At 39.5% G+C, this 132,971-nt stretch overlaps 8 protein-coding genes and 5 long non-coding RNA genes across 15 annotated transcripts in view; 5 read left to right on the top strand and 8 right to left on the bottom strand.

Annotated features, from left to right (window-relative positions):
* The first annotated feature begins 1,597 nt into the window (after nt 1-1,597).
* Nucleotides 1,598-7,352, top strand: LOC113033428 (aquaporin-3-like). Its single transcript, XM_026187209.2, has 6 exons — nt 1,598-1,806; nt 4,754-4,880; nt 5,019-5,156; nt 5,693-5,808; nt 5,902-6,119; nt 6,212-7,352. The coding sequence occupies exons 1-6, from the start codon at nt 1,699-1,701 to the stop codon at nt 6,420-6,422; spliced, it is 918 nt and encodes a 305-aa protein (XP_026042994.1). The 5' UTR covers nt 1,598-1,698; the 3' UTR covers nt 6,423-7,352.
* Nucleotides 7,353-24,019: 16,667 nt separating this feature from the next.
* On the bottom strand, nt 24,020-28,101 carry LOC113033679 (arrestin domain-containing protein 3-like). Its single transcript, XM_080309085.1, has 6 exons — nt 26,587-28,101; nt 26,032-26,089; nt 25,800-25,947; nt 25,393-25,489; nt 25,046-25,302; nt 24,020-24,886 (listed from the first exon to the last, which is right to left on the bottom strand). Exons 1-6 carry the CDS (start codon nt 26,840-26,842, stop codon nt 24,500-24,502), a joined length of 1,203 nt encoding a protein of 400 aa, XP_080165211.1. The 5' UTR covers nt 26,843-28,101; the 3' UTR covers nt 24,020-24,499.
* Nucleotides 28,102-33,631: 5,530 nt separating this feature from the next.
* On the bottom strand, nt 33,632-37,614 carry LOC113033680 (arrestin domain-containing protein 3-like). Its single transcript, XM_026187716.2, has 6 exons — nt 37,302-37,614; nt 37,074-37,131; nt 36,846-36,993; nt 36,628-36,724; nt 36,293-36,549; nt 33,632-36,121 (listed from the first exon to the last, which is right to left on the bottom strand). The coding sequence occupies exons 1-6, from the start codon at nt 37,555-37,557 to the stop codon at nt 35,984-35,986; spliced, it is 954 nt and encodes a 317-aa protein (XP_026043501.1). The 5' UTR covers nt 37,558-37,614; the 3' UTR covers nt 33,632-35,983.
* A 1,201-nt stretch (nt 37,615-38,815) lies between these two features.
* Nucleotides 38,816-47,619, bottom strand: LOC113033941 (arrestin domain-containing protein 3-like). Of its 2 annotated transcripts, none has more exons than XM_026188160.2 (6): nt 44,620-44,899; nt 40,602-40,659; nt 40,371-40,518; nt 40,141-40,237; nt 39,804-40,060; nt 38,816-39,632 (listed from the first exon to the last, which is right to left on the bottom strand). In XM_026188160.2, the coding sequence occupies exons 1-6, from the start codon at nt 44,873-44,875 to the stop codon at nt 39,498-39,500; spliced, it is 951 nt and encodes a 316-aa protein (XP_026043945.2). In that variant the 5' UTR covers nt 44,876-44,899; the 3' UTR covers nt 38,816-39,497. The 2 variants fall into 2 exon arrangements, with proteins under 2 accessions (XP_026043945.2, XP_080165230.1); XM_080309104.1 differs by lacking the exon at nt 44,620-44,899 and adding an exon at nt 47,524-47,619 and having other exon boundaries at nt 39,355-39,632.
* An 11,825-nt stretch (nt 47,620-59,444) lies between these two features.
* Nucleotides 59,445-59,826, bottom strand: LOC145432329 (uncharacterized). Its single transcript, XR_013912620.1, has 2 exons — nt 59,686-59,826; nt 59,445-59,599 (listed from the first exon to the last, which is right to left on the bottom strand). It is a non-coding gene; the product is annotated as an uncharacterized LOC145432329 (long non-coding RNA).
* A 1,853-nt stretch (nt 59,827-61,679) lies between these two features.
* LOC145432330 (uncharacterized) lies at nt 61,680-62,438 on the top strand. Its single transcript, XR_013912621.1, has 2 exons — nt 61,680-61,810; nt 62,082-62,438. It is a non-coding gene; the product is annotated as an uncharacterized LOC145432330 (long non-coding RNA).
* A 114-nt stretch (nt 62,439-62,552) lies between these two features.
* Nucleotides 62,553-65,935, bottom strand: LOC113033757 (arrestin domain-containing protein 3-like). Its single transcript, XM_026187839.2, has 6 exons — nt 65,610-65,935; nt 64,556-64,613; nt 64,290-64,437; nt 63,902-63,998; nt 63,563-63,819; nt 62,553-63,381 (listed from the first exon to the last, which is right to left on the bottom strand). The coding sequence occupies exons 1-6, from the start codon at nt 65,851-65,853 to the stop codon at nt 63,019-63,021; spliced, it is 1,167 nt and encodes a 388-aa protein (XP_026043624.2). The 5' UTR covers nt 65,854-65,935; the 3' UTR covers nt 62,553-63,018.
* A 1,213-nt stretch (nt 65,936-67,148) lies between these two features.
* On the top strand, nt 67,149-68,089 carry LOC145432328 (uncharacterized). Its single transcript, XR_013912619.1, has 2 exons — nt 67,149-67,509; nt 67,667-68,089. It is a non-coding gene; the product is annotated as an uncharacterized LOC145432328 (long non-coding RNA).
* Nucleotides 68,090-77,041: 8,952 nt separating this feature from the next.
* Nucleotides 77,042-77,945, top strand: LOC145432327 (uncharacterized). The gene is made up of 3 exons (XR_013912618.1): nt 77,042-77,173; nt 77,259-77,370; nt 77,451-77,945. It is a non-coding gene; the product is annotated as an uncharacterized LOC145432327 (long non-coding RNA).
* Nucleotides 77,946-85,276: 7,331 nt separating this feature from the next.
* LOC113034043 (aquaporin-3-like) lies at nt 85,277-90,060 on the bottom strand. The gene is made up of 6 exons (XM_026188324.2): nt 89,781-90,060; nt 87,254-87,380; nt 86,964-87,101; nt 86,753-86,868; nt 86,429-86,646; nt 85,277-86,322 (listed from the first exon to the last, which is right to left on the bottom strand). The coding sequence occupies exons 1-6, from the start codon at nt 89,886-89,888 to the stop codon at nt 86,118-86,120; spliced, it is 912 nt and encodes a 303-aa protein (XP_026044109.1). The 5' UTR covers nt 89,889-90,060; the 3' UTR covers nt 85,277-86,117.
* A 19,658-nt stretch (nt 90,061-109,718) lies between these two features.
* On the top strand, nt 109,719-110,392 carry LOC145432324 (uncharacterized). Its single transcript, XR_013912613.1, has 2 exons — nt 109,719-109,890; nt 110,304-110,392. It is a non-coding gene; the product is annotated as an uncharacterized LOC145432324 (long non-coding RNA).
* Nucleotides 110,112-113,079, bottom strand: LOC113034042 (arrestin domain-containing protein 3-like). The gene is made up of 4 exons (XM_080309084.1): nt 112,217-113,079; nt 112,030-112,126; nt 111,694-111,950; nt 110,112-111,433 (listed from the first exon to the last, which is right to left on the bottom strand). The coding sequence occupies exons 1-4, from the start codon at nt 112,358-112,360 to the stop codon at nt 111,032-111,034; spliced, it is 900 nt and encodes a 299-aa protein (XP_080165210.1). The 5' UTR covers nt 112,361-113,079; the 3' UTR covers nt 110,112-111,031.
* An 18,745-nt stretch (nt 113,080-131,824) lies between these two features.
* The window catches only part of LOC113034178 (arrestin domain-containing protein 3-like), a 4,710-nt gene continuing 3,563 nt past the window's right edge, over nt 131,825-132,971 (bottom strand). For both annotated transcript variants that reach the window (XM_026188558.2, XM_026188560.2), the window contains exon 6: nt 131,825-132,744. In XM_026188558.2, the coding sequence (XP_026044343.1) occupies nt 132,427-132,744 (318 nt within the window). In that variant the 3' untranslated portion in view covers nt 131,825-132,426. The remainder of the gene's footprint in view (nt 132,745-132,971) is intronic.

Genomic DNA, 132,971 nt, shown 5'->3' with positions numbered 1-132,971 from the left:
TTTCTGAGCCAAACTCTTCCAGGAAAAGTTAGATAAAACCACATGGCTGAAAAATGCAGCTCCACTGTCTTTCAAAATTGTGTTTGAGCTGAGAACTGAATACATACAAAAATGATGTTCTTTTAGCCTCCAAATAACATTTAATTGTTAGCAAAATTAACAGTTTTTGAGCAAACTATGTGGATGTGTGTAGAAAACGCAGGTGGAAAAGGGGGACATACAAGAACAAGAAGAAATAACACCAGTCAATATCAATGTAATGAGAAATTTCTCTGCTGAATCATCTAGTCCCCCCTGCTAATCTTCAATTTCCCTTCATATAATTTACATCAAATTCTACCATTTTAGAATCCTGCTTTCCCCAAAGTTGGTTTAGGAAGCATTCTCCTCAGTAATCTCCTCAGGGGACGCCTACTCCTATTCAAAAAAAGGTTCCTTGTAAAATGTTGCACGTGACTTAACCATGTTCGAGTTGACATATCTGGCTGGCAATGACTCAGATTGCCTTTTACACAATAACATCTCCATAAATTATGGAGAAAAAGTTTTCTGTATGCCTGAAAGTGGAATTTTTTTTCATAAGTTGACATTTTAAATAAGCAGTTTTATGTGTCTATAAACGTGTGCACATTTGTTTAGCAGTCCTTGGGTAAATTCCAGCTGATGGACTCCACTATCATGCAAACATCAACAACACACACAGACAAAAACAGGAGTATTTTAGAATGGGATCCAGATTCCTATTGATACCAGCATAGCTGAGGCCTTACAGAGCACATGTTCTCACATTTCTAACCAGACAAAGGAGACATAATGTATGGTGATGAAGTTTCAGAAGAGGAACATAAGAAAAGCACAGACAAAATAAGGTGACAGAAAGAGTAGAAGAGAAGATGCGTGTGATTAGCTGGGAATGATCCAGTACTGGTGGCAAACAGCATGAATTACACATGTGTGTGTATTTGTGTGTGTGCTCCGATAACTCTGGAACTCTAGGGTTCAGAATATACTGCTTTGAAAATAATGGAGATTCATTTGTCAAGATGTGTATATATATATATATATAGCATTCCATATGCTATATGGCTCTTGTGGCAACCAGGTAAGTTTGGATTTGCTTCCACTTGTTGTTTCCCAATGAGTGGAAATAGGAATTCTTTCCAACATTTGCTTTTTTTAATCAAACAAAAAACCCAGGATACCTGCGTATTAGTAAAAACATAATTATATCTTATTTTTCATACAGTGAGTACTTCTAATCCCAATTCTGAGGGACAGAGAACAAGCATCATCAGTAAACTTAAACATACATTTAAGTTTAAATATATAACTTCATTTTAGTTGGTTAGACTATTTTTGGTTGTAAAGGAGGGTAAAGGTAATATTAAAGTATTTACCTTACAATGCAAAAATGTCCTGAGGAAGAAAAAAAGGTGTACAGAGTGTGTGTGTGTGTATGGGTGTTTGTGCGTGACAGGTGGTGAGGGAGTGAACAGGTCAGTGACAAAACCAAGCTAGCACAGAGGCGGGGTATAGAGGGGTGGGTCCAAGCTCAGAATGGCCATCCGAGACCATTGGCTATAAAAGAGGAACTCAGTCCTCTCAGCTTCACAGGCACTCAGGAAATTCTACCAACTGTGTGTGTGTGTGTGTGTTTGTGTCATTTCTCACAGTCTCTTCAACCTGTGACAAGAAGACATGGGCTGGCAAAAGCATTATCTGGATAAACTGTCCCGCTTCTTCCAGATCCGCAACCTGCTGCTTCGTCAAGCCCTGGCAGAGTGTCTTGGCACTCTCATCCTTGTGGTAAGTGCATGTTTGTGTGTGGAAGCGTAAGAATGTGTGCACCTGTGTCTGTGCGTGTATGCATGGAATTCATGTATAATCTCAACACAACATTAAAACAATATTCATCCTTTAAATAATGCTATCTATTATGAATAACCCCTGCTCACCTGTTATATACATATATATGTGTGTGTGTGTGTTTGTGTGTAGGATCCCAGAGGCGCAACCTCACCCTTTCTTCACATAAAAAGGAGTTATATATGTGCACATGAACATGGAAGTTAATACATGCAAAGTAATGATGATAATTCAGTATGAGGAACAGCACATTTGTTATTGTTGTTTTTGTTTTCAGTATCAGTATTAAAGACAGAGGCCGACAAAAGATGAAATAGAATTTTATCTTGCATTGTCTCAAACATAAAGGTTAAAATAGGCATCAAAACAATAACTGTGAGGTGGACAACTTTTGCTTGCTAACTGAAATATATAGATATACTGTAGAAATATAGACTCCAGAGTATACCATTAAAAGTTGTTTATTTTGAAATGACGCCAAGAATAAAATGGATTTTACAGTTAATAATTTAAATTCTAGCAGGCAGCGTATTCTTTTAATGACTAAACATGATTAATCTTGCAGCACAATGTGATCTGTAAACCTGATAATAACCTGATAATAAACTCACAGAAGCAGGCTACCCCTGATTAAAATATCCCGTGTATGTACATATATATGATCTACATTTGTTTTGAGCACTTTGGATTGATCTATGTTAAATCATTATGGGAAATTAGAAATATTTGACCTGTAATGGTGTAACTCTTGGTGTGACTACTGATAGTACACAAAGGTGTGGTGAAGTTATTCATCAGGACACGTTCAGTGGCAGAATAATAGGTGCCACATTTTTCTTATGCAATAATATCTTGCGTAAAAATTCCTCTTTCTTCTTAATTTTTGTTTGTGATTTTCAATGCCTCCAGATGAACTCATGCTCACTGGGTGTGTGCAGCCGTGCGTGTTTTAATATTGTCTGAAATTCATGGTAGATTTGCTCACAAATTGACCATTGCATATGGAAAAAATTAGTTCTAGTCAAAGGCATTTAAAATATGTCATGAACTGACTGAGTAACTTTTCTGTTAGTATAGCGTGCTTAAATGCCTCATCACTGAGTCTAAACTGGCTTTGACCTTGGAAGCCATTTAGCAGCAGCAGCATCAGCAGCAGATTGTGTCTTTGGTTGCCACTGGTGTGCTAAACCCATGTGAAGGTGGAATCCATTTTCCACTTCAAAAGCAGTCTGCTTTCATCTGGAGAGTAGCTGTTGGAATTCCTCTAAGGCTCTTCATCCTGATTTTAAAAAGATCCCACAGAGACCGGTTTCAGGCCTCTCACTCCCAGACAAATCCTAAGTGTCTGTTTCAGTTGGCTGACTGCTCTGCAGTTCTTTTATAAGCTCCCTGACTGTGCTAACATTTGGCACTATAGATGTATGAAATGCTGAATCGGCAACTTGAATGTTTGTTGCTGGGTTGCAGTTAAGCTACATTATGACAGAAACATATGAAGTAACTGTAATTTGTGAAAAGAGCACAGAATCACTGAATATGAGCACTTCTAGAAGTGCTTCTGCAAGCTGGAAGTAGCTCTCCCTGTGTCCAAATTTAGTATCAGATTTAAATGAGACCTTTCTGGTGGAATGCGATCTAAATCAGGAAATGGACACTCACAAGCTAATGGCTGATCATTTGTAATCCAGTGCCTATGACATTAAGAAGTATCAAAAAGACTTTGTTCACACTCCTAAAAATAAAACAGCTAAGCACAATTCTAGCATAAGACTCAGCTATATCCTATTTTTCCAGCAACGGCTGGTCTCATCGTAGGAGGAGAGTTTACACTGAGCACAGTGATAATGAGCACTCCTCAGGCGCCAGTCCCTCTAAAGGCGGTTCCCTCAGACTAACCTCAACGAAAAGAATCCTCTTCATGGGGCTTAGAGCACAGAAGCCTAAGCATGGACGCTTACATACTACACTTACAAGCACATCCAAAGAACACTCATGGATATATGCACAAATATAATCACGAGGTACTCTGAACACACAGTTTGACATATCCTGTTTGGTGCTGTTCCATCCAGCCATCCATCCATCTTCTTCCACTTATCTGGGGCCAGGTCGCAAGGGGCACCAGCCTAAGCGGAGGGGCAAGACCTCCCTCTCCCCAGCCACCTCGTCCAGCTTATCCAGGGGAACATCAAGGCGTTCCCTGGCCATCTGAGGGATATAATCTCTCCAGTGCGTCCTTGGTCTGCCCCAGGGCCTCCTCCCGGTGGGACGTGCCCGGAACACCTCACCCTGGTGCTGTTGATAAAGAAAAACGTTCCCAAACCATCTTTATCCTCTTTCCAAGTGGATTAGGACTTGTTTTTCCCCCTTCTTGGATAAATCACTTGGGAATAATGACAGTTCCCCTCCGATCAAGGTCAACATACTGACCTTTCTGTACATGTAGTGTAGTCTTCTCCTGTCTGCCCTTGTTAAAACAATGGATTTCATTCAGAGCAGGTCTCATTCAGTGGGTTTTTGTTTTACAGGTCTCACAAATAATGATAACATTCTTTAATCTCACCTTGACTGACTAACAGGGCCTCTAATGTACAATACTTATATTGTGAGATGCTGAGTATGGTTGATGTCGTACACAAAACTTTGTAAAGTCTTGATATGCAGAATGCATTTCTCAGAGCAATTGGAAAGGTTTTCTTCATTTCAAACAAAAGTCAATGCAACAAACGGACAGAAAACATTTAGTCAAATTTAAATAGACCCATTTAAACAAAAACACACATTGAATTTTTCATTATATTAACTGTTCTACAAGAGAAACAACCAAAAACTAGTGTATTCATTTATTGGGACCCAATTGAACTTGATTTCTCTGCTCTCTCTCCAGATGTTTGGCTGCGGTTCTGTGGCCCAGTTGGTGTTGAGCGGTGGTTCCCATGGTATGTTCCTTACTGTCAACTTTGCCTTCGGCTTTGCTGCTACGTTAGGCATCTTGGTCTGTGGCCAAATATCAGGTAAGCAAACTGATTTATTGATGTTTATGTTATGTAACATGTATTTAGAGCTTTTTTTGTTTTACTTTAGGCAAGGCTGTGATTTTGTGTGATTATGGACTGCACACACTGACATAATGTCAACATCTGCATTTGCAGGCGGCCATCTCAACCCAGCAGTAACTTTTGCCTTGTGTCTGCTTGGAAGAGAGCGCTGGAGAAAGTTTCCCATGTACTTCCTCTTTCAGACAATTGGTGCTTTCTTTGGTGCTGCTATTATTTTTGGCATGTACTATGGTAAGTGAAGACTTCTAGTGATGAGTCAGAATTATCTTATTATATAATTATTAGATAAATATACAATATATATATACACTCAACAAAAATATAAACGCAACACCTTTGTTACTGCTCCCATTCTCCATGGGATGGACGTAGAGACCTAAAATTCATTCCAGATACGCAATATAACCATCCCTCCCAAACAGTGGTTGTGGGCAGTCTGAGGTACACCTGTGCACTACTCATGATGTCAGATCAGCATCCTGATGTGGCACACCTGTGAGGTGGGATGGATTATCTCAATATGGCAGATGTGCCCACTACCACACATTTGGACTGATTTGTGACCACTGTTTGGGAGGGATGGTTATATTGTGTATCTGGAATGAATTTTAGGTCTCTACGTCCATCCCATGGGGAATGGGAGCAGTAACAAAGGTGTTGCGTTTATATTTTTGTTGAGTGTATATAATTATCATATCTTATTATTTAAGCAGCAACAACAGCAATAATTAAAAAAAAACAACATCTTATTATTTGGATCCCATTAGATGCCCTGTGGGACCATCCTGCAAGTTTTAATGTGACTGGACCTGACGCCACAGCTGGCATCTTTGCTACTTATCCTGGAAACCATCTCACCCTTGTCAACGGTTTCTTTGATCAGGTAGTCTTTTGAAATGCAAACTGGTTTTATACACAAATTTTAAGAACAGAATATAGATGGGATTCCCTCTTACATTTCATTTTTACCACACAGATTATTGGCACAGCAGCACTGATAGTTTGCATTCTGGCCATTGTGGATCCTCACAACAACCCTATCCCCCAAGGGCTGGAGGCCTTCACTGTGGGATTTGTGGTTCTGGTCATTGGATTGTCTATGGGCTTTAATTCTGGCTATGCAGTGAATCCTGCCAGAGACCTCGGACCACGTCTTTTCACCGCTATAGCTGGTTGGGGGAGTGAGGTTTTCACGTCAGTGGACAGATTTGAACTACTTTTCCTTCACATTGCCTTTACAGTGATCCCTACTAACACTTACTAACTCTTATTCTGTCTCTGTCCAGGGTTAGACAAGGCTGGTTCCTGGTCCCTGTTTTTGCTCCATTCCTCGGTACCTTCATTGGTGTAATGATATACCAGCTGATGGTTGGTTTCCACATGGAAGGGGAAGTACGTGACAGGAAAGAGAGCACAGAGCAGGAGACTGTCCGACTCACCAATGTGACTTCCAAAGACAACTCCAGAGAGGCTGTGAAAGAAAGAAATGAGTGTTAGTCCGTTAGAGAGATGTCACTTAAAAAAAACATGCACTAAATACATAGTATCCCACCCTCACTTACTTCCTGACACAGCTATTGTTCTCAAACAATTGTTTCTGTTGGGACTTCTCCCCAGATAGATGTCAGGTTACCTTCTGTACAGTTGCATGTTTATGTGTCATAGTTTAGAGACTGACTGTGTGAATTTAAATATGAATTCAGAAGCAAAGAATTACATTAATTCTTTTATGACATGAACTTTCAGATTTTAGTATCTACAACACCAGACTTAACAGTATTGTATGCTTTACACCAATTTAATTTTAGATAATCTTTTTATGGAGTTTTACATACTTTATATTCTGTATATACTTAGTTAGATTAAAATATTTTTAAAAATCCTGTTCTGTGCTTTTCTCAGCCCATTTCAGTGGGATATTAAAACAATCAAACATAAGCATGTTCAAACATTTGTCTATCTTGTCTATATAATGAAAGTAGTACATTTCACTTAATGTAGGCGCCACTCAGTGACATTATCATACCTGTGCAAACTGTTGCCTCTGTTATCTTGGGTAGAGAGATTGTAGCGAGGGTTATAGGGATATAATCTTTCTACCCTTTACAAAGACAATCTTGAAGTAACTAAATCTGCTTCTTTCTTATATCCACACGTGTTTCATTTTTGACCAAATTTTCTAAACAAATGTTATTTAAAGATATTAAATTCCATTTCCATGCTTGAAACTAGTGTGAAAAAAAGTCTTATTTCATAGAAACATATTGCCTACGTTCATCGGTGTCTATTGATGAGTGTGTTTTTTATATCCTTTTTGTCCTTTACTAGGTGCCAGACTGGACAGTGACTCTTTAAATTTTGTATGTAGGTTGAGGGGAAATGCTTTTGAATGATTGCAGTAAAGTTCTCCTTTTTGTTTTTGCATAACGTAAGTGTGGTTCATGTTACTCTCCTGATATTCCTTTTTCCTGTTTGTCAGAAGTGCTTCTCATTTCTGAACGTGACTGTACTCTGATTACATGAGATAAAAAGTACAAAACATTGTCATAAAAATAAGCTAAAGTGACACATAAAGGTTCACTTCTCAGACAGACTAGCTTGCGCCTATCCCCTTCTGACAAACTAAATATATATCTTACAATAATGAACAATTGTGGGAGCAATGTATAAAAGAGTAATTCAGTACTTTGCCCTTCATACTCACTGTTTTCACTATAGCTAGGGCTACCAACAACGCCACCTTTGGAATTTCACCCAAAGAAATAAGTACTAACACCAGTAAGGTACACAGGTTTGTTCCACTAATATGAGGCAGGAGATGTGATTTCACAATTAAAAGTTATACTTCGTTACTCAAAGAAAACTTTTTTTAAAACTCTACACATTCAACCATAACGGGAATGGGGGTTGGTGTTCAGAACTGAGGATGGTCAACTTGACGGGGAGACGATTTCAACAAATAAAAAAGATAAATAGATCACCCCAGACACTTGTGAGCATGCACTCAACTGCGAAGAGAATCTGGCACCAACCACACACACAGCACATAATAACAGTCAGCTGGGAAACCCTCCACCACCTTCAGCTCTCAGCCTGGAAGCAAAAGGGACGAAATCAGCAGGTTTATACACAAAAAAAGGATAAATTATACGTTAAACTTAATATTAACAAAATCCTTTCACAATTTACCTAACAACCGTTCCTTAACAAAAACTACAAAAGTTAAACAATACTTGATAAAATAAAAACAGTTCAAAATGAACCCCACCTCAGACACACAACCCATATACATTAAAATATTTAAGGCCCGGGTTAGGGAATCAAACTCAGTCGCTGCTCAACCAGCAGAATTTGTGCTTGTTTGTGCTTTTTCTGCCTTTAGGATTGTATTTTCTCTCTTCACTCACTAAGGTTAATTATGGAGTTCCACAGGGTTCAGTGCTAGGACCAGTTCTGTTTACATTATACATGCTTCCCTTAGGCAGCATCATTAGAAGGCATAGCATACATTTTCACTGCTATGCAGTTTACACTCAACTTTATCTTACGATGAAGACAGATAACACACACCAATTAGTTAAACTGCAGGAATGTCGTAAAGACATAAAGACCCAGATGAACTCTGATTTTCTGCTTCTTAATTCTGTGAGCAACATAGTGAGGAAATGGAAGACCACAGGGACGGTTCTAAGGCCTAAATCTTAGATAAGCAGAGGCAAATGATGATGAGAACAGTCATAGTCAACCCACACACCAGCTCCAAAGACCTGCAACATCATCTTCCTGCAGATGGTGTCACTGTGCATCGTTAAACTATTCAGCGCACTTTGCACAAGGAGATTCTGTACGGGAGAGTAATGCAGAAGAAGCCTTTTCTGCACACATGCCACAGAGTCACTTGAGGTATGCTAAAGCACATTTGCACAAGCTTCATTTTGGAATAAGGTGCTGTGGACTGATGAAACTAGAGTTATTTGGGCATAACACGAGGCCATACACGTGGTGGAAACAGAACACAGCTTTCCAAGAGAAACACTTGCTGCCCACAGTAAAATGTGGTGGCGGTTCCATCATGCTGTGGGGCTGTGTGCCCAGTGCAGGTACTGGGAATCTTGTTAAAGTTGAGGGTCGCATGGATTCCAGTTGATATCAGCAGATTCTTGAGAACAATGTTCAAGAATCAGTGACAAAGTTGAAGTTGCGCCATGGCTGGATATTTCAATAAGACAATGACCCTAAACACTGCTCAAAATCTACTAAGGCATTCATGCAGAGGAACAAGTACAACATTCTGGAATGGCCGTCTCAGTCCCCAGACCTGAATATTATTGAAAATCTATGGTGTGACTTAAAGCAGGCTATCCATGAAACCATCAAACCTGTCAAATCGTTACACTTCTCAAATATCATTGTGTTCATCTGCTATATGGTATATTTAAATGAAATTGCTGATCCAAACAACCGATGATTTATGAAGGAAAATCATGAAAATTATCAAGGGTGCTCATACTTTTGTAATAACACTGTACAACGTCTTAAATAATCATGCCCCATCTTATCTTAATGACCTTATAGTACCACATAACCCCATTAGAGCACTTTGCTCTTTAGTTAGGGCTGGATCAGGTGACCCTGAATCCTCCTTTAGTTATGCTGCAATAGGTGTAGGCTGCTGGGGGATGCCCGTGATGCATTGAATTTTCTTTTTCAGTCACCTTTCTCACTCACTATGTCTTAACAGACCTCTCTGCATTGAATCATACTTGTTATTAATCTCTGACTCCCTTCCACAGCATGTCTTTCTCCTGTTTTCCTTCTCTCACCCCAACGAGTCGTGGCAGATGGCCCGCCCCTTCCTGAGCCTGGTTCTGCCAGAAGTTTCTTCCTGTTAAAAGGGAGTTTTTCCTTCCTGAAAACAGCCTATATTTTCAAATGGATAGGTTTATACCTTTTTCTTTTTTCTGTCTTAATGACAGATGTTAACATCTGAATTTTATTGAGTCGGCCTGTTTTTTTTTGGGGGGGGGGGGGGGGGGGGTTCTGCATTAGCTGGCTTCACAGTTGGAAATAACTATTATGACAACAGCCGTTATCAGCTTTCTTATGTTGCTTTTTCCGTTTCAGACACTCTTTGTGCTCATAAGGTGCCTTTCATGCATCACATGACTCTTCTTCAACACAAACTAATCCCTAGGAGGGCGATCTACACCAGAGACTTTGATAAAATGTACACTACATGCCCCAATTTTTTCCAGTTATTTATTACAATTCAACTTGTTTAAGTCCAGTGAATAGCTTGAAATGGTACAAAGGGAAGTGGTGAACTGCCAGAGGTTTAAAAAAAAGTAATGTTAAAAGTGAAAAATTCTGTACATGTCCAAACTATACAAAAGACCTTTTACAGGGAACACAAAATGGGTTAACAATTTAAAGCTGTTCCGCAGCAATGGTTGATCGAACCTTGAAAGCTGGCGCTACTAATTCCTACAGGTGTTCCAACTTTTCTGGATTACTTACAACCCCCTCTTGTCTGCACAAAAGCAGTGTTGGAACAGACTGTGGTACCATACCCTTGTGAGCATCAGGTGAACAGTATTGTATTGCAGGAAAGAGGCAAGTAACAATGGAAGAGAGACACACCATCATAACACTTAAAAATGTAGGTCTTTCCTAAAGAGAAACTGCCAAATTCAAGGTGTCAGTACAATTTCCTTCACCATCAAAGGCACTCAGAAACTGGTCCAAACTCTGACAGGAAGCCACAACTGATAATACAAAGCCACAACTGAATCAGAGGACAAGTTTCTGAGAGTTAACAGCTTGCGTGATAGGTGGCTCACAGGGCAACACTTTCAAGCACAGTTTAATAGTGGTCATAGTAAACAAGTCTCAGGTTCAACTGTGAGGAGAAGACTTTAAGTTGCAGGTTTGACAGGACGAGTGTGATGGTTTGGGGCTGTTTTGCTGGATTCAGGGTCATTGTCTTGTACAGAGTCAGAGGCACCCTGAACCAAAATGGCTACTGCGGCATTCTGCATTGCCATGCAATACCCTCTGGTATGCACCTACTTGGTCAGAGGTTCATCCTAAAGCAAGATAATGACCCAAAGTCCAAGCTAAGCCAGAATTACCTCAGGAAAAGAGAACAAGATGGTAAGTTTGAAAAGATGGAGTGTCTAGCACAGTCTCCAGACTTAAACCCCATCGAGCTGGTTTAGGATGAAATGGACAGAAGAGTGAAAGCAAAGCAACCTACAAGTGCCACACGTTTATGGGAACTTCTGCAACACATGTCGGAAGAACTTACTGAAGAATATTTGATTTCTATTGTAGAACGAAAGCCACGGGTGTGTTCAGCTGTTATTTCTGCCAAAGGTGGCTACTTTGATCTGTCAAAAGTTTAGAATACATTTTGGTCTATAAATTGATTCAGCAATTTCTTTTTTTTTTTAAACTCCAATTGCTTATTTGTATCATGCTTTCATTAGAGACATTAATCTGCAGAATTTTCAATTAAAAAAAGACTGGAAAAATTGGGGTGTTCTAAAACCTTTGACTGGTAGTGTATATACAAAAGTCTATAACTGTGGCAAAAAGATGAGATTAATCCAGCAGAAAATCATTAATCTAGTGATCTAGGAAACACTGGTAAAATAAACATTGCAATTTTATTATCAGAACACTGAGTGCGCTCTCAATGCTGCTCTTTCTTCTTAAAATGATAGCTGGACATCATAGCTCTGAAACTTAAAAATGAAAACATTTAAACATTAAATGTTACCGTCCCTTAGATTTGAAGAGGTGCTCGTGAGGTTTTCTAGTTGCCACAATTCTTAGCAGTGGATACAAATCAAGTATAAAAACTTTTATACATCTTCAGCGTCACCAAATGAATCCAAGCAAAAGATCACATTTATTTGTCCATGAAAAAAAACAAACCTGCTTTTACTGGCCATAAAAATGCTGCTTGTTCTAGCAGGTCTTCTACCTTACAAGAAGTTTTGGAGTAATCATAGAGGTGAGACACATAAGCTTTTAGTATTACATCTACCGCCAGTGAAAGCTCGAGTTAAAGAAGGAACCCTTCTACCCAAAACAGAATGTTTTCATGCTAAAACAATATAATACTTTCAATATAACATTTCACATACCAAGTATATTCATTCATTATTACATGGTTTGGTACCGAATGTACCTATTGAATCCCCATTATATCCTTTAAGCCACACTATTTGCTCATGCTGGAGTTTTATCAAAGCATTTGCAGCTGGCTAGACTTACCAGCTAGACAACATTTTTTCACAGGAAAGATGAAATACAGATATCAGAGACATTGACAAATGCACAGATGTTTTAACCTAATATCATAATGTCTGTCAGTATGGATTAAAGCAAAGAAGAAGTAAACAAAGTAAGAACACTATATGAATTCCCCGGGCAAGTTCAAAGAACTTGCACTCTATGTTTGAGCAATAAAAATGTTTTCACACATGAACAGACACTTATGGTCTGTTTTGCTATGCGTAGTATGGAACATGTTGGTACCATGTGCAGGCCATGTGTGATAAATGCTATGTACCCTAAAGCTCCAGAGGTTATAGTACTTCAATACTTTGGCCAAGGCTAACCTGTGATTCAGTGATTTATTTCTCCACATGATCATCAACAACAGAATATTTAAAGGCTATGGAAAATGCAATAACCCAGATACCTAAAGTGCAGCACAAAGCACATTTAAAACTCAGCAGTATTTCAGTGTGTAATCTTAAAATATTTGAAGCCTTGTGTTTTGCCTGTAAATCACAATTAGTATCAAAGTGAACAACGTGTGTGTGTGTAGTGTGTCTATGTATTTGGAATATCCAGTTTTAAATCTGCAAAAAATGTTGGGATGATGTGTAAAATGCAAATAGAAATAAAATGCAATGATTCACAAATATCATACAACCATGAATTAGTCACAATAAAACACAGAAAGCAAATTTATGTTTAAAATGTTTACATTTATATTAAATGAGACATTTTACTATTCAATTAGAAAATATTAGCTCCTTTGTAACTTAATGGGAACAGCCTGTCTCAGAAAGGTTGGGATGGGGGTAAGAAAAAAGACTCGATAAGTAAATGGTACTAAATAGAAATATCTGGAGAGAGATTTTGCAACTAACTAGGATAATTGGCAACAGGTTAGCAAGACTAGGTCATGAACATCTTAGGCAGAGGTTCAATAATGGCATCTAAAAAACATAATGTTCCACCATGGAAAAATTCTGACAAGTTTTAGTTCATTATCTACTGTAAATATATCAAAAGTTACCAAGAATATGAGAAATCTAAATCAATACATGATCCTCCGTCCCTCAGATTGTATTGCATCAAAAACAGGCATGGTGTTGTCACGATAATCACTACATGGGTTTAGGATCATTTGCAGAAATCACACAGTTTGCCAACCACAAATTCAGGTTAAAGGTCTGTCATTCAAAGAAGAAGCCACATGTGAACATTTCTTTATAGCTGTTTCTGTTCCTTCCTTCTAATCGTCTCCTATTTTCTAATCATAGACAGGTGTGAAATGAACTGGTGAACTGGTGTGGACAGTATGGAAACACTGTCCAACACAGCTGATTCAAATTACCAAATTACCTCCTCGACATGTTTTGGAGTTCTCCAGAGGCCTGGTAATGAACTAAGCATTTGATTCAGGTGTGTTGACCAGCCCTGGAGTTCCCCACCCCTGGTCTAATGGCTCATTAGTATTTATATAATCTGCTTTTTTTTTTTAAATGTGCAGTGGTGTCATGAATTGTTGTGTCATCTTTTTTTTACTGTCTGATGTGATATAATCAATATGGGATGAAAAGCAAATGGTTTTATGTTCCACCAATCATCTATCGTTTATCCAAAGCCAGGTACCATAAATCCTGTATTGTGTTAAATATTGCAACCGTTTTGATGGTGCTCTGTTTTTTCAACCAGCACTAACAAATACAAATATGTTACATTGCAGAAGTTTGAAGAGCTCCATTGCTTCAAAACAACCAAGTAAAAAAATGAATTATATAATAAAACCTGTGAAAACTGGTAATCCTCCAGGTACTGAAAGTGCTGACTAACTCTCTCACACACCTCTTTTTCATGCATGTCACCACCAGCCACCACCTATAAAGACTTTGCACACAGTTTCGCACACAGGCGGTGATACATTTTCCATTGTTTTCTCTCAGTACTCGGGCAGACTGGATTTAAAATGACAATCACTCGGTGTCAACACTTTCACTAAAAGATGTTTGAAGGTGTGCACATGAGCCATGCTAAATTAAGGGTGTATCTATAGGTCAGTGTAGCCAGACAATGTTATTACAATCATTTCTACACTATGTCTGTAAATGACCTGAAATAAATTGTGAATCTGAAATCATTACTTCATCCTCTCACATGCTTTTATTTCAAGTCCACATATTTTGTTTTTGAATTATTTTTAATGCAAGAAATTTGTGGTTTTACTGTTGCCAGTGATTGATTACCTAGCGGCAATCCCTTTTTAGATAAATGCAATCATATTACAAAAACCTGGACAGATTTACCTGTGACCTGTTTTAGGGTGGGACTCAGATACGAAAAGAATTGTTTGAGTCTTTCTGGTGTAGCAATACATAGAAGTCATGCCAGCATAAACAAATTCTAAGAGTTATAATAGAGTTTTTTCTTTACTTATGATGAAATGATTTGTTAAAATATACTGTAGCAAAAAACAAAAACAAAAAACCCAACAACTGAGAAGACGGTTTCTATGCCACTACAATATCAATATTTAAAAGGAGTTGGCTTCACTTTTGGCATAGATTAGTGGCACTGTGGCTGTTATCTTTCAAAGATAAAAAATATCTTGGGTTTGTTGAAGTTGCTTCATAATACCTCCCTGGGTTGGGTTTAAGGCCAATCCAATACAAGCATGAAAAGCTGTAAGCTGTAGAAGCAAAATTGTTGACACATTTCACCAAAAGAGAAAAAAAATATATATATAACCTCCAATTTTTAATCTGGCATGTGGATGTGGTTTGGAACAGGGGATGGATTGCTGTATTTTGTTGAGTAAACTTTGTGCTCTGTCATTAGGATAAACACAACCACGGCAGGAGAGCTGCAAGACTTACTTTCTCTGATGGAAGAAAAAGGATATATTTGTACATTTAAAGCACATAGAAAACTTGTGAGTGCATTTTTGCAAAACAGAAGTTTTATATATTGTTCAGTTTCTTTGTTCTCTTGTCAAATTCTTTTCCCCTGACACTGTCTGGTCTACACACAGATCTATCAAAAAGGAGGGATCAACAACAGCCAGGTCTCTTTGCACAAACACTTTTACATAGCCTTTGGTTTTGTCTTGTAGAACGACTCCTCCTGCTGGGAAGTTTCTGTGCCACAAGAAAATACCATGTTTTCTGTAACTTTTATTGTCATTATAAACTTCAAGATTCAAGAAGTTTATTGTCGTATACACTGCAAAACACAAATGGTTACACTGAGCAACGGTATTCTTACTTTGCACCAAATGCACCATAAATTGGCTGCAATGTTTGCATGCAACAAGACAAACCCCCTCTATAGGTGGTTTTCAGTAATTAGCCATAATTGTACAATATTTTATGTCAGCCATAACCATGCAGTATTTTTGAATCAGTTCCAAAAGTTTGTGATGCTGTTTAAAATGTAAATAAGAGCAGCAATTTAGAAATTTTGGAATACAACTAAAAAAGACAAAGTTAAATGGTAAATTACACTAGTGAAATACTTATAAGCATTAGGTAAATGGATATCTATGTTAATGGAAGTAAGCAACACTAGCCACCACTGGGCAGGGACGTCTAATCGTCGTAAAGCTTAGAACCTAGAAAAAACCACATATTACTTTCCCAAGTATTTATCCAATTGAAGGCTTAAGCCACTGCCATCTAACAAGCATTCCCTCAAGTATTTATACAAGAAATCACGAGAATCTTTTTTTCTATTGTGAAAGCATCAAAAAATGTTAACGATTCTACTTTCTTGGGTTTTTTTTCTCATAACAATAAACTCCATTGAACATATCTCTATATAGATATAGTTATATACAGTGGGGCAAAAAAGTATTTAGTCAGCCACCGATTGTGCAAGTTCCCCCACCTAAAATGATGACAGAGGTCAGTAATTTGCACCAGAGGTACACTTCAACTGTGAGAGACAGAATGTGAAAAAAAAATCCATGAATCCACATGGTAGGATTTGTAAAGAATTTATTCGTAAATCAGGGTGGAAAATAAGTATTTGGTCAATAACAAAAGTACAACTCAATACTTTGTAACATAACCTTTGTTGGCAATAACAGAGGTCAAACGTTTACTATAGGTCTTTACCAGGTTTGCACACACAGTAGCTGGTATTTTGGCCCATTCCTCCATGCAGATCTTCTCGAGAGCAGTGATGTTTTGGGGCTGTCGCCGAGCAACACGGACTTTCAACTCCCGCCACAGATTTTCTATGGGGTTGAGGTCTGGAGACTGGCTAGGCCACTCCAGGACTTTCAAATGCTTCTTACGGAGCCACTCCTTTGTTGCCCGGGCGGTGTGTTTTGGATCATTGTCATGTTGGAAGACCCAGCCTCGTTTCATCTTCAAAGTTCTCACTGATGGAAGGAGGTTTTGGCTCAAAATCTCACGATACATGGCCCCATTCATTCTGTCCTTAACACGGATCAGTCGTCCTGTCCCCTTGGCAGAAAAACAGCCCCATAGCATGATGTTTCCACCCCCATGCTTCACAGTAGGTATGGTGTTCTTGGGATGCAACTCAGTATTCTTCTTCCTCCAAACACGACGAGTTGAGTTTATACCAAAAAGTTCTACTTTGGTTTCATCTGACCACATGACATTCTCCCAATCCTCTGCTGTATCATCCATGTGCTCTCTGGCAAACTTCAGACGGGCCTGGACATGCACTGGCTTCAGCAGCGGAACACGTCTGGCACTGCGGGATTTGATTCCCTGCCGTTGTAGTGTGTTACTGATGGTGACCTTTGTTACTTTGGTCCCAGCTCTCTGCAGGTCATTCACCAGGTCCCCCCGTGTGGTTCTGGGATCTTTGCTCACCGTTCTCATGATCATTTTGACCCCACGGGATGAGATCTTGCTTGGAGCCCCAGATCGAGGGAGATTATCAGTGGTCTTGTATGTCTTCCATTTTCTGATGATTGCTCCCACAGTTGATTTTTTCACACCAAGCTGCTTGCCTATTGTAGATTCACTCTTCCCAGTCTGGTGCAGGTTTACAATACTTTTCCTGGTGTCCTTCGAAAGCTCTTTGGTCTTGGCCATGGCGGAGTTTGGAGTCGGACTGTTTGAGGCTGTGGACAGGTGTCTTTTATACAGATGATGAGTTCAAACTGGTGCCATTCATACAGGTAACGAGTGGGGGACAGAAAAGCTTCTTACAGAAGACGTTACAGGTCTGTGAGAGCCAGAGATCTTCCTTGTTTGAGGTGACCAAATACTTATTTTCCACCCTGATTTACGAATAAATTCTTTACAAATCCTACCATGTGAATTCATGGATTTTTTTTTTCACATTCTGTCTCTCACAGTTGAAGTGTACCTCTGGTGCAAATTACTGACCTCTGTCATCATTTTAAGTGGGGGAACTTGCACAATCGGTGGCTGACTAAATACTTTTTTGCCCCACTGTACCTGTCTGCTCAAAAACTACACACACCCCATTCCAGTAGCTCATAGAACAACTTTTGGCAGCAACAATGTGAAGTATTTGTTTTCTGTATGACTTTCATTCTCTCACTCATTGTGAAGGAATTTTGGCCCATTCGTTTTTGCAACATTGCTTCAGTTCATTTCTGAGGTTTGCTGGTGTTCATTTGTGCAAAGTTCTCCTAAGGTCCCACCACAGCATTTCATTTGGAATGAGGTCTGGACTTTGTCTTAGCCACCATCATTTTCTGTTTTTTGTTTTTTGTTTTTAGACTTGCTGCTGTGCTTCTGATCATTATCCTGCTGCATGACCCAGTTTCAGCCAAGCTCACTCAACGACTGCAAGGTGTCCAGGTCTGACGGGGTAAAAAGGCTGTAAAACAAATACAAATCATCACCCAGCCATGCCTATCAGTATGACATATTGTACTGATTTCACGTGTCCAAAGAAAATTGTTCCAGCAGTCTTGTGGTTTGATCAGCTGCAACTTGCTGCTGTGCTGCAAAACTTTTTCTTTTTTTTTACAGAGAAGAAGCTTTAATTAAAAGATTCTTCTCTGAAAATAATTAATATTCTGTAAATTATGTGATGTAACACTTTTTTTCTTTCAGTTTCTCCAAGCATTGCAAAATCTGACACTGGGATGAATTTGCTAAAACATGGTAAATGGTAAATGGCCTGTATTTATATAGCGCTTTACTAGTCCCTAAGGACCCCAAAGCACTTTACATATCCAGTCATCCACCCATTCACACACACATTCACACACTGGTGATGGCAAGCTACATTGTAGCCACAGCCACCCTGGGGCGCACTGACAAAGGCTACCTATCCTATCAAGTGTGTTCTTTCACAGGACTACACAGATTCCTGTTTCAGATTTCTTTTGGATGTGATTGTATTTAGTGTAACAATTTAAACTTGCAAAAGTATTGAACCACCCCTTTTTTCTTATACCTTGTCTCTAATGAGACAGAGAGTTTTGTAATTTTTTATATTGTTATGAGCAATATTTCTCCAGGCTTTCTGAAGGTCTTCAAAGTTTTTCCTCGGACATTGGCTGTCTTTTTGCTCATTTTTAATCCAGTCATTGTATCTGACCATTTGTTTTTGTATCTTTAGGCACTTTGTTACTACCAGCACATAATTTGTTCCCATCTCTGATTTGAATGTGGGAAAAAAAAAAAAAAAAAAAAAGATATCACAGTTTGACAGGCATAAAATTGTTCGTCAATATTGTATCAGAAATGATCTCAGTGGTGACCCTTCCTTAAGAATGGAAACAGAGAAATCATGTACGGAGGAGGTAAAGAGGGAGGTACAATAGCAAGTGCCTACAGCCATCTGGAAAACATGGTGGGGGCTCTGTAATGGTTTTGTGCTGCATTTCAGCCAATGATGTCTGGAATTGTGAAAGCATTGATGGATTTATGAATCCAAAAAACTGCCATCAGATTTTGATTCACCATCCAACAACAGCTGTAAAGCATCTAATGAACAACAGCTTAACTTTTCAACATGACAATGACCCAAACACCAAAAGACTCCTCCCCAGAGCCTGGACCCACAGGTCCAGGCTCTGGACCCACAGGGATCATCTTAAAGGAAGGAAAAAAGGTACCTAGCATCCAAAGAAGAGCCTTGAATGTCCTTCAAGAAGCTTGGTGAATTATTCCTGAATACTACTAAAAGAAATTACAAGAAAGCGAATGGTTGTCTGTCTCTGTGTGTTAGCCCTGCGACAGACTGGCAACCTGTTCAGGGTGTACCCCTGCCTCTCACCCTATGACAGCTGGGATAGGCTCCCGCAACCCTGAAAAGGATAAACAGAAGCGAATGGATGGAAACTCCTTAAAATAATACAGACTCTTTGCCTTTTATACTGCACGCATGTTTGCAAATCCTTTAATAAGTATAGCAGACATTTCCTGTTCTTTCTCACAGTGTACTACTACTACTACCAATACTTAATAACAATAATAATGATCATTTCAAACTATTTTAAGTATATTTATATAAGTACAGTATAGTATAGTCTATAAAATGCTGAGTGTACCTTTAAATTACTAAGTATTTAAAAAGTAAAGAAGTACTTGTTTTATTCCAATAGTGAATCTATATAAATAATGCATGTTTTATGTGTTTTAGCCACTCACCTATCAGCGTAAATACTGAAGAAAAGAGTCACACTCCCCAGGAACAGAGATAATAAACTTAACACCACCATTGCCATTTTCTAGGAAATCTCTATAAACATGTGTATGTGAATACAAACCAAAAAAAGCATCATTTGTTTTATGCAATTCATATTTACTCCTCTGCTAACTAGTAACTGCTGCAAATACATATCATCGGTTTTTGTCGAAACACAGTTTGAAAAAAAAACTTCTCTACATCCACTACAACCTTTGCTGTCTCTCTTATATTTGTCTCCATCTAGTGTTGGAAAAGTAAATATTGCTTTCTATAGTGTACAAACATCAACAATAAATCAAATATTTACATAAATAAAACTGGACATTCACTCTTCTATTAGTATTATTTTATTATTTTTATTTGCAGATCTTACCACTGTCCACATGGAGAAAAATCATTGGATCTGCAGGGGATCTGGTGCTAAAATAAGAAGGAGTCAAATCTATATAAAAAAAATATAGAATCATTATTATTATGTGACATAAGTGTATATTATACTTCATTTGGATTAAAAACAAATAACTGTTATAGCCAAGGGTTAAGTGTGACATGGGTAGTTTGGGTACTCTAATAGTATGACATTTATTTGTGTACAAACTGTGACCAGCTGATGTATGCTCATGCTCCAGTATTCAGTGCTCTTTGAGTATTTAGCATTTCAACAGTGAGATGAATAGACCTTTGAAAATAATTTCTCATCTTTCTCTGCTCTCTTTCTTAAATCTTTTTCCAGTTCTACACTGTAAATTTACAACTTTTTTCTCTCCTTTGAAAATTTAACAACTGCACATTTTCTTGCAGACACATTTTGTGAGACAAGCTTCACAAAAACAGTTTGTGTATTTGATGGTATCTCTTGAGCTTTATTTCAAGTTACTACTGCCACTTGCTGTTGTTACTCCATTTATGCACACTCCTTTGTCTGCACTATGAATACACCCCACGGATGAGGGAAAAAAAGATGTGTCAAAGGTGTAAGCAGTTATGGGATGTCATGTTTTTCTAATGACTGAGCAAATATCTCAATGCCATCACTAGAAGAACAACTTTAACTAAAGGTGCCAGAATACTACTTTAACCCCGATTGTAAGCCTAAACTATGTCTTGCATAAATTTATCTTATTGCAAGTCATTGTCTAAAACAGGCCCGAATAGGAGTGGTTCAATCAAAGACTTCTAAAATGGTTATGTGTTTACATGCACATACACAACACTGGGTAAATTATGGCTGAGATATTCTTACCTGTTTCATCCTGTCTGTATACATCAGATATATGACTGGAAAGAATCTCTGGTTCCAACGATTCCCCCAGATGTAGGTGAGGATTGATATTTTTATGTTGGCTGGTTTTGCCATTGCATAGCGTCTGGCTGTCAAGTGTTCTCCACCTGCTCCCCTGCTTCTAAAGAACCAGAGGCAAACGTTTTTATCTTTCAGCTTTGTGAAAACATTCAACAATATTCTCTAGCTTTTAAATACATTTAAAATAATGTAATTAAGATGCTATTATCATACGTGGAAAATTTCTTTTCTCCATCCTTAATATTATTACCTTCTTATGTCCTCTTGAAAGGAAGACCAAAGTGGATTGTTTTGTAGCAGTAAGGTGGAGCCCCTTCCCTACCACAGTGAGGTGGCCTTCTCTGGAGCATGTCCATACCTGGCTTCCTGGCTCTCTTCTATCACCATCCTTGCCACTTGCAGTTCTGAAGACACAGGGCTGCAGATGCACACCTTCATATTGCTCTCTTGGTGCAGTCAGACATTCTCCAGTGTGGTAGTTGCTGACAGCCTGGCTCTCTTGGTGCCAACGGCATTCCTGTATAGGTGAGCATGGGCTGCATTCGCCCAGTGACACTCTACCTCCTTCGGTTCCTTCTGTAACCTGCAGACATTTACCCAGCAGCTTGTTTTGAATCTTTAAGGCAGACAGCTCTGTGGATGACAACATACAAATAAAACATAAAAGAATAAATAATTAAAGTACCCATAAATTATATGTAATAAATGTGTGTTAAAAGATGCATTTGGTATGTCTGATATGCAAAAAGCTGTATATTTTATTATTTAAAACAAGGTAATATAACTGGTTAGCAGTCAGTACCAAGCCCACATGCTTACCTGTAGAGAACCACAACCTTATCTAGGTAACCTACAACTGCTCTCTGCTGTACTCATTTTCTGTGTGTCAACCACATTAACATTACTACTTAAGTGGACAAACACATGCAAATCCAGGCAAACATGGCTCAACATGCAGTTTGTAACCACACAAGAGCACTTCATTCAACAGTAAAACAACTAAATAAACAAACACATGTTTATTTTTTTGTTGTCGTTATTGTTTTAGGTTGATAAATCCTGCAATGGAGCTTCATCTGTTTAGCTCTGCAATGCTGTGCTTTGAAACCACTGACTGAACCTATGTGTAATGCATTTGAAACCAAGACTAACTGACCAAGCAGTGACGTTCACACTTTATTACATATAAAAAAATCTAGCTGTTTAAATAAAAGCCTTTAGAGGTGTCAATCAGTTATAGTCTATAAATATGCCCTTCATTTTAAACACTGCTGTTTTTTCATAGTTCTGATGTAATACAGGAGTCATAACTGCACCTGCTTTGCTTTACAAATAGGACAAAATTCTGGTGGTTTTTGAGAAAATGACACCTGCAGACCTGTTTCTCTGTTAAACCAACTCACAATTCATTAGGTACCATTAACAAAAGCAGTGATCCCAAAAATGCTGACATCTACAAGGGAATGAAATCCGGCAACCTGCGGGTGCTGCTGTAAGCTATGATCTTTGTCTGAACCCACACATAACAGAACAAAGCCAGTCCCAGGGCGCATAGAAAGGAATGAAATGTATCCACATTACTTCAACAAAGTTACAGCTACAATAAAAAAAGGTCTGGAAGAGCATGAATGCTGCGAACATATGATAGTTTGACAAAACTAAAACATTTTAACGTAAAAATCAATGGTTCAAACCCTGTCAGCGTTTTTTATCAATATATGTACGAGCTTTCAGTGAAAACAAGAAATTTTGGGCATGACCTTAAACTTCTCACCCACAGTTTTTGTTTGTATAGACAGATTAAATTTATTATCTCTTTTATCAGCTTCATCCATCCATCCATCCATCCATCCATCTTCATCCGCTTTATCCAAGGCCGGGTCGCGGGGGCAGCACTTGCAAAATGCCTTTCAGCTACTTAAGAAATGTTTACAACAGTTCGAACAGCTAAAATTAAAACTGTTTTTTAAAAATAACAGCTATATTACTGAGGTAAACAGCGACACATGTTACCTTTGAAAATGATGAAGAGGGAAAAACAGACGTTCAGTAGCACTTTTCCCATTTTGGTGGCAGGCGAAAGTAGCCTATCCTATGGTCATGTGCTTGTGTTGTCTGAGCAACAGCAGCAGGTGGGAGGAGCTAAGCATTCACAATATCAATAGATGAGCAATAAATACAATAAATAGTGACCATGTGACACTTTTTAATCCTCTTAAGGAGGAATGAAATGTTTAAGTATCATTTAGATTTCTTTGTTTGCAATGAAATGCTTCACAACTGTCCAGAGGAGTTTAAACTATTCAAGATCACTCTTACAAGTGCTGTCCCTATTCTCCACCCATGACTGGCAGACCTTTTTACAAATGCTAACAGTACAGTTTCTCCTTCCACTAGAAAACCATTGCAACCGATACCACCTTTACTGATAAACATGCAATGTTTGCCACTGTGGCACACATGAGTTATTGCCTGCAACCAAGGTGCTACGACTCCATGGAATACTAATTAGGTTTAAAGGGGTGTAAATCTGTTTTAGCAAGACAACAAGTCTTTGAGGAATGTTTGTGGGGCTGAATGGTTATGTGGTGTTTTTCTCTGTAAAGATTCACCACATAGGATGCTATCGGGATAAAATTCCCTACTCCCTGCACATAAAAACAGCTGGAGCAAAACATTTTTTGTCCTGTTTTCAGCTGATAAATGTCAGGCTTATGATTCAAAATTATTTCCTACTTAATGATCTTTAAGCTTGGGTATAAAACATGTTTTGGTAAAAAGAACAAAAAAGTTTGTTGCACATATGAACCAATGAATCAACATGAATGAATAAAGATCTAAATTAAATGTTAAAATATTCAGTTTTATCAAACTTTAATAAGCTTATATTTATTTTTATCTTCAATGGGGGATGCAAACACAATACTAGCACAAAAAGTAGGCAATGCATGTTTTGGCCTTTGAAAAAACAAAAAATAAAAAAAGCAACATCAGTGGAGGATGTCAATTGGACTGGAGTTGTTCACCATAACTCCTAAAAGCCCAGCTCTATGTCACATTTTCCGATACATGTTACCCACAAAAAGTCAGAAACATTATGGTACATCTTGAGACAGTCTGGGACCAGGAATATATTCATATGTAGGATTTACAAAATGTCTTGACACATGCTCAATTATCCAGGTTAGGAATCCCAAAAAGTATATTCAGTTCATTTCAAGGTAACATTCTCAGTACGAAAAAATGTCTGAACAATTATCCAAGTGTCTAAAGAAATTGCTTACAGTTTATTTAAGGCTTATTCGCTTAATAAATCCAGTTCAGCTTCTACAGTCATTCATTCATTCTGATGCTGGTAAATGGACAAATATAGTGGAGGTTCTTCTCCATGGAGAGCAGTAGGGCCTGGATGTTGCACAGATGGTGCTATGAAAGCTGGAACTGAACCCTGTGAAGCAGCTCCTTGTGGCCACTGGTTATAATCACTTGTTATATTTGCATGCTGAGTGGGATCTGGGGTGGGGTATTGATAAACACCTGACCCTGTGAGTATAGGATCCAATCCAGTGGTGAAAGTAGAGGATGTGAACTCGCTGTAAGCTGGAGACTCAACTGTCTCAGGCCCCACAGCCTCACGACTCTGAGCTGGAGCAAATTTAGAAGGAAGGATGACCAGTGGAAACACCACCTCTGGGTCAAGGGCAAAACTAACGTCCAGATACACCTGGGAAACAGTCAGAGATGAAGAAACTTGTAAAGCATTATAATCTGCAATAAAGATGTTGTGTTAAGACACATATTTACTTTTTATTATTTATCCACAAATGTTTGCAAAAAAGCAGGTTCATTTCTGAGGTAATACAAATCATGTATTGTTTCATACCTTTATGTAATATTCAACTGAGATGATTTCACAGTTATGGAGGGTGGGAATGGCATCGCTGGGAACTTTCAGCTGGCAGGAGGCAGTTTGCTCTGAGTTTGGACGGATAGTGTCTCCGACCATTTTGAACAGCGTTTCCTTGCTGCTATTAGTGTTGTCCTGGCAACTGTACACAGTTACCTGCTGAAGTTTGAATTTGAGCCTTGTGTTCCTGGAAGAGGAGTTGCAGATTTTGGCGACAACAGACAAGGTTTCACCTGTCAAAAGCAAATATTAACAATAAGCTGCATTTTTTTTTTTTTTTTTAGTCTATCAACATTTGCTAGAGCACGTTGCAGATACTTTACCTGGAGAACAAACTCCTCTGTTAATGGTAGCACAGATCTGGACCTGTCCCTTGCAGAGACCACTCATCTTTTTACGCACTGAACTGGACTGTGGACACTATAACAAACCAAATAAACATTTTTCCAGATCAACTAAATGCCTCATGTGGAGAAAATGCAGAAGAAAATACCTCAATGTTGTTTTTAGGCTTCAGATCTAGTCCAGGTAATCAACGCTGAATTCTCTTGTATGTTACATTTGCACTGTTGGTATGTTTGAACTGATGACTATCCCCAAGATGTATAAACAAAAAACTTTAAAGTGTAAAAGGTAATTCAGGTTTTTGAATCTGAAACATTTTTTATTGAATAGTTAGAACACATTTTCCAAAGATCTGATGTTTAACACATGTCACTCTAGTGTTTACCATCATTTGAGGAGTGTGTGGACAGGACTTTGACACAAAGTTGATCTCTTTTAGCACTTTCGAAGGCAGTCGCCATCTCCTAGATACCTTGGCTTCAAAGGTGTAGACAATATTTCCATGTTTTCCCTTAAAGGACGAAGGCATCCTTCTGTATAACAGAACTAATTAGGAATGCATTCATTTGCAAAAGCAAGATATGTATTAATGTTGGATGCTGCAAATTCTCACTTACCCCTCTGGGATTTTGAGCCTGAACTTAAAGATGTGCACTCTTTTTGGAAGAACAGTCCCTGCAAGAGTCGTTTGATTAACATTTGATCTCAATCTCATATTCTCAAAGTTAACTGTTTTCTTTATCTCTGCTACACTATTTAACCCATTGATACTTCCTTTTGTCTGGCTTTTGTTTTGTTTGGAATTACAGATAAAAGTGTTAATATTTTTTAACTATAGCTGCCAATAACAGATAATAAAAGACAAGTTAACCAACTTGAATTAGTTCAATCTTTTTTGTGGTTTGACCTGGAATCCTATCATGCACACCTCGATAACATGTCTTTATTTATTCATTTATTTATTTAGATTTTTGTTCTTATTATTTTGGGATATATCTTTCCTCAGACTCTTCACTTCATAAAAAGAAAAAAAAAACTTTTTTTTTTAAAGTAAGGAATCTAACTGTAGCAATTTTGCTTTTTAATACAACACATTGCCAAATTTCCTGATAAATTTCATAGCTACAAACACCTTTAAGTACAACAAACTCTGTTTGACTTTGACATCCTACCTTCATCGTTTTCTGCAACCAAGTATTCCTTCACTTTGAAATATCTCCTGCGCGCACTTTGCAGTCTCTCGACAGGTACACCTACTTCTGTCCATTCTACGTTAGCGTCCCCTTTGGCTTTTACATAAACGCTCTTGACTTTGACTTCTTTTGTCAGTCTGAAACTGACTGTACCCACTATAGTATCGCCTTCAGAATAACTGCTGTTGTCACTGATTGTTTCAAAAGTCACATTTAAGTTCTTTATCGGAGACATTTCAGAGCCGAGTGAAATGCAGAGCGTTTTTCTAGGAACTAATAAACTGAAGCAAGATATGACAGGAAGCTCCGCCTAAAGAGTGAGATCGTAATTTATGATTCTACCCAATATCACAACATCTAAATATCATATAAAGAGAAACGTCATATATTTACGCAGTTTAGGGTGATGTGAGAAAAACTACCAGGCCACAAACGATGTTCACAAGAAGAAGATCACATTCACAGCAAATTGGCAGGTTTTTAAAGTATATTCCAGTAAAACCCCGAAACCTATTAAAATATGCTTATGATGTACTGGTAATTGATCGCTAGTCCATCTGTAATGGACTAGCGATCAATCAAAAACTGTATAGAGTATTGCAAATTTCACCCCGTGACAACAGCGATAGGCTCCAACCCCGGGCTAAGAAAATTGAAGGATGCTCTTATAAACTTTTGCATCACCAAAATCACTCGTCGGAGTCAGACTGGGCAAAAGCATTTGCCGTGTGATGCGAGCATTGGGTATCGGTATGATTATTCGGAGATATTCCGTCCCATTCAGCAGAGAGGGTTTGTTTTGTTTCGTCAGCAATGATTCAGATTCGTCCCATTTGGGTGTTGAAACGAAACCATCGTGTCCTTTGTGCCGAATTGCGCTGAATTCTGAGACGTGGACTGATTTTGGCTCGCCCGTGATTATGCGGGAAAAGACTTGTTTCTAAGAAAGTCTGCATGCAGTTTGGTCTGAACGGTTAAAAAAAAAAAAAAATCAGTCGAAACAATTTAACTCTTCCAGATTGCAGTGTAGATTTTAGTGTAAATTATTTTGTGGACACGCTGGGTTATAATTGCCCGATAGGCCCTTAAGCAATTACTCTGCCTGTTGTGACTGCTTAGTTTATTGTACACATTACAATGATCTCAATAATGTCGTTGTGTCATGGTCCTGAGTTTAGTGTGTGTGTGTGTGTGTGTGTGTGTGTGTGTGTGTGTGTGTGTTTATTAATTTATATTATTTAATTTAGTGTTATTCGTGGTTTTAGTGCTCCCTACTGATCTGCTACTGTGTGTTATATCCTTAGTTTCTAGTCTTTAGGTTTCTGTTACTGTGCCCCATGTTCACATGTTCGTACATCTCTTATGACCCCCTGTCAGTCATGTGTCCTGGTCTCAGTGTCAAGTCGGTGTCTTAGTCTGTCTCATGTTTCCCGTTTTATTTTGATGGCCTCTCGTCTAGTGTTTAGTCTAATCAGTTTTGCTTCCTCCCTGTCTCGAAAATATTATGGCAACACTGAGAAGGCAAATCATTAAGATGTGTTGTGAGATACAGGTGATGGTGTTTCTGTCTTAGTTCTCTAAGCAGAACTTCAAAAAGCTCAATTCTTCTGGCCAGTTCTTGTCTGAGGTTCAGACTAGGAAGAACGTAACTATAATATTGAACCTGAAATATGATCCCCCCACCCACTAGGGAACCACTCTCAGCTGTGGGTTCACCTTCTTCTGCTGAACTCATAGAGCAGCAAACAACCAGTGCAGAGAAATACCATAGCATCACTTTCATCGCTCACTCCTCAACTCCTGTGAACCATAACAAGTGTGGCCTCTCTAAACATCAGTAACTAAGAAAACATGTAGGTAAAACAGTAGGTATCCTACTTATTGCTGACTTTATTATTATTATTATTATTATTATTATTATTATTATTATTATTATTATTATTAATAATAATAATAATAATAATAATAATAATAATAATAATAATAATAATAATAGTAGTATTGTGCTTGGGTTTTTAGACTCTACCAGTTACACAGATGTCTCTTCCTCTGGGCTGTTTAAAGGGGCAGTTTATACAAATGGCCTTTTAAACAGCCCAGTTGTGTATATACCAGATGCTGTCAGGCTTCAAATGTATGTATTTGTCCTCTCCACAGTCCAATCCATTGTAAGCCATTGATCTACTGCTTAAGTTCACATCTTCAGTTCGAAAATGGAGACAAGCATCGAAATTGATAAATTTTGCAAGCACAAAATGGTTAGTAAAAGAACGTCAAGGAATACTAAATTATGTAATAGCTTAAAATATTAATTTCCATACACAGCGCTTACCACTTGTAAATGGTGATGATCATCACAATACTGTTGATGTTCTGGTTTCTTTTATCAGAAACACGATTCAGTGAAACACAGCTGAATTAAATTCCCCTAGTCATGCATATAATAAATATGTGAGTCACATACAAAACTCATTTCTGCATGCATATACAGACTAAGAAACACATCATTTTACGCAGCCCACATTTGAAACTATATATTATCCTTCTCTAAGCTCTGATTGTTGTACATATATTTCCTCATTTACATACAAGTTACTCACTTTCACAACGCTCTGAGGCTAAATAAAAAAATACTCAGCATCCTCTACAAACATCCAGTACAAACATTTGCTTTTTCTCACCTATTTGTCTCCATCTAGTGGTGGATTTCCAACAGATAAAATTGTAAGTAGATTATTAATTAATTAGTTGTGTGAGAGCTGGAATCTAGGAGTTAGCGCTACCCATAGGCGAGTGCAAGCAGTTAGGATTTCTTAATTTGAGGTGTCAGTATTTGATGGAAATCCTTTGTTGAGATTGGTGGCGTGACTGGACTAGAGTGGTCCATTGCTAAAGAGGTAGGGCAAAGATAACAGTGCGTTAGCTTCATAGCATAAGTGCCTAAGTCATTTTTTGGTCAAATTGAGATTTTTGCCTAACTTTACTCCCCTACCACTGCTGCATCATCCTGTCCGTCTGCCTATGTCATTGGCCAATCACAACACTCATAAGAGTCAAAAAACATACTTGCCTAAGTCATTCATTTGACTTAGGCAGTTTTACCATTGGACTTAGGCAGTTTTGCTACAATCAATTTGACTTAGGCAGTTTTGATGTATGCAAAATGGCTGATAAGAAGAAGAGGTTGACCGCAAGTGAAGCCCTTGCTCTTCTTTTTGATTCATTTACATCTGGTAAAAGTTCATATTTTTTTAGTTTTTTGGTCACTAAATGTATTTTCATTCAATCAAAGAGGTTATGACCATGTTAAAAGATTACTTTTTTGTTGCAAACAAAGTATGATGGCTAGCTAACATTAGCGTTAGTAGTGTAGCATTAGCATAGTAATGTAGTACAAGCTAGCAGCTAGCTAACAGCAGCATGCTACCAGAGTAAATCTTTGGCAATTTCAAAGGCAATTTGAGCATTTTCAGCAAGTTTGCAAATTATATTATGTTTCAAACATTTGCTTTTTATTAGGAGGAGAGTCTAAGGACGGGGGACGCCCTGGGTTCATTGTTAATTGTTAAATTGGACTTTATATTGACTGTGTTCAAATGACTGATACTGGTTGAACTCTATTGCCAGTAATATTCATGTAGCCCTTTGAGGCGACTGTTGTTGTGATTTTGGGCTATACAAAAATAAATTGATTTGATTTGATATTAATAGTACAAATTGATTTTTTTTTTTTACATAGCAGACATTTTGACTACACAAGTAGATTTAGATGTCATCTTGATTTACCATTTTAAGATACTCCAACAGCATTTTATTTTCTGTTGTATCATCAGGAAAGGAAGTTGATGTGAACTTAGAGGAGTTGGTGGATATAGATGAGGGAGAAGGAGGAAATTATGTTGATATGGGGCAACAGACTGATAAGCAGCCAGAGGAAGGAGAGGAAGATGAAGGAGAGGAAAAGAAAGGGGAAGGAGAGGAAGATGAAGGAGAAGAAAAGGAAGGGGAAGGAGAGGAAAAGGAAGGAGAAGGAGAGGAAGATGAAGGAGAGGAAAAGAAAGGGGAAGGAGACGAAGATGAAGGAGAAGAAAAGGAAGGGGAAGGAGAGGAAAAGGAAGGAGAAGGAGAGGAAGATGAAGGAGAGGAAAAGAAAGGGGAAGGAGACGAAGATGAAGGGGAGGAAGAGGAAGGAGGGGAGGTGGAAGCAGAGGAAGAGGAAGCCAGTCCAACCCCCAGCACTTCTGCTGTTCGTCACAAGCGTCCACTGCCCCATACGTGGAAGAAAAATGTCATCAAAGAAAAGCGTCTGAAGGGAGAGAATTACAAGAATACAATGGGACAGGAGAGACCACCAAAGGCCATGGGCCCACCATGCACATCACAGCACTGCTTCAAGTCAACGAAAAGAAGTTGTGAGCTACTGACTGAAGTTGAGAGAAGAGGAATCTTCAACAATTTCTTGTCCATGCCTTCTTGGGAGACACGCAAGGTGTATATCCAGACTGTTGTTGAAAATGTGCCCATAAAACAGAAGAAAGGTGGTGTTGATTCAAGGAGAACAACATCTCTGCTATACCACCTGCAACTCTCAGATAGATGCAAAATACCTGTGTGCAAAAATCTTTTCTGTTCCACACTTGGTATTGCCCTGAGAACCATTGGATCATGGTTAACTGCAGGCATGAAACCCAACACTCATACCCAGCCCAACCCCAAGATCAACAAGACTGGTCCTCATATGCCAATATCAGATGGAGACCAGGCCTTCCTGAAAGAGTGGCTCTCTGGAATACCTACAGTCCCATCCCATTACTGCCGCCAGGTTCCCTCTTATCAGAACAAGAAGTTCCTGGAGCCAGGAACAGTTTTGAGAGAGCTTCACAAGGAATACCAGAATGCTGCCAATGAGAATGGAAAGCGTGCTGTGAGTGAGACATACTTTCGGAAGGTTTTTGGAGAGCAGGATTACTCTGTGTTCATTCCAAAAAAAGACCAATGTGACATCTGTGTAAGCGCCAAGGTAGGAAATACAGATGAGGATGCTCTTGCTACACACTTGAGATTGAAGAGTCAGGCTCAAGCTGAAAAGGCTGCAGACAAAAATGAATCCAGTGACACACTTTCAGTGTGGACAATGGACCTTCAACGCGTTCTTCTTTGCCCCCAGACAAAAGCAAGTACAATGTACTACAAAACTAAATTACAGATGCACAACTTTACCTGCTTCAACATGAACAACAGAGATGGGTACTGTTATGCTTGGGAAGAACATGAAGGCTCCCTCAGCAGTGAGGTTTTTGCACATCTGCAGTCCAACCACTTTGAGTCTGTCCTACAGGCCAACAGAAACATTGAGAAAGTCATTGTCTGGAGTGATGGCTGCGGGTATCAGAACCGGTGTGCTACCATCAGCAACGCCTACCTTTACCTGGCCATGAAGCATGGTGTCAGCATTGAGCAGAAATTTCTAGTTGCAGGCCACACACAGATGGAGTGTGACTCCATGCACAGTCTAATTGAACGGCGCATTGTGCAAGACGTTTACACTCCACGAGATTACGTTGTCATCTTTGAGGCTGCACGCATTAATCCATCCCCATACAGGGTGACTCAACTATACCACAATGACTTCATGAAGTTATCTGGCACCTATGTCACCAATACTCGACCCGGCAAAAAAGTTGGGGACCCCACAGTCCATGACCTCCGGGCTTTGCAGTACTTGACTGATGGACGGATCAGGTACAAGCTGGATTTTGAATCTGACTGGGAAGACCTGCCTCGGCGCATCAGCATACCCGACAACAAGCCATTCAAGTGGATCCCACTCTTTCCTGCTCAGTTGCCCATCACCCTGAGGAAATACAGTGACTTACAGTCAATGAAAAATGTACTACCAAGAGTGGCCCACAAGTACTATGATGATCTTCCTCATCAGTAGTATACATAGCCTACCAAATAGTACACACACACACACGCACACACACACACACACACACACACACACACACGCACACACACACACACACACACACACACACGCACACACACACACCCGCACACGAAGAGAAAGAGAGAGAAGAGAGAGACAAACACACACAGACAGATACAAACACACATAGACACACGCACACCTCTTTTATGAGCCTACAGGCCTCCTCTGCAAATTAATGGGTGGGTGAGGTGAAGTGAGTAAGTCTCCTTACTCTAGCTGCCATTTTGTGATTAAAATTGAAAAGTTACAGTGTGTTATGGTTACATTATAGTATGTCATGTTCATTTTATAGTTTGAAGAAAAACTGCCTAAGTCATAGGCATAATCTGCCTAAGTCACTTTTATTAGACAAAAGAAATGATGTTGGGTTTTGTTCTTTTTCCATACTTTTCCTCACATATACTTAAATGTTCTGTGAAAATATCAATTAAAAATATGCATGTGATATTTAGAAAATTAGTTTTTTCTTGTTTTCCGAAAACACAAAAAAATGACTTAGGCAATTATGCTATCAAGCTAACGATGTTAGGTCTGAGTCAATATGGTGCTTAGTATTGAGCGCTGTGTTTAATCTTTAGGACAGTTTTGGTAAAGTTTGGTAAAGCAGGAGGAATACCCCCTGTGAGCTTTGTGATTGTTTTTATAAATATATTCCAGTTTTCTGATTTTCACACCAGACTGCTGCTTCAGACTGCCTGGCTGTTTTTAGTATTTATACTGGTTAGTATCGCTCAATAGATGGGAACCAACTGTCAGTCTGTAGTGTGACCTAACCTTGTTTTTTGTTTCCCCACAGGAGATGAAATGCTGCGGTAAGTTATTGTGGTTTCCTAACTGCTCCTTGCATGCATCGCATGTAGGGCAAGTTGACGTGTGGGCATTCAGTGGTTTTTTTGATGGTTTTTCTTAAATAGTTCCCACAGTAGGGCGTAACGTATGTTATAAAAGTAGTATGTAGCATTATTCTTGACATTATTACCTAGTGTAACTCTCGTTGGAAGTGGAGAAAAGAAAAGAAAAAACAATGTCTTAACAAATCAGTGATCGTCTTTAATGGAAAAGGTAACACTCTTCCTAAATGTGTTAAAAGTGAGGCAAACAATGGAAAGTAGAACAACCTGCCCCCTAAATCTCTGACCACACTTACCACTTTTGTATGATGAAATGTACAAACACACAGAGGTGTGAGAAAACACATTGGTGCATCTCCCAAAGAGGCAGCAGTGGAAAACTATGAGCTCAGAGCAAAAACGGAAGGACATAAATAAATGCAAGCACTCACAATGACCGACCTGCTCTAACATGTGTAGATGAGTCAAAACGTTCTTTACAGTGTTTTTATTCTGAGTCTAAACTCTTGTGCAGTTCTCTGTTACCTATCGTAGCTACTTTTGTGCTGGCGAGATGTTTTTTCCATGCTCGCTCGCTCTCTCCCTCCCCACGCCCCTGCTTGGTTAAATTGTGCATATAATGGCAGAGTGTTACTGACATGTTGTGTGCGGTAAAAATGGTCATCACCACTGTTCAAAGCTCTTAAAAGCAATATATCTCACCTTTATGCTACAATCTTCTTAAGTCCAGCGTTTATCTATGGCAACTTGCTATACTATTGCTCAGGGCAAACCAATCTCTTCTCTCATCACACACAGCCAAAATGTGTTTGTCCCCCTGGATTCATCAAAAAAATCCAATTAACCGTTTGCATTTTCATAATGTTTTAATATTCCAATTTGTTCCAATTCATCTTAGGAAATAACTGTTTTACCACAGAAGGCAACCGCTGATTTTCTACAATATATTAGAGGCTTTACTCTTGATTTTTTCAGCTTTGACTAATAAGTAATCATTATATTATAACCAAAAACCTTCTATAAAGCTTCTTTGTTTCATGTACATTACGATAACACATTACATTGCAGCTGCTGTGCAGGTTGAGGAATGACCCTCTATCCCTTTGATAGCACTGTGACACATACATCCAAGTTTAGACATTCACCTGGTGGCAGTTTATTCCTTTAACCATCCATCAAGTTATTTTATTGGATGTTATCAAGATGCTGTCATGCTATGATCACAGTGCTCAGAAACATCTAATTTTAATAATGAAAGCTCTCAGTTATAAGATTTTATCAGCAATTTTTCAAAACAAAAGCTTCCCATTGACAGTAATCAGATGTGAAAAGTGCTTCTGAGTCTGTTTCAGCTGACAGTGAAGGCATTGCAGTATAAAACAGTAAGTAGTTTAACAGAGACCATGTTGGTCATCACGAAAACCATAAGCTAGGAGTAATGCTAAGTGTTTTGCCTCAAGAATTTGATATGCCACCATACATAGAACAACATAAACAATTCAATATTTTTCAAAGTAAAGTGCAGCATACTCCTAAGGATAACACTGCTAAACAGACCTTTCACCTCAAATCTCTAAGCATAAACACAAATTATATGTGACATTGTTTTTTATATACATTTAAAACAACAGACAATGCATTTACATTCCAGTTTTCAAAACACTGAAAAAACAAGCAAAATTATAATAACAAATATAAAAATGCGATCTATAATTAAAAACATGTCTGTTGTTAAACAAATTGTTATGTGGAGTATAGAGAGTAGAAGACTGACTAAAGGAAAATCACTTACTTCTCTTATTGTTTGTTCTGTCACTTCTTGTGTCTCTGGTTACCCTACTGATATCAAGAGGTGAAAACTGCTCAGTCACATGATTTAACCCCCAGTCCCATTTTTCAGGCCCTTTAAAAGTCACAGTTTTGGGGTACAGCTCTGATTACTTGGTATAGTATATGGCCAGCTACGTCTAAATAGGGTATAGGACATAGAAACTTTCTGCAACTGAACACATTCATGATTTGTCCAGTTAGTCTTATTTTCCCTCCAAAATATTAAATATTAAAAACACAGTTTTTGTATAACACATTTAATTCCTTTGTGGGACAACAGCTGGAAGGCCTCTTCTGTCCTGCCAGTTGATCATCAACAAGAAGGGGGCAGCTTTATGATTCTGCCTTCTGAACCCTGTTTAACCCATACCCAACTGTGACTTTTGAGGTGTCCCCTGCTATTAATATTTGGCCCATTCACTTACACTCACAGTGTTTCATTTTGATGCTGGTAAATGGACGTATATAATGGAGGTTGTTCCCCCTGTAGAAAAGTAGTCAGAGTAGGACCTGGATGTTGCATTAAAGGTGCTTTAAAAACTGGAGCTGAAATCCCCTGTGCAGTAGCACTGTGTGACCACTAGTTAGAATTGCCACTTGTTATATTATCATGCTGAGTAGCATCTGGGGTGGGGTAGTGACCTGACACTTTGGGCTCAGAGCCAAATCCAGTGTGGAAGGCAGGGGAAGCGAAGTTGCTTTAACTTGTGACCACAGTTGTCCCAGGTGGGTGAGGCCCCACAGCCTCACCAGGCTGAATGGCTGCACATCTGGAAGGAACGATGACCAGTGGAAACACCACCTCTGGGTCAAAGGCAAAGCTAATGTCCAGATACACCTGGGAAACAGTCAGAAATTGAGAAACTTGTAAAGAATTATTATTATCTGTTCTAATTAATACATAGTTGAGACACACATTTCACATGTAGCATATTTATTCACACATGTTTAGAAACAAAGCAGTTTTATTTCTGAGGGGATGTGATGTCACCAAGAAATTGTTTCATACCTTTATGTAATATTCAACTGAGATGATTTCACAGTTATGGATAGTGGAGATGGCATCATCAGGAATCTTCAACTGGCAGGAGACAGTTCGCTCTGAGTTTGGACTGATAGTTTCCCCGACCTCTTTGAACAGATTCATCACCCACTTCTTAGTAGACTCATTGCAGCGAAATACTGTTTTTTGTTCAAGTTTGAATTTGGGCCTCGTGTTCTTGGAAGAGGAGTTGCAGATTTTGGCAACAACAGATATAGTTTCACCTGTAAAAATCAAATCAGAACATTAAACTGCATTTTTAAATCTATCAACACTCGCTGCGCAGCGTGAAGTTACTGTACCTGGAGTGCAAACATTCCTGTCAGTGGTAGCAGACATTTGGACCCGTCCCTGGGAGAGCCCACCTATGTTTTTACTCACTGTACCAGATTGTGGATGCTATGACAGACCACATAGACAAACATGTTTACAATTTAATGCGTGTGATTTTTAATGTGAGTTTTTTCACAAAGCACTTTCCAAATATCACATTTATAGCACGTATCAGTGCAGTGTTTACCATCACTTCCCAAAACTGTTGAAACGTCTTGGAAATGAAGTTGATCTTCTTTTTAACTTTAGAAGGCCACCACCAGCTCCTGGACATCTTTGCTTCAAACATGTACACAATTTTTCCATATACCCCCTTGAAGGATGAAGGCATGCTCCTGTAAACAAAACCAGTGGGAAATGTATGCATTTGCCAAAGCATCGTATGACAGTATTAATAATTCAAATTCCCACTTACCCCTCTGGGATTTTGAGCCCGAACCTAAACGTGTGGACCCCTTTGGGAAGTACAGTGCCTGCAAGAAACGGTCAGCAAATGTCAGCTTTGTCACAGAGCTACAGTGATATACTTACAATTTACTGCTGATCATTGAAGCCAGGTTATATTCCTTAAATGTAGTGTTTTCTTTATGTCGGCTGCACAATTTAACCCTTGCATTCTTCCAAGTGTGTTAAAGCCTCTCACCTTTACCATTTCTTGCAATTAAGTACTCCTTCACTTTAAAATATCTCCTTTTTGCAGTGTGGGTAATCTGGAAATATCCTGTTCCTTCTGTCCATTCTGCCTTGACGTCTCCTTTGGCTTTTACAGAAAGGCTCTTAACTTTAACCTCTTTTGTCAGCCTGAAACTAACACTGCCCACTATAGTATCTCCTTCAGAATAACTACCGTCTTCGTTGATAGCTTCAAAGGTCACGTTTAAGTCCTTCATCGAGGACATTTCCGAGCTGAGTTGAAGACGATGCGTTTCTTAGCACCGATAGACCGATTTAAGGTGCATGACGGGAGGCTCCGCCTAAAGAGTGACATCGTGACTTATGATTTCAGATAATAACAAAAGTTAAGAGATGAGATGCTCCACGCATTGATTTAAGTATGATATACAGTATAATGAAACATTTGAAAACTTATTGCAATTTACGTAGTTTAGCAAATAGACTAGCCTACTGAATAGTGCTGAACATGAACTCGTTAAATCGAAGTCACGGTCGTACTGAAAGATTCATACATCTCGCTAAGAAGACTGTGTTTGTATATGATCGCTGACAAAAAATAAATAAATAACCATAACACTACTCAACAATCTGTTAATACTCCCTCCTGTAGTTTAGGGTACATGTAAATATGTCTTCAATAAAAATAAATAACGTGCTCGTTACATAAGAGCTTATTTACGTTATTGCTGCTCATTCAAGAATTGTAAGCAAGCATATAAGTGCAATTTCAACACCATAATGCACATCTAAAGTAAAACTTCACTGCAGAGTTTGGTCATCCACATTTGCAAGTCAAAAAATACGTAAATGAGGGAAAAGTAGGTTATACACTTGTGTGATTTGTGTGAGCAGCGTTACCATGTGTGCGTGCGGTTTGGTCGCTGCTCTGAACCCAGATGAACAACTTAAGTGAACACCGCTGCCTTTCCGAGAAACGGCTGTCTGTGTAATGTGAAAAAGAGGGAGAGGTGTATAAAAGTTTTTTTTTTTTAACACACCGTTTTTTAATCGGTAGCAGCTAAATAAAGGAAAGGCAACCAAGGGAGACCAGAGTAGCGATTAGGAAAATGTATTTACAATCAGATTAATAACAGAATAAATACATAAACCTCCTCAAAAACATTGACACCTAAATGGAGAGAGAAAGAAGCCATAATCGTCTCTCAGGGGAAGTACTTTATTTTTGAAACCGTCTCAGCAATACAGCATGAGTATTCTCAGCTTGTCCTATCTTCACCTGCCTCTCTGGTCTCCCTTGCCAACTTGTTCCTTGCTCTGCTTAGCCCTCTCTCTATCTGTGCTGCGTGTTCTTCTTCACTGGTGTTTACTGGGGTACTGTGTGTGTATTTATATTGTATTGTTGCCTCCTAATGATTCCTTAATCAGTCACCGACCTTTCACTGTGTCAGTTCTTCGAATAAGTCCAGTGAGTAAAGCTGCTAACAGAAAGGGATGGTAGCCAAAGAGTACAAAAACACAGTGTAGCAGTTAAAAACATTTGATTTATTTATAATTTCAGAAAAAGCCAAAGGCAGTTAAAAACAGCAAAAAATAAAATCAAGCTAGCAGTCCATTGTTGTACATTAAGTGCACAGGTGCAGGGGTCTTAAGACAAATGCTTTGGAACCCATCACAGCAACCAGTCTTTTAACTGTTGTGTCTCACTGGGGAATGCCTTCCCCATGCCCATGCCCATGCCACACCAGTTCCCCCAGCATCCGTCAGTTCTTTCCATTTTGATGCTTCCCCTTTCTCTGCTGCTGGCACATCATCTTTTATACAGAGTAAGCAGGTGTTGATAATTGCTTTGTTTAGGAAACTGTAGTAGGAAGTCACAACTTTTCAAAATAAAAATATGCAAAATATATAAAAAGTTGCAACTATTACTGGACATTTCTATAATTAAACATGTCAGATTACTCTTTTAATTTACCCTGCATACACTCAATAAATGTCATTGTCCTGGGTCATTTTGACCCAGCATTCTTAGTTTTCTTGTGTTTTTGTATTTTGTTCATTATTTATTCCATGGTTCCTCGGTTGTTCAGTTTAGTTTATTAGATTTCCCCCCGTGTCTTTACCCCCTGTGTCCCCGTCCTGTATCTGTGAGTTCCTATGCCTAGTTTCTTTTCCTTGTGTTTTATTCCATGGTTTCCCCAGCTCGTTATGTCTGCGCCCTTTTCCCAGGTGGGTAAGCCCCCACAGCCTCACCAGGCTGAATGGCTGCAAATCTGGAAGGAACGATGACCAGTGAAAGCACCACCTCTGGGTCAACGGCAAAGCTAATGTCCAGATACACCTGGGAAACAGTCAGAGATTGAGAAACTTGTAAAGAATTATTATTATGTGTTCTAATTAATACATAGTTCAGACACACATTTCACATGTAGCATATTTATTCAGACATGTTTACAAAAAATGCAGTTTTATTTCTGAGGGGATGTGATGTCACCAAGAAATTGTTTAATACCTTTATGTAATATTCAACTGAGATGATTTCACAGTTATGGATAGTGGAGATGGCATCATCAGGAATCTTCAACTGGCAGAAGACAGTTCGCTCTGAGTTTGGACTGATAGTTTCCCCGACCTCTTTGAACAGAATTATCAGTGAGTTCTTAGTGTGGTACTTGCTGCGGTACACTGTATTTTGTTCAAGCTTGAATTTGGGCCTCGTGTGCTTTGAAGAGGAGTTGCAGATTTTGGCAACAACAGATAAAGTTTCACCTGTCAAAATCAAATCAGAACATTGAACTGCATTTTTAAATCTATCAATATTTGCCGTGCAACTTGAACCTTTATTTTACCTGGAGTGCAAACATTCCTCTCAATGGTAGCAGACATTTGGACCCATCCCCGGGAGAGCCCACCTATGTTTTTACTCACTGTACCAGATTGTGGACTCTATGAAAAACCACATCGACAGAGAAGATTTTTATGATTTATTGCCTGTGATTTTTAATGTGATTTCTTTTATACCAAACACTTTTCATTTAGCACACGTTACATTTCTAACACTTATCAGTGCAGTGTTTACCATCCCTTCCCAAAACTGCTGAAATGTCTTGGAAATGAAGTTGATCTCTCGTTTAACTTTAGAAGGCCACCACCAGCTCTTGGATATCTTTGCTTCAAGCATGTACACAATTTTTCCATTTTCCCCCTTGAAGGATGAAGGCATGCTCCTGTAAAACAAAACCAGTGTGGAAAGTGTACATTTGCCAAAAAAAGAAGATAAAATGTTAATGAATATTAAATTCCCACTTACCCCTCTGGGAGTTTGAGCCTGAATTCAAAAGTGTGGACCCCTTTGGGAAGTGAAGTCCCTGCAAGATAAAGCTAAACACTTTTAAAAATGTCAGCTTCTTAAAAGACATACAACTATATTTACAGTTTACTGCTGATCATTAATATTTACATACATATTCTTTGAATGTAGTGTTTTGTTTATATCTGCAACACTATTCGAGTAACTACAAAATACAAGTTAACCCTTACATACAGTTCATATTTCATGCTTTCACAGTATTTAAGAGTCAAAACTGACCAAGGTCAAGAATGACCTCTTAAGTGTTTCCAACAAACTACACTACAGATAAATTTACAATCTATAAATAGCTTGTCTGACATTAATAAATGGATGATTAATCCTTAGTTAATGTTTCAGAGAGCAGGAAGAGTGTATTTTTTTAATGTTTTTTAACACTCATTTTTAGAGGAAAAACATTTGCTGTCACAGAATAGCATGTCATGTGTCATGTAAGACATGAAATTATAACAGTCATAATTAATTAAATATAAGTGAAAATGGGAAGACAGTACTGGAACTTTTGGAATTTATTATAACCATTTACAAACATTGCAACCATTAAAAATTGCCCTCACGTTTTATCATTAATTAAAAAATAATCACAACAAACATGCAGGTACAAAATGTGCTTCTTGGAAACTAGTCCGTGCATTTAAAGCAGTGTTAGGAATAATTGCATATTTGTGGTACTTGCATGTTTCCTCAGCTCCCTAAAATGGCATCCATAATCTTGTGAACCTACAAACTCTCTTTTCATCTGTCTTGAGATCAACAATTAGGACAGGACAATTAAAGTGTGGCCAGAGGGGACAGACGCAGTGCTCCAGGACAGATTTAAAAACACAGACTGGAATATGTTCACCCACACAGACCTGGACCAGTACACCTCATCTGTACTGGATTACATCTCCGAAACCACAGACAGTGTCACCACCCCGAAACAGATCACCATGTACCCCAACCAGAAGCCTTGGATGAACCGGGATGTTCGTCTCCTCCTGAAGGCCCGCAACACCGCCTTTAGGTCAGGAGATGCACACGCCTACAGCACAGCCAGGGCTAATCTAAAGAAGAGCATCAAAAAAGCCAAACACCATTATAAAAAGAAGGTAGAAGAACACTTCTCCAACTCCAACCCCCGACGCATGTGGCAAGGACTCCAGACCATTACAGACTACAGGACCACCAAACCCTCCCCCGCATCCTCTGATGTCTCCTTCCTCAACGAGCTCAACAACTTTTATGCTCGTTTTGAGCGAGGGAACCCCACAACCACAACCAAAGCAGACATGACGCCAGACCACCAACCTCTGACTCTCTCCCCCACCGATGTAGGAGCGGTGCTGAGCAGGATCAATGTCCACAAGGCTGCAGGTCCCGATGGCATCCCCGGGCGTGTTCTCAGAGCGTGTTCTGGGGAGCTTGCAGGAGTGCTGACAGACATATTCAATCTGTCCTTGGCCCACGCTGTGGTACCGGCCTGCTTCAAATCCACCTCCATCGTCCCGATACCCAAAAACTCCAACCCATCTTGCCTCAATGACTACCGCCCAGTAGCACTCACCCCCATCATCACTAAGTGCTTAGAGCAGCTGGTCCTAGCACACTTCAAATCCTGTCTCCCCCCCCACCCTGGACCCCCACCAATTTGCATACCGCCAGAACAGGAGCACAGAGGATGCAGTCTCCATCGCACTGCACTCTGTCCTCTCACACCTGGACAACAACAACACCTACGCCAGAATGCTGTTTATAGACTTCAGTTCAGTGTTCAATACAATCCACCCCTCACAACTCATCAGGAAACTGACAGACCTGGGCATCAGTTCCCTCATCTGCAAATGGTTACTGGACTTCCTGACCAACCGCCCCCAACATGTCCGGCTGGATAACCACTGCTCATCTACCATCACAATGAACACCGGTGTACCACAAGGCTGTGTGATGAGCCCTTTCCTCTACTCCCTCTTCACCCACGACTGCAGACCTGCTGATGGTTCCAACACCATCATTAAGTTTGCAGATGACACCACGGTGATTGGCCTCATCAGTGACAACGATGAGGCCGCCTACAGGGAGGAGGTGGATCGTCTGGCTGAGTGGTGCGACACAAACAACCTGCTGCTTAACACCGAGAAGACCAAGGAGCTCATCGTGGACTACAGGAGGAATGCTGACCCACATCCACCCATCCACATTAAGGGGACGGCTGTGGAGCGTGTGAGCAGCTTCAAGTTCCTGGGAGTCCACATCTCCGAGGATCTCACCTGGACGACCAACTGCTCCAAGCTGGTCAAGAAGGCTCACCAGCGCCTCTTCTTCTTGAGGACTCTGAGGAAGAACCACCTGTCCTCAGACATCCTGGTGAACTTCTATCGTTGCACCATCGAGAGCATCCTGACCAACTGTATAACAGTCTGGTACGGGAACTGCTCTGCCTCGGACCGGAAGGCGTTGCAGAGGGTCGTGAAAACTGCCCAGCGCATCGCCGGAGCACCACTTCCTGCCATAAAAGATATCTACAGGAAGCGGTGTCTGAAAAGGGCTGGGAAAATCATCAAAGACCCCAGTCACCCATCACATGGACTCTTCACCCTCCTGCCCTCTGGGAGGCGCCACAGGAGCCTCCGGACTAAGACCACCAGGTACCGGAACAGCTTCTTCCCCACAGCTGTCAGACTCCTGAACTCTGCCTCCTGACATCTGACCCACGTTAAACTCATGGACTGAACATACACACCCCCACAATGGACAACTGTACCCTCAAACACACAATAATAACATGGACTGAACCACCACTCACAACCACTAGCACTTTATATAGCCTCTGTAGAAACTATCTACACCCTCACTTATCTTAACTGCACTACTGTATAGCTCTGTGTAAATAATCATTCTGTACATTCAATAATCTTTAATCCTACAACTGTTTACAACTTGCATAGTTCCCATTTCTGTATAGCTGTATATCTCAGATTTCTGTAAAGTTATTTATTTCATATTCTGTATAGTTTTTCATATTTGTATCCTGTTCATAGCCTGTACATAGCTTGTACTCACTACAGCCTGTACATACTTAGTTATAGAATATTCACAACATACTTCATACCGTGTACATTATAACATACCATAATAGACCCATTTCTGTAATATACTTACATATCTATACTATTGCTAATATATATTGTAATATACCTATATCACTAAAGCACTTCTGGATGGATGCAAACTGCATTTCGTTGCCCTGTACCTGTGCATGTGCAATGACAATAAAGTTGAATTCTATTCTATTCTATTCTATTCTAACAAGCTCAGAATCAATTAATTTTATTGTGTTCATTTTTAGATTTTCTTTCAGAGTTGGTACTTGTGCTTGCAAGTGCAAGGCATGAGTACTAACAGATAGGCACATACCTTCATTTATGTAGTGCTTGTCTACTTTTATTGACTGCTAAAAGAGGTTTTGAGTACAAGTCAAATTGTAATCATGCATTCATACTGCACTTTATTCCTTACATTTCATCTTCCTCACATCCATGGCCAATTTAGAATAACCAGCTGTCCTAACACATGTGTCTTTGGGAGCAAGAAAACACAAAACATAACTTTTTTGGTTGTGGGCCAAATTATGGAGTGACTTCTCTTTTTACACCTTTATACTTTTTGCTGTTGTGATTGATGGATTTTATGATATTCAATTGTACTTTTTTACTACACTGTACTATTTTTGTTTAAATTCAAAATGGATCAAATCTCAAAAAGGATGCATGGTTTAATCAGTTTTCATTAGTTTTCTCACTTTATTTATTATAATTAACATTATTTTAATATTTAAACATTTTTGTTGTTCTTATTGTTTCAGTACAAATCTTTATTTCCATATACGCTTAACTTCATGGGCAACTGCTTTTATTATAAAATTCTACAAAAAACAACAACCTCGCCAGATTTTAAAGGTGAGAGTAAAACCTCTTACCTTTAAGTGTTACACCAATTAAGTAATCCTTCACTTTGAAATATCTCTTTTTTGAAGTGACAGTCATTAGATAATCTCCTATGTCTTCTGTCCATTTTGTCTTTGCGTCTCCTTTGGCTTTTACGGTGAGGGTATTAATGCTGACATTTGTTGTCAGTTTGAAATTAACTGTGCCCACTATAGTATCTCCTTCAGAATAACTACCGTCTTCATTAGTCGTTTCACAAGTCAAATAAAAGTCCTTTATCGAAGGCATTTCAGAGATGAGTGAAAAGCGATGTGTTTCTCATCACAGATAAACTGATTTATGGGGCATGACAGGAGGCTCCACCTAAAAATTAACATCATGACATCTGATTTGACCACATTTATTACGACATGAATTTAAGCTGCAACCTCATTTTGACCAAAATGTGTCACCTATTAGTTGCAGAAAAATCGGGACTGCTATGTGTTTGGGTGGAGAAGAAAAAAATCTGGGTGAGACAAAGATCAGAGGTTTAGAGCACCTGTCACTGGTAACCCACAGGTGGCTTGTTTCAGTCCCTGTTTAGATAAAGATGTCTATCTCCAATACACTGGTTTTGTACAGTATATAATAACTGACAAATGAATAATCATAACATAACTCAATAGCTTCATAATTTCCCTGTCTTCTAGGTTACATGTAAATCTAATGTCTCCAAAGAAAGACAAGAATCCATCAAAGTGCTTATTATATAACAGTTTATTTGCATGTTTTTGGCTGCTTAATACAATGTGCAAAAGGTTATAAATGAAATTTCTGTCAGGGCTCTGTGTGCGGGCAGGCAGAGATGAGAATCCAAATGCAGGACTCGGAAAACGGAATGCAACTCAAAAACCTCAGCTTTATTGCTGGCAAGAAAACAAAACATGAAGTGAGGACTGAACACTGAGACCAAAAAACACACAGGCATAATCTGATGGTACGACATGACACTGGGTTGAGGACAACACAGGGCTAATATACACAGGGTGGTAATCAGGGAATGGGTAACAGAAGGGAGACACAGCTGGGGGAGATCAGGGCTAACGAGATGGGGGAGCTAAGCTGCACACACTAACATAAGACAAAGACTTTCACAATAAGACAGGAAACAAGAAACCACTAAACAAAGATGCAGACACGACACAGAGACAGACTAGACACTGAACAGAAACTGCAATACACATGAGAACCCAAAACCTAAGAACTGATACCTCACCAAGAATAACTGAAACAGATCTATAATGATAATAATAAACAAAGCACCAGAACATCAGAAAATAATCCATAATGCAAAAATAGACCAAAATATAAGAAACTCAAATGCTGGGTCAACACTGACCCAGAACCGTGACAATTTCAGCACCATAACGTACACCTAAAACAAAAATTCACTGCAGGGGCTGACCATCCTGATTGGGAATCAGAATCTGCGCAGACTAAGCAGGTTATACATTTGTGTGTGTGCGTGTGGGTGGGGGTGGGGTGTTTTGTTTTTTAAATTTAATTACATTTTTTCCCACTGCATAACCATGTAAATGTGTGGTTTGGTTGCTGCTCTAAACTCAATTGAACAGCTTAGATCAGGGGTGGGCAACTCCAGGCCTCGAGGGCCGGTGTCCTGCAGGTTTTAGATATCTCCTTGGTCCAACACAGCTGATTTAAATGGCTAAATTACCTCTTCGAGTCTTGAAGTTCTCCAGAAGCCTGATAATGAACTAATCATGTGATTCAGGTGCTTACACAGGGTGAAATCTAAAACCTGCAGGACATTGGCCCTTGTGGCCTGGAGTTGCTCACCCCTGGCTTAGATGAACACCTTTCTAAGAAACAGCTGTATGTGTAATGATAAAGAAGAGGAGAGGCCTAAACACGCCTAAATTCCTAAACATCAACACTAACTTCATAAGAAACTACACAGCCCAAATGTATGAAGTCATGCTGTAGCCCAGGTGACTGCCAATGACTGCTTGGATCAACAAAAAAGAAACAAAGACTGGATCAGAGAATGAAGCTTAAGCCAAAGGACTGAAACACTTACGGAGCCCCGCAAGGGACATGGGAGAAAAAAAAAATTAAGACGGACTTTTGCGAGATCTCGCAAAACAAACTCGGGATCTCGCAAAACTTTTGCGAGATCCCGAGTTAGTTTTGCGACATCTCGCAAAAGTTCAGCGTAAATTTTTTTCTCCTATGTCCCTTGCGGGGCTCCGTAAACACTGAAGCAAAAGAATATCTGTAAGAAAACAATTTCCGTTTTTTTCTCATTTTTGTTCTGTCTGTTTGTTTGTTGCTGAAACGCTGTTAGTAGACATGTAGGAAAGAGTGGGCACCCTCATGATTCTATACTGGCTCAGCACCTAGCAAGCAAAGAAATTGAAAACTGGCTTCTGTTTTCTGATTGTGAATGTCATTACCATCATTACTTTGTTTGACAGCTGCTTTTCCTTGCTCTGCTTAGCCCTCTCTCTTTCTGTGCCTGTGTTCTTACTCACTGGTGTTTACTGGGGTACTGTGTGTGTATTTTCATTGTATTGCTGCTTCCTAATGATTCTTTAATCAGTCACCGACCTTTCACTGTGTCAATTCTCCTTATAAGTCCAATTCTGGAGAAAAGTTTGGTTGCTTTCAAGAACCTAAATAAGTCTCCTAATGAGTCATCACACATGAGCAAATAAACTAGCCCTAATATTTGCATACATTTACTTGGCTATCCTTTTGCTTTACAGTATTGCCTGCAAAATCAAATCAAAATGGATTCTACTGCTTGTCTTTCTTAACACTGAGTACAATAGCCCATTAGCCCACACAAGATGCATCCTCAACCAATTCAAAGTCTCCTGATTACAGCGTGCTTCACTCCATTAGTACCCATGCCTCTTATTTCTCCCACCTACCTTTGTACCATACATAAAGAAAGAAGAGTGAAAAGCAGAAGAAAGAGGGAGGTCCTTTTCCATCAGGGAGAGAGTTCCTGGTCATTTTAGAAAAAGCCCAAGGCGTTCAAAAAGCAGAAAAACTGCAGATAGGAAGCAAGAACTTTTCAAAATAAAAGTTTGCCAAAAATACGAAAAATAATTAATGTATAAAACCAAACTAAGTAAACGGTAGGAATAAAACAGGTCCTGTCAGGCCAGCTCCACCTAAAGAGGGCAGAAGATGATGGAACTTTCTATAATCAAACATGTAAAAATAATTTTTACTTTAGCCCTGAAACACTCAATAAAAGGAAAAAATAATAATTTTTTTTTAAATGTAGCTTTGAGTCACTTTGTGTAACAATTGCTGAAAGGCTACTAAGTGACCTCAAACCAGACGGGAGCATGACCAACAACAAATAACTGGTGACCAGCTTTCTTGTCTCCTTCACTAACCTGTTCAACTGTGACTTTTGAGGTTTCACTTGCTGTTTATATTTAGCTTAATTGTTTACCAGATCCAGTTCAGCTTCTATAGTAATTAATTTTAATGATGGTAAATGGAGGCTTATAATGGAGGGCCCCTGCTTAAATTGAGGCAGAGCATCAGGTCCTGCATATTACTCTGAAGGTGATATGAAAACTGGAGCTCAGAACCCTTGTGGAGCAGCTTGTGGCCACTGGTCACCACTTGTGTGCTTGTATGTCAAGTGCGATCTGAAGTGGGGAACTGTCAAATCCTGGGTACAGGATAAAATCCAATAGGCAAGGACAAGGGAAGTGATATCACTGTATCTATAACTTTGAGCCCCAGCTGTCCAAGGTGGGGAAGACCCCGCAGCCTCACCAGGCTTAATGGCAGCAAATCTGGAAGCAACAATAGGTGGAAATACCACCTCTGGGCAAAGCTAATTTCCAAAGACACCTGAGAAACATGTAAAGATTTATTATTTTCTCTTGTACTGTAAAGATATTAAGATTTTGAGTCAAGACAAACACTTCAATGGGTCAAATAAGCTTAGTAATATATTTTTTAAATCAAAGTTCCATGTATGAAGCTATTGAGAATCTATAATTGACATAATTGATTGATAATTTAATTCATGTTGTGCATTTTTGTAGTTATTTTTGCATACCATTTTTTTTTAATTAATAAGCTAAAACATTTCCTGTGTCTATCATTTATCTGCAAATGTTTGTACACTCCGTACAAGAGCGTAGTACAGAGCGTAGTACTCCACACTGTATATAAATTCCACTTGTTTTGCACATATTCAACTCTGTATATTATATATATATTATTATTATTATTTTATTTTTATTTTTATTTATTTATTTATTTTTTTACTATTTAATTTGTAAAAATGTGTATACACACACACACACACACACACACACACACACACACGTAGGAAAATATTTAGTATACACATCCAGAAATGCATACACTATTATATATTGTACATATATTTATTAGTTTCAGGTTGGCCATTCTTGTATTTTGCTCGTTTGTGTTGTTGTGTTTGCACATCTCTGTTGCTTGTGGGGCTCGCACACAAGAATTTCACTCGCATGTGCTGTGCCAGTGTGCCTGCACATGTGATGTGACAATAAAAAAAAAAAAAAAAGTGATTTGATAGTAAGCTCTAATACTGTAACCACCACACTCACACTGCAATGGGGTATACAAGATTTCTTGTTTCCCCTCCAAGTCAGACTACTGGCTGAAGACAACTCCAGCCTGGAATCCAAGGCCCAAATCCTACACAGTCAGGATCGTTAGCCTGGTTACAAACAAGAGAAGGTGGTCACTTGGAAGAACGAGCAGCCAAAAACTTATCAATCCTGCATTTCCACCCACATTATCAGGCCTGGCTTTGTTAGAGGGTGGGTCTCTACACCAGCTCCTGGGCTTTTTCTCTCGAGCTCAAACCTCTCCAGATCTTGACCAATTTCCTTTCCTTGGGCACAGAGGGTCTCCAATCCAGTCTTTTTTTTTTTATCCCAGCAGATCCATAATCCTAATTCAAACAAGATTATTTTCAAACTGCTTACAAACTACAGACTAGGAGGTGCTATGCAGCCCACATGGGGAGGATATCGACACACTAACCACCTGCATAACAGACTATATCAACTTCTGCATAGATAACACTGTACCAACCAGGAGTGCGGTGTTACTCCAACAACAAGCCATGGCTGACTCCAGATTTTAGGACCCTGCTGGAGCAGAAAAAGAGGGCTTTCAGATCTGGAAACAGAAAGGAAATGAGGAGAGTCCAGAAGGAGCTAAGGAGAGAGATAAGGAGAGGAAAGGACACGTACAGACTGAAGACCATCACTGGATGGAGCACTTTGAGCGGAGGGGGTCCAGAGTCTGGAGACCAGGTTTGGGCTAACAGATTGAACCAGTTTTTTTTAACAGGTTTGATTTAGTAGCCCTTCCCTTCCCCATCCAGCAGAGCTCTTAAGGGTCTAAGAGCTCCACCTGTGACATTTTATGACACTGTCGTTGCTATTTTGTATGCTGTGGTTTGCTGGAGTGGGGGGAATGGCAGAGAGGGACGGGGAAACTCAACAAACTGGTCAGGAGGGCCGGCTCTGTCCGGGACTGTCCACTGAAGTCCATCGAGCAGGTTGGGGAGGAGAGGATGTTGTCTAAGCTACACTGTAAGAAATGTACATAAAAATTACAGTTAATAACTGTAAAATGGCAACGGTAAATTACCATTAAATCAAAAAGAGTAATTGATTGTAATATGGACATTACATTTCTGTAAATTGAAAAACGGTGATTTGCTTTTATTTTTACACTGTTAATATGTTGAAAATATATGAATGTACTGTAATATGGCACATTGTCTTTGAAAACAACAGGAAAAATCTGTAACATTATTTACAATTAATCACCCTACAATTTACATAATAACTCTGTATGAATGACAATCTTTCCTGCTTTTTTCATTTGAATTTACGATTTACAACTGTATATTAATTACCTAAAACATAGCGTACTTTTAATTTTAACAAAATGTCAAAACATTTTTAGAATTATTGTGAAAATTACAGTGAAATGTTTTTAATATTAACAAGCTCAGGCTGTTTGATAAAACAGTATATGTTAACAGTACATACAAACAATTACTAATAAAAAAATATGTATATTTCTTTAAGTTCTAGAGTCTCACCAAGTATAACACAGCTATTTACAATGAAAAAAACATATTTTGTGGTATAGGGAGGTTTAAATCATGGATTTACCACTGTTCAGTCCATGTTCAATCTGTTTGCGTGTGATACCACCTGCTGAAATTAAAATTAATTGATTAAAATGAAATACAAAAAAATAATGAAATAATGTTCATAAACTGGCATAGTTTGCAAGGTCAAGAGCAGTCACAGGAAACTGATTTCCTGATTGTTACAGTCCATGCACGTTTGGGAGAAAATGCATCACGTGTCTAAACCGTCACCTATACATATATATGTATATATGTGTAACAGGTGAGGAATCAGCTGAGTCTTCATCAGATGTACTGTGTGACATTAGTGATGGTAAGATATTCAAAAGTAGTACTTTTTTTTTTTTTAACCAAAATCCATTATGTTTCAAACTACTGCTATACCAAGATGCCTTTGAAGTTGTTAATCCTTTAGGTTATGGAAATAAAAAGATAAAACTGTAGTTAAAGGAACCGTGTTTTGCATGCTGTAGATACTTTGGGTTCATTTTGCACTGGTGGCTTCTGCTTTAGTCGTACACAACATTTCTGTAGATATTGTTTAATGACGCAATCTGTTTTTCAGAGTGGTGATCCAAATCAGTGTGGAGCAGAATGCACCATAGAGATGTACAACACTCCTGTTGAACACCCCAAGACTGAAGGTACACCAGATATAGAAGGAGTAAAGTTTGAGTCAGTTTTCAACTGTTTAAAATATTTTCACATCCGTCAGCCAGATTTGCCATTTTGATTAGGACACAAGATTTTTATGGCATTTTGTCATATCATGTTATGCTGTTTCTTAAATTTTTTTGTGAAAAAAAAAGAATGGTTCACCTACTCCATTCTGAATCGGAGCATTAAACAGTTTAAATACTCTGACTCTGATACCTCTTCAAAGCCGTGTGAGATCAGTCCTCAAACAAACTCTCAGCACAGTTAATACAAAACTGGAACTTTTAAGGCTGTTGCCTCTCATAATTGATGACGTGGTGGAGTGGAAGATGGAACAGATGATTTTTACCCCACTGCATCCAGACTGCAAATGAATCGTGCATGTGCGAAGCCACTGCTGGCATGTGAAGAGAAGAACCTGTGAGGCTCAGTAACAGAGATTTTATTAGAAAACTACAGACAGTTTGCGCTGAAAAATATCATTTTTTTCCCAATGCATCATGATAACTTCACTTCAGTTTGTTTCGTTTCATCAACAAATAAAGGAGGTTACATATAAGCTATTTTTTTTTAATCGCTCAAAACTTGTCTGAACACAAACTGCACTTGTTGGGCCACTGTGATGTATGTGGCTGAAGAAAACAAATTGCTGTTATTTTTAGGTTGTACAGTCCTGATCAAAAGTTTTAGACCATTTGAAAAATGGCAAAAAATCATATTTTGCATGGTTGGATCTTAACAAGGTTCCAAGTAGAGCTTCAACATGCAACAAGAAGAAATAGGAGTGAGGCAAAACATTTTTTGAGCTTGCAATTTATTAAAAACAATGCTTAAACTGAAACAGGCTGTTTTACAGCTGATCAAAAGTTTAGGACCACACCTCCAAAAAACATGGGTAAACCCCCAAAACAGAAAGTTCCAAACTTGAACTCAGTAATTAATTGTTCCGCTGTCCTTGTTGATCACTTCATGCAAGCGTTTCCATGAGGTGAGTGGGAACATGCGAGCATTGGGTACTGTAGCGTTGTCCTGTTGAAAAACCCAGTCGTTACCACACAGATGAGGGCCCTCAGTCATCAGGGATGCTCTCTGCAACATCTGGACATAGCCAGCAGCCTTTTGACACCCCTGCACCTCCTGAAGCTTCATTATTCCACTGAAGGAAAAAGCATCTCCCCAATCATTGTGGCACCCACTCGTCTGTAGGGCGAAGAAAACATCTCAGGTGGGATCTGCTTGTCATGCCAGTAAGGTTGGAAACCATCAGGACCATCAAGGCTGCATTTTTTTACAGGAGAAAAAAAAAGGTTATATTTTTTTCTCATCAGAGAATTGGTTTTTGAAGCCCTTCAGTCTCAGATGCCATTTGATGGTTATGGGGGTGCAGTCGGCACCACTAATGGCCTTAATTCGGGTTGAGGATTTTTTTTTAGATCTTCCACTTCACATTTTTGTTCCATAACCCCCAGGATTATTTAAGAAATGACCATCTTAACTGCATCCCACCTCAGCAGCGATGGCGCACTGTGAGCGACCCTACTTATGCAGTTCAGCAAGCCGACCATGTTCAAAAAGGAAAGTTTGTTTTGCTTTTGCCATCAGAACATCCTGACAGTCTGACTAGCTGACAGAAAATGACAATGAATCCACAGTTTTGCACAGATTTAGCCTTTTAAAGGTATGTGGTCCTAAACATTTGATCAGCTGTAAAACAGCCTGTCCCAATTTAAATTTGTCAAATGTAAGTTAAATGCAAAAGATGATTTTTTTTGCCATTTTTCAAGTGGTCTTAAACTTTTGATTGGGACTGTATTTAATAATCGATTAGTTTCTTCTGAATGGATTAAGAATGGGTTTTTTTCCGCATTGCAATGCATCACAATTGTAAATCATTATACGATTAATTGTGTCAGCTCTATTAGATGTAAGATTGTATATTTACTTTTGAAATGGGCAGTTTGCTTTATTGTGCTTTGTATTTGCTTTCAGACTGCAAGGAATGAAGGCTAATCTACACCGAGCATCTGAAGAACAACATGCAAGTCCTCCAGCACATTGAATCCAAAACCCTTTCCAGTTCCTCAGACACCATCAGAGACTGTTTTGAAAGCCCTCTACTATCAGGTCTGGATAAAAAGAAACTTTGCCAACCACTGCAAGTATCAAGTGTTTTCAATTTTGTTTGACTGTTTATTATGTACTTCTTTGTTTTTGGTTGTATTAAGTTTGATATTAATTAGATCAGTGCCTTTTTAGTCATTAATTTGATTATTAAATATTAACTGTCTAGGGCAGCACAGTGACACTGTAGTTAGCACTGTTGCTGCACAGCAAGAAGGTCCTGAGTTCAATTCCACCATCAGGCCGGGGTCTTTCTGTGTGGAGTTTGCATGTTCTCCCTGTGTTTGCGTGGGTTCCCTCCGGGTACTCCGGCTTCCTCCCACCATCCAAAGACATGCAGTTTGTGGGGATAGGTTAATTGATTAATCCAAATTGCCCATAGGTGTAAATGTGAGTGCGAATGGTTGTCTGTCCCTGTGTGTTAGCCCTGTGACAGACTGGCGACTTGTCCATGGTGTACCCCGCCTCTCGCCCTATGAAAGCTGGGATAGGCTCCAGCGAATGGATGGATGGATGTTAACTGTTTAATTTAATCATTGTCTCTACTGGTTTTTATTAATGTTTCTAGCAAATTATGACAAAAAGTCAAAGAATGTAAGTTTTATGCCAGTTAGCCCTGTTATGTTTATTACCTCATTTGTTGGACCTTAATTTTTTTAGATGACATTCTGGCTGAAAGAGCTGCCAATAATTTTGTGTAAATATGCACTTTTGAATAAAAAGGCATGTTTTGTATTTTACAGCTCTTCTGTGCTTTGTCAATAGAAGACAGTAAACAAGCTTATTAAAATGTATTTTAACTGGTTTACTTTATATTTGTTTTTTTATTTCAATGTAATAATTGTACAAAAACCAAAGTTCACTGTGAATTTTACATTTATCAACAAGTATACCATTATGTATTCTGCATTATCACTATATTTTCCATGGTGAAATTCTGGCAACCACAGCTGCCAGTATTTTACCGTAATATTCAACTTTTTAATATTTATTTTATTCAGTTTCACTGTATTTTACAACGCAAAACTGTAATCAGGTTAATGGAGTGTTTGTTGTTTTTACATGAGTTACCATGAACAGGTTTATGATTCTTTATTGTGAAGTTTACATTTATCATCAAAGTATACCGTTATATATTCTACATTATCACTATATTTTCCACGGTGAAATTCTGGCAACTACAGCTGCCAGTAATTTACCGTAATATTCAACTTTTTAGGTATGATACTGTATTATTTTATACAGTTTCACTATATTTAACAAAGTAAGACTGTGATCAGGTTAACGGAATGTCTGTTGTTTTCACATGAATTTATGTTTAAATTCAGTCATTTACTGTAAAAAAATAATTATTATTTACTGTGAAATTTAAGGTTACCAAAATAGGATACCGTTTTGTGTTCTACATTTACAATTTATTTTTCACGGTGAAATTCTGGCAACCACAGCTGCCAGTAATTCACCGTAAATTCTACAATATTTTTTTTACAGTGTAACATCCATCCTGGACAACACCTCCCACCCCCTGCATGAGACTGTACAAGTACTGAGCAGCTCGTTCAGCAGTAGACTTTTACACTCACAGTGTAGGCAGTAGCGCTACCGCAGGTCATTCTTTCCAGCAGCTGTCGGACTCTATAATGCAGTAAAAAGTAAAAAGTAATGCCAACCCCAATGTTTAGTGGAGGATTCTCTGCATTCTTTTCCATCATGCTACACTCTGGAACACACACCCCAACTTTTTTTTATAGCCCATCCTCGGGCATTCTGTTTAATATATCGAGATTGGGGTTTCCCAAAGTTCTCATGGGCAGATCTCCTAAGACCCTCCTGAGCAGTAGGGACCGATTAGTGAGAGGGGGGATAGTGAACTGATCCTGGCTGTGCCGTGCTCCATAAAAGCAACCACTGATCCGAGACTGTTGCTATATCATGTGTGGCTGTAGTCTGTTTCTGGGATGCTACCTCCTGTTGCATAGTTATCTGATGGTAGAAAAGTGCAGAAGCGCAGATGATTGCGATGAACCACTCTGACAGGACCATCCTTACCTTCCGGCCAAATTCTGTAAACTGAATTTGTAGGGCTTGGGTGACTGGCAATGATTTGGATCTTTTCCTCCCAATGTACTGCCAGTTTACCTTGTCTCTTCTTGTTTTATAGACTAAAACACTCTCCTGGGAGCAATGGAGCTGCTCTAGCTCGAACATCATACCTGTCCTTCATCCGGCTTGCAGCCTTCTCCACTGTTCTTCTCCACAATGCTAAACTCTACAACATATTTACAAACAAAGGTAGTTTCATCTATGAGGTAATGTAATATCACTTTCATTCCTTGGTGTAATACTGAACTGAGATTGTGTTACAGTTATGGATAGTGGGAATGGCATCGTTAGGAATCTTTAACTTGCAGGAGGCTATTTGCTCTGAGTTTGGATGGATGATCTCCCAGATCATTTTGAACAGAGTACTCTCACTGGTTTTACTGTGGCTTTTGGTACCATATTTTTTGCTTAAGTCCCAATTTGAGTCTCGTGTCCTTGGAAGAACAGTTGCAGATTTAGGCAAAAACTGATTTCACCTGTCAAAAACAAACTAAATTAATAAATGTAACAATATTTGGTAACTCAAGCAGCTGCTACTTTACCTTGAGAACAAACTCCTCTGTTAATGGAAGAAGACATTTGAATGTTTTCCTTGGAGGGGCCACTCTTCTTTTAGTTTACTAGATTAACATAATACCTCATGGAAATGCAGAAGAAAGGTGTATCAGGTAACTGTTTTTTATATTGTACTATTTTTATATGGTATACTATTCAATTTTATCTGAAATATATTTTAAAATGAAATGTATACATTTCATTTTAAAAGTTACAACACACTTTTAGATTTTGTTTTTTGTTTTTCTTGTATTTTAAAAGGCCATCACCAGTCCTGGAGATCTTTGCTTCAACCCTGTAGACAATTTCTCCATGTTTCCCCTGGAAGGATGAAAGCATGTTCCTGTGAAACAGAGCAGAGGAGAATATAGATATTTACAAAAAACAATCTATGACACGATATTAAAGCTGGTATGTAGAAATTCCCCCTTGCTCCTAAAAGTTTGGACCCCTCTGGGAAGTGAAGTAGCTGCAAGAGAATTTGTTTTATCTTTCCCTGTAGAGACCTTAAAAAAGCACCTTGCCCAAACTGGACTGATATATTTATGATTTACTGCTGATTATTTAAGTCAGTTTGTGTTCTCAAATGTACGTTTGCTTTTTAACCCCTTCAGTCTCCCTTTTATTCATCTTTTCTTTTCTATGCATCATTTCAGAGTTATTGCAATAGTTCAAATGTCTTTTAATTATAATGTACGTGCCAGTAACTGCAACATTAGTCAACATTCAAAACACACTTATTAGTTCTACACAGAGTTCCCAATGTCAATAAGTACTTTCTCTCTAATATTTCTTTAAATATTGTTGTCTCTGCACATCGCAAGTGTTTTAAATACAAAACTGGTCTATTTTTATTCACATTTTTTAAAGATTACACTCTAGCCAGAACACCATGGCTTCAAACTAATACCTTTAATGTCAGAACAACAAAACTGTCCAAGTTTTAAATGAGTAAAACTTTCTACCATCGCCCTTTTCTTTAAGTATTTCTTCACTTTGAAATATCTCCTTTAACCCTTTAAGACCTACCATAGAACCAAGTCCGCCAGAGCTTATAGTATATTTTTACATGCTGTGGAGCCATTTTTTGGAGCATTTCAAGTTGCTATACATCAATACAACCATTATAGCCCAAATTTTAATAATATGTCTGCATTAAGTGCATAGTAATTACATAAATTGCAAAAAAGTGCAATAAACTACAAAAAAATTGAAAATAGTTTTTGATTTTTTAACATATATTTCTAGTTAGAGAAATTTAAGAGGCTTATCCCTCAAAACTGTAAATACAAAAAAGTTGCACAAACTAGTTTCCCACCAAAGGAAATTTATTTTAAGTGTCTTCATAGTTTTATTTTTGAGATACACCAATTTTCATATACTGCAGGAAAAACGAAAAAATATATTATAGTACAAATTTGCAAAATAACAGCATATGCATCAAAATAAAATATTTCCAGCAGTGCAATATGAGTCCTCAGCATCCCAGAAACGACACAGAAAGTCATAAAGTCAAACATAACTTTTAAAAACACAAGTATAGGCTCATAAGGCCACGATGGTAAAAAACTACATTTCCGCAAAATGACGTCACTTCCGGTTTAGGGCAGGTCATGCGGTCACGTGATAGTTCACGCCAGAGGTGGGACCAAGTCATTGTTTTGCAAGTCTCAAGTAAGTCTCAAGTCTTTATCCTCAAGTCTCAAGTCAAGTTTCAAGTAATGTCAGGCAAGTCAGAGTCGAGTCTCAAGTCACTGGTGTGAAAGTCCGAGTAAAGTCACAAGTCTGAAATTTTGAATTTCAAGTCCTTTCGAGTCTTTAAAAAAAAACAACGAAAAAATAATGTTGCAGTTATGCTAAATGTAAATATTAGACCATGTAATTTTTAAATCTGTGTTTTTCTCAACACATGACAAAATAGTGAACTTAGAAAATATACACAAATTGTGAAATTGCACCTCTTTAAAATGCAGCTCAATTAAACCTAGCTCCAAGAATAATTTTCACCGACAGTTCTGAGATAAGCTGCATGTTATTCTTGGATGCGGTTGTAGGACCGGCTTTAAAATCACATGACAAAAATATCATACATATTAAAAAAAACTGCATCACCAACGTAGCCTGGACAACATTTGCTAGTTAGATGAAGTCAGCTATCTCATCGTAGCATATTTATATGCATATTTATAATTATACGGTTCTTGGAGTGAGTGCATACACTCATGAAGTTTAGTAACTTCCGGTCACTGCAACAAGCCCAGGTACAGTTTACCGCCGGATGGGTACAGGACCTTGAAATGCACCGTGTAGAACGAAAGACCATCGTACCTATCATAAGTTTACCAGTCTCACAAATCGTCTTCATAAATACACATTCGTTAACCGTTTATTAATCACATCATGGTTAAGTGAACTGTGCTACATGTAAGAAAGAATTTGAAATGACACATATTTGGACCGTTGTCTGGCATTTATGTATGAAAACAGGTCATATAACTCTAGTGTTAAAAAACTTACCAAGTATTAATGCCCTACATTGACAATATGTACCATGGAGTACATAAAAGCATCGTTTTTGAGTGCTTTATTTGCGGATTTGATTTTGGAAATGGTATGCAATACAAACGAAATGTTTTGTATATATAAGTGGTGAAAAGTAACTTGCTGTCTTATTTTCATCACATTATAATTCAGCTCTAATAAATGGTAAATGACCTGTATTTGTATAGCGCTTTACTTAGTCCCTAAGTACCCCAAAGCACTTTACACTACATTCAGTCATCTACCCATTCACACACTGGTGATGGCAAGCCACAGCTGCCCTGGGGCTCACTGACAGAGCCGAGGCTGCCGGACACTGGCACCACTGGGCCCTGTCGGAGCCAGGGCTCAAACCGGGAGCCTTCCGATTACAAACTGAACTGCCAACTCTTGAGCCACGATCGCCCCACTGACATAATAAATGTCAGTGGGAATTATACTTTATGCTTCTGTAAATTTAAATGAAAGCTTTGGTATTTTATAAAAATGTAAAAAAAAAAATATGAATGAATTTTTAGTTTTCTTAAACTGTCCCATGCTTTATACTAGAAGATTTTAAAAAAAAGTGTCACTTTTCATGTACTTCACTCTACTTTACATGATAACTACTTTTCATGATACTGCCTAAGGAAAGTATGTGTTAAGGGTGGTGAGTTAGTGAAGCCAGACGCGGACCTCTCGTTAAAGTTGAACAGTGTCTTTATTTACAGTGAAGCCAATCCACAGTTATCCACAGTGCAAGTCCCTTCAGTGCTCCTCTCCCCGTCTGCCCTCGGGTGTCCACACAACTCCCGTGAATCAGTGACGTCTCTCCTTCCGTCTCTCCGTCTCATCCGCTTCCCGAGAAAAGGCAAAACAGACACGGTTAGCCTCCCTCCGCTACCAACCACTTGTTTTACCCTTGCTGAGCTCGAGTCACTACCAGGCTTGGTGCAATACTCCAGCGCTGTCTGTCACCCAGCCACACCATTAAATAGCTCTGCCAACGACGGTGGATGATGTTGGAATCAGTCGCAGGTGGGACAGCTCAGAGTGGCAGCACTTCCGGGTCGGAGATCTCCCGTTGCTACGCGACCGCGTAACAATCGCAGCGGGGCCGGAGAGGAAAGACAGAGCGAGAGAGAGGAGAACAAACACACCCATACACACAGGTCGCCGGTCGGGGCACCGTCAGACCTGACAGTATGTGTAAGATAAATAGAATTCGTCCGAGCACAGATTCCTGTGGAACTAACCAATTACAGGGAGTGCAGAATTATTAGGCAAATGAGTATTTGGTCCACATCATCCTCTTCATGCATGTTGTCTAACTCCAAGCTGTATAGGCTCGAAAGCCTACTACCAATTAAGCATATTAGGTGATGTGCATCTCTGTAATGAGAAGGGGTGTGGTCTAATGACATCAACACCCTATATCAGGTGTGCATAATTATTAGGCAACATCCTTTCCTTTGGCAAAATGGGTCAAAAGAAGGACTTGACAGGCTCAGAAAAGTCAAAAATAGTGAGATATCTTGCAGAGGGATGCAGCAGTCTCAAAATTGCAAAGCTTCTGAAGCGTGATCATCGAACAATCAAGCGTTTCATTCAAAATAGTCAACAGGGTCGCAAGAAGCGTGTGGAAAAACCAAGGAGCAAAATAACTGCCCATGAACTGAGAAAAGTCAAGCGTGCAGCTGCCAAGATGCCACTTGCCACCAGTTTGGCCATATTTCAGAGCTGCAACATCACTGGAGTGCCCAAGAGCACAAGGTGTGCAATACTCAGAGACATGGCCAAGGTAAGAAAGGCTGAAAGACAACCACCACTGAACAAGACACACAAGCTGAAACGTCAAGACTGGGCCAAGAAATATCTCAAGACTGATTTTTCTAAGGTTTTATGCACTGATGAAATGAGAGTGAGTCTTGATGGGCCAGATGGATGGGCCCGTGGCTGGATTGGTAAAGGGCAGAGAGCTCCAGTCAGACTCAGACGCCAGCAAGGTGGAGGTGGAGTACTGGTTTGGGCTGGTATCATCAAAGATGAGCTTGTGGGGCCTTTTCGGGTTGAGGATGGAGTCAAGCTCAACTCCCAGTCCTACTGCCAGTTTCTGGAAGACACCTTCTTCAAGCAGTGGTACAGGAAGAAGTCTGCATCCTTCAAGAAAAACATGATTTTCATGCAGGACAATGCTCCATCACACGCGTCCAAGTACTCCACAGCGTGGCTGGCAAGAAAGGGTATAAAAGAAGAAAAACTAATGACATGGCCACCTTGTTCACCTGATCTGAACCCCATTGAGAACCTGTGGTCCATCATCAAATGTGAGATTTACAAGGAGGGAAAACAGTACACCTCTCTGAACAGTGTCTGGGAGGCTGTGGTTGCTGCTGCACGCAATGTTGATGGTGAACAGATCAAAACACTGACAGAATCCATGGATGGCAGGCTTTTGAGTGTCCTTGCAAAGAAAGGTGGCTATATTGGTCGCTGATTTGTTTTTGTTTTGTTTTTGAATGTCAGAAATGTATATTTGTGAATGTGGAGATGTTATATTGGTTTCACTGGTAAAAATAAATAATTGAAATGGGTATATATTTGTTTTTTGTTAAGTTGCCTAATAATTATGCACAGTAATAGTCACCTGCACACACAGATATCCCCCTAAAATAGCTAAAACTAAAAACTACTTCCAAAAACATTCAGCTTTGATATTAATGAGTTTTTTGGGTTCATTGAGAACATGGTTGTTGTTCAATAATAAAATCATTCCTCAAAAATACAACTTGCCTAATAATTCTGCACTCCCTGTATGTCTTCAACAGTTTGCTGTTAAGAAGTAGAGTTAACAGTATTTCAGCAACGTTTAGGATTCATTTTCATGATTCCGATGGATTAAGCATTATTTATGTTTTTGTTTGTTTAAAACTTCAGGCTGTCTCTTGGGACCTAGTACAGAATATTTTTTCACTGCCCAAAATCTGTCAGTAATGGTTTGGCTTTACATAATGATCTTAACCAAGAGGAAGAGAGAGCAACACATCATCAAAAAGCAGCTGCAGCAGGTAGTGTGGTTGAACTTTTATTGATTTATTTATTTCAAAATAACAGATGGTATAGGTATATATATTTGGCTGGTTCTGAAATCATACCACCATGTCTTTGTATGTCTGACCGCACTAAGAAACATAAAGGTCATGACCATAGGTGAGAGTGGAGATATAAATCGGCCAGTAAATCTAGAGCCTCGCTTTTACGCTCTGCTTTTTCTTTCTTTTTCTTTTTCTCTTCTCTTTGATCTCTCCCCTCCCTCTTCCCTCTCCCCTCTACCTTCAGCTAAGGATCATGGCCTCAGACTCGGAAGTGCTAATTCTCACACTGGAATGGCTGCGAACCACCTTGCGAGCTGGGGGCCACCACTTGATAAACAGAACCACATCATCTGTGAAATACAGAGACAAGATTCTGAGACTACCCAAGTTGCTGTCAAGTGGCCTTTTGCCACTTGCCGACTATATCTAGTCTAGGCTTAATTATTCTTTCAAAATGTATAATCACCTCCTGCTGTTCTGATACTACTTCACTTGTCTCTGTATAGAATTGAACATTTTAAGATAAAATCAGGTTTACAAAAATCGAGTTTCAAAATAAAAAGTAGATAAATAACATGATTAAAAAAATAAGCAAAGATTACAATGATGACTAAAAAAGTTATTTAAGAAGAAAGAAAGAAAAGTATAAAACCCTTGGGATAAATTTGTGAAAGAAGAAAATATAATAATAAAATTATAATGAATGAGATAAAAATACATATACATACATATGCTTTATTAGAGGTGATTGACGACTGCAACTTAGCTATACAGTGTTCCCTTGTTTATCATGGGAGTTACATTCTAAAAATAACTAAATAATAAGTGAAATCCGAAAAGTAGCAAACTTTATTTTTATAGATGTTTTAAGGCTGTAAAATCCCTCACTACACACTTTATACACTTTTCTCAGACAGGCATGAACATCTTCACACTTTTTTCTCCTGTTTAAACCCCCTCAAAGTTCAAATCTTCGTAGAAAAATAAGCCTGGTATTATAAAATGAAACCAAAGAATTGTTTTGTGCTCTTGTTTCAACACCCACCTAAGCCACACACATGCTTTTGTATCTCACTTCTAATTTTCAGAACTTTCACTACCCTGTTTAACAGGTACCTGGCCCTTATTGTTAATCTTTAGCCTATTCACTTAATCCAGTTCAACTTGCACAATCACTCATTCTAATGCTGGTAAATGGAAGTAGATAATGGAGATGGTTCTCCCTGCAGAATAGCTGGTTGCTGCATTGAATCCACTGTGAAAGCTGGAGCTGAGAGCCCCAGTGAAGTAGCACCTTGAGGCAACTGGTTATAATTGCCTCCTTTTATGTCATCATCCTGAGGGGGATCGGGGATGGGGTATTGGCAAGCACCCGAGGCTGTAGGTACAGCATGTACATTGTAACTGGTGGCCTTGGCTGCCCCACCCTCCCCCACAGATTGTCCTAAAGCCTCATCGGGCCATATGGAAGCAAGTCTGGAAGGAAGGATGACCAGTGGAAACGTCACTTCTGGGTCAAAGGCAAAACTAATGTCCAGATACACCTGGGAAACAGTCAGAAATGGAAAAAAGAAATGTTTAAATAAAGATTGTTATCCGTTATATAGTTATAAAGATACTGAGTTAAGACACATATTTCCTGTTACTTATTTACCCATGATCGTTTACAAATGAAGGAGTTTCATTGCTAAGATATCATGATATCACTATGAAATTGTTTCATACCTTGACATAATATTCAACTGAAATAATATCACAGTTATGGAGCGTGGGGGCAATGTCACCAGGAATCTTAATTTTGCAGGACACAGTTTGCTCTGAGTTTGGACTGATAGTGTCCCCGACCATTTTGCACAGAGTCTTGAAGGTGGGATTAGTATGTTTCTTGCAGCTGTACACTATTTTCTGTTGAAGTTTGAATTTGGGTCTCATTTCCTTGGAAGAGGAGTTGCATATTTTGGCAACAACAGATAAAGTTTCTCCTGTCAAAAACAAATCATAGAAATAAACTGCATTTTTTAAAAATCTATCAGCATTTGTCTTTTCATGTTGCAGATATTTTACCTGGAGAACAAACACCTCTATTAATAGTGGCAGACATCTGGACCTGTCCCCTGGAGCGACCACCCATGTTTTTACTCACTGAACCAGATTGTGGATCCTGTAATAGAACATGCAGATAAAGATTTCCCCAGGGCAACTTAATTCCTCAAATGACCAAATTGCAGAATAATCTACTTCCTTTTTTTTGTAAACTTAAGACCAAATTCTGGTAAACATCATAAACACAGAACTCCCTGTGTTACAACTGGCGACTCCTAATGAAACATATGAAACTGTAACAGGACATTCAGGTTTTTAAATCATATAAGATTTTGTCTTATATATTTTTCATTTAGCATTTACAACACACGCTCTAAATATTTATAACATATATCAAGGCAGTGTTTACCATCATTTGGACAGTGTGTGGACTGGACCTGGACATAAACTTGATCTCTTTTTGTGCATCAGAGGACCAGTGCCAGCTCCTAGCTATCTTTGCTTCCATGATGTAGGAAATTCTTCCGTTTTTCCCCTGGAAGGATGAAGGCATGTCACTGTAACAAAAAAATAAAATAAAAACAGTGGAGATTGTATTAAAATAATGTCATAACTATGCAAAAGGAAACTATTATAACACAGTATTAATCTTTGAGGCTAGACATCTCCACTTACCAGTCTGGAAGTTTAAATGCGAAGAATAAACTGTTGACCCCCTGGGGAAGTACAGTGCCTGCAAGACAAGGTTGCTTAACTTTTCCTACACAGAGCAAGAGTGATATATTTACGATTTACTACTTTTCATTTAATTCAGACCATCAAAATGTGCTGTTTACTTCATGTCTGGTACACCGTTGAATCGGTTACTTCTTTCTATTGTCCATCACTTTTGTGATCATGATCACATCATGACTTATGTCATTGCTTTAATAGATATAGATAATAGTTTTTGTTTGTTTTTTTAATCTGTCAATAACTACAAAAGACTATTGTTAGAGATTTTCTACATTATACATTATAACCAAATCTCTATAATACAATATAATCAAGTAAGCCTTATATTCTAACCAAGTAAGCCTTATATTCTAACCAAGTATGCCTTATATTTTGTGTGTTCATATATTTTCACATAACCAAGCCTATTGTTGAAGAATCACCTAACCAAGTCTATTGTTAAAGGAAAACTGATGCATTCTTCACTTCAGTGTCTGTGATGTCAGATAAAGCATGATATACTTCTGTATTCTTATCCCAGTGTGTGAAAGATCAGATAAGCTGATTTAATGTTTAACCTCTTCCCTGACAGTTAAAAGAGGAAGTACTATGTAACCCATTTTTGCCTTATAAATAAAGCAAGCAAGCCTGTGCTCGGTGTGTTTTGTCTTCTCAGAGACATTCACCCGTACGCACGTTTTCTAATTACACTCTGAGTCGGTCTGCAGTTGTCTCATTTCTCTTACTTGTGTTTGAACAAATGTCTACCCCTGACAACTATTAACTCAAATTTTAAAAAAAATTGCACACTTTTTCAAAAACTATCAACTTCACAAACAACTCTTTTTTTTAAAAGTAAGATTTCTTAAAAAAAAAAAATCTTATAATTCCCACATTGCGTTTATCATTGTTACCATTACACGTTATCCGCTGCTTCACTCCAAAGCTTCAAAATTCCCATCCGACACATTTAATTTCAAAATAACTCTGAGTTTAAAATACTTAAGCCACTTACCTTTAGGATTTTTTTCAACTACATAGCTCTTCACTTTGAAATATCTCCTCTGCGCAAAGTATTTTGTGTCGCCGTCTGACCACTGCGCGAAAGCGTCTCCTTTGATTTTCAGAGAAACGCTCTTGACTTTGACGTCTTTTGTCAGTCTGAAAATCACTGCGCCTACAATAATATCTCCCGGAGAGACAGTATCATCGTCGTTCGTCGCTGTGTAAATCACATTAAAGTCCTTTATCGGAGACATTTTAGATCTGAGTGAAATGATTTGCGTTTCCCGTCACTGATAAACGGATCTGAATGGTGTGATTGGAGGCTCCTCCCTGTGAGTGACACCGTAATTTTGGACTGTAGCCGACACTAAAAGGTTTGGGACATTTATTACATTTATATATGATGATCGGCATAATGAATAACCACAGTTAAGGTGATTGAATGCTGATGAATATCACAATAACTCACAATTTTGTAATTCATATAATTCTCATTTAAATTGTTTATCTGTAACATTTAAAGACTGAACCAGTTAGTGGGGTTTCTGCCAAAATTATAATATAATTATATAATATTTATACAATAAAATATATATTATATTTTTATACATTAATACTGTTGCAGTTAAAGCAGTTGGAAAATAATCAAAGAGTATGTTTAATAGTCAGTAAAACCTTATAATTTTATCATCCTTCCATAGGCAAATTGGTTGTTTCTGTTGTTGGACTGCTTATTCAACAAAGTTGATGAGAACATTATAGAGCTGACAAGAGTTTATATCAGGCTCTGTTGCTTATAAGTCAGAAAATACGCAAATGGGAGGAAATGTTGCACTTTTGTTACACCCATAAAATCAGCAGTTTATGTATTTGTGTGTGGTTTCATTTATTCATCTATTTTCTTTCCTCCTCTTCTTCTTCTTTTTTAATTTTTACATTTGTAGGATGAGGCGTGCTTGTGTGTGGGTTGGCTGTTGAAGTCATACCTCTTTTTGAAACTATGACCAAGTGTGTGGTCGGAAACTCCTAACTCTTTTTGTACCTCTGTGTGGTGGGAAACTTGTAGACTGCTCATGCGATGAGATTTCAGAAACTGTTCTTGTTTTGTTTCCTGTGTTAGTGTTTTCTTTTCTTTTTTTCAAGTGGCTCAACAAAGGCTTTCATGAAGTGTAGTACCACTAAAACCAGTTCACAAGTCAGTGATGTCCTATCAGTCACACCCCGTTAAGTTAAAGTAAAAACGTTTTTTATTTTTTATTTTTTTAAAAACAACTTTGCTGTCAAAAACTGTACTTCCACCAAATTCAGTTCTCTCACCCACAGTTGCCTGATCACAAAACAGCTCTTTGAAATAAAAGTTTTGTTGTCAGCTTGTAGGTTAAAGCTTAGATATGTTTCTGGGCTCTAAGGCTACGTGCACACTGCAGGTCTTAATGCTCAATTCCGATTTTTTTGATCAAATCCGATTTTTTTGTCTGCGTGTTCACACTACAAATAAAATGCGACAGCAAACGCGCTCTAGTGTGAACGCTCAAAGCGGCCCGCATGCGCAAAAGAAGACTTCACACACAACGCGCTCTGTTCAGACCCAGAGCAAACTTTGGAGCGTGATATCACGGGGGTGGGTGTGGAAAGGATTTTGGCCCGATCCGCCATTTTGGGGGTCTAGCGCAAGTGAAAAGGGAGCGAAGTCACACACAACAGCCATGGTTCATATTTGCTGTGTGGTCGTCTGCAATGTTCGATCACACGACCGGCAAGAGAATAAGGTTGAAAATGGTTTATCTTTCCATTCTTTCCCAACCTGGAAGCAACATGAGGCAGCTTGTGTATTGGATGTTACCAAACGAAGGCGTCTAGCTTACTCTTCCATCTCCAAATCTGTTGGTGCTCTAGACATTTTCCTTCCGGTAAGCTCTAAATATGTTCATATCAATCTTTATAGCCTATTAGTTTTATTTTCTATGCGCTCTGAGGTCATAGCAAATTAGAACAAACATCCTACTGAGTGATTTTGCAGAACTACCTTCTATTTATAGAGTTGCTAATTATTTGGCATTATTGCAGCAAACCAGCCTATGAAATGGATGAAACATAGTGACTGGGTTCCAGCCCTACACAAGGGACCTGCTTCAAACACACCACCATGCCAATCAGATTACTTCTTCCATGTGAGGGTGAAGAGGTGACCCTCCTGGATAAGATGGTGAAGGTTTGCTGCGTTTTGGTGAACAGTGTGATAATAAAAACAGGGAAAAATGAAACCTGCTCCTGTTAAATATTCTTAAGTATTGTGCTGTTAAAATTGCTGTATTTTTTCAAAAGATACAGTAAATAAAGTAATGTTAGTAGTGGGTGATATCATGTAAACACTCATGATTTTGTGTAAACATTTTGTCATTTGTAAACTATAAATGACATGGATTCTACACTGTAACTGATGTGATGTTCTATAAGGTGGTTTTAATAAAAAAAAAAAAGAGGCAAAAATTAGTTTGTTTCTTTATTCAACTTTTGAACAGTGGTACTCAGTCAGTATATATTCAGTAAATGCAAATTATTTACACGGCAGTGCACTACAGGCACAAATCTAGACCCCTAGATAAAACATTATGGGTCATTCCCACAACCCACAGCTTTACTGTGTTCCAGCAAAGTATCCAATAGCAGTGACAACTCCTCCACAGTAGCAGGTGGGATTTTTCTGTTTTGAGGACGACTCCTTTTACCTGTCAATACGGATGGTCTGTTTATGTTTTGATCGAGAGCCTTTTTTTTGGGCAGCTGAAGAGGAGAAGTCTATCTTATGGCCAACCTCTGGCTGTATCTTGGTCATATTACCCAGCAAAACCCAGTATGCAGGTTCATCTGTAACAGTCCTTGTGCCACGGATCAACACTGTTGCTTCTACATTAAACAGAAGAGCAGCGACATGGCTGCAGGTCTCTGCGACTCCGGCCTTACAGGTGCTGTGGGCTGCTTCAACCTTCCCTGTGATGCTCACAGTGACCCATGGCTGCAATGCTGGTTCATTCAGTCTTTGAGAGTGCAGTACCTGAAACACACACAGACAAAGTTCATTTAAAGACAAGAACTAATGAGCCAAGGCCGACATAAATGTGTTTTATCTACTTTATCATAAATGTAACAAAGTGTTTAGAAAGTTAGCACATACATGTAATTTTTTTATGTATCCATCTATAGAACGCTGCATGTTATATTCTAAATCTGCCTGTTCTCTCTCAGAAACCTGCCTGCAGAAAATGAACCTAAAGTATGTAATGCAAGGATGTCATCACTTTAGAGATGGAGAAAGCATAAAGTGACAATTATGGATCACTTAATATGATAAGGAGATTCTGCAGGTCATTAATCAATGTATAAAACTAAAATAAAATGTATTTTTAGTAACACGGGATACAAACATGGAAGCAAGATGTATAATTAGGATTATTTATAATAAATATGAATAAATTAGTGCAATTTCTTTAACTATAAAGAATAACAATCCTTCAGGACAATGTCACATCAATGCACTGAACTCACTATGTTATCCACCTAACAGCCTCCACATGTTCTCACTGTAATTTCCCCTCATGAATGAATTTATGCTGCACTAATCTGAATGTTTGCAGGGAAATCAAACGCATTTCACTCGCAGTGCTCAAGCTGACTTACCTTTGTTTGAATGACAACTTGTACGTGCTGACTCCACAGACAAGGTACGAAAATATGTCAGGCTACGTCAATAGCGGTTGGTCTTCAGGGTTTCTACTCCACGGCCGTATTTCATACGGGCCCACATTTCCAATGCACGCTATTTTCTGCAAGTACCGCTGCTTCCCCTCTGGACGCAATCAGTCTCTATACAGTTCATTCTCTTTTGAGCTGCTTTTAAGCATCTTTCTTGTAGTCGTCGTTCCAACACAGTGTGTTTGTTTTGATTCGTAGACCCCGAAAATGGCGCTGCGCTCCCATAATGCATTGCGGCGTGGCGTCAACTCCAAAGCCCTATATTGTTTGACAGATGGCCGTTAATATAAAGACTTCGGACTTTACGTTTCCCAATTTTTGCTTTAAGTTATTTTGTTATTTACATAATAATGTATTTACATAATAATGTAAATAACCTAATAATGATCCTTATTGCTGTTTTAGAGAGGAGCGGTGCTTCAAAGGATAGTTGCAGATTTCTGTCAGAATCTGCAGATTATACAGTACAAATAAAATGTTCACGTTTCTCCAATGATGTCTTCCCAACAGTTTCACTGTCAGTTTCGATGTCTTCTCGGGCGCTTCTCTGGAGCTGATAATTGGCATCTGTCTTGTGTCTGTGACGTAAAAGACGGATTTAATGCGACATCACCGTTCAAACAGCAATCGCTTTCTAAAACATCGGATATGTATCGGATTCAGTACCACATACGAAAGTGACCCAGATCGGATTTGAAAATATCGGATTTGTGCCGTTCACACTGTCATACCATGATCGGATATAGGTCGCATAGGGTCAAAAAAATCGGATTTGATGCGCTTTCGCCTGCAGTGTGAACGAAGCCTAAGTATAGGTTCTGTAGTCAGCAGAAAACTTTCAGAGTGGATTTCTAAGGTCTGCTATAAAAAGCCAGACCAGGCCAAGTTGGTGTGTGGATGTGTGGTTTTTAACTGTGGTTTACTTGTAATCACCCTGCCGTGTTTAGGGTTTTTTTGTAAACATTACAATCTTGTTAATGCCATTGTTCTTCTAATTCAATATTTGAATTAAAACTGCTTTATTTCTCTGAGATCAAAGAGGTTACCAATCCTTATCAAATCAATTCATCTAATACTACACTGTAGTATAAGACACAAATTAGCACAAAGGTAGTTCAACTTCAGGGTCCCCAGTCTGTACAGTTAGGAAACCATTGCAAATTTAAAAAAAATAAATAAATACTGGAGAGGCAACAATAAGAAACCCCACAAAAAGGTAATGGCAGAGACCATTGTTCTATCTCCTTTTCACTCCAGATGGATAATTCTCTTGTTTGGATTTTAGCCACTTTGCTTGTTGATGCCCGCAGGTAGTCCAGCTCCTCCACGATCATATATGTGCTAGGTCATTGTATGAGGACATCTGCACAGGTCCACCAACGTAGCAGCAGCCCTCATATCTGTGCCTTTGGGTGAGGAGAAACAGAAGGACCACTGCTTCATGGCTTCTACAACATAGTGATTACAACATTAGTGACTATGAAGGAGGAGACAAAGAAAAAGAGTACAGTAGGTTGCATTTGTGGGTTACCTGTGTAGGTTGTGGTTTTTGACACCTTCTGCAGACTTTGTACTGCTGTTAGAGTGTTAAATTTAATGTTCATCACTGAAAATGTGATCTCATTTTAAACACTAAGGAAACATGAGGGCCCGGTGGCGCCAGTGTCCGGCAGCCTCGCCTCTGTCAGTGCGCCCCAGGGTGGCTGTGGCTACAATGTAGCTTGCCATCACCAGTGTGTGAATGTGTGTGTGAATGGGTGGATGACTGGATATGTAAAGCGCTTTGGGGTCCTTAGGGACTAGTAAAAGCGCTATATAAATACAGGCCATTTACCATTTTATACTTTTATATACCAGGCAAGTAAAATGAAGTTTGGACCGATGTTTTATGTAGCATACAAGAGCTTAAAGATGTAAAAAATTAAAAATACCTTGCCTGCATTAGCAATGTGTGGTTCATTTGTATTCATCGTAAGTGTTGGTAAACTCAAGCATAGGTTAGCTAACAAGGCATGTGCAGTTGAATGCAGGTAAAATTATTGTAATCAGGGCTGGACTGGGACAAAAAATCGGCCCGGGCATTTTGACTAGAGACTGGCCAACCAGGTATTATAGGAAAAACCATAAAGCCTTTGAATGAAAACAAACGCTGTTGTCACAGTGATGTGCACTGTCTTGTTGGTATATATGTATCAGTCTAATAAACTACACCATCCTCCCTATTCTGGTGTTCTAAACAGTACTTAGCCAAAACCCAAAGACTGCTTGGTCGAGTTAACCTCCTGAACTATCTACAACACATGGTGGAAACCTGAAATTAAGATAGAGAAGACTAGAGGTGAGACATGATCATTATTGAATATTAAAAAATAATAAATTACAGATTTAGATATATTTTCATAAACTATTCATTTACCACATCAATAAACAGCATGGCAGGGCAAAATATTTTTTCCAACATGGCAACCTTTAAAAAGTGAAAGGAGACAGAAAGACAGGTGAGAAAGAATAAAACTTAATTGATTTTTTGATGGCATTTTACACACAGTACTGGTACAGTATCTAGAAAATGTGGGAAAATACTGGCATCATATACAGTACTTACTTCTGAAGAAATTATGATGGGACAATGAAAAAAATTACTATGTACAATAATGATTTCTATAAATTTTACATAACAAACGTTTGTTGTAAGATTCAGATAATTATTTATTAAAAGCGAGACATTTTAAATGAGAATAAGAAAGAAAAGTATTTCTTTGTGCCCCCTTTCCCTGTTAATGCCCTACCTGGCCCCCTGGCAAAACTTTGCTAGACCCGCCCCTGCACAGTTACCAGCTGTCAGCTACATAGAAAAAGATCCTGGTGTTATTTGTCTCTCAGCAACAGTTCATAACTTCCCTTCAACTCAATTAATGCCACCTAAAAGGTAAACCTGTTTCTCCATCACCTGTTCAGCTCTGATGATTCAGTAAGGACATCTCCTGGTTTCATCTTCATGTTTCCCTCTCACCAGATAACCAAACCGACATCATGATCAGCAGCTTTTTTACGGCTGTGGCTCCAGCAAACATCAGCTGATACTAGAAATTAATATTAAATAAATTCTAACAACAGCTGATCAAGCTTAAACATTCTGCTGTTGTTTAACCTCCACTGCTTTCTTCTTTCTGGCGCAAAGTGGGCGATAAACAAACAAGAGAGAAAAGCCGATCAGCTGATCATTGATCAGTTTCATGATTGAAATAACAACAGGGGAGAGAGGGGGAGAGAATGAGAGAAGAGGCAGCTGCAGCATAAAGACACAGAATAAATCCAGCTTTGTGTCTTTTTCATTCTAGCTGAAGTACGGGACAAATCGCGTTCCTTTTCAGCTCAACACGAATATTTTCTCTGAATACGAGACGATTCCGTTTTTTAGGGGACGGTAGGAAACTAATTAACCTTAATAAACCTTAATAAAATAAATTTCAACATCAGTACCCACCCAGCTGTATATAAACTCTGTCAGCTAGCTAGTACGCAGTACGAGTTATTGTAACTGACTGTAAAAAGTCAGCACAACGAAAATAAACTCCACATAAACTTGGTTTATATCCGACCCAGATAGACTGCAGGTCATAAGATCACCTGAAGTTCAGTTCCCCTGACACTCGGACCGACACCGGCAGCCACTTCAGGTCTCTCCTCCTCCTGCCTCACCTTTCCGTCATCCACCTGCCAGCATGTTGTATCTGCTGGCCTTCACCACTTGCTAATGTTACTCAAGCTGTGAAAGCTCCGCAATAGCCACCACCAAACAATTTAGTTATTTTTACACATCTCCCAGCATCTGGCCAATCCACCACCTTTCAGTGGTTATACCGTTACGAAAAAAAGAAAAAAAAGACAAAAAAAAAAACATCGGCCGATAAAAATGAAAAATCACCATGGGTATGCCCAATGGCCAGTCCAGCTATGGTTGTAATATAACCTATGTCAGTGTAGGAAATTCAGAAAAAGACTATGAAGATGAAAATAGAGATCTTATGGATGACCCAGCTTAGAACAGTGAGCTGGTGGGAGAGAATACATGAGAGAACACATGAGTGGCCAGGGATGGGAATTAATAAGAATTTAGAGATTCCAATTCCATTACTAATATCACTTATCGATTCAGTTCCTTATAGATTCTCTTATCAGTTGTCATTAGTCAATAGTCACCGCCATTGCTAAGCAGCAATAACGACATTACATTTATGCAAATTAATTGCATGCTGTCGGTCAAATGTTTGTTGAGCTATTTCCCCTCTTTGTTGTGATCAGTGTTGCAGTCATTACTCAAAAAAGTCATTACTATAAATTACTATAAATATTGCACATTGCTTTTCTTAAAAGTAATACTGTGAATGACTTAATTACTCTGTGGAAAAAGCAATTTGCTATACTAGTGATTACATTATTTACATGCCAGATGTGAGGAGATGTGGAAACCGAGATACTTAAAGGACCAAACCTTCTCCACCGGAGCTCCATTGATGATAATAGTCTTGTAGTCTCTGTGCTGACTCCTTCTGAAGTCCACCACCAGCACCTTGGCCTTGCTGACATTCAGCTGGAGGTGGTTATCCTGGCACCACGATCCCAGATTCCTCACATCCTCCATGTAGGTCATCTCATCGTTGTTGGAAATGGCGCCCAACACCATTGTGTCGTCAGCAATCTTCACAATGGTATTGGAGCCATGGATGGTCACACAATCTGAAGTATAGAGGGAGTAGAGGAGTGGCGAGAATGCAGACCCCTGTGCCGCTCCCGTGTTGATGGTGATGTTGTCGGAGATGCACCTATACCCTCACCACCTAAGTTGTGCCAGTGAGGAAGTCCAACACCCATGCACACAGATGGCTGTTGAGTCCTAGATCCCTCAGCTTTGTGAACAGTCTACCAGGTACTATTGTGTTGAACACTGCAATCAACAAACAGCAGCCTCATATAGTTACCCTGTTTCCTGTCCACGTGGCTGAGTGGTGTGCAGGACATGGGCGATGGCGTCCCCTGTGGATCTGTTGGGTCGGTAGGTTAACTGGAGTGGATCTGTGGTGTTTGGGATGGAGGAGGAGATGATGTGCTTCAACATCCTCTCGAACAACTTCATTATCACCGATAGTAGGCACTTTGTAGGCACTCATATCGGCAGTGCCGGTCCCGGCGTTCACTGCAGCGCAGATTGATCTGTCCACCCATTGTTTCTGATTTGGGAACGCCACGACTCTCGCAGTGGGGATGATCTCCTCCGCTAGCATGCTAACGAAGCTTACTGCTACTTCCGTAAACTTGTTGATGTCAGCTGTGCATGCTCTGAACATGCCCCAATCTAAGTCGTTGAGCATGTCCTGTAGCATAGCTTTGGGGTGGGATGTAGACAACCGTGGCAATTACCAAGGTGAACTCACTGGTCAGGTAAAAAGGACGACACTTAATGCTTAGGTATTCCAGATGGGACGAGAAGCCACTGGAGAGAGTAGAAATGCTCCTGGCGTCACACCACTTTCTGTTTACCATGGGACACACTCCTCCACCTTTTGGTGTTTGTTTGACTTGTTCTCGCTCACAGAGAATGAATCCAACGGACTTACGGGACGGTGGGGGTCAGCCATGTCTCAATGATGCACACAATGTTGCAGTCCCTCATGTCTCGTCGGAAGATGACGCTTGCCCTTAGGTCATTAAGCTTGTTCTCCAGCGATTGTACGAACGCCAGTGTGTCCAAATGTCCAAGATTACATCTGCAACCTTGTTATCGATGTTGAGTGAGCTGCTGTAGTAGACTATAAAACTGGAAGATTTTAAGAAGTAAACAAAGCAATAAATAAGTAAACAACTAAAAAGGTGCCTAATCTGAGCGGAGCAGTCAGTAAGCGGTCAGGTGTCTGGAAAAGGCCGCTCCATCTTGTCATTTGTAATGGAGGTTGCAGCCTGCAGCTTACTACCTATTGAAGCTAAGGTTCTGGCTGCACGGCTCGCCGTTTACTCGGGTTTCTCTCTGGGTTCTTGGTTAGCTAAGTGTTAGCATGCTGTCTTTGCAAGGAATCAAAGTTGTTTTAGCAGCATAATGTCATTGTTTCAGTTTTCCACTTTTCCATTTATCTTGTCCTTTTGTGCCATGCAAATTAATGCCCATATCCACACTCTACATTGTGCTATTTTTCCTCCTCAAACTGAAAGCAGCAGATTATAGCTGAAGTGCAAGAACCATTAAATGGTATCAATAGGTTAAGGAACTGAACCACTGGGAACTTTTTTTTCTATTAGTTCTCAATTCCCAACTAAATGAGTGGCCCTTACAGATATCTTGGTGGCTTTCATTATCACTTTGGACTTTGAACTGAGTATCTATCTGGGTAATGCCTGAATGTGGAGTTACAAGAAGAGGACCCATGAATTCTGCAGATTAAGGGAATTCACCATTGCTTGGGATCAAAAACAAAGTCTATGCAGACAAAACAACTCAGAGAAAATAAACATTTGCCAACCGGATGTACTACCTGATGTCTTACACGTAATTTTTATTTTTACAGTTGACCTCTTTCTGTGTTTGTGGCTTCATGCAGTTTCCAACCACTCTGTGCAAAAGTTACTCTCTGTTTAGTGTTGCTATTGCATCACTAAACAGAGAGTAACCGTTGTAAACTAACCCACCAGTAACTTTTGTTTTATGTTACAGTGAAGGTTTTAGATTAAAAAGAATGCATACCCATAAACATGTCAAAGTTAGTCAGATGATGTGCAAAGCATAAAAGCACGAATTTCAAATAGATTTTATTCACATGGTACAACTTTGAGTGCTCCAAAATATTTCTCTGTAAAGGCTTTTTAAAATTATGTCTATCACTCACACACATGGTGTCAAGTTTCATGAAGTTGAGTGTGAGAACCTAAACACAGACATGCAGGTAAACTGAAAGTGAGCCTTTATGTGGCTGGAGACTAGGGCCCTGTTTCAGGAAGCCGGTTTAGTGCAAAGTCTGACTAAGTATACCCTGAGTTAACGAAAACTCTGGTTTTTCGGTTTCACAAAGCGAGTTCAGCTGAAGCCTGAGTGAGTCACTATGACGACACACTCCGTGAAGCTAACCTGCCCCCTAGCAGGTTTACTACAACTAACCCTGACTGTCTCCGCCCCTTTGTCAGAAACCTGACAGTAGGAAGTGTCGGACATGGCCTGCCCCGTCCTTGAAGAGCCAGTAGATCGTGAAGCCCAAATTCTCCGCAGAGCTCTCCGCCGGGAGAGAGTGATCAGAGCGCGTTTGGACATTTTATCATTTCCTGATGATTTTCTGTGTGAACGTTACCGTTTCTCAGCACAATCTATAAGTTATTTGGATAACATCCTCAGGCCATATATTACGCATGTGACACATCGCGGACATGCTCTCAGTTCATTACATATTATTTGTATTGCACTTCGGTTTTTTGCAAACGGGAGCTTTCTGTATAATATTGGTGACGCTGAGCACGCGTCCAAGGCTACCGTCTGTCGGGCAGTCAGGAATGTTACAGTTGCACTGAAACGTCTCCTGTACTGGTTTGTGGTGTTCCCCGGTCATAGACCCACAAGATTTATCAAAGAGGGATCCCACAAAATTGCAGGTATCAGGATGAACAAAACTTAATATATGATGTGGTGATACTTGAACTACTACTTAAATTTTACATTTATTTTCAGGGTTCCCAGGCGTGATTGGCTGTATAGATGGCACTCACATTCCAATCATTGCTCCTTCAGTAAATGAAGGAGACTATGTGAACAGGAAGTCTTTCCACAGCATTAATGTACAGGTACATAGTTCCCTGTAGCATTTCAAACTAACAAATTATTTCATTATAGTAATGGATGCTAATTTGTGTTCTCTGCACTGTGAAGATCATATGTGATGCTGCCAACATTATCACAAATGTGGAAGCCAAGTGGCCAGGCTCTGTCCATGACTCACAAATATTCCGTGAATGTACACTGAGCACAAAATTTGGACATGGTGAGTTGAAAATACTTTAAAATATATAAAGACCAATTGCTTCAGGGACATTTGAACTGAAGTGTATCCTTCTGTCTTAGGAGAGTTCACTGGCTACTTGCTTGGTGATAGGGGGTATCCATGTTTACCCTATTTGCTTACCCCTTACCCTGACCCTGAACCGGGCCCACAGCAGCGATATAATCTGGCTAATTGCAGGACAAGAGCCAGAATTGAAATGACTATCAGAATGCTTAAGGCCCGGTTCCAGTGCCTGCAAAGACTCAGGGTCACCCCAGAAAGGGCATGTGACATTATTGTGGCATGTGTGATTCTTCACAACATTGCCACAATTAGAGGAGAACACTGTCCTTCTGAACCAAACATCAGCAGTGATCCAAACCATGAACATCCTGACCCTCCCACGGACATACAAGATGGAAGCGCAGTCAGAGACACCATATGTCACAATCATTTCCTTTGACCCATCACCTCAACATGTTGAAAGACGAATAAACAGATTTTCTGTTCAACTGGCTTTATTGGTCGCCTGTATTTCCTGTACACAAAGTATTAAAAGATGTAAACCTCATAAAGTGTCTCTGTTGCTTCCTCCTCTGTAACAGCTGTCAATGTTTCTTCATTATTTTCCTGTAGTAAAGAAATAAACAACATTGCTGTTCTACTGTAAACTCATATAATCTGTGGAGTATTACTCACAACTGCATGTTGGTCTGGCTCAACAGGAGGCTGCACCAGATGCAGTACACCATCACCATCAACTGATAGAATATGAGGTTTATACAGGTCACTTATAACTTACAAGGGACCAAATGGCAATTAACAAACATATAGCACTCAGCTTACACTTCATTGTCATTATGCTCTCAAAGACAACCAAGACTGAGGGAAGGCAAAATCAGTAGGAAAATAACTTCACTACAAACAAATTCATTATGGTGAAGAGTTTATCAAATGAATGAGTAGCACTGCAAAGGTGACTGTGAAGAAAGGATGTATGCACATCATGTATTATTTTGCATTTACCCACTATGTAGGCACTTGTGTCTTGCGGGGGGTTATTGACTCAGAGGATGTCCCCACAGAGATGCCTTCGGCCACAGGGCGCCCACTGTTTTGGCTGAGGGCCAACTGCTCAGCCTCTGTGAGTGGTGGTGGTGGAGGACCCCCACCTGTTTTTCGGGCCTCCGCTTTTTTTCTGTTGGCTATAACGGGTCACATTTGAGCATACAGAGTACGCAAATATGTACTTGTAATGTGCTCAGATAATTTCAATAAGTGCTTACAGAAAGAAAATTAATGTAGCCTCTAACTGCAATCGATTTACATCGGACAAACAGACCAAGCACTGTGGCTCATAATACAATTACACCTTACCTGTTTGGACTATATTTTTATATTTCATTTTTACTTGCTGCCAGGAACGTTTGGGGCCTGTTGGGTTGCACCTGCGCTCACATCACATCACAACATAAAATGTATAAAATAACAAATAAAATAACATATGATAAAATAACGTGTTAAATGGGTGGAAATCCCTAGATCAATGTTTATATTAACACTCACGCATTGACTCTGTCGGCTATGTTTTGCCATGCATGCTCCCTTTCTTTTGCAGCTGAGGCTGTGTTACCTTTTTTTCTGCAAAATTTGCATGTTATCGGCATATGCTGCCATCAGAATTTCGGCCTCAAGCGCTGTAAAATACATTGACCGCGCCTTCTTTCCCTCCGTCTCCATGGTGACTCGCTTACTCTGTGCTCCGCTTATCAGGGCTTTATGTATCCTCGTGCGCGCGCTTCACTTGGGGTTAAAGCAACTCCGCGTTGATTGAACTAATTGTTATCAGCCTTTCTGAAACCGAATATTCCGAGTTGGACAGTTCGGGGTTACTCAACCCTGAGTATCGTTTTTCACTCTAAGTTTTCTAAACCGGCTTCCTGAAATAGGGCCCAGGAGGTGGAAATAAACAAAACATAAATACAAAAGGAAAATTACAAACACAAACTCACTGGAACCCAAAATGAGAATAACGCTAAGATCAGGAAACACAAAGGAAGAATGGACAATCGAGACCCGGACTCTAGACACCGACTTGATGCAGGAAGAGAAAAATGAACACATGGCAGAAAGAGCCAAGAGACAGACACAGAGAGAGAAACACAAGATGGGCTATGGAGAGTGAAGGTAAACAAGAATGGAGACATAATATGGCAGACTTATCATTGGAGATGTCACAGTCTGACGCTGCAGACTGTGTGGAGTTAGAGGGATGGAGCGTAAAAACAGACACATGGAACAAAATTTAATTTTAACGGAAGGTGAGCCATTTAATAAGGCTGGTGAAAAAATACAAAACGAAGGGCAAAGGCCGTCCAAGGCAAAGCAATCACCTAAACTGGGTAAACTAAAACTAGAAATTAAAACCTGTACCTGAGAGCCACGAATACCTGGAACATGATACAAGGTAAACAGGCAACCCAACATGAATAATAGAAAACGCACACACTAAATACATAGAGGGGTGACGAGGGGAGTGGAAACACATGGAAACACAGCTGGAACGAATAGAAACAAGGACATAGGGGAAGCAAAACGGGAACACAAGAGAAGAGACTGTCAAAATAAAACTGGAAACACCACGACTCAAACTAAAATACACTGTTAGACACATGGCAAGGAAGGAAGGAGGAAAGCACATGAGAACAGGATTGACTAGGAAAACAAAGGAAGGAGACAAAAAAAGGGAAAGATGGAAATCACAGAAGAAAAAGGAAAAGGGGGAGAGAGAAACAGAGAGGGACAAGTAAGAAGAGTGACATTACGGGCTGGGGAGACATAGATGAATACACATGACAAACAGGACAAACAAGGAGGGAAGCAGAAAGGCATGACTGGGGTCCGAGAACGAGGAAGCAAGAGACGTAAACACAGATGACACGACAGACATATTCTGACAGCACAGAGGAGACACCAAGATACAAGGGGACTCTAACAGACAAGAAACTAAACAGTGGATACAAGGAACTCAGAACATAGAATAAACTCAAGACTAACTAATGAACCTTAAATAATAATACATAACAATCAACAAAAACAGAAGAAAACTCTGAAATGCTGGTTCAAATGTCCCAAAACCATGACAGAAGATACTAATGGAAGAAGTACAGAGACAAGACTAAGGGAACAAGAACTTTGGTCAACCTGTTTTTTTTTTACTGGAAATCTCAAATAACATAGTAGAGGATTAACAGGAAATGAAAAAAATGTAATAAGACAAAGAAAGCAAAGATAATTAATAGAATCTACAAACAAGTCAATTGCTCAAAGCCGAAACAATTCATTAATAAGATCACAAATGTCCAAAAACACAAAACACTGGGTCAAAGTTAAACCACACACTTATCACTCTATGTCATTTTAAAAGTGCTTTCTAAACACACTGAAAATTAATAAGGCACTTTGATGTTTTCACAGGACCAGATACATAAAGCTTAGTAAAAGCCTCCAAACCTTCAGCCAATTAGTACATGCATGGAATGCATCATTTATTCCACACCACATATATATTGAATCCCATGAGATTTCTCTCAAAAACACTCAGACACTTTAAATTAAAACATTGCTGAACCTTCTCTACAAACACAAAAAAAACCTTTGCTTTGTTTTCTATACACCTGTTGCCATCTACTGGTGGAAAAGTAAATGTATTTATACTGAAAGAGGTAAAAACTTTACACTAATTGTTCATTCAAGTCCCTTACATAGACAAACATCAACATACATTAACTGGTACGTATGTTAAATAAAGGACTCTATCACTCCCTTTTGCTAACAGCGTTGCGATATACCCTGGGGCAAAAATTTTTTAGAACCTTAACACAACATAGTACCAAAGCAAACACTCTGTGTGTGTGTGAGTGAGTGTGTGTCTGTGTGTGTTTGTGTGTGTGTGTAGGAGGAGCACACACACACACACACACACACACACACACACACACACACACACACACACACACAGAATAAGAAATGTCAGTAACACCATTTCAGCTTTTGATCAGCACCATGGACAGCAACTGCACACATTTATTTGAACTTAAGCTATAATCTCATATTAGCTGAGAACTGTTTGAGCTTGTATGTCTATAAGCATGGAAAAAGAGAGAGAGAACCCCAATAACCACGGGTCCTCACAAACTGAGTAGACAGGGCCACTGTACAAAACAAGAACATTCATTTATAGAATGAATTATTTATCAATCATTTCCAGTGGTCCAGCTTTTTCATGCACTCATATTACATATGATTACACATTTTAAACATAACTGATAATAAGGTTTAAGTCTTTTTAAAAGCACAAACTCCTCACCATCAGAACTTCGTCTTTCAGGCCTTTAGCTAATATCTAAAGTCCCGATGTTATTCTCTGCTCTCCTTCCCCATTTGCAGTGCTATAATTTTACTTTGCACAACATCATTTAAATGCCCCTATTGAAATACTCGATAAGACACTTGTTGAAAAATATATTGTTCTGTAGTTGACATCAACGAGTTTTCATGGATTTTCCATCTTCCCAGCATGTCTTCCCATCAAAACTTTTTAGTAAAGGCAGTGGAGTCTGAAATAACTGAGAAATATTTACAGCTAAAACTCAGTTCATTAAAAAATGTATACTGCATGAATAAAGTTGAGCTGTGAATCACTAGGTAGAATTATGACTCATATATACTTATATACGATTATTAAATAATAATCTTTCTGCCCTTAGCAACATAGCATATGTAAGCTGCACAGTTGGGAGGGTGTGTTTGACAACTGGGCTATTCCTACTTTCTATCAGTTGTGCACCACCCCGAGTACATTGTTGAAGCTTGTATTAATGATGGATTAAGCAAACCAGATCAAGCTTTTAGGAATCTGTGTAAAGGAATGGGCTCAGCCCACCCAAAAAAAATGCAGAAAGTAAATGGGTTTTTTTGTTTCTGTTCCACCACTTAACAAGCAGAGACGCACATGCTTTGTTATCTAACCGATGCTGCATGTAGCGACAGACTCTCAGGAGTGTGCTCTCTCATAATAAAAACAAAAGAAACTTTCAGTCGGGGCATGTTTAAAGTTTCATATTTATAACATCATGTCCCCTCAGGTTCCAGGTATTAAACACCTATTATACAGAAGTGGAAAAAAGAAAATAGCAGCATGGTCTTTTCTGGAAAAAAGCAAATAGCAGCATGGTCTATACAGCAACACTAATTTGTATGTGTACATGCCTATGAAATATGAACCAAATGAATTCTCATGCAGTTGCATAACAAATACAGTTTATGCATATAACGGTTTTATTGAATCCACCTGGACGCAAACTATAACTAGCGAGCCACTTTATGATGGAAAGCATGTGTGCACAGTCACAATGTTGGTAAGTGCTGTTTGTATCACAGTTTTAAAGGACCATGTGGTTTTTTCAAGTCACGTATATCCTGCTGCCACTAAACTTAAACAGTTTAAAAAGTGCAAAAAGTGCTGTATGTACTAGAATAGATAAGACCTATTGCACTTGTATTAGTTGTTATTCATTCTAATACACTGTTTTTCAGTTTTACTACAGTACCTTTGCTGAAATTTGAAGCATTTATTTCATGTTCTTCAATTATTAGTTTAGCATCCTGTCTGGAATCAGGTTGGGATCTACCTCATCCTAGGTACTAATATCATTCAAGTTGGTAAATACTTGAATATGTTGGCCAACTAACTGTAACCTTTTCATGTTCCCATTTAGTGCTAAACAGGGAGTGAAGTGTGTTTAAACCTGTTTCTCCAATTGCTTCATATAATGGGAATTGACACTGAAAGGGAAGTGCAGATAGACACATTTCCATTTCTTTATTGTAATGTAATCCATTGTTAATATAAATATTTTTATATTTTTATAAGCATGCAGGGTGACCTGCAGGTCCGCATGCTAAGCATGCTTAGCATGCACGGGTGCATGCAAGGGTGACCTGCATGCAGGGTGACGGTGACCTGCATGCTAAGCATTAAGCATGAAAGAGGGAAAAAATGACATGGTACGAACAGCTTTGGTGGACAGAAAACTGTATTCGTGTTTAAGAGGGACTTTCCAGGGTAATCTCGTCCAAACATGCAGGGTGACCCTGCATGTTTGGACGAGATACAGGTGCACTTGCAGGGTGGCTGTCAGTGTGATCCAGTGGGTTCGTCCATTTACTTTCAACAGGCCTTAGCATGCTAAGCATGCAGGGTGACCTGCAGGCGAGAAAATGAGGGCAAATCTGTTCTGAAAGTATTCTGGCTGTCAGTGTGATCCAGTGGGTTCGTCCATTTACTTTCAACAGGCCTTAGCATGCTAAGCATGCAGGGTGACATGCTACTTTCAACAGGCCTTAGCATGCTAAGACCTGTTGAAAGTAAATGGACGAGCCCACTGGATCACACTGACAGCCAGAATACTTTCTCTGCAAGAACAGATTTGCCCTCATTTTCTCTCCCTTACACTTGGATAAAAACTGGGTATCCACATATCTTGTTGATAAATGGCAAGTAAATGCAAATTCTTAAAAGGCAAAGAATAAGAAAAACAAAGATGGCAAATAACTGAGTATTCATATGCTATTACAAGCATTTGATTTATTTTCTGACTTGTTTTGTACAAATGTTGTAATTAAAACAAGATTGAAAAGACATTTTCGAGAATCTCTTGCGCTCACTTGTCACCCACATTTTTGACTAAAAATAGATCTGCAGTGCAAACGTATCTAGGAGCACACGTGTGAATAACAAGTATGACATCACTGGGTCCAGGCAGCCCTCAGTCCCAGTCGCAGCAACAGCAGTGAAGATGATGTCATTGTTTAACGATGAGCTCGTGCACACACACACAGCTAGAGGCAAAGAGGTGGGTGAGTGGAAACAAAATGGGCCAAAACGGCAACTCTTGTTCGAGTAATCACCCTTAAAATCTTTACTGGCAAAAAGCTTGCGTAAGTCTTTCATCAAGCCACCGGTTCAACAAGCTCCAACATGAAGAAAAACGAACGTTGTAAAAGCTCACATCCACCGTTTTTTGTTTTACACCGCAAAAATATGCAGTAAAGCTACAGCAGGTACATTAAACATATGCAGATAAGCTTCATCTGATGCGATGTTCAAATTAAGCGTCTCGGTGTCAGCAGCCGTCCTAATTTCAGTGACACCTTTAACAAGTAGGGGCAAGTCCAAAGGGATCCAAAGGGTGTAATACTAGATCATATTACATTTCAAAGCTTTAGTAACATTGTTTTCCAGATTTTGATTCAAAACTGTCACCCTGTAATCGCAGTTGTACCAGTCAAAGGAGCTTGCAAAGAAAAGCGTCTGGACTTCTTTAAGTTGCTTGAAGACGTTTCACCTCTCATCCGAGAAGCTTCTTAAGTTCTAAGGTCAAATGGTGGGGAGTCCCATATTTAAACCTAGTGGGAGTATCCCCCCACAGAGGGACAAAAGGACCCCCTGATGATCCTCTAATCGCCTGAGCCAAGGTGTGAAACTGGGTGTGGGTCCCAATCAGCCAGGGTTTCGGGTGAGCTCATTGTGAAACCTGACCCCACCTTATCATGCGAATTCCTGAGGTCAGATGGCCCAGGATGTGAGTGGGCGTTAAGGCGTCTGGGGAGGGAACTCAAAACTGGATTATAGATGGCAGACAGTTGGTGTCGTAAACCACAGCCTCTGTTCAAAGATGGTCACTCACAGTGGACATAGATGGCTTCTTTCACTCCTCTTTCAAACCATCTGTCCTCTCTGTCCAAAATGTGAACATTGGCATCCTCGAAAGAGTGACCTTTATCCATTTGTGACAAACATGAGAAAGCAGTGTCAAGCTGCACAACCAACAGTAAACAGCACTAAAAAAACAAAACAGAACTTTATTTTATAAATGCAAAAGTTTTTCCCCTTATCCTACTTACAAAATATTCACTCTCCAATCTGGTACACCTCAGTGAATACACCCACATATAAGATATTAAAAACCATATGGAATATGTTTCTGCACATAGAACATAAATGTTGTTTCAAGCATGAAATTAAAAGTACTTGATAGTGTTGAATGACATTAAAATCATTTTTTCAGGGAAAAAAGTTCAGTTTTAAAATCATAGCAGCTCTAGCTGGTTTCAGAGAAAAGGTGGCAGTGGCAGATTATAATCTCACCACAATCTGTCAACACCTGAGAACACAGCTAACACAGTCTGCACTAAAATATGTTGCTGGCTGTTATGAACTTTAAACGAAATATACTTTACTATTTTCAAGCAGATTAACATTGAAATAGGCAAAAAAAAAGCACAAAAAAGCACAGAAACTAATAGAGAAAGGTCTGTCTGAATATATATATATATATATATATATATATATATATATATATATATATATATATATATATGCATACACTACCTATCTTAAAAAAAAACATTAAACATAAAGTAGTGTAAAAACTGAAGTTTTATAGAGAATCAAATACAAAATCATCTCATAAAAGAATTAATGTAATTCTGTGTTTCTGAATTTGCTTTTCTACTTACACAGTCATTTTTCAAAACTCCGATACAGTAACAAGACCTGATAACTATCTGGGGAAAAATCCAAACAGACAGAGATAGCTTGAGAAAAATGGCAGGAAATAAACATGCTGCTGTTATACTGTGCATTCCCAAATGCAGTGACTAGCTGTATTTCTGCAAGACCCTCAGTAAATTTCTTTGGTAGCCTCTTTAGAGTTGTTTGAGGAAGCAACATTGGCAAGTTGAAGGTTCTCCTGGACTGTCCCCTGTTTCTTGTCACGTGCTTCTCCCTCTGTGTGGAAACCAACCATCAACTGGTAAATCACTACGCCAAGAATGGAACCAAGGAATGGGGCAAAAATAGGGACCAGGAACCAGCAGTCTCTAGCCCTGCGGGCAGACAGGATCACACTTATTGCCAGATAAAAAGGGTTAACAAACAGAGAGCAGTGGAAGGGCAATGTGAAGGAAAAATGCATAAAATCTGTCTACTTACGTGAAAACAGCACCCCCCCACCCAGACATAGAGGTGAAAAGACGTGGTCCAAAGTCTCTGGCAGGATTGACTGCATAGCCAGAATTAAAGCCCATGGACAATCCAATGACAAGAACCACAAATCCCACAGTGAAGGCTTCCAGCCCTTGGGGGATAGGGTTGTTGTAAGGATCCACAATGGCCAGAACACAAACTATGAGCGCTGTTGTGCCAATAATCTGTGTTGAGGAGGGGTACAAGTAAGAAGGAATAATGGGATATATCATTTACTATTTCAGAGTTGAAATTATGTGTATGATACATGTTTGAGTTTCAAAAGAGCACCTGATCAAAGAAACCATTGACAAGTGTGAGATGCCTCGCAGGGTAAGTTGAAAATATGCCAGCCGTGTTGTTAATGCTAGTAAAATTAAAACTTCCAGGACGGAGCAACAGAGCATCTAGAGGGATACAAACAATGAAATGTAACATGGATTTTTTTTTTCTTAAAAAAAAACAAGATAATTCTGACTCACCACTGGAAGTCTTCACTTACCATAGTACATGCCAAAAATAATAGCGGCACCAAAAAAAGCACCAATTGTCTGAAAGAGGAAGTACATGGGAAACTTTCTCCAGCGCTCTCTTCCAAGCAGACACAAGGCAAAAGTTACTGCTGGGTTGAGATGGCCGCCTGCAAATGCAGATGTTGACATTATGTCAGTGTGTGCAGTCTATAATCACACAAAATTACAGCCTTGCCTAAAGTAAAGCCACACACACAAACACACACACGCACACCCATAGCTGATTATATCATACACTTCCATAAATCTGATTGATTACCTGACACTTGGCCACAGACCAAGATGCCTAACATGGCAGCAAAGCCAAAGGCAAAGTTGACAGTAAGGAACAAGCCATGGGAACCACCGCTCAACACCCGCTGGGCCACAGCACCACAGCCAAACATCTGAAGAAAGAGTAGAAAAGCAAGTTCAGCTGGATCCTAGTAAGTTACACAACAAAGTACACAACATTATGGTTGTTTCTGTTGTTGAAACAGTTGATATACTGATATATTGACAGTTATATAATCATAGGTTTGACAAGATCCCAGGAACCAAAGGCTTGCAGCCCCAAACCATGACAGAGCCTGGACAGTATTTTACAGATGGCTGTAGACATCCACATCGGTGCCTACCTACGCTTCCACCCTTACACTTAGACCCTTTCTCATGTGCCGGCTACGGATTTTTAGGCCTGTCACTTATTTTGTCCTCTATTTAACATACACTGCCAGGGCTGTGCGATATGACCAAAATCTCATTTCCCGATATAAGAATTCTATCCCGATAATGATATAAATCACAAAAATGTAACATTTTCTGTAAATTCGGTGAATCTTGGGCAGCTCGTCTTGCGGGAAGTGTTTCCTGCTGCGTGTCATGTAGCTGGAGTCGAGTGTTTTAACCGATGCATGAAACTATACATTTTTAGACATAAGTTGTAAAGTCCGCCGTTTTCTTTGTGAGTATTTATTACACGGCGTGCTGCGGGGAAAAGCCTGTTCTAACGTTTGAGTCTAAGGTTTATTTTTTTAGCACCTGGCGGCTCTTTTTTAATTCTCATCCGTAAATAATCTGCTCTTTCACGTGATTCAGTTTATTTTGAAAAGTCTCAACAGGATCTTGAGCTTTATTGTGAAAGGTTTATGTGGAACATAAACAAGCGGACGCAATGCTGTTACCGTCGTTGTTGCTAACCACAACGCATAAAAACAGGCGCTTGTCCTTCCGTAGTGTGGTTATATAAAATATAAGAGAAAGAGAGAACTTTAAGAAATTAATATAGCCACTACAGTGACCATAAAAACGATGAAAAAATATTGCCGTAAACAGTTTATTTTGCGACACCATGAAACAAACAATAGTGTAAAATGAAACGATAGACGTTTTTATATCGTCATCCAATATATATCGTTATATCAAACAGCCCTATACACTGCCCACATGCTCAGATATGACAAGATTTCAGCTCTTAGGGAATCACTTTATCTGTGCAAAAATATTATTTATGCCTGTAAAATTGTGTTCGCAAATGTATTTCTGTGATATGATTCATTTTCATGATTGATTGACTTTTGCACAATACCAGTTTCAGCTACCCAATAATGTTATTACTGACGTGTATCCCCTGATGAATAACTGCACCACACCTTCTCCTGTGCCATCAGTAGTGACACTATGTACTGCTCAAACCCAGGCGCATTGAGATTTGGACTTCCATATTACTCCTGTTTATTAAATAATGTGTGATGCTCTAAATGGCTTTTACTTTGAAATGACATAAAAATAAATATTTTATTTCATAAATACCCAATCAGTAATACAAACACCATTCACTAAAGTTTGCATTATGTGATTTATTGCAAATTGCGCCGAATTTAACACTGAAATATGCCACGTCTAATGCCTGATATCTGAGGAGAATTTTTATAAACCTACAACTTCACCGACTCAAGCAGCCGAGGCCACTTTAAGCACTTGTCCAGGTGCATTATATGTAAACTGCCTTGAGCTCGTGTCAAGATGTTTTTATGCCGTGTCAGCCGACAGAAGCAAATAAAATGTTGGGACTTTCACTCCGGGCCTGATGTGGCTATGCGAATGACTGTTAAGACTTCACATAGCCACATCAGGCCGTTCATCTGGTCCTCATCCTGAATGAATAGAGAGAAGAGACCCACCTATTCCTGATAGTAAAAAACATTTATTTTGTTTTATCATTTATTAATGTTGATGTGTTGTTTACAATTTTACTTTGTTTATTGTATTTTTAAAAAAAGAATCTAAATGAACTTAACCAAGAGCCAGAAAGAGCAGAGAGCCAGCCAGTTTCCTTTTTACAGTGAGTTGATGAGATTGCAGTGTTTCATTTTTTTAGTCATATTTCTAATTAGAGATCGGATTATCATGGAAAAACTAAGAAATCCTGCAGCATCGTCATGCGGGGAAAAAACTGTAGCCCGAACTTGGCACAGTAATTTATAAGAATGTGGTAAGGATCTGACTGTTAAAGACCATTTGCATTCTCCTGTCCAGCTAATCAGTTGATACACACAGATGTCAGCCTTTAAAAAACAAAACAAAAAAAAAGCAGTCCCTCTCTGGATAAATACCGTGTCTCACCTGCCTCTAACCAAGTCTAACCAGGTCCTATCAGTCCTATCCTATCTCAGTTCTCTGTTAGTTACCTTTGAAACATGAGTAAAAACTGTGCTTCCATGTATTAATTTATTAATTACTCAGTGAATTGTTAGTGCATGTTTACTCTCTCACGCAGAACTACACACACACACACACACACTTACTACAAGGATGAGCGTGCCAAGACACTCTGCTAAGGCTTGACGAAGCAGCAGGTTGCGGATCTGGAAGAAGCGGGACAGTTTACCCAGATACTCCTTTTGTCTGCCCATGTCTTCTTGTCACAGGTTGATGACTTTGAGAAATGACACAGAAACGCACACACAGCTTGTAGGGTCTCCTGAGTGCCTGTGAAGCTGAGGCGAGCTCTTAATACATACATAGACCTGGGCTGGGACAGAGGCAATCCTGAACTTGTACCCACCCTCTGTACCACGCCCCACTGTGTGTCTTGATTCACAGTCCTTCACCTTTTTTCTTACAGAGGCACTTTCTCTTCAACTTTCATGCATATATACACCAATGGACATAAACACAGTTCTTTGCTATAATTTGCCTCTTTTGTAGATGGTGCCAAATTAGAGCAGGATCATTTATATCATGAGGTAATGACTTTCTTTCCTACTTTACAAATGATATCCAAGAAAGTTGATTCCATTTATCTACACATGGTGCACACTTCTTCAATTTCAGTGGAGTGCAGGTTTCTCCTGAAGTCACTTAAGATTGACCTCATGGCCAGTTGTTAGTCAATAGTGCTAGTTTCGGTGCTTGTGCAATTGTGCTGTTTACAAGGCTGGGAAAAGATGCAGTCAGCTGAGACTGAAGAATTCAGTTCAATGAATGATGAAACGTTTCTCCCACGGAAAACGCCACATGCAGATGAACGGAATCAACTTTCTGGGATTTTTCTTACCCAGTGATTAAGCACACGTCAAGACATTTCGAATAATATTTAATCCTCAACATATTTCCCTCATCAATAAAAAAATTGTTTAGCAAAACATAACTTAGTTGTATCTTCTAACTTAACCATAGTTTAGCTGCCAGCTCAACAGCTAAGAACTTACCAATCATGCTTCTTCTCTGACCTTCCAAAAGTGTCATAGGTTTTTCAGCTGATTATAAACAACTGTTGGTCAGTTTCCCTGTGCAAATGCTCATTGGTCACTTTACTAGAGATGTCTTTGCAACTGTTCTTTAATGTAAATAATCACACAATCGCAACTCAGTGTATTTAGACATGTAGACATGTTGAAGATGATCTGCCGAAGTTCAAACAAAGCATCAAAATAAGGAAGAAACACATTATTTAAGTGACTTTTAATCTGGTATGGTAATTCATGGCATGTCGGCCGGTCTTGAGATTTCCAACAGAACGATCACCAGGGTTTACACAGAATGGTCTGGAAAAGGAAAGTTGGCCAGCAAGTGTCAGTTCACTGGGTGAAAATGTCCCATTGATCCCAGAGGTTAGAGGAGACTAACAATCTGTTTTGAACTAATAGGAAAGAAAAATAACTCAAATTTTCACCCATCACAACCAGAATATGCAAAACAGCATCTGTGAATGCACAAGAAACTTTAAAGTAGATGAGCTACAGCTGCAGAGGACCACACCTGCCAGCTAAAAACAGGAAACTGAAGCTATAATTCATATGAGCTCATTAAAACTGGGCAAGAGAGGATTAGAAAATTCAGATCTATCTCACTTGTCTCAATATTCGCAAGCAACATAGATCCTCAGACAAGTTGCCTCTCCATCTATTTTCTGTGTATTCATCTTAACAAACCAATCTCCATTTTTTTTAAACGAGCATAGCCTAAACTGTATAGACTTCAAATACTGGATCTTAAAATATCCATTTAGATAAATGGTCATGTTTTCATATTTTGGATTTGTAAGAGCATGCACACATATCTGTAATTCACACCTATTTACAACCAGTACCAGATCATTCTCTTTCTGTCTGTCACCTTATTTTGTCTGGCATATTCTTTTGTTCATTCATCATACCTCATTTGTCTGGCTTAAGTGGAGGTGTGAGATTATTTCCACTTAAGACCACAACTATACCGGTATTAGCATGGATCCGTGTATAGTAGTATAGTATGTATTCAACTGAGGACTGCTAGGCAAATGTGCATAGGTATACGGGTACTTATTGCACAGAAAAGTTACACATTTAAAATCTCACAATCATGTCAACATCCTAAAAACATTTTGAAAAAGCACTTTTTGGCATGAGTCTGAGTCATTCCAGTTAGGCATCAAATCATAGATGCTGCACAATAGTATTGCACAACATTTAATAATGAACTGTCATGCCACAACCTTTGTGGTGCAATCAAGAACAGCTTTTAGTTTTACAGGTTTGTTGGGTCTTCCACGAAAGTGTAACGGCATTTTGGTGTAGTGGAAATGCCGCGCAACTGGGTCTAAATTTATATGAAAGTAATAACAGTTTAGTGACAAAATGTAATTAGTTACTAGTGCAGATAAGATTTCTGGTTCCTCTGAAATTGACACAAATGGTGCTATCAAGTGCTAGTGCACAGATTTCAATAAAAGGATGGGGAACGGGGTTGTCTGGCACCACTGTCTACTATACCCATTTTCTAGTGTTTAGTGGATGGTTGGTTAGATGTCAGTGGCCACTGACAGTCATAAGCAGGCACAGGCGTTATTGTTCAAGACCTTTATAAAAGCTCCTTTTCTGTAAATTTAGAAAAAGGCACAAGATAAACTATTCGCAGAAAGAATTACACGTACAGATTATATCTTGTATAAAGTTAGATGTAGGCTTTAAAAAAGCATAACTTACTGTTGGTTAGTTTTTGGCTTAGTTTTTTTACTTTTAAATCTTTTCACTTCAATTTCCCAGCTCAAACCCTACTTAGAAGGCCGTTTTGGAGCCGTATGGTTTTAAACAACTTTTCTTGGAAGAGCTTAGTTCAGAAACAAGACAGTAAAACATGAGCTAACTTGCTGAAATGAGAAGTTTTTACACTGAAATCAGTAGTGGGTGGATTAGTAGAAAAGGCACAAAAAGAACTTCCAGATTTTTAAATTCTACACATTTCTCTGAATAGAACAGATTAATGTTAAAAAGAATTAATGTGTACGTAAGAATTCTGTGTACTTACATTAATTATGGTTGTTCAAGCTGCCAGATTTGGGGTTTTTTTCAAGAAGCATGATGATTGATGTTAATGTTCTTGGTTTATTTAGTCCAGCTATTAATCTGACATCAACTGGTTATGTATAGCTAATAGTTTTTTACAATGCTAAGTGTATTTGATTACCATGTGTTCGACAATTATGTTATGCTAAAATAAAGTGTGTTTACTTAGTCAACCCAGAGCTGTAGTGGTTTGATAAATAAATCATAATTTTTAAACTTTAATCTCACTATATGCTCTTTACATGAGCCAGCAGTCTAGAATGTATCTCTTGCAAAATGTCAGAACAAAATGCCCTTTAAAATTTTGATGGGACTTGAATACAAGCAGTGGGATCAAACATCTTGTAACATCTCATATGTACGTTATGGCAAGAGGGAAATGCAAAAAGAATATTACAGCATGTATGCCTTGAGCAAAAATAAAGTCTGGCTAACCCACTATTTAAAGTGTTAATCTGTACCATACAATTATGCATATAATAAAAGAAACAGAGAGAGAGAGAGAAAGAGACATGAGCAAAGAAGACAAACACAGGTAAGTATTCCTACATGTCACAACATGCAATAATTGAAAAAGCTTTTCCTGGAAATAACACTGTCTTCCAGCTGCAGTTCTTGGAATAACTCTTAAAGAATAGCTCAAATGGGTTGCAGGGTAGGCCCAAAGACTACATTAGTCTAAATCACATAGCTGTTTAAAGTTCAGAGTTCAGTATTCCAACACCAATCCTTGGGAATTTGATTGGCATCTCAGGGTTTGAGAAGACATGTTCTAAGGTCATTAATCCTTTAGTCCATGAGAGTGTCATTTGCAGCCTTGGGGACATATATTCAACCTCTGAAAAAGTGTTTCTCAAAAGAGCCATTGTTGCTTTTGATGATATAGAATATTAACAGTAACGAGGGGCCCAAAGTTGAAAAGCCAGACTTGTTCTTACCTTTACAATATTATAATGTATAAATGAGACACCACAGTGACAAACAAAGTATCATAAAATCACCCCAAAAACACAACAGGGTGGGGATCGATTTAACCATGGCCAGTAACAAAAAAGCAACGTTTTACTCTCTACTGTCCACAGACATTTACAGGTGTTGCTATGTAAAAGGAAAACAAAACAAGTGCACTTAAAAGGCTCAAAAAAGGGAGTATCTTATGAACACATGTTATAACTTGACAATTGCTCAGTCTGAGAGTCTGCTTCTAGGAATTCTCTTCTTATGCGTTTCTAAGAACCAAGTCTCTTTCTTTGACAGGGTGTTGGCTCCAGCTCCGTGACAGTTTTCAGAATGGGTTGGTTAAATCAAAAGCGTACTTAGATACAAACAGCACAGCAGCTGATGGTGCAAAGTAATCCAAATTTTGCAACTGTCCAGCCTTGAATGCTAATGTCTTCATGGCTATGATTAGCATCTTTGGTTTTGATAACACACATTCCCACAGTTTCTATAACAGATGCTTGACTAAAGATTGTCTGTGGCCAAATGAGATTCAACAGAACACTTGCAATGCTCATAGAGCATTCCACCAAATGTTAGTTTAGTTTTTTAATAATGTAGATCTCCTGAGAAATAAAAACTTCTATTTATGAAGCAGGAATTAAGACAAACCACCACCCTGCCATGTACCTTTTCCTCCACAGAAAAATCTACAAAAACCATAAAAAATAAAGTAAAATGCAACGCTGTTGGGAAAAGACCAAAAAATAAATGGTGCAGAAAAATGTTAATCTGGTGATAAAGCGCACAGACCCATAAAATAAACATCTATGTTCCAGTAGATTTAATCAGTGGTGGCCACATGTTAAAGCTCTGAATTCTCTGAACCGAATCAACATTAAAACGTATTGTCCCACAGGAGACAAGGGAATAACTTTAGTTTGTCAGTAAATCAAAGTTTAAAAAATGTAATTGATTCAACAGGTATTCTTGGTGTTCTAGTATCTATCCATTCTCTTCCCCATGCAGAGCCTATTTCAACTACCACAGGGCAATAGGTGGGGTGCACCCTGGACAGATTCCAGAAAAAAAAAACATAGACGCTTCTCCTCCTCTGAGGGTGAATATTGTACACACCTGTATAAAAAGAATATTGTATTTAAGCAACAGTTGACGTAAATTTAATTTCATATAAATTTCATATTAAATGTATCATTTTATAACAGTATTTGTATTTACATTGCATGTACATGACATGCAATGTACAGGTGTGTACAAACAGGTACTCAGAGACACACGCTATCTTGGTTGGCTGCTTCCTCTAAACATATCATGCATTATCAGTCTTGTATGTTGCTCAGTAACATCCATCCATCCATCCATTTTCTTCCACTTATCCGGGGCCCGGTCACGGGGACAGCATCCCAAGCAGAGAAGCCCAGACCTCCCTCTCCCCAGCCACCTCCTCCAGCTTATCCAGGGGAATACCAAGGCGTTCCCAGGCAAGCCGAGAGATATAATCTCTCTAGCGTGTCCTGGGTCTGCCCTGGGGCCTCCTACCGATGGGACATGCCCGGAAAACCTCGCCCAGGAGGCGACCAAAGGGCATCCTTGTCGGATGCCCTAACCACCTAAACTGGCTCCTTTCAATGTGGAGGAGCAGCGGCTCTCCCGGTTGGCTGAACTCTAAAGGAGAGGCCAGCCACCCTTCGGAGGAAGCCCATTTCCGCCGCTTGTATTCGCGTTCTCGTTCTTTCGGTCACTACCCACAGCTTGTGACCACAGGTGAGGGTAGGGGCATAGACCGACCGGTAAATTGAGAGCTTCGCTTTTACACTCAGCTTTCTCTTCACCACAACAGACCGGTACAGCGTCCGCATCACTGCTCTTCATACACTACAGCTCTGCATTTAACACCATAATTCCCTCCACACTCACCACCAAGCTGGAGCATCTGGGACTCAGCTCATCTATGTGTCAGTGGATCTCCAACTTCCTAACTGGCAGACCACAGGCAGTAAGGATGGGCGGACATGTCTCAGCCTCCACCACTCTCAGCACTGGAGCCCCCCAGGGGTGTGTTCTGAGCCCCCTGCTGTACTCTTTGACTGTGTGGCCACTACCAGCTCCACCACCATCATCAAGTTTGCTGACGACACCGTCGTGGTGGGCCTGATCTCTGATAACAACGAGACGGCCTACCTGAAGGAGATTAGGAATCTGGAGAACTGGTGCCAGAGGAACAACCTCCTTCTAAACGTCAGTAAGACAAAGGAGCTGATAGTGGACTTCAGCACTAAGCAGGAGAGGAACTACCAGACCCCTGTCATCAACAAGTGCCCAGTGGAGAGAGTGGACAGCTTCAAATACCTCGGAGTTCACATCACGCAGGACCTGTCATGGTCCTGTCACATCAACACCATGGTGAAAAAGGCCCGTCAGCGTCTCTACCACCTCAGACGCTTGAGAGACTTCCAACTGCCCTCCAAGGTGCTCAGGAACTTTTACTCGTGCACCATAGAGAGCATCCTGACGGGAAACATCTTAACCTGGTTCGGGAACAGCACCATGCAGGACAGACGAGCTCTACAGAGGGTTGTGCGGTCAGCTGAGCGCACCATCCGCTCCGAGCTCCCTGACCTGCACTCAATCTACAGCAGGCGGTGCCGGACCAAGGCCAGGAAGATCGTGAAGGACCTCAGCCATCCCAACAACAGACTGTTCTCTCTGTTGAGGTCAGGAAAGCGATTCCGCTCCCTGAAGACCAACACAGAGAGACTGAGGAGGAGCTTCTTCCCGCAGGCGATACGGTCTCTCAATCACACCACCACACAGTACTGACCCACACATACAGTTGTTACACACACACTGGACATTCTGGACATTGTTTTCACTTCATCACTTAAATCACTTTAAGCATATTTGCACCGCACAAGACATAATGTGGATTGCACAACACTGGACATTATATTCTTCATTTCAAGTTAATACTTGTACAGCTGCTGTTATTGTGTATATATTTATTTATATTTCTTCATACATTCTTATATAGTTCTATATTGTGTATTTTGTTGTACAGTTATTTTATTTTCAACTTTAATTTACATATTTTATCTTATTCTTTCCCAGTTAAATTTACCCTTTTTAATTTTTCATATTTATTTCCTATCTTATTCATAGCCTTTTCCTTTTTTTGTTTTCTTTAGGTCACAAGCAGTTGTCCAAGCATTTCACTACATATCGTACTGTGTATGACTGTGTACGTGACAAATAAAATTTGAATTTGAATTTGACATTCAATATTTATAATTTACTGTTACTTGTGCTTATGTTGGCTGTTGCTGTGGTTTGCCTCTTGTGATGTTTTCTTTTTTCTTGTTTTTTTTCAGCAGGTGATTAAACAGATTTTCAGTGTCCTTTCTCTCTGTCTCTCTTCTCCTCTAGTTTTCTTTCTCTCTCCGTCGTTAACTCAGTTCCCAATTTCTTTCTCTTTCCTGTCCCCCAGCCCAGTCCATTCTGACTGCAAAAATGTAAAAGTTAAATAAATAAATAAATAATAAAGATCGATTAAACTATGACAACAAAATCCACCAGTATACCAAAAGCTGTAATGATCCACTCAAGAAAATAAATCTGTTGGACATTTGTCTTTGCCTTCAGACAGTAATTCTGATTGCTACAGTGCTGGACAGGCAAAAAAAAAGAAAGAAAAGAAAGAAAGAAATTAAACTTGATTAGACCTCTCGTCTGTGTGTGTGGGTCAGTAACAAGAAAAATAATACAGTTTGTCATATACATGCAATGTAAATACAAATACAGTTATAAAATTATACATTAAATATGAAATTTATATGAAATTAAATTTACATCAACTGTTGCTTAAATACAATATTCACCACAATAATATAACTAAATCAGAACTTCCTGCTTAAGCTGAACAAAATAAACCAACTCCAATCAATAAGGTGCCACTTATATTTATTTATTTATTTAATTATTAATAAGGAACTCCATTAGCTTCCACAACAGTGGTTGCTAATCTTTCTGGGACCCAAGCCATCAAATATAATCCAATAAAACATTATGGTAGCTAAACACCATTGCCAGAGATGCCAACAGGATCAACAAACTAATTCACAAGGCTTTAACCATTATTGGCCGGAGTCAAAGAGGAATAGGAAGTCACTGCAAAAACTGCTCTCAATCATAGAAAATACATCCCATCCACTCCACTTCATGCTGCTGTGAAAACAGAGTTCATTCTCCCTCAGGCTTATTTAACCTGGCTGTAATAAGGAATGCTTCAGGAACTCATTCCTGCTGTTTTCTGGGAAACTGTACAATGATTCTTCTGTCTGTACCATACCTTATTGCAGCTGTTTTAGATTTATCTGCACAAAATATCTATTTGTGCAATTTGCTCTTCTCTCTGGCACAATCTCAGCACCTTACTATACATCTCTGAAATGGTATTCCCAAGCTGGTGCTATTCAGTTTAAGTCTGTTCCACACTAAGTGAGCCTGTGGCACTTTCACTTTCACTTTAGCTATGTTGTTTATGTGCTATGGACTGCACTATTTTTATTCTTTATTCTGCTGCTATAAAACTATCATTGTCCTGGTAACATTTAAACTGATATGTTCTGTATTTATTCAACCAGAAATGATAAGTCTCTTAAAACATGCAGCACATGTTCCTGCATGCCATAATATCCAAGAATGTGTGTTTTTCTCAGAAAAAGAAATGCCTTCTAGCTGCAGGTCTTTGAATACCTGTAATGTGAACATTGGTTCAAGAGGGCAGGGCTCAAAGGTACATTATAAAAAACAGCACAGCTGTCTCCTTTGCAGAGCAATTCAATATTCCAAAAACTGACATGTGGTATGTGACTGGCATTGCAGGGTTTGAAAAGACATGTTCCCCTGCTACATGTTTTTTTCCTTCTTATCCTGGGATAAAGTATCATTTGCAGCCAGGAGAACATATAATTCTGGATAACAGTTTCTCAAAAGAGCCATTGTATGGTTGTTGATAGTATGTAAAAGTGCAAACTTAATGCTCATTAACATTAACAGTGGGCCAAAATTGGAAAGACGTGTTATTACCATTACAATATTATAATGTACGAATGTAATGCCATAAAATGACAAAAGAAATTGCAAAATAATACCACACAACTCTGAAAGGATAGGGGTCACATCAACTATAGCATCAATCAATAGCCAGTAACATTAATTTAGCTTTGAAGAGGGAAAAAGGTTTCACACTAATGTAGAAGTACAGAGTGGGCCATTTATATGGATACACCGTAATAACATGGGAATGGTTGGTGATATTAAAGTCCTGTTTGTGGCACATTAGTATATGTGAGGGGGCAAACTCCTCAAGATGGGTGGTGACCATGGTGGCCATTTAGAAGTCGGCCATCTTGGACACAACTTTTGTTTTTTCAATAGGAAGAGGGCCATGTGACACATCAATCTTATTGGTAATGTCACAAGAAAAACAATGGTGTGCTTGGTTTCAACGTAACTTTATTCGTTCATGAGTTATTTACAAGTTTCTCTTTGTTCACAGCCATTGACATGTCGAAGAGGTTAACACGTGAGGAGCGGATCGAAATTGTGTTGATATCTGGTGAACGCAGTAACCAGGTCATTGCAGCAGTTTTCAATGCAAGACACCGTACGAGACCACCCATCTCCCATGCTACAGTTAGCAAACTGCTTGCTAAGTTTCGTGTAACTGGTTCAGTGTTGGATTTGACAAAATGTGGACGCAAGAAAACTGTTACTAATGAAGAAACATCAGTTGCTGTCCTAGCTTCATTCAGCAAGACCCCACAGCGTAGCACTCGCTGCATGTCACTGGAGAGTGGCATTAGTCGAACATCCCTTCTGCGGATATTAGCTACTCACAAATGGCACCCTTACAAACTCCAGCTACTGCAGCATCTCAACGAGGATGACCCAGATCGGTGCACAGAATTTGCAGAATGGGCAAAACAAAAATTGGAACAGGACCCTCAGTTCACGCAGAAGATTTTGTTCAGTGATGAGGCAAACTTTTATGTGAATGGTGAAGTTAACAAACAAAACCACCGCTATTGGTCTGACACTACCCCACATTGGATGGATCCCTCCAAGACTGTTGGAACAACAAAAGTGATGGTTTGGTGTGGTATATGGGGTACAACGATAGTGGGTCCATTCTTCATCAATGGAAACCTCAAGGCCACTGGATATTTGAAATTGCTACATGATGATGTGTTTCCCTCTTTGTGCAGTGAAGCTGGCACGTTCCCTGAGTTTTTCCAGCAAGATGGTGCACCACCACATTATGGGTGCCAGGTCCGAGCATTCCTAGATGAACAGTTTCCTGGAAAATGTATTGGTCGTCGTGGGCAGTTGAATGGCCCCCAAGGTCTCCCGATCTGACCCCCTTAGATTTTTATCTTTGGGGTCATCTGAAGGCAGTTGTCTATGGTGTGAAGATACGAGATATGCAGCACCTGAAACTACTGATACTGGATCCCTGTGCTGGCATTTCTCCTGCGGTGTTGCTATCAGTGTGTGAAGAGTGGGAGAAGAGGGTTGCATTGGCAATCCAACACAATGGGCAGCACATTGAACACATTTTATAAGTGGTCAGAAACTTGTAAATAACTCATGAAAGAATAAAGTTACGTTGAAACCGAGCACACCATTGTTTTTCTTGTGACATTACCAATAAGATTGATGTGTCACATGGCCCTCTTCCTACTGAAAAAACAAAAGTTGTATCCAAGATGGACGACTTCTAAATGGCCACCATGGTCACCACCCATCTTGAGGAGTTTGCCCCCTCACATATACTAATGTGCCACAAACAGGACTTTAATATCACCAACCATTCCCATGTTATTACGGTGTATCCATATAAATGGCCCACCCTGTAGATTCACTAATTGTGGTATGTAAAATAAAAACATTTATTTCTCAAAGGGGAGTACCTCGTTTCTACATGCCATAGATTGACAGCAGCTCCTTCTGAGAGTGTCTTTCTAAGAACTGTTGTTGATGTATTTTATAGCTTTAGGGAACACCCCAAAGGTGTACTTTAATGGATCAGGTTAGGTTCAAAGCATACTTAAAGTTCAAATGACACAATAACTGACAGTTCAACATCCTGCAGATGTTCCAAGACTCTCTGTCTTTCAAAGATTCAAAGACATCTTCTTTTTTTCTTTTCTTTTTTTTTTTGTGAGCTGTCCAAGTTTATTTCTGACTCGTACATACAAACAAAGCTAACATATCACAACGTTATGGTCAAAAAACTGCCACAGCGCACATTTTCCTTTTTTTTTCTTTTTTTTTTTTTAACAGTAGATACTTTTTTTAACTTCACGTGTTGAGAATGAAAAAAGAAAACAAGCAGAAGAAAATGAGAGCAATAGAATAAACAACATCACGATGATATATGGGAATACAACAGTAAATACTAACTAGAAAAATTTGCATTTCCTGCGAAAATGCAGTGTGGATGCCTTAACGGCTGAAGATATCTGCTGAAAAAAGCTGAAAAGGTTGAAACAAAAAAAAAAAAAAAAAAGATGCCCTGAGCAGGATTCGAACCTGGCCCTCCTGATCAAAGGGCAGCTATTTAGCTCACTGAGCCAAACACTCTCTCACAAAGAAAAGGTGGAGAGATTGACAATTGTGCTAGCAGAATTTGGGCAAAAAAAAGGGGTGAAAATTCTGCTGAAAAGAGTTCCATCAGCAGAATTTCTGCTGAAAAGAGGTGAATGAGCAGAATTCTGCTGAAAAGAGTTTTTTTCTGAAAACAGCAGAAAAAACTGAAAATTTTGCTGAAAAGAGTTGAATGAGCAGAATTCTGCTGAAAAGAGGTTTTTGCTGAAAAAGAGCTGATAAAGTTTGGATTTGTGCTGAAAAGGGGTTAAAAAAACTGAAAATTTTGCTGAAAAGGGGTGAATAAAATGAAATTTGTGTTGAAAAGAGTTTAAAAAAAGTTTAACTGTTAAGTGAAAGAAATGTTGCCATAAGCTGGATTTGAACCCAGGCCTCCCAGTCTGAGAACGGATGCTTATCACACTGAGGTAAAGCACAGCTCAGCCCATCATGCAAAATCAGTGACCACATTGATAATGTGTTCCATTCATTTCAATGGTCAAAAGTCATAACACACATCAGCAGAAATAGCAGAATTTTTTAAAGTTTAAACATAGCATTTCTGCTAAAACTTAGTATTTATACTAAATAATATTTTTTTCCTGCCAAATCATAGCATTTGTGCTGGAACACAGAAAGTTCCACCAAATCATACAATTTGTACTAAAACATTATTTATGATTTAGCAGAAACATTGGGACTTGGTAGAAATACTATGATTTACATGAAATACTTTGACTTAGCAGAAGTACTACAATCTAGGAAAAAAGTACTAAAGCATAGCAGAAATTCTATCATTGAGCAGAATTACTAGGATTTAGAAGAAATACTAAGATTTGGCACAAACACTGATGTGGCTCAAGAACCTTTATTGTGCAGTTATACTATGATTTGGAAGAAATACTATACTTTGGCACAAATACTATGATTTGGAAGAAATACTATGTTTTAGCACAAATACTATGATTTGGCTCAAATACTATAACTATCCTCGGTCAGAAGGAGAGGCTGACATCCAGGGATTAGATTACCACAGGTGGAGTTTATTGCGGTCAGATGGATGGTACAGGGAGGTATGGCATACAGTAGGAGGATGTGGAGAGGTGATATGGTGTGGTTTCTATGATTAAGAACAGGGTATGCATTACAACATGCATACAGATTAAAGATTAAGAAAACTGGTAACAAATTCCTCCACTACAAATCAGTCTGATGCCACTTTTTACAGGGTTCCCGTTTACTAAGGCACTACCCAAAAGGCGCCACAAGAGGGCACTCCAACACAAGAGATGACCTATTTACACTGATGCACTTAGTAAACAGCCCCTACTTAGCCACTACATAATACAGTGATATTACAGTATACAAATTCACACGAATACTATGATTTGGCAGAAATACTATGACTGAGTAGTAATACTATAACATAACAGATTTCCTAAAAAAAACTATTAAATTGCAGTAATTCTATGACTTGGCAGAGATACTACGTTTTAGCACAAATACTATAACAACGCAGAAATACTATGACTTAGTAGTAATACTATAACATAACAGTTCAATGTTCTTGCACAAATACCACAATATGGCAGAAATACTATGTTTTAGCACAAATACTGTGATTTGGTATAAATACTATGATTTGGCACACATACTATATTCCGCAGATACACTATAACATAACAGATATGCTACAACTTAGTAGTAATACTATAACATAACAGAATTATTATTTGGGCACAAATACCACGATTTGGCAAAAATACTATGATTGGGTACAAATACTATGATTTGGCAATAATACTGCATTTTAACACAACTACTGAGATTTAATTGAAATACTATGATTTAGAAGAAATACTATTACTCCATACAAATACGATACTTTGGGACAAATACTATGTTTTGGTTCTAATACTATGATGTGCAACAAATACTATGATTTGGCACAAGTACTATGATTTAGTACAAATACTATGATTTGGCAGAAATACTATGACTTAGTAGTAATACTATAACATAAGATAAGATAAGATAAGATAACTCTTTATTGTCATTGCACAGTCATACATAGTACAGTAGTACAATGAAATTGGAAAAACTGTCCTATGTCGGCACTACATATAACACAACACGACACGATATGACACATCACAACGTAACAAACAACACAACACAGTATATTAACTTAGTATAAAAAAGAAGAATAAGTGTATGTGTATTGCACACTGTTATTATTGCACATTAATTATTATTGCACCTTGTTATAAATATAAATATTATTGTTATCGTTTTAAACATTGTTACCTCCCCCTAAAAAGTCCAGGGAGGTATCCAGTCAGGTCAGCTATTTACATTGATCAGGGCTATTGCCCTGTTGTAAAAGCTGTCCTTGAGTCTATTTGTTCGGGACCTCAGCAGCCTGAACCTCCTGCCAGACGGCAGCAGCTTAAACACCCGGTGTCCTGGGTGTGTGCAGTCCCGTAGGATGCTGCGTGCCCTCTTGAGACAGCGAGTGCTGTACAGGTCCTTCAGGGAGGGAAGAGGATGTCCAATGATTTTTTGGGCCATGCTGATGACCCTCTGGAGTGCCTTTCTGTGTGCTGTGGTGCAGCTGGAGAACCACACACCGATGCAATATGTCAGCACACTTTCAATGGAGCAGCGGTAGAAGACGGTCAGCAGCTCCTTCTTCAGGTCCATTTTTCTGAGGATTCTCAGAAAGTGGAGACGCTGTTGGGCCTTCTTTAAGACCGCAGAGGTACATAACAGATTTCCTAAAAAAAAACTATGAAATTGCATTAATTCTATGACTTGGCAGAGATACTACGTTTTAGCACAAATACTATAACAACGCAGAAATACTATGACTTAGTAGTAATACTATAACATAACAGTTCAATGTTCTTGCACAAATACCACAATATGGCAGAAATACTATGTTTTAGCAAAAATACTGTGATTTGGTGTAAATACTACGATTTGGCACACATACTATATTCCGCAGATACACTATAACATAACAGATATTCTACGACTTAGTAGTAATACTATAACATAACAGAATTATTAATTGGGCACAAATACCACGATTTGGCAAAAATACTATGATTGGGTACAAATACTATGATTTGGCAATAATACTGCATTTTAACACAACTACTGAGATTTGATTGAAATACTATGATTTAGAAGAAATACTATTACTCCATACAAATACGATGCTTTGGGACAAATACTATGTTTTGGTTCCAATACTATGATGTTCAACAAATACTATGATTTGGCACAAGTACTATGAGTTAGTACAAATACTATGATTTGGCAGAAATACTATGCCTTAGTAGTAATACTATGACATAAAAGATATACTATGGTTTTGCAGACATACTATGATTTTGCACAAATACCATGATTTGGCACAAATGCTATGATTTAGCAGAAATACTATGATTGGGTACAAATACTATGATTTGGCAATAATACTGCGTTTTAACAACAACTACTGAGATTTGATTGAAATACTATGATTTAGAAGAAATACTATGACTCCATACAAATACGATGCTTTGGCACAAATACTGTGATTTGGCAGAAATACTATGACTTAGTAGTAATACTATAACATAACAGATTTCCTAAAAAAAACTATGAAATTGCAGTAATTCTATGACTTGGCAGAGATACTACGTTTTAGTACAAATACTATAACAATGCAGAAATACTATGACTTAGTAGTAATACTATAACATAACAGTTCAATGTTCTTGCACAAATACCACAATATGGCAGAAATACTATGTTTTACCACAAATACTGTGATTTGGTATAAATACTGCGATTTGGCACACATACTATGATTTGGCAGAAATACTATGCCTTAGTAGTAATACTATAACATAAGAGATATACTATGGTTTTGCAGACATACTATGTTTTTGCACAAATACCATGATTTGGCACAAATGCTATGATTTAGCAGAAATACTATGATTGGGTATAAATACTATGATTGGGCAGAAGTACCATGTTTCAGTACAAATACTATGATTTGGCAGGAATACTCTGGTTTAGCAGAAATACTCTGATTTAGTAGAAGTACTATCTTTTGGTAGAAATTCCTGCCAAAAGGTACTATTTCTGCGTTTTAGCAGAAATACTGTAATTTGGCATAAATACTATAATTTGGGATAAATACTATGATTTGGCACATATAATATATTCAGCACATATATTATAAAATAACAGAAATATTTGGCCCCAAAACCATGATTTTGCACAAATACCATGATTTTGCAAAAATACTATGAATTGGCAGAAATACTATGATTTAGCAGAAATACTATGATTTGGCAAAAGTACTTAGATGTAGTAGAAGTACTTTGCTTTAGCAGAAATACTATGATTGAGGAGTAATACCTAAACATAGGAGAAATATTGATACACAGACACATATACACAGACAGTAAAGGGAACAGGAGCTGTGGAGAGTCTGGGCTTGGTATATGTAGGTCAGTTAAATTAGCTGCACCTGCTGTAGTCAGCCCTTACACACACAGACACAGAGAGAGGTGTGAGTTTTCTTCAGTGTATTTCTGACATTCAGGATTCCCCTCGAACAAATGGCCATAATTTCCTAACCGTAGAGGCTAGAACGGTCATTCAGGCATCGTTTTATTCAGAAGAGATGGGGGAATCTTCAGGTCTTCATAATTCAGAGATAAAACATAAATTCTTAAAGATATATGACTTGTAGTACACTGTAACTGAGTAGAGGCGAAGCAAAAACTGCCTTGACTTGCGCTCAAACAACCTTTGGTAACTCTAAATCTATATGGAGCATCAAAATCATTCTTTCACCGTAAGAAACAGCAGGCTTTGGTGAACAGTCATGGAAATTTTCAGGGCTCTGTGGAAATCCATCAAAAAGATATGACGAGAGAAAAAAGTGGTTCATTTCCAGAGATTGAAATCTGATGAAATCTGAGCGAGGGACAAATTTCCTACCCTCAAACAAGTCCAACTCATTTCAGAACGGTAATAGGTGAGAAAGAAATTCTTGAATTGTGAGCGTCAGGAGTGTCTGAACATATACGGGGACAAGCCTCATGTCTTAACTTCGCTTCGTTAAGGAGATATGACAATTTGAAAATGCCTCTCATTAGAGAAATCCAGCGGTGATTTTGAACAAACTCTCCATTGAGTTTATATGGAGAGTTTTCTGACTTTGTGTTACTCTGAGGAGATTTGCAAAATATCTATGAGTCCCACAACAATGATAGTGACATTTTCTGAAAGCCAGCAAAAATACCTACGTTTTGGTGTATAATTTGTGGGGCTTGAGTGGAAATTGAGCGAGTAGCAAGAAGTTGTTTGGACATGAAGAGAAAATTCAAACAGTTTCACTGTCCCCTCTGAGTTAATTGCATAGCAACCATAGCAACGCATGTATTTTCTGAAAAATCACAATTTTGCAACTGAAAACTCAAAGAGGGATAAGATTAAAACGGTAGAAGATCTGAAAAAGCTGAATCATACAGGAATAGCCAAATCATTTGAGAACATTTTAAAGTTTGAATGAAGTTTCTAGGTGAAAGTATGAGGCAGTAGTTAAGTTTCAAAGACAAGAAAGTTTTAGCAGAATTGTGGAAGTTTCCCATTCATTTCAATGGGACAAATTAAAGGAAAAAAGTGTAATATTTTAAAAAGTATAATAGTAATAAACACCAAAAGTCATAGCCGGCATTAGCAGAAAGAGCAGAACAGTTTAGAGTTTGAACGGTGAAAATAGCACAAAAATTGTGGAAGTAGATCCACGGCGAAAAGTGTACGGAAACACCCGGAATAATAAAGAATAAAGAGAAACAGGAACTCAATAGTGTGGATGCCTATTAAGGCATCCACACAAATATTAAACATTATTGTGCAGCACGTAAGATCGACAGCGCACAGTGTGCTTTGAGGTAGGAGACAAAAAGGGTGTAGTTTGTGGGTGTGAGCACCCGTGTGTACACCTGTGAGCATGAACGCGCTTGTTTTTAAAAGGTTCCTTCATGTAATAATCTGCTAGAGGGTGTGGGGGAGCCACAGCCCAGTCCTCCAGGGCATGAAGCAGGTATGGAGGAGATCAAAACTCCAGACATCCAGAGGCCCTCAGAACACAAGAGACCAAGGAAGACCAACAGAGGGGCAACCACGCCACTATCCCAGAAAGAGCTGAGGAGAGCCCCAGATGAGGGCTCACTCAGCAGCCGCGGAGCAGAAGCCAGGGGTGTTGCAGTGACGTGCCCGTGAGCTCCGCTGGCAGCCAGCTGTGCCAGAGTGACCGAGCCCCAGGCCGAGAGGCTGAGGGCACCCCACCCCCGAAGCGGCCCGAGCGAGCCCCAGGCTCCAGGCCCCGATAAGCAGCCACCAAGGAGTGAGCCTGGATGCCCATCCCCGGACACAAAGAACCACCAATGCACCGATGTCTGAGGGCATCTGCCACTGGTAGGGGAAGTGGTGGGGGAGATAGGCCTCCATACCTTGGAGGACCAAAGACATCTTCAGGTCTGTGACTGGCATCTCTGATAGTTTCTTCCTGTTACCTTCTCAATAGATCACTGGATGAAGACTTTGTCTACGGCCTGGAAAATGTACACTCTCAAAAATAAATTCGAAGCTTGCAATTGCTCAACAATTTTATTGATGTAAATATCAAGAGAAATGTTAGATTGCATCTACTTACCAGTAGTTCAGGTCAAAATGTTTTTTATTACAGATTATTATTTGAGCTTCAACCAGTACTAATCAGTTAAAATACAGGGCCTGGACTTCAGTGTGGGAGTCCACTGGCAACCACTGGCCAGTATATAGTTGCAGTAAAAAACAAAGAAAAGAAAAAAAGCCACGCACTTAAATGTATAGCCTGCTCGAACCTCTATAGAGAGCTAAATATGATTTTAGTTTTATTATCTGCCATAGTCGGAATTAGTGTGTAGCCTTTTTGTGGCCAAAAATCTGACAACAAATCAGGTAAGTATACAAAATGACCGTTAAGTGATTTAACAGAGACCACGCAGGTCGTCACAAAATGCATAAGCCACAAGCCCTGGCAAGTGTTTCACCTCTAGAACCTTACTGTCACGATCCTGGGTCTTATGACCCAGTGTTTTGAGTTTTAGTTCTTTTGATGTTTATAGTGTATGTTTAAGCTTATTAAGTTTCCTATGTTCATTTGCTTATTAGTTCCCCCTTGTGTTTTCAACCCCTGTGAAGTCTCCCTTGCCCTTCGTGTGTTTCATGTCTGTGGGTCTTATGTTGTCAGGTCTGCGTCTCATTATATTTCCTGTTTTATTTTGGAGGGGTCCTGTGTTCCTATGTTCAATGTTTTTAGTGTTACTCTCTCCTTGTGACGTCCTTATGTTCATGTGTGTCAGCTGTTTCTCCATGTGTTCCCACTTCCCTCATTATCCTCCTGTGTGTATTTAGTCCGTGTGCTTTCAGTCATTCTTTGTCAGGTCGTCTGCTCATCCATGTCACAACTTCAGGTATCTATGTCAGTTCACCATGTTTAAGGTTTTTTCCATGTTTAGTTTTAGTTCACCCAGTTTAGGTTATTGTTTAGTTTCCCCAATGCCCTTTTATTTGTACCCTTTTTGCTAGCCTCAATAAACGGCTTGTTTTTTGTTAAATCCACGCCACGTTCAGTTTTTGGAGTCTGCGTTTTGGGTCCTTTTTGTCAACACATACAGTCTGCCCTCGCCGGACTGTGACACTTACATCTCCAGCATACATAGAACCACTTATGCAACAATTAAATATTCTTTAAGATAAAATGCAGCTCTCTCCTAAGGATAGCACTGCAAGAAGGCTTTCTCATCCTAAATATGTGAACAATAATTACATACACCAAGTCAATTTCATTTTTATACTACATTTAAAAGTGTAGTTGGCAGTTTTACATTAACTGTATCTAAAGAAAAAGTAAAACACAGACAAGCATACAAAAATGAAAACCAAGCAAAAAGCACAACAATGATAAACAGCATGAAAATTGTGGGATAAAATTATAAAAGTAAAAAATGAAAAACAAACACGGATAAAATCTAACAATAGAAAATAAATAAAGCAGTTACAATACAGTGTTATACATATTTTGATATGAAGTTATCTTTATTGCTACCAATTGTTTCAACTACACTATCAATTATGAGACAAATGTCTGCATATCCTGGGAAATTACTGACATAAACAACTGTCTGATGATGCTGTTATAAAACCTACTGACAACAGTCAAGCAACAAAGATAAGACATGGGTACTGTGCAAATTCCCTGCTGACTCGGCCTCAGGATGTCTAGAGGCAAGAACCAAGCGCACCCAAATGAGCGCACCAGTGATCATGTGCGCATCACGCAGAGGGAGAGTGAGGGACGAAAAGCAGCAGCAGAGCATGGCAGTTGTATCGCAGTTTGTGTGATTCCGTGTGCGTTAATGAGACTGTAAGTGTTATTGCCTTTGACAGGTTAACTGGTATGATAATAGTTATAGTTGTTTGTGTATGTTTAAGCTAAAGTTATGCCTCAGTACACTGCTACCACGTTAGTAGGTTTATTTAATTATTTAATTAACTAGCACTAAGTTAATACCAGTGGCCAGAATCTCCCCCAATGATTATATCCCGCGGTTAAAGGATTGTTGTTTATTGTTTAGTTTAGCTGTTGTTAGCTCGCCACATGCTTGCCTTAGTACTAGCAACTGGGAAGATATGTGCTATTTAGCCAACTTCTGGTCTTACGGCGACCCCTTGTGGACATTGTAAAATATTGCTGTGTCTGAGTAGATGATGTGTTCTGATTGTTGCTTGGTTGTCTTTGAGCCTGCTAATTATAGTGTTACCTGTTTCTGTTTCCAGACAACCATGCTTATAGTCACCGATACTGCACCTGCCACAATTATAAGTGCATATCTTCTGTGAAGCTTCATTAAAGACGGTGAACTAAACTCCTGGACTGCTGCAGTCTTTCTGACAAAAGACTTAGGCCAGACTTGTATACCCAGCACTTCCAGTATATATATATTCTACAGGTACAATGTAGCAAAGACAAAAAGAATAACTGTAAAAGTAAAATTCACAGCAAATTTACGCACTAATTAGTTACCTGCAGACGCATGCTTCTGAAAAAAGAAATGAAAAAAGCACACACACCGCTAGCTCTAATTAATAATGCCACACTGCACTTTTTATTCCCTTTACAAACTAATTGTCATGAGTTATGTATTGCTTTTTTCATACAACTTAAGAATCCAGGAGCTGCATTTTGAATCATTTACAGTGGAGAAAGATGATATACCTCTCAAATCTAGGCAAAAACAACGACCACAGAGGAATCGTTGGATCAACAAAAAAAATATAATAAGAGACTCAAAGACCTCTTTTGAGATCAGAGATTGCAGTATGAATCTCTGTCTGCACTGTTACATTTGGTCATGCTGGACTTCTGCTGCCATCAACAGGTGAAATCTGGGCTCAATGACATGATTTAATTCCACTTTCTTTTCTTTCAGATACTTTAAAAGTTACAGTTTGAGGAATAGCCTCTGACCAATTTGGTTTTCACCTTAACAGTTATTTTTAAGGTGTCACTTACTGCTCACATTTAGTTTATTAATTTGCTCAGTTACCAGTTCAGGGGAAAGAGATGGTTCTCCCTGTTGAAATTGAGGCGTAGCAGGAGGGTATGCAGGTACTGAAGGTGATGTGAATCCTGGAACTGAAAACCCGTATGGAGCAGCACCTTGTGGCCACTGGTTAAAATTGCCACTTGTTATGTTTGCATGCTGAGCGGGATCTAGTGAGGGACAAGCACCTGATCCAGTGGGGAAGGCAAGGGAAGGGTAGTTGCTGTAACTTGGAGCCCAGGCTCTCCCGGGTGGGTAAGGGCCCACAGGCTCCCCAGGCTGAATGGCTGCAAATCTGTAAGGAATGATGAGCAGTGGAAACACCACCTCTGGGTCAAAGGCAAAACTAATGTCCAGATATACCTGGAAAAAGTCAGAGATTTAGAATCTAATCAGACTAAAGTAACCATCAAATTAAAAGTGCAATTTATAAAACTACCAATTTTACTTTTTTAATTTGACATATAATTATTATTTGTTATGCTTTTTTATGCAGCGTCTTATCTTCATAGTAGTTATTAATTATTTAAGAGGTTAAGACACACATTTTCTTTATCTATTATTTACCTACAAACATTTACAACCAAAGTTCACCATGAAATCCCTATGACATAGTTTTATACCTTTAACTGATATTCAACTGAGATGATATCACAGTTACGGAGGGTGGCGATGGCATCACTAGGAATCTTCAACTGGCGGGAGGCAGTTTGCTCTGAGTTTGGACGGATAGTGTCCCCGACCTCTTTGAACAGAGTCTCATCACAGGTTTTAGTCTTGCCATCGCATCTGTACACTATTTTCTGCTGAAGTTTGAATTTGGGTTCTATGTTCTTGGAGGAAGAGTTACAGATTTTGGCAACAACAGATAAAGTTTCACCTGTCAATAGCAAATGTTAACAATGAGCTTAATTTTTAAATCTATTCACATTTTATTTTGTAAGTTGCAGATATTTTACCTGGAAAACAAACTCCTCTGCTAATGGTAGCAGACATTTGAACCTGTCCCTTAGAGAAAACACCGACGTCTTTACTCACTGAACTAGATTGTGGACACTGTAAAGAACCAGACAGACATTTTTTTTTTCAGATCAACTCAATTGTAATCCAGATGTCAAATTTATAACACATCATTGTAGTGTTTACCATTACTTGAGGAGTGTTTAGAAATGCCTTAGAAACAAACTTGATCTCTTTTTGTACTGCAGAAGGCAAATGCCAGCTCCGAGATATCTTTGCTTCAACCACATAGACAATTTTTCCATGTTTCCCCTGGAAGGACGAAGGCATGTTCCTAAAAAAACAGAATCTAGTTATTTGTAAAAGCAAACTACAGCACGGTATTAATGCATGAAGCCAGAAATTCCCAAATACCCCTCTGGGATTTTAAGCCTGAATTTAAAAGTGTGGGCCCCTTGGGGAAGTGAAGTGCCTGCAAGAGAAATATGATTAAACTTGTATGTCCAAATGATCCTGCTAGGAATGGCACAATAACAACCTGTGTTCAAAAATTTCAGCCCCGTCACTCACATGGTGAAGTTTTTAACACGCTGAGTGTTGGAGCCTTGCCAGTAAAGAAATATGTAAATGATGGAAATTCTCTGTTGGTTTTTTTTTCCAAAGTTCACAGCAATCTCTCTTTCTGGGATTTGACTATCAAAAAATATTGAAATTAGGGGAAGTTTGCCAATAAATTAATAGCAGTGATAACTGTTTTTACTGAGAAGGAAGCTGAAGTACCAGGAAAGACCTGACACAAGCAGGAAAAAAACAAGTAACTTCCACATGGGGTTGGCCCTCTAAATGTGGCCCATAAACCCTGCCCATAGCTACACCCTACATTGTGTCGAGTGACTATCTGCAACGTGCAAGACCCAAAGTGAAAGGCTAAATAAATATTTATTAACTTTGCTCTCAGAAGTAACAAAAAAATTTAATAACCACTCCACTAATTGCTTTGCCAGCTGCCGTCGTTGCGCCAAAAAAGTGATCATCAGCAAAAAAGTGATTAGGGGTATTTGTTAAAAGATTATTGTGGGAATACAAACAGTTCTAAGTGACTTATTGGCATATAATTTGTCAAAAATATGTCAAACATATCTCTTGTGAATCATAAAAGTCATTCTGAGCCAGAAAATATGTTTGAATCACAAGGTACAAGCTACAATCTATTTTTGGCAAAATGACTGTTGCATATCTTTTATTTATCTTGAAAAAAGTGTCACTGACATTAAAATGTGTTTTTCAAGAGAGATCTGCCCAAGAAGTCATGAGAAATTATAACGAATACAAAAACACATTTTTCTAATCATACTTTAAGTGCCCAAAATTAACTAGCTTGACACAGAGTGATAAAGATTCTTGCAAAACAAGTATTTTCTTTATTTCATAGACAAGCAAGGCTGGATGGGGGTGGGGATGCTCTCCAATTTAAGTGTTGATGCATGCTTAATTATCCAGATAAGAACAATTTCTGTGATATGCATTTTAAGCTTGCCAGTCTTCCTTTACCTCACTTGGATCCACAGGTGTCACAGTTCTGATAAATGTATACCAATTGATTGCTAGTGGCAACCTTCATGAGAGTAGTTGTTGCGGATAACACATCAAAGCTCATTTTCCACTCTAAGTTGGCAGTTACAAAAACTTCAGGTTTACATGGGGAAATAAATCAGCCCTCTTCTGGATGAGTCCTGTCTCCACCTGAGCACTCGGACATGTTGATAACTCAGCCATAAACTCTATGAAAAGCATCAGAATTTAAAATCATTTCAGAATAAGCAAATAAGTGAAGAATAAGGGAAGAATATGTGTGTTTATACTTCTATACACACATATTAGGAAAACAAAACACCACGGCTTGTCACGGGTTAGCCAAGAAAAGCAGATAATAGAAAAATTACAAGATTAGACTCAAGAGGTACACAGCAGAAGTGACGAAGCCAAGATGAAGGATATATAAGAAAAGTAGTATTTATACACACGAGGTAAACATGTAATGGGACAGAAGGCGGTGACATGACAAACCTATAAGCAATTAAGACAATCAAAAAAAAAGATGAGAATTAAATGATTATAAAACTCCAAAGGACTCAAAAACTCTGAGAAGAGGCCAGAGAACATGACAAAAACACTATATTCCTTCATGAGGACTGAAATGGCAACAAAAAGTCCTGCTAGGAATGGCACAATAACAACCTGAGTTCAGGTTTTAAATGCTTGAACCCCTTACCTCTAGCATTCTCTGCAAATAGAAATTCCTTCACTTTGAAATATCTCCGGTGACTATAATGAAATTCCCGTTCCTCTCCATTACTTTCTGTCCACTTTACGATAGAGTCTCCTTTGGCTTTCACGAAAACGCTCTTGACTTTGACGTCTTTGGTCAGTCGGAAATTAACTGTGCCCACTATAGTATCTCCTTCAGAAAAAGCATGATCTTCACTGATTGCCTCGTAAGTCACATTAAAGTCTTTTATCCGTGACATTTCAGAGCTGTCAGTGAAATGCTTTTCTCAGCACAGATAAACTGATCAGACGGGCAGATCAAGAAATTTCAACCCCATCACTCAAAAGGAGGAGTTTTTAAAACGCTGAGTGTTGGAGCCTTGCCAGTCATGTAAATGATGGAAATTTTCTGTTGTTTTTTTTTTTTTTTCAAAGTTCACAGCAATCTCTCTTTCTGGGATTTGATAATCAAAAAATATTGAAATTAGGGGAAGTTTACCACGAAATTAACAGCAGTGATAATTGTTTTTACTGAGAAGGAAGTTGAAGTACCAGGAAAGACCTGACACAAGCAGGGAGAGAACAAGCAACTTCCACATTTAGAGGGCCAACCCCAACCCTGCCCATAGCTAAACCCTACATTGTGTTGAGCAACTATCTGCAAAGCGCAAGACCCAAAGTGAAAGGCTAAATAAATATTTACTAACTTTGCTCTCAGAAGTAACAAAAAAAATCATCAATGCCATCCATTTATTCATCTATCCACCCATCCATCCAGCTTGTCCAAGAGGAAGGGAGCTGGAGCCTATTTCAATTGCTGCAGGGCAGGAGGGTCTGTCCCAGTGCTACCACTTAATAAAGTTGGTTACTTTTTATCTGAAAAGTTACTGAATAATGCCAAACTCATGAAGTTGTACCATGCAAAAAAGTTCACAGATCGATGGTCTCCAGTTTACCTTGCTACAACCACTCCACTAGTTGCTTTGCCAGCTGCCTTTGTTGTGCCAAAAAGTGATCATCTGCAAAAAAAGTGATTAAGGGGTATTTGTCAAAAAATTTATTGCGGGAATATAAACAGTTATAAGTGACTTGTTGGCATATAATTTGTCAAAAATATGTCAAACATATCTCTTCACTTGAGCAAATAAGTGAAGAATAAGGGAAGGACGTCCGCTCCTGGGCGCCGCCCAGCTCACATTGCATACGACCCCTACGGTACCTCATGCGAGTGGTGAGCCTGCAGGAAGATGAGCCCATGTCCCTTTTTCGGGCTGTGCCTTTTATTAAACCATTCAAAATCACAGATCTTAAGCAAAGATCCAATATACCTACAATATTGATCGATTTACCTGCGCGCAGTCAATCTAGAGCTTGGCTGAGTCCAACTTTAAAATTCGTGGTCACACAAAGAAGTCCAACAACACGCATTAAAAATGGGCACCTACAACAATGAATGATCCTGTGGCAAGGCAAGGCAAGGCAAGTTTATTTGTATAGCACAATTCAAGAACAAGGTGGTTCAAAGTGCTTTACAGAGACATTAGAAACAAAAACAAATAAAAAGCATGATTTAAAATTGATTAAAACAAGCAAACAAACTAACTAACTAAATAACAAACAAAAAAACAAACAAAACAGTATGTAAAAAAAAATCAAAACAGATAAAATCAGAACAATAGATAAAATCTGTAGTTAAAATGTAAGTTTTGAAGTTTAAGCTTAAAAGTGTGGATTTGGTGCTTTATTCAAATGCAGCTGAGAACAGGTGAGTCTTCAACCTGGATTTAAATAAACTGAGTGTTTCAGATGATCTGAGGCTTTCTGGGAGTTTGTTCCAGATATAAGGAGCATAAAAGCTGAATGCAGCTTCTCCGTGTCTGGTTCTGACTCTGGGAACTGATAAAAGACCGGATCCAGATGACCTGAGGGATCTGGAAGGTTCATACTGGGTCAGGAGGTCACTGATGTATTTTGGTCCTAAACCATTCAGAGCTTAATAGACCAGCATCAGAACTTTAAAGTCTATCCTCTGACGGACAGGCAGCCAGTGTAAAGACCTCAGAGCTAGACTGATGTGGTCCACTTTTTTGGTCTTAGTGAGGACTCGAGCAGCAGAGTTCTGAATGAGCTGTAGTTGTCTGACTGATTTTTTAGGTAGACCTGTAAAGATGCTGTTACAGTAATCAAGCCTATTAAAGATGAATGCGTGGACTAGTTTTTCCAGGTCCTGTTGAGACATCAGATCTTTTATCCTCGAAATATTTTTGAGGTGATAGTAAGCTGACTTTGTTATTGTCTTAATGTGTTTTTCTAAGTTTAGGTCTGCATCCATCACTACACCCAAATTTATCGCCTGGTTTGTGGTTTTTAGATGTATAGATTGAAGTTCTCTGGTGACCTGTAATCATTTTTCTTTGGCGCCAAAGACTATTACCTCAGTTTTGTTTTTGTTTAGCTGGAGAAAATTGTGGCACAACCAGTCATTAATTTCCTCAATGCATTTACCAAGAGCCTGTACAGGGCCTTGGTCTCCTGGTGACATTGTGATATATATTTGTGTGTCATCTGCATAGCTATGATAGTTTATTTTGTTGTTCTTTATAATCTGTGCCAGTGGGAGCATGTAAATGTTAAACAGAGGGGGTCCCAAGATGGAACCTTGGGGAACTCCACATGTGATACTTGTCTGCTCAGATGTGAAGTTACCTATTGATACAAAGTATTTCCTGTTTTCTAAGTATGTTTTGAACCAGTTTAGTACAGTTCCTGAAAGACCTGTCCAGTTCTCCAGTCGTTTGAGTAATATGTTGTGGTCAACTGTATCAAATGCTGCACTGAGATCCAGTAAAACTAAGACTGACATTTTTCTACTGTCTGTGTTCAGACATATGTCATTGAACACTTTGGTCAGAGCAGTTTCAGTGCTGTGGTTCTGTCTAAAACCTGACTGGAAGGCATCAGAGCAGTTATTCTGTTTTAAGAAGTAACTGAGCTGTTGAGAAACTGCTTTTTCAATGATCTTACTTAAAAACGGGAGATTTGAGATCGGCCTGTAGTTGTTCATTTGTGTCTTGTCAAGAATCAGAATCAGAATCAGAATCAGAATCAGAATACTTTATTGATCCCTGGGGGAAATTATTTTTTGTTACAGTGCTCCATTTTAAACCAACATTAAGACAAGACAGACAATACGCTAACTAAGAATAGTACAATATATACATATATATACATACATACATACATAAGTCACTTATAAATAAATATTTGGAAAAGAAACATGTGTAGTTGTAGCAGCAAACAGTGTGTTAAGTGGATGCGTTGTACAGGGAGATGGCCACAGGCAGGAATGATTTCCTGTGTCGTTCAGTGGTGCTTTTCGGTAATCTCAGTCTCTCACTGAACGAGCTCCTGTGACTGACCAACATGTCATGGAGTGGGTGGGAGGTGTTATCCAACATTGTCTTTATCTTGGACAGCATCCGCCTCTCCGACACCACCTTGAGGGAGTCCAGCTCCATCCCCACAACATTGCTGGCCTTACGGATCAGTTTATTAAGTCTGTTGGCATCTGCGACCCTCAGCCTGCTCCCCCAGCATGCAACAGCATAGAGGATCGCACTGGCCACCACAGACTCATAGAAAATCCTCAGCATTTTCTGGCAGATGTTGAAGGACCTCAGTCGCCTCAAAAAATAGAGACGACTCTGGCCCTTCCTGTAAAGTGCTGTGGTGTTTTTAGCCCAGTCCAGTTTATTGTCAATGTGTACTCCAAGGTATTTATAGTCCTCCACAATGTCAACACTGACCCCCTGGATTGAAACAGGGGTCAAGTGTTTCCTGGTCTTCCTGAAGTCCACGATCAGTTCCTTGGTCTTTGCCACGTTGAGCTGCAGATGATTCTGCTCACACCACGTGACAAAGGAGTCGACCACAGCCCGGTACTCTGTCTCATCATCCCTGCTGATGCATCCAACCACCGCAGAGTCATCAGAAAACTTCTGAAGATGGCAGGTCTCTGTGCAGTGGCTGAAGTCTGTGGTGTAGAGGGTGAAGAGGAAGGGGGAGAGGACAGTCCCCTGTGGTGCCCCTGTGTTGCTAATCACCTTGTCAGACACACACTGTGGGAGACGTACATATTGTGGTCTTCCTGTCAGGTAATCAACAATCCAGGACACCAGAGAAGCATCCACCTGCATCGCTGCTAACTTATCACCCAGGAGGGTCGGCCTGATGGTGTTGAAAGCACTGGAAAAGTCAAAAAACATGACCCTCACAGTGCTCGCCGGCTGGTCCAGATGGGTGTAGACACGATTGAGCAGGTAGATGATGGCGTCCTCTGTTCCGAGACGAGGCTGATAAGCGAACTGAAGGGGATCCAGATGTGGTCTTACTATGGGTCGCAGCTGGTCCAGGATGAGCCTTTCCAGGGTCTTCATGATGTGGGAGGTCAGTGCCACGGGCCTGTAATCCTGGGGGCCACTGGGACGAGGCGTCTTTGGTACAGGGACGAGGCATGATGTCTTCCACATCACCGGGACCCTCTGCAGACTCAGACTCAGCATAAACAGTTTATGAAAGACTCCACACAGCTGGGGGGCACAGGCCTTGAGGACAAGGGGACTCACTCCGTCTGGTCCAGCAGACCTGCCTGAGTGAAGTCTCCTCATTTGCATCTCAACCTGGTATTGAGTGAAGGTGATGGGTGGGGGAGGGGTGTCAGGAATCTCACAGGAGGCAACATGTGAAGAGAGAGGCTGGCACAGTGGTGTGGCTCTGGATTCCAGGCTGACTGCAGGTGAGGTTGTGGGGGTGGGAGCAGACACTGTGGTGTCGAATCTATTGAAAAACAGATTCAACTCATTGGCTCTATTCTCACCTCCCTCAGCTCCCCTGCTGTTGGTTGGCCTGAATCCAGTGATGGTCTTCATGCCCCTCCACACCTCTCTCATGCTGTTCTGCTGGAGTTTCCACTCCAGCTTCCTCCTGTAATTGTCCTTAGCCTCTCTGATCTTGTCCTTTAGTAACACCTGGACCTTCCTCACCTCCTCTTTGTTGCCCCCTCTGAAAGCCCTCTTCTTGTTGTTGAGGAGGGCTTTGATGTCCTTAGTCACCCACGGCTTGTTATTTGGGTAACAATGAACAGTCTGAGCTGGAACAATGGAGTCGGTGCAGAAAGTTATGTAGTCTGTGATACACTCAGTAAGCCCATTGATGTCCTCGGCGTGAGGCTCACAGAGTGTTTCCCAGTCGGTCACCTCGAAACAGCCCTGTAGTTCCGCTATTGCCTCCTCTGACCACCTCCTAACAGTCCTGGTGGTCACAGGTTCCCTCCTCACAATTGGCACATAGCGGGGGGTGAGGTGAATCAGGTTATGATCTGACCTACCAAGTGGGGGGAGGGAGGAGGAGCTGTATGCATCCTTGACGTTAGCATACAGTAAGTCTAAAGTTTTCTCTCCCCTGGTGGGACAGTCCACATATTGTTTGAATGTTGGTAGTGTATTGTCCAGTGATACATGGTTGAAGTCACCCGAGATCACAATAAAGGCACTCGGGTGCTGAGTCTGTAGCCGAGCTATGGCAGAGTGGATAGTGTCACATGCAGCTGTGGGGTTAGCAGAGGGGGGAACATAAACAGCCACCAAGATGACGTGAGAGAATTCCCTGGGTAAATAATACGGCCTGAGTCCAACAGCACACAGTTCAGTGTCCGGGCAACAAATCCTTTCTTTGATTGTTATGTTGGCAGGGTTACACCACCGGTTGTTAACTAAAACAGCAAGCCCACCTCCTTTACGCTTACCGCTAGCGATGCTGTCCCTGTCCGCCCGAACAGTGTGGAAGCCTTCCACGGAAGCATTCTCATCGGGAATGACCTGGTGCAGCCATGATTCGGTGAAACACATCAGGCTACACTCTCGGTATTCCCTCTGACTCCGTACCAGTGCTGAGAGCTCGTCGATTTTACTTGCCAACGATCGCACATTTCCCATCACGATAGACGGCAGACACGGTTTAAACCTCCTCCTCGCTTCGAGCCTCCGCTGTCTCACCGTCACCTTTTTTCTTCTCTTCTGTCCTTGACCTCTGCATCCCCGATGTGTTTTCCTCCAAATTTCAGCTGGTACTTCTGCGGGCACTTCTGCGGGCCTGGCCAGCGAGCCGGCCGGCATCAGGGCGATCAGCTGATCTCTGGAGTAAACAGTCCGTGCGTGTAGGAGATGTGCCGCGGTCCCGTTCCATGATAAAAGTAACAGTTCCACGGCCACCAGAAGAACAAAAACTCTCTCAATCCACATGATTGAGTAAGAGATAGAAAACGGAGGAAAATACAAGTCAGAAAAAAAAAAAAAGAATACGTAAGAAAAAAGAGCTAAACTAAGAGCTAAACTAAGAGAAAAGCAGGAGCGACTGTAACAGGCTGCACGCTGGTTGGCGCATGCGCACTAAGAGTGTCCTTTTTCAGTATAGGTTTTATTACAGCAGTTTTTAGTGGTTCTGGAAACACACCTGACATTAAAGAAAAGTTGACGATCTGTAACAGGTCTGACTCCAAAGTCTTTGAGACCTTTTTGAAAAAACTTGTTGGCAGGACATCTAAACAGCAAGAGGAGGAGTTCAGTTGACCTAAGATGTCATCCAGGTCTTTGCTGTTAATAGGGTGAAACTGTTTCATGGTGTTTAAACTGTTTTTCGGTGGACACAGTACATATCCTGGATCTGCTGTTGATGTACCAATTGCTTGTCTAATCTTTTGGATTTTTTCTGTGAAGAATTTGGCAAAGTCATTGCAGGCCATGGTTGAATGAAGTTCAGCTGGCACTGGCACAGGAGGGTTTGTTAGCCTGTCAACTGTGGAAAATAAGACCCGAGCATTATGACTGTTTTTAGTGATGATGTCAGAGAAGTAGGACCTCCTTGCACTCCTCAGTTGTAAATTATAATTGTGAAGTTTCTCTTTATAGATGTCATAGTGAACCTGGAGGTTTGTTTTTCTCCATCTGCGCTCAGCTTTCCTACACTCTCTTTTTTCATTTTTCACTAGTGTGGAGTTTCTCCATGGAGACTTTTTCCTTCCAGAGATAACCTTCACCTTAATGGGAGCAATAGTGTCCATTACATTTAACATGTTAGCATTGAAGCTATTGACGAGCTCATTGACTGATCCTCTGGGCAGGTCAGGTGTTAATGGGAAGACCTGGTTAAAAATTGCACTACTGTGTTCAGTTATACACCGTTTTGTGATCACTGCTGTTGATATATTTGTGTGGGCTGAGATTTTACTTTCAAAGAAAACACAGTAATGATCAGACAGGCCCACATCAGACACAGTAATGTTTGAAATGCTCAGGCCCTTGGATATCAGTAGGTCAAGAGTGTGTCCTCTATTATGTGTGGCCTCTGTTGCATGCTGAGTCAGCCCAAAGTTGCCCAGAGTGTTGCTCAGATCTTTAGTCCCTTTGTCCTGAGGGTTGTCCACATGGATGTTAAAATCCCCAACAATAATTACACAGTCGAAATCAACACAGATCACAGACAGCAGTTCACTGAGGTCATTAAACAAGTCTGTGCAGTATTTGGGAGGCCTGTAAACATTAAGAAACACAACTTTGGATGGGGCCTTCAGCTGTAAAGCCACATATTCAAAAGACTGAAAACTTCCAGGGGATAGCTGCTTACATTGAAATGATTCATTTAATAGGACAGCAACCCCTCCTCCTCTCCTGCTCACCCTGGCCTCACTGATAAAACTGTAGTTAGGAGGGGTCGTCTCGATGAGAACAGCTCCACTGTTACTTTGGTCCAACCAAGTTTCAGTTAAAAACATAAAATCAAGGCTGTGCTCAGTGATTAAATCATTAATTAAAAATGTTTTCCCAGCTAACGATCTAACGTTTAATAAAGCCAACTTAAGTGTTTTAGAGGTATTACTTGTCCCCTCGTGTTTGGGAGCAGTCTGTGGCACACAAGGTATGTTTACTATATTTAAAGATCTTTTAGAGTGCATTTCTCTGTGTTTTGACCAGGCCACATGTCTCCTTCTGTCACCTAAAAGTACAGAGATTTTAAAACCTTCTAGTAAACAGGGTCCCAGCTTCTCCTGGGAAAAGTCACCACTGCCATAATCCTCGCAGCCTGGACCCTCCACACATCACACATCAGACTTCGGAGACAGAGCATGAAGGTGGTAAGGAGGAACTAAAGGGGGCGAGGCTGAGCAATGTGACTTCGATTGCTCTGTTGAGGGTGGGGCTCGATGGCAAACCTTTGGCCGCTCTGGTGGGGGGTTTATGGGGGACAAAAAGGGATTGGGCCGGGGGGTAGATCTGAGCCCAGCATTGACCCGCTCCATCCTGTTCTTGGAGTACTGTTTGTTCCTCTTTATGAGATAACTCCTCGTTTATCTCAGCCTTGGCACCAAGCACAGATGGATGACGTATGGAATAAAACAAGTTGGAGGTGAACAGTTTCACCCCTGACTTGTTAAAATTAAATCCATTTGCTTTAAACAGATGCCTGCGTTCCCAAAAAATATTAAAGTTGTTGATAAAATGCACTGAGTGGTCAGCACATGCTGATATAAGCCATTTATTCAGTGTAAACAACCTGCTGCATCTCTCGTCTCCTCCTCTGACCGGCGGTACAGGTCCACTGATGAATACAGCTGCATTCAGAGAGTTTGCAGTATTTAATAATCCAGTAAAGTCCCGTTTCAGAACCTCCGACTGTTGTTTGGACACATCGTTTGACCCTGTATGCAGAACAATGTTTGTCACAGTTGGATATTCCTCTGCAATTTGAAGAATTCTCTCCTTCAGGTTGTTGACCATATCGTTAGGAAAGCAGAGGACTTTAGTGTTCTTACCGCACATCCTTTGTACATCCTTTACGGCAGAGTCACCCACAATCAGAGTTTCAGGCCTAGCCTTTAGCTTTCCCAGTGGCCTTTTACTTTTGAAAAGATTTTCGGACCTTACTTCGCTACTTTTAGATGGATGGTTGTCCGATATAGATCCAGGGTCCTTTGATAGTGGAGCAAATCTGTTGTGCAGTTTCACATTCAGTTGTTTTGAAGGTTTGTTGTTAACTTTCCTATTCACGGTTGTCCAGTCCTGTTTCCTCTCGTATACAGGGGTAGAAGAGCTTCTCTGTCTCGTAGGAAGTGAAGGCCAGTCGGTTTCAGAGATTTCAGCTCGCTGTGCCCTGCCTGTGATACGTCCTCCCCCTTCTAGGAGACATGATTTATGTCTTGGTTTTGCACCAAAACAGTCCAAGGGGGGATTATCGCTTGAGGATTTATAATAGTGCACAAAGTCTACTTTCTTGGTCATGTTATCTGTGCTCCTTAGCTGTGTACTAGCTTGCTCATCGCCATTGTTTTGAATCAAAGGCAAGGTTGTTTCATTTCCACACAGTCCATTTACCTCCACGTTTACTTCTAAGCGATGAATTTTTGTCTCCAGTACTGCAATCTTCTGCAGGAGGCTGTGGTAGTCATCTGTGGAGAGGGAAGGCATCTTGTTGCTAGTTAGCCTAGCGGTTAGCACCTTTCCAGGGTATTGAGGCTGCTCGGTGCCCAGACGCTGTAATCAGGCTTCAGCTGTGTCTAGGCCACAGACACACGGAGCGCTGAGGACAAGGTAACTATAAAAATGTTGCTGTTTCTGTTAAGAACACTTTAGTCCTAATGATCTATCTATAAGTGTCCAGAAGCTATCGCAGGTAAGCTCATACGGAAAAAAGGGAAAAAATCAGCATAAAAATCAATAAAAATCAATAAAAGAAGCAAAGCATTTAAAGAGCAAAGAGATGAAGCGTCCACACTCACAAAGGGGGACCCACTAGAGGCTTCCACTCACACCCAAGGAAGGGTTCTGTTGTGTTTGGGTGCAATATGCTCAGTTCATGTTTGGAGGTGAATAAAGTTGGAGTGTAAAACTAGAGCTCCTGTATCGTGTGTCCCATGCCTCCATATTGGTGACCCTACCTTGAACACGCAGCAAACCATGGAGTTCGCCCTGGACACGCCGCTACTGCTGGCCCTCTGCCTCCTGCTGCGGCTACATTTGCCGTGGCGCTCCAGTTGTGGCTCCATGACCCCTCGTCATGGTTCATCCACGTGGAGGCTCAGTTTGCTCTCCACAGCATCTCAGCTGAGGACATAAAATTTCATCACGTGGTGCCATTGCTCGTCCCGCTAACCACCTGTTGGGTCTGTGTTTCCACAAGCCCCGCTAATTCTAGAGACTTATTCATCATGAAGAAAACAAGACAGTCGATCGATCGATTATTTGCGCAAGGGAGGCCTCGTCTGTGTCCACCACGAAAATGACCCCCAGATCTGACCTCCTCCTGCTACCTTTTATTGAGAGACAGTTCACACAAAACATGTCAGAACAAAGCCACCTCCCCCCCATGTTTTGATGTCTCAGTGCCGGGTGTCCGCTCCCCTGGAGGCCCCTTTTCGGTCCCTGGCCCTGTGCACCACTGCCTGCCAGACATTTTTTTTCTGCGGTTGTTGGAATCTTCTTTTTTTTGTTTTTGTTCTGCATGACGCCCATCATCCCCTCTTGCGTCCGCTTTACGACAGCCTGTTTCGGGTTATTGAACCAGGTTCCAAGCTTTTTCTTTTGGATTTTTTGGGCCGGCAGGAGGTAGTTTCAGTGGACCGACTTAAGCCTGCACACATTCTGTAGGATGCTCCTGTGGTCCCAGCCCGGGCCCCCCGCCATGGCCACCCACCTGCTGCCGGAACATTGGACTCTGACCCTGCCTCTGAGATCGCTCCGTGCCCACAGTCGCTCATCCGGCCAGGGTTTGGCCTGTCTTTCCCAGCCTGGTGAGCACACAGCCAGTTCTCGGACTCCCCATTTCAGACATTCTGGACATTTGATTAAGCCCTGGGTCCTGGACTAGTGGACTGTTTGTTTGGGTGTTCGGGAGGGGGGGCGGGGCACGTGTGGCGACCCACTAGAGGGCTTCACTCACACCCAAGCTTGGAGGAAGGGTTCTGTTGTGTTTGGGTGCAATATGCTAAGTTCATGTTTGGAGGTGAATAAAGTCGGAGTGTAAAACTAGAGCTCCTGTGTTGTGTGTCCCATGCCTACAACAATAAATGATCCAAACAAAATGGCAAAAATCACTTACGAACAATATACCCACTGGCACTGGAGTGAGTTAACTGCCAAACACACAGCAGAAGACAGCAAACTGCCAAGTGACACGTGTTACAACTGGAAGAGCCATTTTGGCAGCCATCCAAAGCTTCAGCAGTAGTGAACCCTTAGCAGCTGCAGCCTCCACCGCACCATCACCACGGCACCTAGTGGGTTCATTGTGTAGCATGGTGGTTGGGTTAATGGCAGTGTTAGCTTAACTAGCATTGCTAAGTTACTTAGCTAGCCACAAACATGCTCATGCAAACAGCGTTTGTTGTTGTTGTTGTTGTTGTTGTTTTTTTAATCTTTCCGGTAAACAGCAGACAGACATCGGACATCATACAACTGTGGGGATGAACAAAAGTATTTTACCAGCACAATATAATCTGCAGTATGATCATTGCTTTAACAATGTAACAGATAGCTTTAAGATGGCCTTAAGATGTTTATGCATACTGTTATCATATTAACCTTGTATTCCAGATGCAGTTATAACTATTTTATACATATTGCATATCGGTGCTTATTTTGAGGTGATGTTCGGTTCATTAAGGGTCTTAAGCTTCACTGGCATGACTGTCCAGGTGATACATGCTGAGGGAAACTAGAACATAGAAGGAATTGCAATACATGCTTACAAAACACTTATATCAGGTCATTTTTTATTATCGTTTATAAGTTCATATTCTTGTATTAAGCCTTTAGTAGAGATTCTTGATTAAAACATTTATTCAGTAGATGACATATACATAGTTTCAGTTCGGTTATTACATATATGAGAGTGGCTTCTGTCTCTCTGTCTGGTGAGAGGTCAGGAGCTAGTCGGCGAGGTGAAATAGGGTGCAATTGTGGTTAGCACACACACACACTCAGTTAGAGAGAATCATTTATAGGTGAAAGTTTAATCATGTTTTGCTCGGGGTTGCAAAAGAGCAGTTTGTCGCAGAACTGCTGCTGATGTGTCAAGACGATAAGCGAGCATCCGGCAGTGACAGGAAATACCTGCTGTGAAGACGAAGACAATGTTCTTTTCAAATTGTGTTAAAAGTCATTGTGGTTTTGAATTGACGTATGCATATATTGGATCTGACGTTGAGGGGGCGTCATTAAATAACATATACCCTGATGGTATAAAATATCTGTTTATGTTTTGAGTAGTCGAAGATTAGCCCTGTCTGCGAACGGAACTGGTCTTCCCACGCGTGTATTTCATTAAAATCAATTGTTTGACCAAGCTCTTGGACCATGGTTGTTTGTACTCTCCTTCCTCAATATTTGAACCTTAACACAACCTTATTTATTTATTTGATCGCTAACAGTCCATCCACGCTTGGAAAAGATGCGCGCACCTATAGTGTTAATAGTTGAACTTTTTTTAACATAGTTAAATGTTAAGTGATGAGGGATTCCCACAGACGGCTCGCGCTGGTTTTCCACAAGAATTAAAACCACTTTGTTGCACTTTGTCATTCAGATACTGAATAAAAGGGGCTGTTGCTATAAAATTGACCTGACCCTGTTCCTTCATTTAAAGAGCCATAACACAGAGGTCACACTAGATAGAGATATTATAGAGATATTCATGAAAACTTGATGTTTTTTCAAGTTTTTTTGTTTCTTTTCTCTTGTTATTTCATTTATATTTATGTCATTTATATGAATAAATAAATACATTTTCTATCTATCTATCTAGTTATCTATCTGTCATGGATTTTTTTGACCTTTCTCGAAGCGTGGCCGTTGTGAGAACCGTGAGGAATTGCCACAGGGACATGTTAGACATGTTTTGGCCATCACAGATGTTCCAAGAATTGTAATCGTCCTGAGAGGGAGGGGGTCGGTGGAGCACAGTTCATGATTGAAAGAGGAGTGAAAGAAGCCATCTATGTCCACTGTGAACGACCATCTTTGAACAGAGGCGGTGGTTTACGACACAAAACTGTCTGCCATCTATAATCCAGTTCTGAGATCTTTTCCCGGACGCCTTAACATCCACACACATCCTGGCCTGTTTGACCTCATGGCGGGTTCACCCATAACCCTTGGCTGATTGTGACCTACTCCCGTTTTCACACCTTGGCTCATGTGATCAGGTAGAGGAGCAACAGGGGGCTTTTTGACCCCCTTGGGGGGACTCTCCTCTAGGACTTAAATCTGGGAATCTCCACCATTTGACTGAACTGAACTGAAGAAGCCTCTCAGATGAGAGGTGAAACATCTTCAAGCAACTTAGAGACGTCCAGTCCAAACTTCTTTCCAAGCTCTTTAGACTACCATGACCTGGATGACTGAGAACCTTCACAGACATATTGTCTCAAAAAACTTGTCCTCTTAACGTAGCTTTCTAACGTGCCTGATACTCTTATACTCATACAAAAGGGCATATTACAAATATATAGCACACATGAACAAAAGAAAAGCCTCTCTCTTTCTTTCTCTCTCTCGCTCTCTCTCTCTCTGTTCCCCAACAGTGCTTACTGGAACCTTCAGTACTTGACAAAGCAACAAAATGTCTTTCCATGCCTTTCACACCTCTTGTTCTGCATGTGTTCAATACTTTTTTAAAAAACTGTCTCATGGTGGTCAGAGGGCCCGGTGGCGGCAGTGTCCGGCAGCCTAGCCTCTGTCAGTGCGCCCCGGGGCAGCTGTGGCTACAACGTAGCTTGCCATTGCCAGTGTGTGAATGGGTGAATGACTGAATGTAGTGTAAAGCGCTTTGGGGTCCTTAGGGACTGAGTAAAGCGCTATACAAATGCAGGCCATTTACCATTTATTTTGTTTATTTTTGTGGACTGGAGATCTGGTCAGAATTTAATGTTAGCATTAAATTAGCACCTTTAGAAATAAATGTACTTAAAATTGGTGATGTGTTTCATACTTATTTTACCCGCTGTGAACCTTTAGAACCTTGTAAGCAGAGAGAATAGACCTTATCATTTTGTTAGCTCTGCTCAGACAGTGTTCCTGAGCAGTGTGCTGGATGTGGGGAAGTGGGGAAAACCCATTGATTTTCCCCACTGTCCTCAGTACTGTTTGCAGCCCTGAAGGCTTCTGACTACACAGATATATATGCAGTCAGTAAGAAAGTGTCTCCAACCTGAAAATCCTAGCCTGAAAATCCTAGCCTGATAATCTGGGTGTGACCTACCAGCTGCAAGGGGACTCTGCATAACTGTATGTGACTGAACAATCTAAGTAAAGAGGGAGTTATCAACAAGGGTGCACATAAGTGGTCCGCAGGTGCGCATGTGCTGTCAAAATAAAAAATGCGCACCAGACAAGAAGTTCTGCACCACATCTCTGTGCGTTCATCATTTGTCTGAAGCCAGCTCACCTCCTGTAACCACTTTTTCGAGAACACGTGCTTCTTTTGTGGTTCTGACTTCTTTTGACATTTCTTTGGAGGTGGAGGAACACCAAAGTAATTGCTTAAAGGAGCTTGCTTCTTCGACATCTTTAAGAGTTCTAAACAAATGTCTGTCCTCCTCCAGAAAATCTTATGTACGCAAATGCGCGTTGCAACTTCTTATCTGGTGCGTGTTTTTTATTTTGACAGCACATGCTTACCTGCGGACCACTTATGTGCACCCCTGGTTATCAACTTGAGTCAAAGACTGAGTGTTAAAAGACTCTTTATCTGAGTCTGTGATGTGCAAAGAGCTTAACCAGACTCCAGAAGGCTGCAACTGCAGTAGCCTTGTTTTGGTTTTAAAATCTTTGTGAAATTTTGCAAGAAGTATTTCTGAGGTTTCTTACCTCACATAATTCTACGAGGTTGTCAGCAAGTACATGTTTCAGCAAGAGAGTGGAGAGAAGGATGCAGCAGCACCAGAAAGTTGTGAAGGAGGTGCAGCTGAGAGGAATCACTGTGACATCATGGTTAGAGAGCTTTCCTAAGAGCTATTCAGTCTTGTTTTATGTAAAATTGGAGGCCTGCTCACCTTATTAAAGTGGTGTCATTGTGCCATATTGACAAAGGACACCTATACAATAATGTTCGTCATGACTTCATTAATAATGAGCTACATTGTGCACTGTGCATTTCTTTTTGCAAGCTTGTTGAGTACATGAAGTGGTGTATAATGCCTCAGTTATTATTCACAAAATTGATCTTCCCAAATTGAATAATTTTTTAGACATCATTAAAGACGTTCCCTTTGTTTTCCAGTTTGCAAATGCTAGCAAATACCTGATTTTGAAGCTTGTGGAGAGATTGTGATGCTTTTATGTAATATGTTCAAAAGAAAAGTTTCTAGAAACAACAACCTAACCTTAAGATCTTATTAATACTTTATTCAAACTTGAATTATAAATGTGAAAATCTAGATTAGTGTTAAAAGATGCAAAGCATCTAACCAAATAAACATATTTGGTTAGAGGAGGAGGGTATCAAAATTTGAGGGTGTTTTTGCATGCCGCATTTGCTTTCTTTAATGGACTGCCTTGAGCCACTAAATTGGCCTGAGCTAGTTGGATGACTCCAGTCACATCTCTCTTATGGTGCAGTAAAGGGAACACCTGTCAGCCAGTCAATGCTTCCTCTTCTGAAAGGTGTGCATATACTAGATATCTGTAGGCAGTATACCTACTGAACTAAACATGGTGAATTAGCACTTTATCTTTCCTACATTTCTGACCAACTGTAACTTTTAAAAGTATTAAAAACTCTTTTAATTGATTTATTCCCATTTTTAATTTCCTTTCATTCATCATATACAAAGCTCTTCAAATTACCATTGCATATGAATTGCATTCTATAAACAAGCCTGACTTCCCATTGCTTTCTTAGCAAGTGATTACACGTTAATCTGTTTTGCACAGGCAATGCAGGTTCATCACACACAGAATTGCAGTTTGAATCCACTTGTAGTCAACACACTGTTTGCTGATGCAGAGCTTAACCAAATCACTGTGGCCTAAAAAAATACACAGTTTTAAGAATGGAACTTATCACTGTGCTTGCATATGTTTCAACTAAACTGTTCAAAGAGTAACAACCTATCACGAGACAAATGTCTGCTCTTTCTGGGAAATTACTGGCATAAACAAGTGTCTCATGACACTATTATGAAACGCACTGACAACAGAAAAGAAGCAAAGGTTAACGCGGTTACCATGTAAGAAAGACAATTTAAAAAAAAAAGGGGGGGGGGGGGGGAGTGAAATTCACAGAAAAGAACTCAATTAATAAATCAATACCAGCCTTACAACAGCAGCCCCCACCCCTCCATATTGTGGAACAGGTAGTAGACACTTAATATCCATAATATCCACACCAATAATTATATTAAAATAAAATAAAAATGATTAGCAAGAAGAACCTACCTAAAGTCCATAGTGCTCCTCTTGGGAAAGCAAATGTGTTTAGAACAACAAAGCATTCAGACTGTACTTGTGCAAGACAGGTGTTATAAAAATAAACACAATAAAATAAATAAATAATATAAAATGCCTTGAGATAACTGTTGGTATTATTTAATGATATGTAAACATAAGAAAATAAACCTAAGTCAAGGGGATGAACCAGTGTTGTGTTTACAAATGACACAGAAAATAAGCAGAATGGCACATCAAAAGCATAAGCCACAACTCACACTGACTTTTTAACATTTAAATATTATTAAAGATAAAATATAGAATACTCTTAGTATACTACTAAGTATAAAATTGTGAAAAGGCCTCATTTTATCTGAAATGAATGAGCATAATACTAACTAACATAACTAACAAACGTCAAGTCAATTTTATTTTTATAGTGCATTTATATCAACAGTGGTTGAGCCAAAGTGCTTTCCAGGCAATTGCATGTAAATTGAAATTTCAATAAATAAGACTTAAATGGACGAGCATAATAAAAATGAAAGCCTAGCAAAAATTACAACGATGATAACCAGTTTAAAACTTATTATGGGATAAAATTATAAAGAAATTCAGAAAATAATGAAAAAAAAAACACCAAACTTACAGATACATACACAGATAAAATCTAACAAAGGAAACGTCAAGATAAATCGAAACTTGGATTTTGGAGTGTATGATTTTGTTAAATTGTTAGAAAGTGTGGCCACCAGAAGGAAGCCACTGAACTGCAACAGACCCTTTATTGGCCTCTAGTCTTTGTGTGAAAATAAAAAAAGGAAATGAAGTAATATAAGTAGCATAAAAAAATATGTTCTAATATGTATTATAAATACAATGTATGCGCATCTGAATATGAACTTATCTCTGTGCTAGTAAATGTTTCAACTAAACCTTTTAAAGAGTAACAACCTATCAAGAGACACATGACTACACTTTCTTGGAAATGCCTGGCATAAACAAGTGTCTGATGACTCTACTATAAAACCCAGTGACCGCAGACAAGAAGCAGGTTTTTTCTTTTTTAATATAGTGGCAAAATCACAACAACAGTTGCCTCAAGGCACTTTCTATTGTAAGATAAAGACCCCACAAAAGAAAATGGAAAACTCGAATTATCATGGTTGTAGCAAAGACAACATGGAGGTAAAATTCACAACAAATCATTGGCTTACTCACTGTTCACCTGCAGGCACATACTCCTGAACAAAAACAAATAATTAAGTGAATGCCAGCCTTAAAGCAGCACCTTTTCCATTCCACTTGCAAACTAGTTATCATCATCAGCTATGTGCTGTCTTTTCTTTGTTTCATTAGTACAGTATGAAAAACTCAATTTCTTATGCAACTATGAGTTCTCTCATGTGACAACAGCTGTAAGGCCTCATGCTGTCCTGCTAATTGACCAACAAGAAGCTCAGCACCCACCAAAGGCACACATGTGGTAACCAATTTTCTCGTCTCTTATCTTGGCTTTCAGAATTTTACACTGATGTCTGTTTTCCAAACCCAACTGAAGATTCATTAGCCCATACTCCCAAGAGCTATTTTTGAGGTGTGACTTACTATTAACATTTAGTTCATTCATTTTCTCAGTATCCAGTTGAGCTTCTACGGTTGTTCATTTTGGTGAGGATAAAGAGACGTATACGATGGAGGTGGTTCTTCCTGCTGAAACTGAGGCAGAGCAGTAGATCCTGGATATTGTACTGGGGGTGATGAAAACGCTGGAGCTGAGAACTCATATGGTGGGGCACCTTGTGGCCACTGGTTAAAGGAAGTAAAGTCGCTGTAGCTTGGAGCCCCAGCTGTCCCAGGTGGGTAAGGCCCCAGAGCCTCCCCAGGCTGAAAGGCAGCAAAACTGGGAGGAACGATGGCCAGTGGAAACACAACCTCTGGATCAGTGGCAAAACTAATGTCCACATACACCTAGGAAACATGTCAGTAATAGATTAGTAAACATCTGAATCAAAGTGCAACATATGAAGCTACTGATTCAGTTATTTGTCATAAATAATTTATATGTTATTATTCAAATTTTATGCAGCATTTTGCAATAGTAGTAGTTTAATTAGGTGTTCTGCAGTAATTTTTTGTATACATTTTTTAAGAGTTTAGGACACGTATTTTACGTGTCTATTACTTACCTGAAAATG

This window comes from Astatotilapia calliptera, chromosome 12 (genome assembly GCF_964374335.1).
Source record: "Astatotilapia calliptera chromosome 12, fAstCal68.1, whole genome shotgun sequence".
NCBI lineage: Eukaryota > Metazoa > Chordata > Actinopteri > Cichliformes > Cichlidae > Astatotilapia > Astatotilapia calliptera.
This window is presented reverse-complemented; position numbering and strand designations above follow the sequence as displayed.

What these genes read in the sequence shown, in the direction of transcription:
- LOC113033428 (XM_026187209.2), top strand. Translation starts at nt 1,699, where the DNA reads ATGGGCTGGCAAAAGCATTATCTGGATAAACTGTCCCGCTTCTTCCAG. An exon ending in TTGGCACTCTCATCCTTGTG is followed by an intron (nt 1,807 to 4,753) that starts GTAAGTGCATGT and finishes CTCTCTCTCCAG; the next exon opens with ATGTTTGGCTGCGGTTCTGT. An exon ending in TCAACGGTTTCTTTGATCAG is followed by an intron (nt 5,809 to 5,901) that starts GTAGTCTTTTGA and finishes TTTACCACACAG; the next exon opens with ATTATTGGCACAGCAGCACT.
- LOC113033679 (XM_080309085.1), bottom strand. Translation starts at nt 26,842, where the DNA reads ATGTCTCCGATAAAGAACTTAAATGTGACTTTTGAAACAATCAGTGAC. An exon ending in GGTTGCAGAAAACGATGAAG is followed by an intron (nt 26,090 to 26,586) that starts GTAGGATGTCAA and finishes CGACTCTTGCAG; the next exon opens with GGACTGTTCTTCCAAAAAGA. An exon ending in CACACACTCCTCAAATGATG is followed by an intron (nt 25,490 to 25,799) that starts GTAAACACTAGA and finishes GGTTTGTTATAG; the next exon opens with TGTCCACAGTCCAGTTCAGT.
- LOC113033680 (XM_026187716.2), bottom strand. Translation starts at nt 37,557, where the DNA reads ATGTCCTCGATGAAGGACTTAAACGTGACCTTTGAAGCTATCAACGAA. An exon ending in AATTGCAAGAAATGGTAAAG is followed by an intron (nt 37,132 to 37,301) that starts GTGAGAGGCTTT and finishes CGTTTCTTGCAG; the next exon opens with GCACTGTACTTCCCAAAGGG. An exon ending in CAGTTGAATATTACATAAAG is followed by an intron (nt 36,122 to 36,292) that starts GTATGAAACAAT and finishes ACTGTTTCCCAG; the next exon opens with GTGTATCTGGACATTAGCTT.
- LOC113033941 (XM_026188160.2), bottom strand. Translation starts at nt 44,875, where the DNA reads ATGCCTTCGATAAAGGACTTTTATTTGACTTGTGAAACGACTAATGAA. An exon ending in AGCAGTTTTGGGAAGGGATG is followed by an intron (nt 40,238 to 40,370) that starts GTAAACACTGCA and finishes GGTTTTTCATAG; the next exon opens with AGTCCACAATCTGGTACAGT. An exon ending in GAGGAATGTTTGCACTCCAG is followed by an intron (nt 40,061 to 40,140) that starts GTAAAATAAAGG and finishes TGATTTTGACAG; the next exon opens with GTGAAACTTTATCTGTTGTT.
- LOC113033757 (XM_026187839.2), bottom strand. Translation starts at nt 65,853, where the DNA reads ATGTCTCCGATAAAGGACTTTAATGTGATTTACACAGCGACGAACGAC. An exon ending in CACACACTGTCCAAATGATG is followed by an intron (nt 63,999 to 64,289) that starts GTAAACACTGCC and finishes GTTCTATTACAG; the next exon opens with GATCCACAATCTGGTTCAGT. An exon ending in TAGAGGTGTTTGTTCTCCAG is followed by an intron (nt 63,820 to 63,901) that starts GTAAAATATCTG and finishes TGTTTTTGACAG; the next exon opens with GAGAAACTTTATCTGTTGTT.
- LOC113034043 (XM_026188324.2), bottom strand. Translation starts at nt 89,888, where the DNA reads ATGGGCAGACAAAAGGAGTATCTGGGTAAACTGTCCCGCTTCTTCCAG. An exon ending in TATTTTTGGCATGTACTATG is followed by an intron (nt 86,869 to 86,963) that starts GTAAGTGAAGAC and finishes GTATCCCTCTAG; the next exon opens with ATGCTCTGTTGCTCCGTCCT. An exon ending in TGGGGGGGTGCTGTTTTCAC is followed by an intron (nt 86,323 to 86,428) that starts GTAAGTAGACAG and finishes GTCTGCCCGCAG; the next exon opens with GGCTAGAGACTGCTGGTTCC.
- LOC113034042 (XM_080309084.1), bottom strand. Translation starts at nt 112,360, where the DNA reads ATGCCTTCGTCCTTCCAGGGGAAACATGGAAAAATTGTCTATGTGGTT. An exon ending in CAGAGGAGTTTGTTTTCCAG is followed by an intron (nt 111,951 to 112,029) that starts GTAAAATATCTG and finishes TGCTATTGACAG; the next exon opens with GTGAAACTTTATCTGTTGTT. An exon ending in CAGTTGAATATCAGTTAAAG is followed by an intron (nt 111,434 to 111,693) that starts GTATAAAACTAT and finishes GACTTTTTCCAG; the next exon opens with GTATATCTGGACATTAGTTT.